The sequence below is a fragment of the Thermobia domestica genome, chromosome 11 (genome assembly GCF_964235325.1).
Source record: "Thermobia domestica chromosome 11, izTheDome1.hap1.1, whole genome shotgun sequence".
Lineage (NCBI taxonomy): Eukaryota > Metazoa > Arthropoda > Insecta > Zygentoma > Lepismatidae > Thermobia > Thermobia domestica.
Window position 1 is genome coordinate 210,518,604 of NC_137464.1, and position 144,179 is coordinate 210,662,782.

A 144,179-nucleotide genomic window follows, 5' to 3' on the forward strand; every position below is an offset into this window, starting at 1 on the left:
AGCAAATGAAATCCCTCAGAAACGACGTGAACCTCTTCTCTCGTCTGTACATCGGATATGAGAACCGGGATGGAAATCTAGACGAATTCTGCAAACATGAAAACCAATCTTTCCCTCCTGCACTATCGGACGACGGTGGCATCCGGTTTGGTGTAAAGAGTGATCTTCTCAGTTGTCTAGAAGACTTCAGTCAGCCTAGGTCTGAGGTTCCTCTAACAAGCTGCATTGTCCTAGATGGAGCAGTCATCATCCAGTTGCTGAAGCCTGCTACCGCAAAAACCTTCAAAGAATATGCCCAACAAGTTTTTGTGCCTCACATACTCTCAAAATTTCATCAAACCACGCGACTGGACCTGGTGTGGGACCGCTACATAAGAAACTCGTTGAAAGGTGCAGCAAGAGCCAAGCGGGGAAAAGGGGTGAGAAAACGAGTGGTGGGTAATTCAACTATACCCGGGGACTGGGCCAGCTTCCTCAGAGTCTACGAAAACAAGACAGAGCTGTTCATCTTCCTCTCTGACATCCTCTACGACTCGTTCCAGCTTGAAGATAAGGAGCTGCTCATCACTAAAGGAGATGATGTCTTGAGAAAGCCAGCGCTTTTGGATACTTCAGCCCTGGCACCTTGCAACCAAGAGGAGGCCGATACCCGTATTATGTTGCATGCCGCCCACGCTGCTCACAATGGTCACAAGAAGATCTTCATCTGCACAGTAGACACTGATATTGTTGTCCTGGCGGTGGCTCTGGCACGCACCTTGAATGAGGAAACTGAAGTGTTTGTATCTTTTCTCTCGGGGAAGACGTTCCGCTGTTTGGCAGCCCATGAAATTGTTCGGGCTCTGGGTCCTGAAAAAGCTCAGGCACTATCGATGTTTCATGCTTTGACGGGCTGCGACACGGTCTCCTGCTTCGCCGGACGTGGAAAGAGCATAGGCAGTGTGGATAATGCTACCTGAGCTCACGCAGACGCTCACTCTTCTCTCCACTGCACCAGATCGTATTAACGAAGACGCCATGCATATAATTGAAAGGTTCATCATACTGCTTTATGACAGAACAAGCACAGAAACGCACATTGACAAGGCACGTCACAAACTGTTTGCAAAGAAAAACAACGTCCAGCTGATCCCACCGACAACAGCAACCCAGGAGCAGCACGTCCGAAGAACAATATATCATGGCGGACATGTCTGAGGTCAGGCCATGGTCCCTGCACTAACACTGCCATCACCAACCGACTGGGGTTGGATCAAGACCAGCGGCGTGTAGGAACCTTTATGGACAACGCTACCCGAAGCATCCAAGATCTGCTGGGAGCTCGTCTCTTGCAAATGCAAAGACTGCATGAAAAAGTGCAAGTGCAAGAAGGCCAGTCTGGAATGCACACCACTGTGTGCTTGCGAGGGTAATGCTCTGAAATGTAAAATTATGAACTAAATATATATAACTTACAAATTATCTGGCATACTTTTCTTCAAAGCATCTATTAAAACTTTCAGCAACAAACTTTAACTAACTTTTGTTATCCTTCGGATGTCCAATGACGGCCATTTTGGAAAATGGCCACCACGGCCGCCAGGGATCAGTTGGTCGATGGCTCCACATCCAAATTTGTTCATCTGACATCTGTATAGCTCTGTGCCAAATTTGGTGCTTTTATCAAAAAGTGCACAATATGTTGAAATATCCTAGCTAAACTGCCGCACTAAACCTGGGAACAGTCATTGTGGTTTGTAAAACATGAGTTGTGCTTGATCTTAATACCAAGGTAAAAGTGATTCATCTAGTGGACGAGAAAATTAAATGTAAAGAAAATCATGAAGATGTTTAACATCGGTAAAACTCAGGTATGCGAGATTCTTAATAAAAGAACGGAAATTTTGAAGCGGTGGGGAAACTGCAATAATGGAAAAACAAAGAGAGAACTTAAGAAATCTGAAAACCGAGACATTAATAAAATAGTTTAGTTTATTTAGTTTATTTTGAGTTTAACGCCTCTTTCAGCATTGAGGTTATATGAGACGGAACCTTCTGATTAACGTGGAATCCGAATGACATGTGATTTATTTATTGTAGTTTCTCAGGCTAAAGTGTGTCGGAAAGTGGAGCAGTTAAGCAGCAATGTATACAGAAAACCCTGCTTGACTATTGGCAGGGGCGGATCCAGGACGGACTTCTGGGGGAATGGTGGGTTGTAATACTGCTACTTAGTGCTACTTTTAAAGGGCTTCAAACTCTGGGATGGATTTTATTTATATATAAAATTAAAAAAAAAACTCCCCTCTTCTGGGGAGGGGGCGATTGCTCCGATCGCCCCCTGGATCCGCCACTGCTATTGGAAAAAATAAAGAAACGTGTGCATAGCATAGTATATGTTCACTAAGTTTTTTGTGTATTAATTCGTAGAAGAAAGAAATAGCCTACTGTATGCAGGCCCGTAGCCAGCACAAAAAATTAGGGAAGGCCCAGCTGAAGTTAGGGGTGCAGATCCAACCATATTACCACATTATAGTTCATTTACAAGCCTACCGTGAAAATTGTAGGGGGGCAGCCAAAATTTAGCCCCCCCGAGACGCCCCCCTGGATATGGGCCTGACTGTATGTACAGCAATGTATTTTCTAAGTATGCCCGTTGTAAGCATGTATTTTTTTTAACGGAAAAGTCTATCTCCATTAATGACTTCAACGGAAATTTTTGCGACTCCCGCTCGATTGCGCTAAAGAGAGATTTTATTTTAGTTTTACGTTTCTGTGCGGTCCGCCTAGTTTGTGAAAACTGGTTTGGATACAGAATTACCTCACAGACGATTGGCAGGATGTGAGGTATTTTGATTTTGTACGTGCAACACTGAAATCGTTTCTGCAATTACGTATGCACACGTCTTTCTGTTTATTCCTAATCCTTAGTAATCTGTGGATTGAATGATCATGAAAAGGGATTTGTGAAAACATGGGAAGCATGTTCGAATAGTTTATTCAATTATTAATGGAATACTGCAAATTATATATTCGCCGTTATCTTTTCTTCGTCAATCTGTAACACTTAAATATATCAGCGATTAGGAGTTGCCTGTGGATTGAAATATATTGAAGAAAAATTTTCTGGAATAAAGTGCACGGAAATACGACTTGACATGTCGCTAAAATGTTCCAAAGTTTTAACGTAAGTAAAATGTATGAAGCATTTCTGCTAGATTATATGAAGTGAATTCTTATATATAATGAAAAATATTTGCTGGAAACATCATCAAAACAAAAATAAACGAAGGAGGTTTACGATATTAAATTATACCCTTGCACGATATTCCAAGTATGTTGTATACAAGAAGATAATGTTGCATTATCCGTGCCATCCTAGTTTACGGAAATACATGAATTCATTTACTTTTTTCATTAGGAAATGCACTGCTGGTACATTATGTATTATTTCTTGTCGCATGAGTTGCATACATGAATCCCGATTCGTATTAGGAGGACTTAGTCGTTATGGTTATATATAGAGAGTGGGACACATGCTATAAGAACTACTGTGCAAGAAACAAAAATAATGTAAGGTGGCCACTAATAAGTACGAATGTTATCTAAACAAGGTAGGGGCAGGATGCCTCCGAAAAGAACAGGCGCGTCTGCGACTGTGGGTATCCCCGTAAGCGAGAAAAGTCAAAACACACTGTATTCTTTATGTTGCTGGATACATCGTGTATTAAGTGTAAGATAATTGTCGTTATGGGATTGGGTTAAATTGCCGCAGATGGTGGCCCCGGATAAGACCCATATGAACCTGTTTGCAACGTTGTAGTACTGCTCCTTTGTTCTTAGTTTACTATACCTTACCTACAATCAAGGGCACCGATTTCTCTGTAAATGGGGGGGGGAGAGCATTCAGATGCAGAAAGCATATATGAGGATTTTAAAGAGAAATTGCATTCAAATTATGCCAAATATTGTAAATTTATAAATACAATGAGTTGGCCCGGCCCCCTCGGTCTCCCCAGGATCAGCGCCCTCGCCTACAATTACCCCTGTTTCATTTCAGGCCTTCCCTCTTCACTGTTAAACACAAATATTTCTTATTTTCCTCCTGTTTTTGCTCTTTCCTACAACCGTATGCATCCATTACTGCGCAAAATTAATCCCCTCGGACTGTAAAGTGTTGCGAAGTACGCACTTCTTAGAAATTACTAAAGCAATGAAGCTTTACCTTCTCACTGTGATAGAGGATAGCACTTCGAAACTGCTACAAGTTCGTGAATGATATCATCCTTACTTGTTGCATATGTTTGAATAGATATTCTGCCAAACATCCGTCGAACTGTTCCGTCTTCTTGCCCAGTGTGGGAGTGGAATTATGAATTGTTCTCCACATTAATTCAGTCGACTGAGTATGCACTTTTTCACGGGCGTTTGAAGGTGTTGCTGCGACATTAAAAGTTACAAAACGCATACGAAGATACTTTTTTTCCGTATGCTAACCATTCAGTGGGCAATACTTAAAAAAATGAATTTGTTTTCAGCATCATATGCACTCTTATTGCCTTAGCAAGTGTTTCTTACTGGAGTAGTTCCATTAATAGGTGCACATTGACTTCACGTGGGTTGAGTATAAATACAGTGTGTGGATGTATGGCGTAAGTGCATTAACCACAAACCAACTTGTGTTATGTGGCTACTAAAAAGCACGAATGAGATCTAAACCGAGTAAGGACAGAAGCACAGAGGGATGGAAGCGAACGGAAGAGAGGGGGTGTGTCCGTAGGAAGCAGGCGCGTCAGCGATGGTGGGTATACGCATAAATATGGATTGTGGCAAAACACTTCATATGACATAACACAAATGGATTGTATGTCGCAAAGCTTTGCAACACTTGTATTAGCACATAACTTCATTTCATTCATGACTTTCTTATTCAGTATTATGTGATACACAGCATACTTTCTCTTATGGGGGGCGCGGTGGCTCAGTTGTAGAGCGTTCACCTCTGGTGCCTGGGGTCCCGGGTTCGATCCCAGCCCCCGCCAAGTGAACTTTGTGGTGGACAAACACCGTGCCCGTGGGTTTTCTCGGGGTTCTCCCGTTTTCTTCCACTTTCTTCATTCCACCATTTCACTTATCTCTCATCATCACCGTCTCCTTTAGCCTAACCGTCATAACCGTGGGACGTAAAACTCAAAGATTTCATTTCATTTTTTTACTTTGTTATCTCGTACTTATACCTTATGTCCCCCTAACATGGGATATCACCCAACGTTTTGCCCTATTTCATTACATTTATCTCAGATGCATATAACTTCTTACTAGTTTCCGCTTTGCATTTATGTATTTCCCTCCATTGGGCGGGAAGTAATCACGGTGGAGCTTAGCGGAATTTAACCCATTAGGGATGTCAAAGTAAGATCCCCATGTATTTTGATTGCTTACATATTCCTCTTTTGAAAAAACGTTGATATTTCTTCTGTAAATTTTACAAATATGTGTTTCTGTAAATTGGGATAACACCACATTTTCGTTCATTGAATTTTATCAACCCTTTTCAGCACCGAGGATATGTGAACCGGAATCTACCATTTAAGTCGGAACCTAATCACTGCTTTAGCTTGTGTCTAACGCGAGTTCTAGAGAATCGAACCAGAACCGCGCAAATCAGAAGAGACGCAAAACTGCAGATTAAATTAAAGTTTTTAAGAAAATCACTTTTTGCTGCTATGCACTGCTACTTTACGCGTATACTGTACTCCGAAACATCGTTGCTAAAACGCTGTATACTTAATAACTGTTTCTTCTTGTCCAGCTACACTTAATGTATACAGTCGTGTATATAAATAAGTACTATTAATAAAATGATCAACATTGTAATAGGGTATATAAGATGTAAGCCCAAAATTTGATATACAAAGACAAAAAGCATGATTTCATATTACGTTCCATACAAAAAATTATATTTTCTCTAAATTTAATCCAGCTCACATAAAATGAAATAAAAAACGCAAATACTTATATAGTGTAAACCAGGGCGCAAAATTTCGAAGTCAGGAACGCACTCGCCAATCCAAAAATGATGGTCGCCAGCATGTCTCATGTAAATTACGAGAACCCCCCTTCCCTTCACGCCCTTCCCCCTTTGACAAAGAAACAAATTATTATGTTGCATAAAATTTCAAAACCAGACAATTAGATTCAGGATAATCAATTTTTAATTGTAGAATTCATATGGATTTTTAAAAATGTCTTGACTTAATGTTTGTGTAACGCTCTCTTTCTCTGCACTGAAGTACAAGTTGTTGATTCCAGTTTAGTGGGAAAGGAGGGACAAATTACAACGTTGTGAAGACTTCACATTCCGTGTTTTCTCTCACTCAGTGATAATTATTTTCGAGCGGAACAGAAACTGCGCAGCCCTGTGAGTTTAGGCAGAAACCATTCTTACTGAATACTGGTCGCCAGCTTTTAAATTTCTAGTCGCCAGTGGCAACTTGGCGACCAGAAATGTTGTGCCCTGGTAAACTTAATTATAGAGATGCAAAAAAAAGCCGGCTTTTTTGAATCGATGGTTTTTTTGGGAAAATAATGAGAATTTTGGAAATTTTGGCTTTTTTCATTTTCATGATTTTTCTATTTAAATAGCTTTCTTATAGTATACTCTAAAGTTAAATAAGATTTCATGACCTAAATGCTATATTTCGCTCTGAAATTCACCATCATGATGGATGGAACACATGTTTTATGAATTAAAGTAAACATAAAGTACGTAGTATTTGAGGACAACTATAGAAGATATTTAACTTTATTTTAACTTCTATTAACGATATTTTAACGAGTTAACGATTTTTTTTCTACATCATTTCTTTTTAGTCATCCGTGTTTCATTTTCTAGAGATTAGTAGGCCTACTCTAGCTTCTAGCACATAAGTTAAACTTTTGTTTTTCAATATATCCGTCAGAGCGTACGGTTGTCAGTATAGCTGTCAAAGCGTACTTCCACATTCTTGTTATACTGTAGCTGTGCAGTGATTTAGCAGTAATCTTCCGGATACAAACTTGAATACCATTTTATGCAAATAATCAGTAGCGGATTCAGAAAAGTATTTGGGGAGGTGTTTCTCTGCTTAACGTTTGTTTTCCTAAAATTTCCTAATTTTTATTTGGGAGTTTATGAGTACAAGCATAACTAATATTTCGTTTCCTTTATATATTCAGCAGTAACCTTCCGGATACAACCTTGAAGACCATTTTATACTGATAATCAGTGGCGGATTTAGAAAAGTATTTTGGGAGTATTTTTCTTATTAATTTTTAGTTTTTAAAAAAATACATAATTTTTAGTTGAGAAGAGCTTGAATTTTATGAGTAAAGTCATAACAAATATTTCGTTTGTTTTAGAAATTCTGTAGTTTCGGGGTGCAAGCTTCACACGTAAAACATCCCCACCCTAACCCCCTTCGCAAATCCGTCACTGCTGGTAATTAGTAATAACAACGATTTAAAAACGATAAGAAAGGATGTCGGCCAGAACTCACAGTACACGCATTATCTCTACATTCACAGATAAAACTAAGAAGAATGTTTGTCAAAATGGTCGAATGCGGGGTTGAATCCCGGACTTCCCGATAGAAGCGCAAAAGCTAACCACTCACTCATGGTTGTTGTGCAGTTATGCTTAACTTAAATATATTCTCTCTCTCTATGGCCTACGGAATCCGAAGGTTCAATGCCGCGTTCACAAAAGCTCTCCACTGACTTCAATCCTTAGCCAACTGGATCGAGTTTTTACTTTGTATTCCTATTTCTGCGAGATCCATTTTAATATTGTCCTCCCATCTGCGCCTAAGTCTTCGTAATGGACGTTTTCCGATTGGATTTCCAGTTAAAACTTTGAAAGCGTTCCTACCTTCTTCCATTCTGGCTGCATGACCTGCCCACCTGAACCTCCTAGACTTGATGACCGTAACGATGTTTGATAAACTGTATAAATTATGCAGTTCTTCGTTATTAAGTTTCCCTCATTCCCCTTCCTCTTGGGTCCGAATATTCGTCTCAGGATTTTATTTTCAAATACTTTCAGTCTGCGTTCTTCCCTCAAGCGACCATGTTTCACAACCATAAAACACAACATGCATGATTATCGTTTTATATATTTTAAGCTTTAAATTCCTCGGTAGAATTCGCGACGGCAAAATACTTTGAACTGAATAATAACACGAATTTCATGATTTCAGTCGACATTTAATTTCTTTGTGGATATGATTTCGGTCTGGTGATATTGATCCCAGATATTTGAAAGTATCCACTTTGTCGAAAGTATTATTTGATATTTTAACGCCATATTTTAATTTGCCATATTACGATTCCGGTGAACTTCCATGTATTTTCTCTGCATTTACTTCTAAAGCAATGTCGCTGCAAGCGTTTAATAAGGACTCTGCATTTCTTTCTATTTTTCTCCTATCATCCCCTATTAAATTTACATCATCAGCATATGCCATAACCTGGTGAATACAGTTCAGCTCTAGGGCCTGGTTGCTATCTTTAAATTTCCTTATAGCGTACTCCGGAACAAAGCTGAACAATAATGGCGATAACGCATCTCCTTGTTTCAGACCATTCTCAACGTGGAAGCTCATGGACAAGAATTTTTCTGCTCGGACTTTACTTTGGGTTTCATTTAAACGCATTTTAATTAATCTAACTAGCTTTTCCGGTATTGCGAATTCTGTAAGAATGTTGTACAATATTTCCCTCATATCCGAGTCGTAAGCCTTTTTAAAACCAATAAACAGCTGATGTACTGGGTATATTCCCATTTCTTTTCGAGTATTTATCGAATAGTAAATATCTGATCGAGTTTCCTAAATCCACACTGATAATCTCCAATAATTTCATCTGCATATGGAATCAGTCTTGTTAATACAATGTTAAGAGAAATGCCTCAATCATTATTACATTGTTTTGTCGCCTTTCTTGTGAATTGGAACAGTGATTGATTCTTTCCACTCTTGTTAAATGTATTCCATAGTTTCTCTCTCTCTCTCTCTCTCTCTTATTATTATTATTATTATTATTATTATTATTATTATTATTATTAGTAGTAGTAGTAGTAGTAGTAGTTGTAGTTGTTGTTGTTGTTGTTGTTGTTGTTGTTTCGTAGTGATATGTTGAATTCCTGTCGTTAAAAATTCAGAAGTCTTCAAGGCTAGGTAAACCGTGATGGTGGTTATAAGTCTAGGAAACCGTACGATCAGATGAACAGTCTATTACGCATATGATCCATTAACAGAAAATTGGGTACTTTCCCAATTCTGAACAAGCTTAAGAAACAGTCAGTGCATTTAGAATTGGGATTTTTACCGATTTTGCAGATTTCAAGCATCTGATAGATGGTAACAGATTATTACGTATGTGATCAATGAATGAAAAATTTGTTCGAAATATCCATACAATGTATATGAAAGCTAAAACTCAAATTTAAGAATGTACAGAACCACCCGAAACAAAGCTCTTGATGTGCAGCTTTTAAAATTATCATATAAATGTATTTCTCTCATGTTTTATTTTTTGTTTCAAGAAAAGGTTGTGTGATATTTTGAAGTAAAAGTACTACAATTTTCCTAGTTATTTGTGTATTTTTTTAAAAAAAGTACTTATTTATGTGTATAAGTAGTTAAAGAATTATTATATATATATTGGTTAATCCTTTGGAATTCATAATGTAAATATGTTAAGAATTTAAAAAAAAAATTTTTTTTTTCGAAATCCATGGTTTATTTTAGAGGTTCTATATTATTATCTACATCAGCCACTAATCAAATGAGTTCTTGTGTTGTAGAGAAGCGAAACAAAGTATGCTGTATCAATTTAAAGCAAAATTTTGAAATTTCCCAAGTAAAAAAGCGAAGCAGAAGAAACCGAGTTTTTTTTTTTTTTTTTTTTCAAAGAAAAGCAGTTTGTTTCGAGCCCTTGCATCTCCACCGTATAGCCACATGCTCCTGAAAGTTTGTTTTACTTTCTCAATGAATAATAATAGTATTAAAATTGAAAAACTACAATGTAAATACATTTTAAAAATACATTAGTTACAGTATTCACCATGCTTTCCGGTATCGCATATGTGTTGTTCATAAGGTATGTTAAAGTTGAATTTTCACTGGCAGATGTCAGCATTCTCAAACATGTAGGTAAGAAAGGTTTCGGTGAAGATATGACAAATGGGAATCATGTTGTTGATAAATGGTTTGTTTAGTTTTAATCGCACAATGCTTGTAGGTTGTTTCTTCGTTTATTTGAATGATTGAGTTGTAGATTAGCCACTCTTTCTGCATCGAAGCTATGTGAGACTTAGACCTAGTTTAACGTGGGATCCGAACTGCATAAGCTCCCATTGGGACTCGCTTAACTCCATATGCTAACGGTATAGCAACGACGGAGTTCTAGGACATTTCTTGTGGTGAACATAAAATACAGATTTTCAGTTCTTGCATAACAATGTGCCAATTTTGATTTTTTTTTTCTTTTCTTGTTTCAGAGCAAATGAGCTAGTACACTATCGGGAGAATAAGACGCTTCCTATAAAAGGCAGTAAAGAATTTACTCCCACAAATTCATGGCTTGAAAAGAAACAAATCCAAAATGCGTTGGATGAACGCAAGTCTTTGATAGACGAAGAGAGAGTTGAAAAATGGTAAGTATATAAAACGTGTATGTGTAGTATTCCACTGATAGTTAAATATGGTGACAGTGGTTTTATTCAACATTGCTCATTCGCTACGCTATCGCGCCAAACGCTTCATGGTTCGATTCCAGTTCGAACAAATATGGTCTAAGATTCGACGTTAAAATACTGAGTCCGCATTATTTTATTCACAGTTTTATTTATATGTTCCGGGTATTTTTGGGGCTGTATTTTAAATAATTCAAATGTGGTCCGTTTTACCATGTATCACGAAGTAATTGTACTTAAATCAAAAGTGAATTGCAGTTAATATTAAATTAACATTTTTTAACATGTTAAAAATTAACATTTTTCTGATAGAAAAGATAAAATCAATGATACGTCTATAATTTATGCATGGTACGTTTTCCAAGAAGTCGTTCGTTACAGTTTTGAACCAAAAAGTAAGTTACAGTTATTGGAAAATTCATTCCAACTTTTACTCAAAGCAAGGATAACAAAGTAAACTTAGTGACAAGCCTATAAGCTGTGCATCGTGCTTTTTCCAAATAGGCAAGTTTCTTTCAGTTTTAAGAAATTCTATTTACTTTTCTCTTAGAAAGGTTCGGCGAAACGTAGGAACTAATGCTGTTCATATTACATGACATTTTCAGTTTTTCGAAAAATCGAATATTTGAAAATCCAAAACCGAAATCTCTTTTTTCGCTTTTGAAAATTCAGTTTTGAAAACCAAAAGCAATTTTCTGTTTCAAAAACCGAAACGGATTTCTGGTTTTTGAAATCAAACGTCTGTATATACAAAAAAAAAAATCATGTAGAATCTTACTAAGAAAAGTCCTGGTATGAAGATTAAATGGAAAGAAGAAGCGTCGAAGTATATCACACTAGAGTATACGACCCATTGATATAAATCTCTTCCGGCCTTTTGCGCTTGGTGCCCACAATCAGCAAATTGGCTTTACTGGAGGAGGGTATTTGTACCCTCGAACAAATTATAGAATTGTTTTGAAGAATAACAGTTGAAACTCGATCTCCTTATCGGAAGCTATAACAACAGTCCCCTTTGGATTGATTTAGATATATTATTCCCCGGTTGATTCCACAGGGCCTTTTCCTCGAGGCTCCGAGCTCTCTCCTTTTGAGAGCCACAAATAGGTAAGACCTTTAAAAGAACAAATCAGTCTACTAGATCTCTAGATTTCAACGAGAAGCTTTTTTGTTTTTACGAACGATTCAGCGTCTCAAGACAACATAACATGATTATCGATAACACTGTACCAAAACAAAGAGTGGTTCAGATTTACTATTCCGGTTTCAGTATTGATTTATATGGAGCAAAAAACAGTAAAAGAGATCGAGATTTTTTTTCTTCAGACAATTCAGCTTGGCAAAAATAGATTCCGTCTTTTCCGTTAAACCTCTGTTCGAACCGGAAGTTTTTTTTTTCAAATTAACCATTTCCGGTTTCAGAATTTATTACCATAGATCAGAAGTGCTAAGATACCAACAAAAGGTTTTTGTCATCGATACAGCGTCTTAAGTATATATCATCACAACCTGCAACACTTTATTGAAACCGGAAGTGGTTGAGTTTACTAATACTTCTGGTTTCAGATTTTCATAGAGCAAAAGTTGTAAGAGATACCAAGAAACCGATTTTCGCATTCGATTCAGCGTCCCAAGAATAGATTTTATCTCTTCTCGTAACCCTCTATTAAAACTGCAAGTTCTACTACGAATTCGCATAGGTTTGCAGGTGAAACGATACTTACTTGTTATGAATTTTCGATTCCTTATTGATACCCTCCGAACCTATAGGTAAGTAGGGTCTGAGTTTTATTGAATATCGAGTTGGTTTGGAAGAGTGAAAAAGCAAATTGCAAGAGGCGATTCCTCACATCAAGATAAGAATAAAAGTTCATGTGGACATGTTGGGAAAAATGCATTCAGAGCTAGAGCTAGAGCTATTCAAAAGCGTCGAAAAGATAAATTTAAACACGTGCTGTTTTGAATTCAAGAAACCGTAGAGTGGGGGTCATATCAGCGTAAAGGAAGTCATACATCAATTCAAAAATGTGTATTTCATCAGTGTGCAATGGATGTGCAAAGAATTCTCTACAGAGTATTATTCCCAGACATGCTCTCAACAGAATTCTCAAATATGCTCATGTTTCAAGATTGGTCCAAAGGAAGCATAAAGATAGTCTTGGCAAAAGTGTATGCGGAATACTTTGTCGGGAAGCCGGAAGTGTTAGGAACTACCAAGCTAAACAGTTCTTGCGTTCGGAATAGCTCGTTCTGCGATGTATCTTTCAAGATGTATCCCCCCCCCCTTTTTTTTTTTAACGTATAAGCGTGAAATAAAATCAAAGCACACGTTGTTCCGAACATAAGGGTCCGTGGTGCTGACATTCCCTAACACTTAATGTCCACTGTTCTCAAGGCTTCCTCTTATTCTCCCGACCTAGCCCCAGTGAACTTCTTTCTATTCCTCAAGGATAAATCCATAATGAAGGGGCATAGGTCTGACTTCGTTTATGATATTTAGCAGCCTGTTACCAGAGGACTGAACAGGGTCACACAATAAAATTTCTAGAAGGGAATCTTACGTGCCTTTGCTTGCATAGAAAGATGAGGGATGTATGTGGAATAATAACATGTAATTAATTACTTTGCCTTCTGTGCCTTTTTTTTATGGCACCGGTCTCGAAATTTAGTAGACGGACTCTCTCTCTCTCTCTCTCTGTGTGTGTGTGTGTGTGTGTGTGTGTGTGTGCGTTGGTGAACCCGCCAATCTTTGTAGGTCGATCGGCTACAGAGCAGCACTCTGAGCAATTTTTGCAAAGCGAGAATTTTTTAGTGGTTGCTCGAAAAGTTTTTTACTTTTAACGCGTGCAGGACCATTATAGGGGTCCCCCCGCGAGTTCTTTTGACTCCGCTCGTTTATACGGATACAGCCGGTTTGTGTGTGAAAAGTGTGTATCCAGACTGAAAAATTTCGTTTCTCGATCGGTGTGTATTCCGACGCAGTGCCATCTACGTGTGTATTGCAAGCAGGAACTAGAGCAATTCAAACTCCCTGCAGCAACGTTCACCATTGTTGCCAATGAAGTATTTGTTGAAGTGTTAAAGAAAATTAGCAGCTATAGCAGAGGAATTATTCACAGTACGAACTAGGATATGAATATTACGTAAAAATAACCCTATGCCTAATTTTTTTTCGTTTGAACTGAGGGAAGGGAGAGGTGTATATATATAAAAAATCTATATTATAAAATTGAAAGTGACTATGTTTGTGACTTAATCTCTTGAACTGCCCGACCAATTTCGATCAACTTTGCAACATAGATGCGGTTCTGGCCTGGGAGTCTTTTTAGCTGTTTACTTTGACAGTAGAACTTAGGGTTTGGGGGAGGAGGGGGGACGTATAAAAAATAAATAAAACTTAATAACTCTTGAACCAAATGACCGATCAGGATCAAATTTTCAATGTAGATGAGGTTTGGGACTGGGATGACTTTCATCATTTCATTTTGACGGAGAACGTAGGGGAGGGGGTGGAGGGGAAATTTATGAAATCAATAAATATAAAAATAAAAGTGACCATGTTTGTGAACTAATAACTTTTGAACAACCCGATCGATCTCAATCAGATTTTCAACATATATGAAATTAAAACCGGAAAAGTTTTTTATCATTTCATTTTGACAGTAGATTGTAGGGGAGGGACAGGGGGAAGGGGAAATATATGAAAATGAATAAAACTTAACTCTTTAACCACCCTACCGATCTCGATCTAATTTTCAACATAGATAAGGTTTGGGTGGGGATGGTTTCTTCATTTCACTTTTACAGTACAAAGAAGGGGAGGGGGAGGGGAGGGGACAGATATATAAAAATAAATAAAACTTAATAAGTCTTGAACCACTCAACCGACCTTGATCAAACTTTCAACATAGATAGGGTTCGGGCATGGGATGTTTTTATCATTTAACTTTTACGGTGCAACCTAGGGGAGGGGGAGGGAGGAGATATATAAAAAACAATTCATATAAGACTAAAAGTGACTATTTTTGTAATTTAATAACTCTTGAACTATCCGATCGATCTCAATCAAATTTTCAAGATACATGAGGTCCGGATCTGAAAACATATTTGCAATTTCACTTTAGCGCTAGATCCAAGGGGAGGGGACGTATAAATAAAAACTAATAAAACCTAATAACTTTTGAACCACCCAACCAATCTTGATCAAATTTTCAACATATATGAGGGTCGGGCCTTGAGAGTTTTTTTTTATTGTTTCACTTTGACGAGCCGACGTAGCGGAGGGGAGGGGGAGATATATATGTAAAAATAATACAATAAAAACTGCATTAGTGACTTCATCAGTTTTCAACCACCCGACCGATCTCAATCAAATTTTCAACATACATGAGTTTTGGGGCAGGGATTGCTTTAGGTTATTCAGTTTCACAATGGAACGTATGAAAGGGGGGGGGGAGAAATTTCTAAATGATCCAAAATGACCGAAATTAGTGTTGAATCCATAGTTTTCGGGGTCGATGAGAGAAACAGTGAAACTTCTGATGCTGTTTCAATCCAAATTCAGCCCTGATAGTTGGGGAGGGGGAGGGTACAACGTAGTGGAGAGGAATAAACATTTATAATGATCGAAAATGACTAATATTAGTGTCGAATTCATAGTTTTAGGAGTAGCTGAGATTAACAGTGACAATTCTGATGCCGTATGTCGCAGGAAGGAGGAGGGGGAGGGGAGCTGTATAAAATAATGATCGAAAATCACCGATATTATTAGTGTCTAATTCATAGTTTTCGAGATCATTCAGATGATTAGTAACATTTGCGATCCGGTTTAGGTCTAAAATTAGCCCCGCCACTTGGGGGAGGGGAAGAAAGAGATATATAAATATGATAGAAAATGGCCACTATCAGTATCGAATTTATAGTTTTCTGGATCCCTTCTATGAACATTGGTACTTTCGATCCCGTTTAAATCCAAATTCAAACTCACAACTTGGGGGAGGGGGAGAATATATAAAAATCATCGAAAATAACCGATGTTAGTGCTAAATCCACATTTTTTGAGGTCGCTGAGATGAACGGTAACACTTCCGATGTCATGGCCCGCAACATGGGACTGGGGGAAATGTATATATATAAATGGTCAAAAATGACAGATACTACTAATAAATCTATAGTTCCTGCGGTAGCCGAAACGAACAGTGACACTTCTGATGCTGTTTAAGTCAATGTTCAGCCCTGACACTTGGGGGATGAGGAGGGATTACATACATTAAAATGATCCAAAATGAGCAATATCAGTGTGCATTTAAATTATTTATTTCAACGCAGCGAAACGGGTAATATATGCTAATAAATCTATATAGATAGATAGATAGATGGATAAAATTGAAGATAACTGTTTGTGACTCTAAATCTGCTGAACCGTCTGACCGATCTGGATCAAATTTGTAACATGGATGAGGTTTGAGGCTGGAGGCTGGGCTGGCTTTAGGCTATTCAGTTTAATGGTAGAACTGAGGGTTGGGGGAGGAGGAGTGGCTATAAAAATAAATAAATCTTAATAACTCTTGAACAACTCAACCGATCTTGACCAAATTTTCAACATAGATGAGGTTCAGGCCTGGAATCGTTTCTATGATTTAAATTTGACGGAGCAATGTATGGGATGAGAAGGAAGGGGAGAGATATAAAAATCATTTTATATAAGAATGAAAGTGACTATTTTTGTAACTTAATAAATCTTGAACTATCCGACCGATCTCAATCAAATTTTCGAGTTACACGAGGTTCGGATGTGGAAACTTTTTTGTAATTGCACTTCAACGGTATATTCTAGAGGAGCGGGAGGGGAAGGGGACGCATGAATAAAAATTAATAAAACTAATAACTTTTGAACCACACAACCAATCTCGATCAAATTTTCAACATGTATGAAGGTCGGCCGTTGGGTGTTTTTTATCGTTTCACATTGACGAGCCAGCATAGGGGAGGGTGAGGGAGGAGAAGTATATGAAAATTAAAATAAAAAAGACTGCTTTGTGACTTCATCACTCCTGAACCACCCGACCGATCTCAATCAAATTTTCAACATACATGAGTTTTCGGGCAGGGATTGTTTTAGGCTATTGAGTTTCACGATGCAACGTAGGGGAGGGGGAGGGGGAGAAATTTAAAATGATGAAAATGACCGATATTAGTGTTGAATCCATAAATTTCGGGGTCGATGAAAGAAACAGTGACACTTCTGATGCTTTTTCAATCCAAGTTCAACCTTGATAGTTGGGGAGGGAAAGAAAACAACGTAGGGGAGGGGAATAAACATTAAAAATGATTGGAAATGCCTAATATTAGTGTCGAATCCATAGTTTTAGGATTAGTTTAGATATACGGTGACAATTTTGATGGCGTGTGCCGCAGCACTGTTGAGGGGGAGGGGAGCTATATATGATAATGATCGAAAATGAACAATATTTGTGTCTATTCCGTAGTTCTCGCGATCATTCAGATGAGCAGTGACATTTCCATCCAGTTTAAATCCAAAATCATCCCTCAAGTCGTAGGAGGGGGAGAAAGTTTTATATAAAAATGATCGAAAACGACCACTATCAGTATCAAATGTAAAGTTTCCTGGGTCGCTTAGATGAACAATGATACTTTTGATCCTGTTTAAATTCAAATTCGAACCTTCAACTTGGAAGAGGAAGAGATTTAAAATGATCGAAAATGACCGATATTAGTGCTGAATCCACATTTTTGGGGGTCACTGAGATGAACGGTGACACTTCCAATGACATGGGCTGCAACATGGCGGAGGGGATATAATGGTCGAAAATGACCGATATTAGTCTTGAATTTATAGTTTTTGAGATCGCCGAGATGAACAGTGACACTTCTGATGCTGTTAAAATCCAAATTCAACCCCACATCTTGAGAGAGGGGAAGAGAAATAAATGAAAAGGATAAAAAATAAGCCATATTAGTGTCGAATTCATAGTTTCCGAGGTCGCTGAGATGACCTGTGACACATCCGATTTCCTGCCGCGCAACATAGAAGAGGGGGAGATATATAAAAATGGTCAAAATTTTTCGATATAAGTGTTTGATCCGTAGTTTTTAGGGCCGCTGAGATGAAGAATGACACTTCAGATCCCGTTTAAAACCAAATTCAGTCCGCAACTTGGGAGAGGGAGAGATAATAAAATGATCGAAAACGATTAATATTAGTGTCGAATTCATGATTTCCGGGGTAGCCGAGATGATCAGTGATCTTTCCGATGCCGTTTAATTCGATGCCATTAAAAACGAAACAGCATATTTCGTGGTGACTGAACACATGAGAGACGGGATTGTGCATTTAAATTTTCATTTTACCCAACGAAGCGGGTAAATATATGCTGGTAAAACTTCATAACTTTGGAACCACTGAATCGATCTCATTCTAATTTTCAACGTGGATATAGTTCGGAGCTTGAATGACTTTTATCATTTTAGTTTTACGGTATATATATATATATATATATATATATATATAGAGAGAGAGAGAGAGAGAGAGAGAGAGAGAGAGAGAGAGAGACCACCCGGTAAAGGCATTTTTCTGTTCGAAGTGCACGTAGAAACTTCAAACAAAAAATGAATCACTGCTGACGACAAACAGGAAGTATCCCCCTTTTCCTCAACCCCAACCGAAGTTGCGCATTGTGGGTCTTCAAAGGTAGGCCTAGTATATCATCTTGGAACACGAATCAAATTTGCGGACAGATAGCCGGGTCTGTAAATGTCAGAGGGTTCAGTGAATATATATTCCGGTGCACGCTAATCTATTGAGAACAATATCCATGCGACACACGTTTCAATATGCCTCTGAAACAAGTTAAGAGCCGTAAATTAGTTAGAAATAAATAATTGCTAGCTTATTCTCAGATCGGTGTTGTGGTTGCAACGACAGTAGCAACACCATGCGGCTTAGCTGTAATGCTTTTGCCTCTACCAAAGTCGATGGTGATAAGTAACTTAAGATTAAAAGGTAAAATCTTCTATCCCACAGCGGTCTAGGTTGGTGATTGAAAGGATATCTTTCTTACTCATCGTAGTTTCAGGAGACAGTATAGTTGTATCTCTTTGCCTTTTGCAACCTCCGCGGCAGGTAGTTATAGAAATACGGAGTTTACAAAACCTCCGTAACACAAAACGATCGCAGAAATAGTTTAGGAAGGTCACTGGATCACCACTGGGACTTATTCTTCTGTCCACTTGAGGTCCTCTTTTATGACTGTCTTCTGAAGAGGAAGTTGGTGAAGAGAGGGTTGACCATCTTCAATTTCCTTCGGAACCAACTGCGCGTCTTTATGGTATCCTTCTTCCACCGTCTGTTGGTGATTATCTTTTGAATAGAAAACACGTGCTCCTGAATGAAGCATGCTTTATGGTAGTTGCTTACACCTGAGATACTGAACCTTACATCCCCCACATCAGGAACAAAATTCACAAGATTATTTGAAAAACACAAACATTGCTTTGGAAACATCTGTTAAAAACGTTCTATCTTCATGGCAAAATCCTTGATATGTGCCAGTAAGTAGGAACATAAGCCCGTAAAACTGCAAAATTCTCTTTTGGTGGAATCTTGAACTCTATATTTTTAGCTTTCTTGCAGAGGTTTTAAAAGAATTACCTGATACTAAATATACGAGAACATTCACTCTGAGTAAAATAAATTTGTCTTAGGTGAAGCACAAAAATTTCTTAATTTTTAAAATAAAATTCCCTTAGGTATTATTGAAAAGTGTAGCCTCTCAGCACGATGTCATCGGCAAAAGATCTTATTCGTTAATCAATGTAAAATCATCCTAGTTGCAATTAAGAGAGCTTGTGTGCTAATTTATTAGGTGGTTATGTATTTTTTGCCTTTTAAAGTGTTTAACACATACTCAATTGACTGGAATGGCACCCACAGGTATTTAATGTAAGTTTCACACTGCTGTAAATTCAAAACAATTCTAAATGCGTTCGTATTTGGTTTCTTGACAATAATTTGTGGCGAGGCGAAGCTATTATCGTCTGTGGGTTGTATAATTCTAGCATTAATAAGGTCTTGAATTTGTTTGTTTTCCTGATCTCGAACATGCATTGGAACAGGGAGATTTGTTCTGGAACACTGCCGATTTAGGGATTCTTATTTTATGACTGTAGCACTATAATGTCCAATGCCGTCCGGAGTGTATAAAAACATTTTTGTATTTGTATAATAACTCGTGAATGGCATGTTTCTGCGACTGGTCTAAATTAGGATTAATATCAAAAACATCAATTTTGAAAATTTTTATCTATACTTCAAAGAATTGCCAATCTCCTATTTTATTGTACAATTTTTATTTTCTTCTATTGAGTTTGCTTTCATTATTGCAAAAGATTAATCTTGACATGCCACAAGTTCCACCACTGGCGTATTTTCCTAAAAGTTACAGGATAACTGGACTGGACATTACCAGTCATGTTGTTTACGTGTAACCTTTGCTCGATAGCTTGTATATGTCAAGGAAGTCTTGGAGAAACGATACGAAGAAAGATGTAGAATCATCAATCTGTCTTTTTGCTATCACCGGAATAAATGCGTGGAAAAGTGGAACAAATATATGTATTGTTACGGGAGAGAACACTCCCTTTTACAGTCGCCTTTCATATATGAACAAATAGTCATGTCCCATTGATGTCCGTTATTAAGAGGTTTAACTGAACTTATTATGAGATAAAAGGTTAAACAGTTTATTGGTTATAGTGAATTCTTAGCCATTATCGTTTCTGAATTGTTGCAACTGTATTGTTGAGTTGATTTGATTATTATTCATCGTATCTTTTCAGTAACAAGGCTATATGAGACATGGATCTACAATTTAAGCTGAAATCCGACCCACTGTAGTTCAACGCTCTCCCACCGGGAATCGAACCCGGGACTATCTGCACCAAATGGACGCGCGCTAGCCACTAGACCAGTTGAGAGGACTGCAACTGCATTGTGACGAGTTGTCAGTAGTCCATTATTGACGCACAGAAACGGGGAACGTAAATAGTGAGAAAGTGAATGAAAACTGTTAACCAAACGAAGCGGGGGGAGGGAGAACTTAGGCTACAAGCAGGGACGTAAGCAGGGGTGGCCCTGGGGGTCCGGATCCCGCCCCCGAAATCCGGACTTTTTTGTAAATTTAGTCTAATTTTAGGGGCAATTTTACAATTTTTAATATAATTTAGCCTGAAATTGTGTTTGGACCCCCCGAAAAGCTTTGGACCCCTCCCGAAATAAATTCCTGCTACGTCCCTGGCTACAAGGTGTCTAAATCCACTCTGATTAAAACCAGTTGCTTTTCAACCAACTAACCCTAAATCATTGTTTCTATTTAGAGTAGTTGAGCCCCCCCCCCCCCCAATGTTTTCTTCGTGTCGGCGCCTATGGGTAAAAGCACAGTGCCTACGCTTTCTGCATCTTGCGAAGTCCAGTATTTCATCTTCTGTTGTGGATTTTGTTGGAGGTTTTGTGGTGACCCCTGATTCCTGTATACTTCTCCCCGTTCTAATAGTTTTTTTTTTTTTTTTTTTTTGCTTCATCGATTATTCACTTAATTCCCATTTCTGTTTTGGTTATGCAAACTGGTTTGTGCAACTATTAAATACGGCTCTACTATTTTATTGGCCAGGGAAGAAAAATCGTTTTAAACAAGTTTTCTCCTGCTGTGGAGATTCTACGACGTCGAGGTTAGACTTATGATCTTTCTCTAGTTGTGGTGGTGATATTGGAGTATGTAATAGCAGAGAGGATTATATTGAAAAATAGGATTTTGTATAGGTACTGCTAAATTGACATTAACTTTATCCTGTAATGATTCAAGAGACTGAGGTAGTACATTTATGTATATACAAGTATAGTGCGACAATAATATATCGATTTTTTTTTTTTTTTTTTTGCAATAGAGAAATGAAAACTGCGCCGGAAGCAAATATGCTTCTTCGTTGCTAAGCGGTTATCGTGCGCGCCTTTGGAGTGGGAGACCTGGGTTCAATTCCCGGCGGGAGCTCATGTGTTTCGGATTCCACGTTAATCAGTAGTTCCCTTCTCACATAGCCTCGCTGCTAAAAGGGATGTTAAACTCAAAATCAACTCAACTGAAAGTATATGTCTATCAAGTGGCTAGCACAAATGTTAGTAGTCGAACAATAACAGTTACACATTATTATTATTATTATTATTATTATTATTATTATTATTATTATTATTATTATTATTATTATTATTATTATTATTATTATTGAATAGAATCTTGCAATTAGGTTTTATTCCCTGAAGATGGGAAATTCAACTACGAAATCTCATAGGTAGTTATATAATGCTCATATATTAAGCATTGTGTAGCATTTGAGCTGCGCAATATTTCGTAGGGCAGTGAGTCTTTGAAGCATGTCGGTAAGACAGAAAACCGAGAGAACAATTGTGCACATGTAGAAGCCACGGATCAAGTTTTGTTGGTGACTAATTTTGGTTTCCAATGGTCTCGCTATTCTTTCATTAAATTAACAGTTGAATCCTTTAAGAGCATATGTATGAATTTCATGAAGAGATCGAAGTAGAAAAAATTCTGTAAGAGTACTGTAAATATGTGAGACAAATGGATAAAAAAAAGTTATCAGAAAAGTGAAGGCACAGATTATTGCTAACCATTCGCATTAAAATTGACAACATTGCATATTAGCATAAGCTATGGTTTGTTTCATAGTTAGTACGGCTAAAACAGTAAAATAGATAAATTGATTCGATTAGACAAATATATTATAATATTCCAGAGAAACAAACATTTTAAGTGATACAAGATTACGACGTTCAATAGTATATTTGTGTTTTGTTGCTAAATGTTAATTGAAGTAACGTGATAATGTCTTAACCTCTTAAAATTCACCCTTTGTCACTTTTAAACTTACTGCCTTTTTCGTCTTCTTTTGCAGTATTCTTACCGTTTAGTACTTCATTTTCGACGTTATAACAAAAATATTAAATTCGGTGGTACGAATATTTCAGTTAAGTTGATTTTGAGTTTAACATCCTTTTCAGCAGCGAGGCTATATGAGACGGGAACCATAGATGTTCATTTTACTTCGACCTCACTCACCCTCGCCCTCGCAGTAGCAGTTGGCCCTCGCCCTCGTTCACCCTCGCCTTTGCGAATGATATTGTCCGTCGCCCTCGCGCGCCCTCACCCTCGCTGTTGAAACTTGTCCTCGCCCTCGCGCACCCTCGCCCTCGCCGTCGAAGCTTGTCCTCGCCCTCGCGCACCCTCGCCCTCGGGATAGGAGTTGTCCATTATCCTCGCTCGACCTCGCCTTCGTGCTCAAAACTTTTCCTCGCCCTCGCGCACCCTCACTCTCATATCATTGAGGGCGAGGGTAATTGAGGGTGAGGAGGCCTCGAGAGGGCCTCCTTCGTGAGGATCAGAGCATCAATTATTCAACCTATTTGTTGAATTATTTCCTTATCGTCAGTGGCAGATCCGGGGGGTGATCGGGGCGATCGCTCCCCCCCAGAAGAGGAAACTTCTTTATTTTATGTATACAAATAAAACGCATCCCAGAGTTTGGAGCTCTTAAAAGTAGCTCTAAGTAGCAGTATTACAACCCACCACCCCCACCAGAAGTTCGTCCTGGATCCGACCTTGCTTAACAAGAAAGGAAACTAAACATATCATCGTATAACTTACTGTGGAACACCTAAAATGGAACAACTGTTACAATAGAGATCTCGGTCGATAGTGACGTTTACATCATTTATCAACAGTATCCAATGCCTTTACTTCAAAATGTTCCTTGAACTACGATGCAAGCATAAGTATTCAGCCACACAAGGGCGGCTCTCATGAGGGTGAGGGTGAAATCAAGGTTTGATGAGTGGCGGCATAGTGACTGCCGCGGAATATCTGTTAGAATTTGACAGTCAACACGTTGGCCATCCCTGATGTATGTAGCGTAACTGTGGAATTTGAACAAATTCAAAGGGAAAGATCTAAAGAGCTTAATTTTGAAACTCCGTCAACAAACAAATAAAATACTTCAGAACACTATTGTTGAATTATCACTCGGAAATATATACCCACTCTAACCTATAACATGAATGACTTCATTGATTTGAATGTGAATCTAAGTTAATTGGTATTTTAAAATATAAACTGAAATGTGTCAATGTGCTTGTAAGGTTAATTTCGATGCTCAAATATTGTTAATATTCACCACTAATAGAGATACATTTGTCCTACCTTAACAATGTTAACATTTTTAATTATTTTCAATAATTGCCATAAATATGAAACTTTGTCTCAAGAAACTACCCTAGGGGCTAATTTGTGCACTTTATCACTTTGGTTTTGGTTCATTTTTGGCAGCTATCATTGCTGGAAAGTTTATTTTCAGTAATTCCCACAATTATGAAATGATACTTTCAAACGTTGTCTCAAGGATTCCTTACACTACAAATACGTAAAGGCAAATAAAAAATGAAATCTTTAGTTTAAGATCCCACTATTATGCAAGCTAAATGCTAAAGGAGACAGAAGTGAATGATGAAAGAAATAGTTGAATGAAAATGTGGTAGGAAACTGGAGAATCCCCAGAAAACCCACGAACACGATGTCCTCCACCACGAACTTACTTGGACGGGAATCGAACATGCGACCCTTCGAACAAAGGTAATTTCTCTATCGCTGAGCCACCGTTCCTCCCTAAATGGCACGCTCAGAGCTTTGCACCTCCAGGGGCCTTGGAAAGATTATCGAGCCTAAAATGATTTAGCACTGACTTTTATATATCCACCAATTTAACAATTAATAATGTCGTGCAAACTTTAATACGTGCAAACTTTATGATTGTAGTAATGAAAGAAAAGATGAAATATTTAGTTTAGCGCCCCAGAGTTATGTAACTGCTAAAGGAGATGGATGAAATTGCAAGTGAATGATGATGAAAGAAGTGGTGGAACGGGAAAGTAAGAGAACAAACTTTATTTTCTTTAGCACAAATAATTAAATGTGTAGATTAATTGATTTCCAGAAATTTTATTATAATTAGCAATTAAAAACTGAAAGGGCAATCACAAACTTTTCTTGCCCAGGACCTCGCAACAATTTGTTACACGCTGCCATACATCATTAAAACAGGAGTAGAGTGACTGAATTATTTTGCTCTGTGGTTGAAAAGTAATAACGCAAAACAGACAATTATTGACTTGAAGAGATAGGATAGTTTAAAAATTCTGACTGGGGAATAAAATTGTGAAGACATGTGTATTTGGACATATGGAAAAGTTTCTTATTTTGAACAAAGGGACATTTTATTTTGAAAGAGCATTTCAGTCAAAAGAATGATCATTCGTTTCAAATTAAATCACCTATCGACTTTTTTTTCTAAGTTCATTTGCCTTTGCTGTCTGTCATTCATTTCTTACGTTGTAATTTTTCAATTAATAAAATAACAGATTGCTTCCCCGTCCGCATTCCTATCATCACCTCACCTTGGTTAATCTACGAGCATGCACTTTTCTCATCGAGACGCAAATCAGAGTGAATAACCGAGTATATGAACCCGGAAGGAACGCCAGACAAAAACGATTGAGAGACTATTGGAAGGGACAGTCGACATGGAGCGAGAGAAGAGTTAGAATGTAGACCGCGAGCTTAATTTTGAAATTTACGATTGATAGCTTTGCTCTGTCTTATAGAGCACCTTTATTTCGGCTAGCGCCAGATAGCCATCTACGATAATGTATTGCTTTTTGAAAAGAAGTTTCAAGTTTGACTTAAATTGCGGTCTTCGCTAAGTTGGTTTCTTTTTGGTTTCTTCATTTTTACGTCCTACGATTATCGCAGTCTTGTAGCCAACCTGGAACGAAAGAGATTCAGCCCACTGAAGATTCTTTGCGAATATCATTTCAATGTGAATTTCGAACAAAGATCTAAGCTTACCTTCATGCTTACGTTACGTCAAACAACTAACATATAAGGTGGAAATTATTCAACTTTTTTCATAAGATGTAATCCAGCTGACTAATTAAAATTTTATAAGCTTTATATGTTATATGTTGATTGATTAAATGTTGCACCTGATAATATGTAGTCGTTACTGCTTGTTACCTAGTATTAGCGTGTGTAATAGTTGTATGGGGGAGAGGAGTATTTAAACGCTAATATTCTAAAGTGAAATATTTACATAAAAATTAGGATAATTAAACATTTTCAATAACTCCCTCTTAGACTTCGACTCTGGTTATAGGTCGATTACCGGTGATTACTGAAAGTTAATGATATTGAAATATACAAAGGAAGTTAGTATAGTGTCTAGCAAGCATGTCTGCTTTGCAGCAAGTCTCAGGTTCGATTCCCTTGAGTGAAGTTTGAACGCATTATGGTGGTTCGGATCCTACCATAAACTATAGATTCACGTACTATTTTGCATTGGCATCGGTGATGAATTATAAAGGGACATTAACTCTAATACGTCAGAATACAGACAGATCGACTGATTCCCAGATATTCATAAGTAAAACTTATATTTTCCAAAACAGCAAATTACGTTAGTAGAGTGCTTTTTTTTTCTAAATATAGATCATGAACGGTTTGAAATTATGTTTATTCTGTTGTGTGAGAACGTTTCTCTATAGTTAGAATTGAGGACATCTTCGAAAGTTCCCCTTCGGGAGGATGAACACTAAGAATCATGAAATTATAGGTGTAAACCTGAATGCAGTTTTACCCACTTATCTCAATAGTAATCTATGTAAATGTAAGGTCACTTGACAGGTCCAAATGTAAGGTCACTTGACCAAAGGCTTAGATAATGTCCCCACAACCACCACGATGCGGGGCCACCAACTCCAGGGATGTAAAATATCTAGAAAATGTTTAGAAAGTAGAGGCGAATAACTAGGGGCTGCAGCGGGCAGGGGCTGTGTTGCAATAATAGACTATCAAAAACTTCCTACTCAAGTCCTAAAATTTCACACGGCGTACACCATAGTCTTAAAATTTTCACAGAGTATACGCTAGTCTTAAAAATTTCACAGGTTATATATGCTAGTTTTGAATATAGTACTACACGCCTTGAAGCAGAAAATATGCGCAAATGACTAAGATTGAGCAATACACCTTCGTATACTCTCGACTACACCCCTGAATATATGCTTTTATTTTCTTAATTTGCTTACATACGTGTGACGAAAATCTGGGAGGAACGCGACCACCTAAGCCCCTCGTTACGACGCCCATGATTAGATGAACCATAGCCGAATACTTCAGGTAGTTTTGTTTCTTTATTTCTAAGTTTTCCTATGATTTGCTGACTAAATATCAGTTGTCAGGGAGCTTTAAAACTTGCGATATAGAACCAAATCATTCTATTTTAATATCCTATTTAGCGAAAAAAAATAATAATAAACACGTCGATAATGAAGGGTAACAGATCACAGAAAGAAGCCTACTGGACGCCCTAAATAGTCTCCCTTTTCAAGACTGTGCGCTGCATATTCTTACACTATATTAAAAACGCTTTCAAAGATACCAATCTTTAAAATAAATAAATAAATAAATAAAAATAAAAAAAATAAATCTTTAGTTTAACATCCAACGGTTATGCCATCGATGGCTAAAGGAGACTTATGGAATTGCAAGTGAATTATGATGAAAGAATAGGTGGAATGAGAAAACTGGAGGAAACGGGAAAATCCCAAGAAAACCCAAGTATACGCTATCGTCCTCCACGAACTCACTTGGCCTGGGATCGAACGAGTGACCCCTGAAACCAGAGATTGGCTGTAGCACTGAGCCAACGTACTCACGTCCAATAATACCAATCGTGTTAATCGTTTAATTGCAATAAATATTTTCGTTTTTAGTTTTCTATGGCCATCTATGAACCAAAGTCATTCCATCAAGTCTTTTTCCATCTGATCTACTGCATTCTGATGGTTCTCTCATTGATTGTGTTTGTTCAGATATCGGCGCTCTTGTCATTTACTGCTGAATGACGTGAGTGACTGTCTGTCTGTCTACCAACACTCTTTAAACATGACAGTGTAGTGGACACTTCTTATCTAAAACGTCTCCAGCACAGGGAGGGCCACAATGAGGCACACTTACTTCTTAATGTAGCGCTATTTCTACCTGGAAACTTTCATGGGAAAAATCAAATATTATTCTTATTTGCATTATTATTTTTAATAATTATGTATGTACACACGAGAAATTGTCTACTGCAATTAATTGAAAGAAAAAATACGATTAATGTATAACCTTGCTATGACACTAACTTTTCATCTAGGGGACATGGCAGATAATATTTTAAATTTTGCCTCTCTCCAAAAGAGGACAAACAGCAAACTCCAAAACAGTTTCTTTTAAGGAAGCTTGTCCTCCTCCCTCGCGTGCCCTCGTTCTCCTGAAGGAAGTTGTCTCTAGCCATCGTGCACCCTCGCTCCCGCAGTAACACTTGGCCCTCACCCTCGCCCTCTTCGTCGAAGCTTTTCCTCTCCCTCGCGCACCCTCACCTCCGCCATCGAAGCTTATCCTCGCCCTCGCGCATCCTCACCCTCGCTGCCGAAACTTGTCCTCGCCCTCGCGCACTCTCGCCCTCTTCGTCGAAGCTTTTCCTCGCCCTCGCGCACCCTCACCCTCTTCGTCGAAGCTTTTCCTCGCTTTCGCGCACCCTCACCCTCGCCATCGAAGCTTGTCCTCGCGCTCGCGCACCCTCGCCCTCGCGGCCAAAACTTGTCCTCGCCCTCGCGTCACTGTGGGCGAGGGAAATTTAGGGTGAGGATGCCCTCGAGAGGGCCACCCTCGCGAGGGTGAACATCTCTGACGGGAACTACTGATTAACATGGAATCCGAACCACATGAGATCCCACCGGGAATCGAACCCGGGTCTCCTACCTGGTATGAATAATGTATCTTGTCTCATGTTTCTTTAGGCATATAGTATTGTTCTCTCGCTGGCCTTATAGCTAGCACGTGCCTCTTTGGTCACATGGTCTCACGGAAGCATTAATAAAATCTGAACTATTATAGTGGTTCGGATTCCACCTTAACTTATAAGTCTCTCTTACAGCCTCGGTGCTGAAAAGAAACCCTAACCTTCATCGAAAAACAAACAGATATAACCCTACTTTAGTCTCGCCATTCCATTTCAAAATGAAATTAAATCTTACAGTTTAACGTCCCACAAATATCCTTGTTAGGTTAAGGGAGGCGATGATTAAGGCAAGGGAATGATGATGGAATAATTAGTAGAATGAGAATGTGGAAGGAAATGGGAGAGTTTCGAGAAAACCCATGGAAACGATGTTGTCCATCATACAGCGATATATCCCTATATATCCCTATTATAATTAATCTGTACCTATATTATCAACATTGATCAGAGGCGCAATAATTAAGCATATAGCTTATATATAATTAAAAGAAAGAACGCTGTTATTGACAGGACATGTTGTCATGAGTAAGATTATTAGTTTGTTATTGATAGGACATGTTGTCATGGAAAACATTATTATTGAGAGGATACGTACACAAAAATGGTATGGTTGTTATTGATCCATAATATATGTATAAAGGAAAGAATAAATCGACGTTAGTTGGTATGTATAATGATATAGTTCATTGAGATAAATTAACGAATTAGGGCTAGAACTTGAATTAAAAGGAATATTTATCGTTCTATCTGGTGCCGAAGACACGGGACTATACTATACTATTTAGTTCCGAAGAATAGTAAGAACTGAGTTTATGTATATACGTATTTTATGAGTTTCACTACTTTGAGAAGTGGGAAGAGAATACAAAGAATTGCTAATATGCAGAATTCCGAGATTGAAGAAGTACCCAGCATTTTAAATGAAACCATACCTGGAAATGCCGTAACTCTGTCTGAACATTCCTATTCTAACCTTATTGATATGTTTAGTCAACTACTTGATACTAAATTTGATCAACAACAAAAATTGAATGATGAAAAGCTAGAACAGATACTAGCGCAGCATAAATCTCTTTCAGATAAAGTACAAGGTGTGCAAGAAAATTTTGATCGCTTGCAATACAATTTGAAAGAAAATTTGCAAGTATTAGCTGATGAAGTTACCATCAAAATTACAAATGATATGACACGAGAAGTTGATACCAGGTTTCAACAATTTAGTAACAAATGGCAAGATAGACAGGATCAACTAACTCTAGAAACCGAGTCGATAAAGAAAGTCGTTGAAAACATGGAATCGACGACAGCCCAACAAAAAAGTCAGATAGCGAATATTACTGCCCAGGTCGATTCACATAGCATACTGATATCCAACATACAAGAGGAAATCAGATCGTTACAAGAGAGGGAATGTGACTACAATAATCCTATGTATAAGGAGGCTTTGGGTACTCCCAATCAACAGGAAACAATGCATCATCAACAGGAAGCATTGCATCACTGCCCGAGAACTCCATTAATAGAAACTGACGGGATATCTTCTTCTAAGAGTTCTATTGATGATGGTTTAGTTGTGGAAAACCACAGAAGACGATTCCAAAGTCCAGATCGCAAAAGGAGAAAGGAGATAAATAAGTGCGAAAGGGTTCCAGACCATTATCAACGCCAACAAAAACATAACTATAGTAAAATAAACGTTAAGGTCAGTGAAATTAAGGCCATGACTAAATTCAGCGGTAAGTGTGACGAAACCGCAAGCTCATTTTTAGAAAAATTTGAAGCAGAGTGTGAAATTATGGGTGTAGATCAATCTAAATTTATGAAGTTGTTACCACATCTGTTACTTCCTCCTTGTTCCTTGTGGTTTAAGGCTATTCGCGACCATATAAAATCCTACGAAGAATTTAAACGGGCCTTGTTGGCTAATTACGAAAATGATTTCTTGTTAGCTAACCGTGATGCGATGGTGCGAACTCGACACTATTCACCTCGGGTCGATAAATCTCTTACGGATTTTACAATCAATGCATATAATGAACTTAAACTCGTCAATCCGTTTCAGCCCGAATCTAGAATAATCGCTTCCGTACGCATTTTATTGCCGTATAAATTACAACAGATTCTGTTGTCTGCTCAATGCGTAAACTTCAATCATCTGATAATTTTAGTTCAAAACTTCGAGAATCAATTCCCGAATCCTAATGGGAGTAATCGTAATCCATCGAATCCGATTGCCGTCAGAAACTTGAATATAACTAATGAAAATACCGAAAATCTTCGCAGCGATGAGAGGTCACGTGACAATACTGGCATTGGAATTAGTGAAAGATCTATTATACGTACTGGAACTGGAGCTAATGGAAGATTCAATTCTAGCGGTAGAAATGGAACGAATTATAATAATCCGAGGAACAGTTGGATGAACGGGAGAAACTTTCGTGGAAGACGCAATTACAGTAACAATGTCATGCATACCGGTGTAACTCAAAACATATGCAATTGGAGATCTCGAGATGGCAGGAACTGTCGGAATAGGACCGAAGTAATAAATGAAACGGGAAATGGATCAAGAGAAAATAACCAAGATTGTGGTGTTCAATGTACTTTGATTGACCCATTTGTTAATCATAATTTAAACTAAAACCCGCTGATATGGTTGGGGTTAATCCCATACCAGCCGAAGGTTCCCACGGTTATTCAACGCAAAATTCGTCTATTAATTTATTTGTGAATAATATTGATGATAAATATAATTTAGATATGAAAAGCTGGAGCAGGTAAACGGCTAAAGCTGGTTAAAATTTCAACCCTGATATGTTAACTAAATTAAATTTGGATACCAATTCTTAATTTATTCTCTCAGATGTTACGAGTTGTGTTATGAATACTTCATTTGGACTTTATATTTCTGCAACATGTTATGATGTGATTAATTTATTTTATCTTTGTATTAACTTTGAGTGTTATGTTTACCTTTATTTTACTTTACATGTTCAAAAGAGATTTGATTATGTTAACTTGAAATCTATGACATTGATTTTAAATTGAAGCCTTTAAATGTAATTATTGCCTTCTGATCTTGTTGTTGTTTTGATAAGATGACGATCTTAATTATAAATAATGTTGTTTGTATATGGATGTTATCGTTCAATGTAAAAGAGGAACAACTAACTAGTAACTCTGCGTAAGTCATCAATTAGTTATAATTTTGAATAGACCCATAAATGATATTTGTAATGAATCGACGTTTTATGATACGTAATTAGTAATAAAAGAAAAATGTTATTATAAATGAATTGATATATATATATATATGGAGAAAGAAGAGAAAAGAAAAATATTTATATTGATGTAATAATAATAATTAATACGAGGATTGATGTAATAATAATTAGTACGAGGGCTATTCAAAAAGTGAGTGTTTTGAAAATATCCAGGATTCTTTCCTTCACTGTAATACTGTTACGGAATTCCCGTTCTGGGCGACATTTACAGCGATATATCCCTATATATCCCTATTATAATTAATCTGTACCTATATTATCAACATTGATCAGAGGCGCAATAATTAAGCATATAGCTTATATATAATTAAAAGAAAGAACGCTGTTATTGACAGGACATGTTGTCATGAGTAAGATTATTAGTTTGTTATTGATAGGACATGTTGTCATGGAAAACATTATTATTGAGAGGATACGTACACAAAAATGGTATGGTTGTTATTGATCCATAATATATGTATAAAGGAAAGAATAAATCGACGTTAGTTGGTATGTATAATGATATAGTTCATTGAGATAAATTAACGAATTAGGGCTAGAACTTGAATTAAAAGGAATATTTATCGTTCTAATCACAAACTAACTTTTTCGGGGATTGAATCAATGCAGTATTCCATTTGAAATCAAATGAAATTTCTAGTTTTATACCCCTTGGTTATCCTCTATAGCTTATAATAGACGTGTGATTAATGAGAGTGAATGATTATGAAATAATTGGTGGAAAGGAAAATGTGGAAAGAAATTGGAGGGCCCAAAAAAGTCAACAGCATATATCCATGTGATTCATTTGCTACAAAGTTAACTAGTGTTTAAAGGAATTGCTCTAATTGCATTACTCACATTTACTCACTGAACTCGCATTTTACACATTTTACACACAATATCTTTGTTTGTTTGTTAGTGTCTTCGTTTGTTACATTTACTCGTTTTGCAAATGCCCAGTTGGTTTGGGTGCTCACTTGTACGTACCCAGTCAGGTTCGAGATACTGCATTCTGGTGCCTCTGGAAATGTAGCTTTATCGCTGGCGCAACTTTTGAGAGCGTATCAGGAAAATAGCTCCATTGGTAAAGCAGATATGAGTGCATACTCGGTTTTCCTATGGCCCAGCTTGCAGACACCTTTTGTAGGGTAGACAAACAGGGATATGTGTGTGTGTGTGTGTGTGTGTGTGTGTGTGTGTGTGTGTGTGTGTGTGTGTGTGCGCGCGCGTTGGTGAACCCGCCAATCTTTGTAGGTCGATCGGCTACAGAGCAGCACTCTGAGCAATTTTTGCAAAGCGAGAATTTTTTAGTGGTTGCTCGAAAAGTTTTTTACTTTTAACGCGTGCAGGACCATTATAGGGGTCCCCCCGCGAGTTCTTTTGACTCCGCTCGTTTATACGGATACAGCCGGTTTGTGTGTGAAAAGTGTGTATCGAGACTGAAAAATTTCGTTTCTCGATCGGTGTGTATTCCGACGCAGTGCCATCTACGTGTGTATTGCAAGCAGGAACTAGAGCAATTCAAACTCCCTGCAGCAACGTTCACCATTGTTGCCAATGAAGTATTTGTTGAAGTGTTAAAAAAAATTAGCAGCTATAGCAGAGGAATTATTCACAGTACGAACTAGGATATGAATATTACGTAAAAATAACCCTATGCCTAATTTTTTTTCGTTTGAACTGAGGGGAGGGAGTGGTGTATATATATAAAAAATCTATATTATAAAATTGAAAGTGACTATGTTTGTGACTTAATCTCTTGAACTGCCCGACCAATTTCGATCAACTTTGCAACATAGATGCGGTTCTGGCCTGGGAGTCTTTTTAGCTGTTTACTTTGACAGTACAACTTATGGTTTGGGGGAGGAGGGGGGACGTATAAAAAATAAATAAAACTTAATAACTCTTGAACCAAATGACCGATCAGGATCAAATTTTCAATGTAGATGAGGTTTGGGACTGGGATGACTTTCATCATTTCATTTTGACGGAGAACGTAGGGGAGGGGGTGGAGGGGGAAATTTATGAAATCAATAAATATAAAAATAAAAGTGACCATGTTTGTGAACTAATAACTTTTGAACAACCTGATCGATCTCAATCAGATTTTCAACATATATGAAATTAAAACCGGAAAAGTTTTTTATCATTTCATTTTGACAGTAGATTGTAGGGGAGGGACAGGGGGAAGGGGAAATATATGAAAATGAATAAAACTTAACTCTTTAACCACCCTACCGATCTCGATCTAATTTTCAACATAGATAAGGTTTGGGTGGGGATGGTTTCTTCATTTCACTTTTACAGTACAAAGAAGGGGAGGGGGAGGGGAGGGGACAGATATATAAAAATAAATAAAACTAGAGCCACTTGACCACTCAATAAATCTTGAACCACTCAACCGACCTTGATCAAACTTTCAACATAGATAGGGTTCGGGCATGGGATGTTTTTATCATTTAACTTTTACGGTGCAACCTAGGGGAGGGGGAGGGAGGAGATATATAAAAAACAATTCATATAAGACTAAAAGTGACTATTTTTGTAATTTAATAACTCTTGAACTATCCGATCGATCTCAATCAAATTTTCAAGATACATGAGGTCCGGATCTGAAAACATATTTGCAATTTCACTTTAGCGCTAGATCCAAGGGGAGGGGACGTATAAATAAAAACTAATAAAACCTAATAACTTTTGAACCACCCAAGCAATCTTGATCAAATTTTCAACATATATGAGGGTCGGGCCTTGAGAGTTTTTTTTATTGTTTCACTTTGACGAGCCGACGTAGCGGTGGGGAGGGGGAGATATATATGTAAAAATAATACAATAAAAACTGCATTAGTGACTTCATCAGTTTTCAACCACCCGACCGATCTCAATCAAATTTTCAACATACATGAGTTTTGGGGCAGGGATTGCTTTAGGTTATTCAGTTTCACAATGGAACGTATGAAAGGGGGGGGGGGGGAGAAATTTCTAAATGATCCAAAATGACCGAAATTAGTGTTGAATCCATAGTTTTCGGGGTCGATGAGAGAAACAGTGAAACTTCTGATGCTGTTTCAATCCAAATTCAGCCCTGATAGTTGGGGAGGGGGAGGGTACAACGTAGTGGAGAGGAATAAACATTTATAATGATCGAAAATGACTAATATTAGTGTCGAATTCATAGTTTTAGGAGTAGCTGAGATTAACAGTGACAATTCTGATGCCGTATGTCGCAGGAAGGAGGAGGGGGAGGGGAGCTGTATAAAATAATGATCGAAAATCACCGATATTATTAGTGTCTAATTCATAGTTTTCGAGATCATTCAGATGATTAGTGACATTTGCGATCCGGTTTAGGTCTAAAATTAGCCCCGCCACTTGGGGGAGGGGAAGAAAGAGATATATAAATATGATAGAAAATGGCCACTATCAGTATCGAATTTATAGTTTTCTGGATCCCTTCTATGAACATTGGTACTTTCGATCCCGTTTAAATCCAAATTCAAACTCACAACTTGGGGGAGGGGGAGAATATATAAAAATCATCGAAAATAACCGATGTTAGTGCTAAATCCACATTTTTTGAGGTCGCTGAGATGAATGGTAACACTTCCGATGTCATGGCCCGCAACATGGGACTGGGGGAAATGTATATATATAAATGGTCAAAAATGACAGATACTACTAATAAATCCATAGTTCCTGCGGTAGCCGAAACGAACAGTGACACTTCTGATGCTGTTTAAGTCAATGTTCAGCCCTGACACTTGGGGGATGAGGAGGGATTACATACATTAAAATGATCCAAAATGAGCAATATCAGTGTGCATTTAAATTATTTATTTCAACGCAGCGAAACGGGTAATATATGCTAATAAATCTATATAGATAGATAGATAGATGGATAAAATTGAAGATAACTGTTTGTGACTCTAAATCTGCTGAACCGTCTGACCGATCTGGATCAAATTTGTAACATGGATGAGGTTTGAGGCTGGAGGCTGGGCTGGCTTTAGGCTATTCAGTTTAATGGTAGAACTGAGGGTTGGGGGAGGAGGAGTGGCTATAAAAATAAATAAATCTTAATAACTCTTGAACAACTCAACCGATCTTGACCAAATTTTCAACATAGATGAGGTTCAGGCCTGGAATCGTTTCTATGATTTAAATTTGACGGAGCAATGTATGGGATGAGAAGGAAGGGGAGATATATAAAAATCATTTTATATAAGAATGAAAGTGACTATTTTTGTAACTTAATAAATCTTGAACTATCCGACCGATCTCAATCAAATTTTCGAGTTACACGAGGTTCGGATGTGGAAACTTTTTTGTAATTGCACTTCAACGGTATATTCTAGAGGAGCGGGAGGGGAAGGGGACGCATGAATAAAAATTAATAAAACTAATAACTTTTGAACCACACAACCAATCTCGATCAAATTTTCAACATGTATGAAGGTCGGCCGTTGGGTGTTTTTTATCGTTTCACATTGACGAGCCAGCATAGGGGAGGGTGAGGGAGGAGAAGTATATGAAAATTAAAATAAAAAAGACTGCTTTGTGACTTCATCACTCCTGAACCACCCGACCGATCTCAATCAAATTTTCAACATACATGAGTTTTCGGGCAGGGATTGTTTTAGGCTATTGAGTTTCACGATGCAACGTAGGGGAGGGGGAGGGGGAGAAATTTAAAATGATCAAAATGACCGATATTAGTGTTGAATCCATAAATTTCGGGGTCGATGAAAGAAACAGTGACACTTCTGATGCTTTTTCAATCCAAGTTCAACCTTGATAGTTGGGGAGGGAAAGAAAACAACGTAGGGGAGGGGAATAAACATTAAAAATGATTGGAAATGCCTAATATTAGTGTCGAATCCATAGTTTTAGGATTAGTTTAGATTTACGGTGACAATTTTGATGGCGTGTGCCGCAGCACTGTTGAGGGGGAGGGGAGCTATATATGATAATGATCGAAAATGAACAATATTTGTGTCTATTCCGTAGTTCTCGCGATCATTCAGATGAGCAGTGACATTTCCATCCAGTTTAAATCCAAAATCATCCCTCAAGTCGTAGGAGGGGGAGAAAGTTTTATATAAAAATGATCGAAAACGACCACTATCAGTATCAAATGTAAAGTTTCCTGGGTCGCTTAGATGAACAATGATACTTTTGATCCTGTTTAAATTCAAATTCGAACCTTCAACTTGGAAGAGGAAGAGATTTAAAATGATCGAAAATGACCGATATTAGTGCTGAATCCACATTTTTGGGGGTCACTGAGATGAACGGTGACACTTCCAATGACATGGGCTGCAACATGGCGGAGGGGGATATAATGGTCGAAAATGACCGATATTAGTCTTGAATTTATAGTTTTTGAGATCGCCGAGATGAACAGTGACACTTCTGATGCTGTTAAAATCCAAATTCAACCCCACATCTTGAGAGAGGGGAAGAGAAATAAATGAAAAGGATAAAAAATAAGCCATATTAGTGTCGAATTCATAGTTTCCGAGGTCGCTGAGATGACCTGTGACACATCCGATTTCCTGCCGCGCAACATAGAAGAGGGGGAGATATATAAAAATGGTCAAAATTTTTCGATATAAGTGTTTGATCCGTAGTTTTTAGGGCCGCTGAGATGAAGAATGACACTTCAGATCCCGTTTAAAACCAAATTCAGTCCGCAACTTGGGAGAGGGAGAGATAATAAAATGATCGAAAACGATTAATATTAGTGTCGAATTCATGATTTCCGGGGTAGCCGAGATGATCAGTGATCTTTCCGATGCCGTTTAATTCGATGCCATTAAAAACGAAACAGCATATTTCGTGGTGACTGAACACATGAGAGACGGGATTGTGCATTTAAATTTTCATTTTACCCAACGAAGCGGGTAAATATATGCTGGTAAAACTTCATAACTTTGGAACCACTGAATCGATCTCATTCTAATTTTCAACGTGGATATAGTTCGGAGCTTGAATGACTTTTATCATTTTAGTTTTACGGTATATATATATATATATATATATATATATATATATATATATATATATATATATATATATATATATAGAGAGAGAGAGAGAGAGAGAGAGAGAGAGAGAGAGAGACCACCCGGTAAAGGCATTTTTCTGTTCGAAGTGCACGTAGAAACTTCAAACAAAAAATGAATCACTGCTGACGACAAACAGGAAGTATCCCCCTTTTCCTCAACCCCAACCGAAGTTGCGCATTGTGGGTCTTCAAAGGTAGGCCTAGTATATCATCTTGGAACACGAATCAAATTTGCGGACAGATAGCCGGGTCTGTAAATGTCAGAGGGTTCAGTGAATATATATTCCGGTGCACGCTAATCTATTGAGAACAATATCCATGCGACACACGTTTCAATATGCCTCTGAAACAAGTTAAGAGCCGTAAATTAGTTAGAAATAAATAATTGCTAGCTTATTCTCAGATCGGTGTTGTGGTTGCAACGACAGTAGCAACACCATGCGGCTTAGCTGTAATGCTTTTGCCTCTACCAAAGTCGATGGTGATAAGTAACTTAAGATTAAAAGGTAAAATCTTCTATCCCACAGCGGTCTAGGTTGGTGATTGAAAGGATATCTTTCTTACTCATCGTAGTTTCAGGAGACAGTATAGTTGTATCTCTTTGCCTTTTGCAACCTCCGCGGCAGGTAGTTATAGAAATACGGAGTTTACAAAACCTCCGTAACACAAAACGATCGCAGAAATAGTTTAGGAAGGTCACTGGATCACCACTGGGACTTATTCTTCTGTCCACTTGAGGTCCTCTTTTATGACTGTCTTCTGAAGAGGAAGTTGGTGAAGAGAGGGTTGACCATCTTCAATTTCCTTCGGAACCAACTGCGCGTCTTTATGGTATCCTTCTTCCACCGTCTGTTGGTGATTATCTTTTGAATAGAAAACACGTGCTCCTGAATGAAGCATGCTTTATGGTAGTTGCTTACACCTGAGATACTGAACCTTACATCCCCCACATCAGGAACAAAATTCACAAGATTATTTGAAAAACACAAACATTGCTTTGGAAACATCTGTTAAAAACGTTCTATCTTCATGGCAAAATCCTTGATATGTGCCAGTAAGTAGGAACATAAGCCCGTAAAACTGCAAAATTCTCTTTTGGTGGAATCTTGAACTCTATATTTTTAGCTTTCTTGCAGAGGTTTTAAAAGAATTACCTGATACTAAATATACGAGAACATTCACTCTGAGTAAAATAAATTTGTCTTAGGTGAAGCACAAAAATTTCTTAATTTTTAAAATAAAATTCCCTTAGGTATTATTGAAAAGTGTAGCCTCTCAGCACGATGTCATCGGCAAAAGATCTTATTCGTTAATCAATGTAAAATCATCCTAGTTGCAATTAAGAGAGCTTGTGTGCTAATTTATTAGGTGGTTATGTATTTTTTGCCTTTTAAAGTGTTTAACACATACTCAATTGACTGGAATGGCACCCACAGGTATTTAATGTAAGTTTCACACTGCTGTAAATTCAAAACAATTCTAAATGCGTTCGTATTTGGTTTCTTGACAATAATTTGTGGCGAGGCGAAGCTATTATCGTCTGTGGGTTGTATAATTCTAGCATTAATAAGGTCTTGAATTTGTTTGTTTTCCTGATCTCGAACATGCATTGGAACAGGGAGATTTGTTCTGGAACACTGCCGATTTAGGGATTCTTATTTTATGACTGTAGCACTATAATGTCCAATGCCGTCCGGAGTGTATAAAAACATTTTTGTATTTGTATAATAACTCGTGAATGGCATGTTTCTGCGACTGGTCTAAATTAGGATTAATATCAAAAACATCAATTTTGAAAATTTTTATCTATACTTCAAAGAATTGCCAATCTCCTATTTTATTGTACAATTTTTATTTTCTTCTATTGAGTTTGCTTTCATTATTGCAAAAGATTAATCTTGACATGCCACAAGTTCCACCACTGGCGTATTTTCCTAAAAGTTACAGGATAACTGGACTGGACATTACCAGTCATGTTGTTTACGTGTAACCTTTGCTCGATAGCTTGTATATGTCAAGGAAGTCTTGGAGAAACGATACGAAGAAAGATGTAGAATCATCAATCTGTCTTTTTGCTATCACCGGAATAAATGCGTGGAAAAGTGGAACAAATATATGTATTGTTACGGGAGAGAACACTCCCTTTTACAGTCGCCTTTCATATATGAACAAATAGTCATGTCCCATTGATGTCCGTTATTAAGAGGTTTAACTGAACTTATTATGAGATAAAAGGTTAAACAGTTTATTGGTTATAGTGAATTCTTAGCCATTATCGTTTCTGAATTGTTGCAACTGTATTGTTGAGTTGATTTGATTATTATTCATCGTATCTTTTCAGTAACAAGGCTATATGAGACATGGATCTACAATTTAAGCTGAAATCCGACCCACTGTAGTTCAACGCTCTCCCACCGGGAATCGAACCCGGGACTATCTGCACCAAATGGACGCGCGCTAGCCACTAGACCAGTTGAGAGGACTGCAACTGCATTGTGACGAGTTGTCAGTAGTCCATTATTGACGCACAGAAACGGGGAACGTAAATAGTGAGAAAGTGAATGAAAACTGTTAACCAAACGAAGCGGGGGGAGGGAGAACTTAGGCTACAAGCAGGGACGTAAGCAGGGGTGGCCCTGGGGGTCCGGGTCCCGCCCCCGAAATCCGGACTTTTTTGTAAATTTAGTCTAATTTTAGGGGCAATTTTACAATTTTTAATATAATTTAGCCTGAAATTGTGTTTGGACCCCCCGAAAAGCTTTGGACCCCTCCCGAAATAAATTCCTGCTACGTCCCTGGCTACAAGGTGTCTAAATCCACTCTGATTAAAACCAGTTGCTTTTCAACCAACTAACCCTAAATCATTGTTTCTATTTAGAGTAGTTGAGCCCCCCCCCCCCAATGTTTTCTTCGTGTCGGCGCCTATGGGTAAAAGCACAGTGCCTACGCTTTCTGCATCCTGCGAAGTCCAGTATTTCATCTTCTGTTGTGGATTTTGTTGGAGGTTTTGTGGTGACCCCTGATTCCTGTATACTTCTCCCCGTTCTAATAGTTTTTTTTTTTTTTTGCTTCATCGATTATTCCCTTAATTCCCATTTCTGTTTTGGTTATGCAAACTGGTTTGTGCAACTATTAAATACGGCTCTACTATTTTATTGGCCAGGGAAGAAAAATCGTTTTAAACAAGTTTTCTCCTGCTGTGGAGATTCTACGACGTCGAGGTTAGACTTATGATCTTTCTCTAGTTGTGGTGGTGATATTGGAGTATGTAATAGCAGAGAGGATTATATTGAAAAATAGGATTTTGTATAGGTACTGCTAAATTGACATTAACTTTATCCTGTAATGATTCAAGAGACTGAGGTAGTACATTTATGTATATACAAGTATAGTGCGACAATAATATATCGATTTTTTTTTTTTTTTTTTTTTTGCAATAGAGAAATGAAAACTGCGCCGAAAGCAAATATGCTTCTTCGTTGCTAAGCGGTTATCGTGCGCGCCTTTGGAGTGGGAGACCCGGGTTCAATTCCCGGCGGGAGCTCATGTGTTTCGGATTCCACGTTAATCAGTAGTTCCCTTCTCATATAGCCTCGCTGCTAAAAGGGATGTTAAACTCAAAATCAACTCAACTGAAAGTATATGTCTATCAAGTGGCTAGCACAAATGTTAGTAGTCGAACAATAACAGTTGCACATTATTATTATTATTATTATTATTATTATTATTATTATTATTATTATTATTATTATTATTATTATTGAATAGAATCTTGCAATTAGGTTTTATTCCCTGAAGATGGGAAATTCAACTACGAAATCTCATAAGTAGTTATATAATGCTCATATATTAAGCATTGTGTAGCATTTGAGCTGCGCAATATTTCGTAGGGCAGTGAGTCTTTGAAGCATGTCGGTAAGACAGAAAACCGAGAGAACAATTGTGCACATGTAGAAGCCACGGATCAAGTTTTGTTGGTGACTAATTTTGGTTTCCAATGGTCTCGCTATTCTTTCATTAAATTAACAGTTGAATCCTTTAAGAGCATATGTATGAATTTCATGAAGAGATCGAAGTAGAAAAAATTCTGTAAGAGTACTGTAAATATGTGAGACAAATGGATAAAAAAAAGTTATCAGAAAAGTGAAGGCACAGATTATTGCTAACCATTCGCATTAAAATTGACAACATTGCATATTAGCATAAGCTATGGTTTGTTTCATAGTTAGTACGGCTAAAACAGTAAAATAGATAAATTGATTCGATTAGACAAATATATTATAATATTCCAGAGAAACAAACATTTTAAGTGATACAAGATTACGACGTTCAATAGTATATTTGTGTTTTGTTGCTAAATGTTAATTGAAGTAACGTGATAATGTCTTAACCTCTTAAAATCCACCCTTTGTCACTTTTAAACTTACTGCCTTTTTCGTCTTCTTTTGCAGTATTCTTACCGTTTAGTACTTCATTTTCGACGTTATAACAAAAATATTAAATTCGGTGGTACGAATATTTCAGTTAAGTTGATTTTGAGTTTAACATCCTTTTCAGCAGCGAGGCTATATGAGACGGGAACCATAGATGTTCATTTTACTTCGACCTCACTCACCCTCGCCCTCGCAGTAGCAGTTGGCCCTCGCCCTCGTTCACCCTCGCCTTTGCGAATGATATTGTCCGTCGCCCTCGCGCGCCCTCACCCTCGCTGTTGAAACTTGTCCTCGCCCTCGCGCACCCTCGCCCTCGGGATAGGAGTTGTCCATTATCCTCGCTCGACCTCGCCTTCGTGCTCAAAACTTTTCCTCGCCCTCGCGCACCCTCACTCTCATATCATTGAGGGCGAGGGTAATTGAGGGTGAGGAGGCCTCGAGAGGGCCTCCTTCGTGAGGATCAGAGCATCAATTATTCAACCTATTTGTTGAATTATTTCCTTATCGTCAGTGGCAGATCCGGGGGGTGATCGGGGCGATCGCTCCCCCCCAGAAGAGGAAACTTCTTTATTTTATGTATACAAATAAAACGCATCCCAGAGTTTGGAGCTCTTAAAAGTAGCTCTAAGTAGCAGTATTACAACCCACCACCCCCACCAGAAGTTCGTCCTGGATCCGACCTTGCTTAACAAGAAAGGAAACTAAACATATCATCGTATAACTTACTGTGGAACACCTAAAATGGAACAACTGTTACAATAGAGATCTCGGTCGATAGTGACGTTTACATCATTTATCAACAGTATCCAATGCCTTTACTTCAAAATGTTCCTTGAACTACGATGCAAGCATAAGTATTCAGCCACACAAGGGCGGCTCTCATGAGGGTGAGGGTGAAATCAAGGTTTGATGAGTGGCGGCATAGTGACTGCCGCGGAATATCTGTTAGAATTTGACAGTCAACACGTTGGCCATCCCTGATGTATGTAGCGTAACTGTGGAATTTGAACAAATTCAAAGGGAAAGATCTAAAGAGCTTAATTTTGAAACTCCGTCAACAAACAAATAAAATACTTCAGAACACTATTGTTGAATTATCACTCGGAAATATATACCCACTCTAACCTATAACATGAATGACTTCATTGATTTGAATGTGAATCTAAGTTAATTGGTATTTTAAAATATAAACTGAAATGTGTCAATGTGCTTGTAAGGTTAATTTCGATGCTCAAATATTGTTAATATTCACCACTAATAGAGATACATTTGTCCTACCTTAACAATGTTAACATTTTTAATTATTTTCAATAATTGCCATAAATATGAAACTTTGTCTCAAGAAACTACCCTAGGGGCTAATTTGTGCACTTTATCACTTTGGTTTTGGTTCATTTTTGGCAGCTATCATTGCTGGAAAGTTTATTTTCAGTAATTCCCACAATTATGAAATGATACTTTCAAACGTTGTCTCAAGGATTCCTTACACTACAAATACGTAAAGGCAAATAAAAAATGAAATCTTTAGTTTAAGATCCCACTATTATGCAAGCTAAATGCTAAAGGAGACAGAAGTGAATGATGAAAGAAATAGTTGAATGAAAATGTGGTAGGAAACTGGAGAATCCCCAGAAAACCCACGAACACGATGTCCTCCACCACGAACTTACTTGGACGGGAATCGAACATGCGACCCTTCGAACAAAGGTAATTTCTCTATCGCTGAGCCACCGTTCCTCCCTAAATGGCACGCTCAGAGCTTTGCACCTCCAGGGGCCTTGGAAAGATTATCGAGCCTAAAATGATTTAGCATTGACTTTTATATATCCACCAATTTAACAATTAATAATGTCGTGCAAACTTTAATACGTGCAAACTTTATGATTGTAGTAATGAAAGAAAAGATGAAATATTTAGTTTAGCGCCCCAGAGTTATGTAACTGCTAAAGGAGATGGATGAAATTGCAAGTGAATGATGATGAAAGAAGTAGTGGAACGGGAAAGTAAGAGAACAAACTTTATTTTCTTTAGCACAAATAATTAAATGTGTAGATTAATTGATTTCCAGAAATTTTATTATAATTAGCAATTAAAAACTGAAAGGGCGATCACAAACTTTTCTTGCCCAGGACCTCGCAACAATTTGTTACACGCTGCCATACATCATTAAAACAGGAGTAGAGTGACTGAATTATTTTGCTCTGTGGTTGAAAAGTAATAACGCAAAACAGACAATTATTGACTTGAAGAGATAGGATAGTTTAAAAATTCTGACTGGGGAATAAAATTGTGAAGACATGTGTATTTGGACATATGGAAAAGTTTCTTATTTTGAACAAAGGGACATTTTATTTTAAAAGAGCATTTCAGTCAAAAGAATGATCATTCGTTTCAAATTAAATCACCTATCGACTTTTTTTTCTAAGTTCATTTGCCTTTGCTGTCTGTCATTCATTTCTTACGTTGTAATTTTTCAATTAATAAAATAACAGATTGCTTCCCCGTCCGCATTCCTATCATCACCTCACCTTGGTTAATCTACGAGCATGCACTTTTCTCATCGAGACGCAAATCAGAGTGAATAACCGAGTATATGAACCCGGAAGGAACGCCAGACAAAAACGATTGAGAGACTATTGGAAGGGACAGTCGACATGGAGCGAGAGAAGAGTTAGAATGTAGACCGCGAGCTTAATTTTGAAATTTACGATTGATAGCTTTGCTCTGTCTTATAGAGCACCTTCATTTCGGCTAGCGCCAGATAGCCATCTACGATAATGTATTGCTTTTTGAAAAGAAGTTTCAAGTTTGACTTAAATTGCGGTCTTCGCTAAGTTGGTTTCTTTTTGGTTTCTTCATTTTTACGTCCTACGATTATCGCAGTCTTGTAGCCAACCTGGAACGAAAGAGATTCAGCCCAGTGAAGATTCTTTGCGAATATCATTTCAATGTGAATTTCGAACAAAGATCTAAGCTTACCTTCATGCTTACGTTACGTCAAACAACTAACATATAAGGTGGAAATTATTCAACTTTTTTCATAAGATGTAATCCAGCTGACTAATTAAAATTTTATAAGCTTTATATGTTATATGTTGATTGATTAAATGTTGCACCTGATAATATGTAGTCGTTACTGCTTGTTACCTAGTATTAGCGTGTGTAATAGTTGTATGGGGGAGAGGAGTATTTAAACGCTAATATTCTAAAGTGAAATATTTACATAAAAATTAGGATAATTAAACATTTTCAATAACTCCCTCTTAGACTTCGACTCTGGTTATAGGTCGATTACCGGTGATTACTGAAAGTTAATGATATTGAAATATACAAAGGAAGTTAGTATAGTGTCTAGCAAGCATGTCTGCTTTGCAGCAAGTCTCAGGTTCGATTCCCTTGAGTGAAGTTTGAACGCATTATGGTGGTTCGGATCCTACCATAAACTATAGATTCACGTACTATTTTGCATCGGCATCGGTGATGAATTATAAAGGGACATTAACTCTAATACGTCAGAATACAGACAGATCGACTGATTCCCAGATATTCATAAGTAAAACTTATATTTTCCAAAACAGCAAATTACGTTAGTAGAGTGCTTTTTTTTTTTTAAATATAGATCATGAACGGTTTGAAATTATGTTTATTCTGTTGTGTGAGAACGTTTCTCTATAGTTAGAATTGAGGACATCTTCGAAAGTTCCCCTTCGGGAGGATGAACACTAAGAATCATGAAATTATAGGTGTAAACCTGAATGCAGTTTTACCCACTTATCTCAATAGTAATCTATGTAAATGTAAGGTCACTTGACAGGTCCAAATGTAAGGTCACTTGACCAAAGGCTTAGATAATGTCCCCACAACCACCACGATGCGGGGCCACCAACTCCAGGGATGTAAAATATCTAGAAAATGTTTAGAAAGTAGAGGCGAATAACTAGGGTCTGCAGCGGGCAGGGGCTGTGTTGGAATAATAGACTATCAAAAACTTCCTACTCAAGTCCTAAAATTTCACACGGCGTACACCATAGTCTTAAAATTTTCACAGAGTATACGCTAGTCTTAAAAATTTCACAGGTTATATATGCTAGTTTTGAATATAATACTACACGCCTTGAAGCAGAAAATATGCGCAAATGACTAAGATTGAGCAATACACCTTCGTATACTCTCGACTACATCCCTGAATATATGCTTTTATTTTCTTAATTTGCTTACATACGTGTGACGAAAATCTGGGAGGAACGCGACCACCCAAGCCCCTCGTTACGACGCCCATGATTAGATGAACCATAGCCGAATACTTCAGGTAGTTTTGTTTCTTTATTTCTAAGTTTTCCTATGATTTGCTGACTAAATATCAGTTGTCAGGGAGCTTTAAAACTTGCGATATAGAACCAAATCATTCTATTTTAATATCCTATTTAGCGAAAAAAAAATAATAATAAAAACGTCGATAATGAAGGGTAACAGATCACAGAAAGAAGCCTACTGGACGCCCTAAATAGTCTCCCTTTTCAAGACTGTGCGCTGCATATTCTTACACTATATTAAAAACGCTTTCAAAGATACCAATCTTTAAAATAAATAAATAAATAAATAAAAATAAAAAAAATAAATCTTTAGTTTAACATCCAACGGTTATGCCATCGATGGCTAAAGGAGACTTATGGAATTGCAAGTGAATTATGATGAAAGAATAAGTGGAATGAGAAAACTGGAGGAAACGGGAAAATCCCAAGAAAACCCAAGTATACGCTATCGTCCTCCACGAACTCACTTGGCCTGGGATCGAACGAGTGACCCCTGAAACCAGAGATTGGCTGTAGCACTGAGCCAACGTACTCACGTCCAATAATACCAATCGTGTTAATCGTTTAATTGCAATAAATATTTTCGTTTTTAGTTTTCTATGGCCATCTATGAACCAAAGTCATTCCATCAAGTCTTTTTCCATCTGATCTACTGCATTCTGATGGTTCTCTCATTGATTGTGTTTGTTCAGATATCGGCGCTCATGTCATTTACTGCTGAATGACGTGAGTGACTGTCTGTCTGTCTACCAACACTCTTTAAACATGACAGTGTAGTGGACACTTCTTATCTAAAACGTCTCCAGCACAGGGAGGGCCACAATGAGGCACACTTACTTCTTAATGTAGCGCTATTTCTACCTGGAAACTTTCATGGGAAAAATCAAATATTATTCTTATTTGCATTATTATTTTTAATAATTATGTATGTACACACGAGAAATTGTCTACTGCAATTAATTGAAAGAAAAAATACGATTAATGTATAACCTTGCTATGACACTAACTTTTCATATAGGGGACATGGCAGATAATATTTTAAATATTGCCTCTCTCCAAAAGAGGTCAAACAGCAAACTCCAAAACAGTTTCTTTTAAGGAAGCTTGTCCTCCTCCCTCGCGTGCCCCCGTTCTCCTGAAGGAAGTTGTCTCTAGCCATCGTGCACCCTCGCTCCCGCAGTAACACTTGGCCCTCACCCTCGTTCACCCTCGCCCTCTTCGTCGAAGCTTTTCCTCGCCCTCGCGCACCCTCACCTCCGCCATCGAAGCTTATCCTCGCCCTCGCGCATCCTCACCCTCGCTGCCGAAACTTGTCCTCGCCCTCGCGCACTCTCGCCCTCTTCGTCGAAGCTTTTCCTCGCCCTCGCGCACCCTCACCCTCGCCATCGAAGCTTGCCCTCACCCTCGCGCACCCTCACCCTCTTCGTCGAAGCTTTTCCTCGCTTTCGCGCACCCTCACCCTCGCCATCGAAGCTTGTCCTCGCGCTCACGCACCCTCGCCCTCGCGGCCAAAACTTGTCCTCGCCCTCGCGTCACTGTGGGCGAGGGAAATTTAGGGTGAGGATGCCCTCGAGAGGGCCACCCTCGCGAGGGTGAACATCTCTGACGGGAACTACTGATTAACATGGAATCCGAACCACATGAGATCCCACCGGGAATCGAACCCGGGTCTCCTACCTGGTATGAATAATGTATCTTGTCTCATGTTTCTTTAGGCATATAGTATTGTTCTCTCGCTGGCCTTATAGCTAGCACGTGCCTCTTTGGTCACATGGTCTCACGGAAGCATTAATAAAATCTGAACTATTATAGTGGTTCGGATTCCACCTTAACTTATAAGTCTCTCTTACAGCCTCGGTGCTGAAAAGAAACCCTAACCTTCATCGAAAAACAAACAGATATAACCCTACTTTAGTCTCGCCATTCCATTTCAAAATGAAATTAAATCTTACAGTTTAACGTCCCACAAATATCCTTGTTAGGTTAAGGGAGGCGATGATTAAGGCAAGGGAATGATGATGGAATAATTAGTAGAATGAGAATGTGGAAGGAAATGGGAGAGTTTCGAGAAAACCCATGGAAACGATGTTGTCCACCACAAACTAACTTTTTCGGGGATTGAATCAATGCAGTATTCCATTTGAAATCAAATGAAATTTCTAGTTTTATACCCCTTGGTTATCCTCTATAGCTTATAATAGACGTGTGATTAATGAGAGTGAATGATTATGAAATAATTGGTGGAAAGGAAAATGTGGAAAGAAATTGGAGGGCCCAAAAAAGTCAACAGCATATATCCATGTGATTCATTTGCTACAAAGTTAACTAGTGTTTAAAGGAATTGCTCTAATTGCATTACTCACATTTACTCACTGAACTCGCATTTTACACATTTTACACACAATATCTTTGTTTGTTTGTTAGTGTCTTCGTTTGTTACATTTACTCGTTTTGCAAATGCCCAGTTGGTTTGGGTGCTCACTTGTACGTACCCAGTCAGGTTCGAGATACTGCATTCTGGTGCCTCTGGAAATGTAGCTTTATCGCTGGCGCAACTTTTGAGAGCGTATCAGGAAAATAGCTCCATTGGTAAAGCAGATATGAGTGCATACTCGGTTTTCCTATGGCCCAGCTTGCAGACACCTTTTGTAGGGTAGACAAACAGGTGTGTGTGTGTGTGTGTGTGTGTGTGTGTGTGTGTGTGTGTGTGTGTGTGTGTGTGTGTGTGTGTGTGTGTGCGCGCGTTGGTGAACCCGCCAATCTTTGTAGGTCGATAGGCTACAGAGCAGCACTCTGAGCAATTTTTGCAAAGCGAGCATTTTTTAGTGGTTGCTCGAAAAGTTTTTTACTCTTAACGCGTGCAGGACCATTATAGGGGTCCCCCCGCGAGTTCTTTTGACTCCGCTCGTTTATACGGATACAGCCGGTTTGTGTGTGTAAAGTGTGTGCTCAGTCTGAAAAATTTCGTTTCTCGATCGGTGTGTATTCCGACGCAGTGCCATCTACGTGTGTATTCCAAGAAGGAACTACAGCAATTCAAACTCCCAACGGCTGCGTTCACCATTTTTGCCAATCAAGTATTTGTTGAAACGTTAAAGAAAAATAGCAACTATAGCAAGGAATTTTTCACAGTAAGAACTCGGATATGAATATTACGTAAAAATAACCCTATGCCTAAAATGCTTTTTTTACTAGAGCTGAAGAGAGGGAGAGGGGAGGGAGACGTGTGTATATAAAAATATATCTATATATATAAAATTGAAAATCACTATGTTTATGACTTTAAATCTGCTGAACCACTTGATTGATCTCGATCAAATTTGTAACATGGATGAGGTTCAAGGCCGGGCTGGTTTTAGGCTATTCACTTGGATGGTAAAAGTGAGGGGGAGGGGGAGTGGGTATAAAAATAAATAAAACTTAATAACCCCCGAACCACTCAACCGATCTTGATCAAATTTTCAACATAGATGAGGTTTAGGCCTGGGATTTTTTCTATAATTTTAAATTGACTGAGCAACGTATGGGAGGAGAAGGAGGGGGAGGTATATAAAAATCAATTTATATAAGACTGAAAGTGACTATTTTTGTAACTTAATAAATTTTGAACTATCCGACCGATCTCATTCAGAGTTTCAACATACATGAGATTCGGATCTGGAAATATTTTTGTAATTTCACTTTAACGGTAGGTTCTAGGGAAGGGGGTGGGGAGGGGGACATGAATAAAAATTAATAAAACTAATAACTTTTGAACCACACAACCAATCTCGATCAAATTTTCAACATGTATGAGTGTCGGGCCTTGGGTGCTTTTTATCGTTTCACTATGACGAGCCAGTATAGAGGAGGGGGAGGGGGAGATATATGTAAAAAAAAAAAATAAAAATGACTGTCTTTGTGACTTCATCACTCTTGAATCACCCGACCAATCTCAATCAAATTTTCAACATGCATAAGGTTCGGATGTGGAAACATTTTTGTAATTTCACTTTAACGGTAGATCCTAGGGAAGGGGGTTGGGAGGGAGACATGAATAAAAACTAATAACTTTTGAACCACCCAACCAATCTCGATCAAATTTTCAACATGTATGAGGGTCGGGCCTTGGGTGCTTTTTATCGTTTCACTATGACGAGCAAGTATAGAGGAGGGGAAGGGGGAGATATATGTAAAAAAAATAAAAATGACTGTCTTTGTGACTTCATCACTCTTGAACCACCCGACCAATCTAAATCAAATTTTCAACATGCATAAGGTTCGGATCTGGAAACATTTTTGTAATTTCACTTTAACGGTAGATCCTAGGGAAGAGGGAAAGGAGGGGAACGTATGAATAAAAACTAATAAAACTAATAACTTTTGAACCACCCAACCAATCTCGATCAAATTTTCAACATGTATCAGGGTCAGACCTTGGGTGTTTTTTATCGTTTCACTATGACGAGCCACCATAGGGGAGAGGGAGGGGGAGATATATGTAAAAAATAAAAATGACTGCCTTTGTGACTTTATCACTCTTGAACCATCCGATTGATCTCAATCAAATTTTCAACATACATGAGTTTTCGGGCAGGGATTAAGGCTACTCACTTTGACGATGCAACGTAGGGTAGGGGGAAGGAGGAGAAATTTAAAAATGATCAAAATGACCAATATTAGTGTTGAATCCATAGTTTTCGGGATCGATGAGAGAAACAGTGACACTTCTGATGCTGTAACAATCCAAGTTCAGCCCTGATAGTTGAGGAGGGGGAAGTTGCAACGTAGGGGAGGGGAATAAACATTAAAAATGATCGGAAATGGCTAATATTAGTGTCGAATCCATAGTTTTAGGATTTGCTGAGATTAACAGTGACAATTTTGACGCCGTGTGCCGCAGCACGGTTGAGGGGAGGAGGAGTTGTATATAATAATGATTGAAAATGACCAATATTAGTGTCTAATCCATAGTTTTCGGGATCATTATGATGAACAGAGACATTTCCGATCCGGTTGAAATCCAAAATCAGCTCCACAAGTTGAAGAAGGGGGAGAAAGAGATATATTAAAAATGGTCGAATATGTCCACTATCAGTAGAATTTATAGTTTTCTGGGTCGCTTAGATGAGCAGTGATACTTTCGATCCCGTTTAAATTCAGATTCAAACCTTCAACTTGGTTGAGGGGGAGTAAAACGTTTAAAAATGGTCGAAAATGACAGATATTAGTGCTCAATCCACATTTTTGGGGTCGCTCAGATGGACAGTGATACTTCCGATGACATAGGCCGCAACAAGGGGGAGGGGGATATAATGATTCGAAATTAGTGTTGAATCTATAGTTTCTGGGATCGCCGAGATGAACAATGACATTTCGTATGGTGTTAATTCCAAATTCAGCCGCGCGTCTTCTGAGAGGGGGAGAGGGAAATAAAAAATAACCCATATTAGTGTCGAATCCATAGTTTCCTGGGTCACTGAGATGACCGGTAACACATCCAATGCCGCGCCGCACAACATGAAAGAAGAGGAGGGGGATATATATATATATATATATATATATATATATATATATATATATATATATATATATATATATATATATATAAATGTTCAAAATTATCCGACACTAGTGTCTGATCCGTAGTTTTTAGGGTCGCTGAGATGAAGAATGACACTTCCGATCCCGTTTGAAACCAAACTCAGCCCCGTAGCTTGGGAGATAATGAAATGATCGAAAATGATTAATATTAGCGTCGAATACGTGGTATTCGGGATCGCCTAGGTGATCAATAATCTTTCCGATGCCGTTTAATTCGATGCCATTAAAAACGAAAACAGCATATTTCACGGGTACAGAACACATGAGACACGGAATTGTGCATTTAAATTTTCATTTCACCCAGCGAAGCGGGTATATACTAGTAAAACCTCATAACTTTGGAATCACCAAACCGATCTCATTCAAATTTTCAACATGGATGAAGTTCGGACCTGGGATGACTTTTATCATTTTAGTTTGACGGTCCAATGTAGGGAGGGGAAGAGGGTGTATCAGACCACCAGTCTTAGACATTTTTCTCAGCTTCTAGTGCACGTAGACGCTGGAAACAAAAAATGAATGACCAAATGGTACATGAAGAATCAAATGGTGATACTTCCATATCCAGTGGCGTAGCGGGAATACACCAAGGGGGTCAACACCAAAATTTTTAATGGAAAATGGTATCAATTTCGATTTTTTAGAAGTAATATTGAAAAAGAATTAACTTTTACGGGAAACACTTTTCGTTAAATTCTACGGTTTCGTATCTACGTCTTTTATTTGTTGTATTGCTACTATCAGACAACCCGGTAAACTCATTTTTCTGTTCATAGTGCACGGAGACACTTCAAACAGAAAATGAATGACTAAATCGTATCTGAAGAATAAAATGGTGATACTCCCATATCCAGTGGCGTAGCGGGAATGCATCAAAGGGATTAACTCCAAAATTTTTAATGGAAACTGGTATCAATTTCGACTTCTTTGAAAGTATTACTGATAAAGAAACAACTTTTACGGGAAACACTTTTCGTCATATTCTACGGTTTGGTATCTACTTATGTTATTTGTTGAATTGCCACTTCAGACCAATTGCCATCTCAGTCATTTTCCTCTGTTCGTAGTACACGCAGACACTTCAAACAACAACAAAAAACTGAATGACCAAATCGTACGTGAAGAATCAATGGTGATGCTTCTATATCAATTGGCGTAGCGGGGATACATCCACGGTGGTCAACTCCAAAATTTCAAATGGAAAATGGTATCAATTTCGATTTCTTTTGAAGTATTATTGAAATAGAAACAACTTTAACGGGAAACACTTATCGTTAAATTCTGCGGTTTGGGATCTACGTCTGTTATTTGAAGTTGAATTGCTACTATCAGTCCACCTGGCAAAGGCATTTTTCTTTGTTCGTAGTGAACGTAGACACTTCAAAAAAACTGAATGACCAAATCGTATGTGAAGAATCAAATGGTGTTGCATCTATGTCTAGTGGCGTAGGGAGAATACCTCTACGGGGATCAACTAGAAAGTTTCAAATGTAAAGTATCAATTTCGATTTCTTTGGAAATGCTATTGAAAAAGAAACAACTTTTACAGTTAACGCTTTTCGATAAATTAAACAGTTTAGCATTGTCTGTTCTTTTTTGTGGAATTGTTACTATCTGATCATACGTCCGAGGCATTTCCCTCGGCTCTTGATGCACATAGACACTTTAAACGAAAAATTGAATGAGTAAATTGTATGGGAAGAATGAAATGGTGATTTCATATTCAATGACGTAGCGGATTACCTATACGGTCCGTCATCTCCAAAATTTCAAATGTGAAGTTTTCTTTTTCGATTTTTTTGGAAGTATAGTTGACAAAGAAATCTGTCTTATTTCTGTTGGCATCTGTATTATTTGTTCTTGAATTGTAATTACAGAACAACAGTTTTACTTGGCAATGGCTCCAAGACAACACCAAATAACTCATTTTCTATCAAATATTCTGCTGCGGAAACTCTTTACAGCATTTAGTATCAAACGTTGCGACAAATTTCGTGCACGTATCAACGGAAACAAAATTACAAGACAGTATGTAGTTTAAATTCCGAGGTTGAAACCATTTAAAACAGAGAAACACTCTTTGATTATAAGAAAACTACTTATGAAAGAAATTTGGATGTAAAGTGAAAGCAATAAAAGATCAAAAGAAATCTAAAGTTTCAGACTTATGAAACTTCTGCCACTCTGTCGATCTTCTTAAAGTTCTATTTAACTTTTGTATAGACTACATTTTAATTGAAATCACTTTTCGGAATTCACTGCACAAATCATTTTTCAGGAATAGTACAAATAAACAAACTGAGGATAAATAAATAAGGTGAACAGCAAATTCCGAACATTCTTACCAATATATCGTACTTGGACCAAAATTACTTACAATAAAGGTTCAAAGCATCCTCTAGCACGCGCGATGCATATGCGAATGTGTACCGGGACATTGTTGACTTCTTTTAACACTTAGCTTGCACTTAGTTCGTGACAGCCTTTACGGATCCTCTCCATTATATCCTCCCATGTAGTAGGACAGTATTGGTAAAACAGGTCTTTGACATATCCCAAAAAGAAAAAGTCGAGCGGAGTCAGTCCGGACTTTGCTACTTCGTTTGCTGAAGTCACTTTTTCTTTCAATTTACCTCTTATATGGTATCGCAGTCTACACAGTTCTTTTGGTGCGTGACGCTAAAAGTCTCGCGATTTTCCGGCAATGATGATAACTGTTCACTACTGGAGAGTTCTTTACTAGTTGATGGACGAGAAGATTCTGATATCTCGGTCATATGTGGAGAACATGGATTCGCTGCAGACGACAAACAAGAAATATCATCCTTTTCCTCAACCCCTACCGAAGTTGAACATTGTGGGTCATCACAATTAGTCCTAATGTATAATCTTACAACACGAATCAAGTTTACAGAGTGATAGTCGAGTTTGTAAATATCTGAGGGTTCAGTGAATATATTCCGGTGCACTCGAATCTATTCAGAGCAACATCCATGCGACACATGTTTCAATATTCCTCTGAAAAAAGTTTAAAGCCGTAAATTAGTTTGAAATAAATAGTTGCTAGCTTATTCTCAGATCGGTGGTATGGTTGCAACGACAGTAGCAACACTATGCGGCTTAGCTGCAATGCTTTTGCCTCTACCGAAGTCGATGGTTATAAGTAGCTTAAGATTAAAAGGTAAAATCTCCTATCCCACAGTGGCCTAGGGTGGTAATTTAAAGGATATCTTTCTTACTCATCGTAGTTTCAGGAGATAGTATAGTTGTATCTCTTTGCTTATTGCAGCCTCCGGAGTAGATAGTTATAGAAATACTCTTTTGCCTATTACGGCAACAGAAGTTGGATTTAAAGAAATCTCCGTAACACAAAATGATCTCAAAAATAGTTTAGGAAGGTTAGCGATCAACACTGGAACTTATTCTTCTGTCCACTTGAGGTCTTCTTTTATAGCTGTCCTCTGAAGGGGAAGTTCGTGAGGAGAGTGTTGGCCGCATTCGATTTCCCTCGGAACCAACTTCGCGTCTTTCTGGTATCCTCCTTCCACCGTCTGTTGGTGATTATGTTGTGAACAGAAAACATGTGTTCGTTAATGAAGCACGCTTTCTAGTACTTGCTTCCACCTGACGTACGGAACCTTACAGCCCTCACAACAGAAACAGAATCCAGAAGATTATTTGAAAAATACAAATATTGCTCTAAAAACATCTGTTAAGACGGTTCTATTTCCATGGCAAAATCCTTGATATGTGCCAGTAAGAAGGAACATAAGCCCGTAAAACTTTGGAAAATTTTCTTTTGGTGGAATCTTGAATTCTGTATTTTTGGCTATTATTGCTGAGATTTTAATAGAATTGTCTGATATTAAATATGCGAGAACATTAAGCTCTGAGTTAAATTAATTTGTCTTAGGTGAAGCACAAAAATTTCTTAAATTTAAAAATAAAATTTCTATAGCTATTGTTGAAAAGTATGACTCCCAGCAAGATATCATCAGCAAAAGATCTTATTCGTTTATCAATGTAAAATCATCCTAGTTCCAATTAAGAGAGCTTGCATGGTAGTTTTATGATCCATCACGCATATGAGAATTTTGTAAGATTTTCTTGTGTGATTGACCTCGAAGGTCATGTATCAGCGGCTTCTCGGATGGAGCAAGATTTGGTGCTAGCTCGAGGAGATATCTAAAGTCATTATGTATTTTTTTGCCTTTCAAAGTGTTTAACACATACTCAGTTGACTGGAATGGCACCCACAGGTACTTAATGTATGTTTTGCACTGCTGTAAATTCAAAACAATTCTAAATGCGTTCCTATTTGATTTCTTGGCAATAATCTGTGGCGAAGCGAAGCTATTATCGTCTGTGTGTCGTATAATTCTAGCATTATTGAGTTCTTGAATTTGTTGATCTGCCTGATCTCGAACATTCATTGGAACAGGGAGATCTGTTCTGGAACACTGCCGACTTAGGGATTCTTGTTTTGTGATTATAGCCCCTATAATGTCCAATGCCCTCCGGAGTGTATAAAAGCATTTTATATTTTTATAATAACTCGTGAATGGCCTGTTTCTGCGACTGGTCTAAATTAGGATTAATATCAAAAACATCAATTTTGGAAAGTTTTTATCTATACTTCAAAGAATTTTGAACTTCTTTTCCTGTACAATTTTTATTTTCTTCTATAGAGCTCGCTTCCATTGTTGCAAAAGATTAATCCTGGCATGCTACAAGATCCATCAATGGTGTATTTTTCTTTAAAGTTACAGGATAACTATTTAGATTTGAAATTACTAGTCAGTTGTTTACGTCTAACCTTTGCTCAATAGTTTGTATTTGTCAAGTAAGCCATGGAGAAACGATACGAAGAAAGATGCAAAATCATCAATCTGTCTTTTGCTATTACCGCAGTAAATGTTTGAAAAAGTGGAACTAACTTAATGTGTTTGTCGATATAAAAAACAAAGCTTTTTGTCTTTGTCTAAGTATGAGTCGTGTGTTGTGATAAAATGTTTTCCTGTTTTCTGGTAATGTTGACTTCTTATGATTTTTAAATAGAGAGATAAGATTCTTTGTTAAATCGATTGTAACATATAAGCTTTTAAGCGAGTCTAAACCAAAAATAATTGGAATACATGATTTCCTTCTCATACAAAAGGAATGAGAGAATGTCGTTTCCCAACGCTGAATGATACCATTGCTACATATTTCAAGTTAATTTTATTTCATATCCCTTTAACCTCCGTTTTATGTAGTATTAATTGAACATCAGGAAGTAAATATTCAAAAGGCCAGATGGAAATGGTAGATCCGGTGTCCACTAGCAGTGTTCGTCTGTGAAATTTAGTGATTATTTATGGGCTTTGTTCTGTTATTAGAATTGCTTGATCTTTGACTCCTGAACAAGGGACGGCCCGACTCGCTTTTTGGACGTTTAAAATAGGCAGAAGCACAATACCTACGCTTTCTGCATTTTGCGAAGTCTAGTATTTAATCTTCTGTTGTGGATTTTGTTGGAGGTTTTGTGGTGTCCCGTTTTCCTCTATACTTCACCCCGTTCTAATAGTTTTTTTTTTTGTTTAATCGCTTTTCCCTTAATTCCCCTTTCTATTTTGGTTATGCAAACTGGTTGTGCAACTATTAAATAGGGCTCTGCCGTTTAATTAGCCAGGGAAGAAAAATCGTTTTAAACAGTAGTTTTCAGCTTGTGTGGAGATTCTACGACGTTCAAGTTAGACTTCTGATCTTCTTTCTCTAGTTGTGGTGCTGATATTGAAGTATGTAATGTCGGACCGGGAGGATTTATTGAAAAATATAATTTTGTCTGCTAAATTGACATTAACTTGATCCTGTAATGATTCAAGAGACTGAGGTAGCGCGTTTATGTATATACAAGTACAGTGCGACAATAATATACCGAATTGTTTTTTTTTTTTTTTTTTTTTTTTTTTTGCAATAGAGAAATGAAAACTGCACCTAAAGCAGATGTCTATGAGCTTCGTGGCTAAGCGGTTATCATACGCGCCTTTGGAGTGGGACACCCGGGTTTGATTCCCGGCTGGAGCTCACGTTTTTTGGATTCCACCTTAATCAGTATGTCCCGTCTCATATAGCCTCGCTGTTGAAAGGGATGTGAAACTCAAAATCAACTCAACTGAAAGTATATGCATATCAAGTGGCTTGCGCAAATGTCAGTAGTCGAGCAGTAACAGAGTTACTCATTATTATTATTATTATTATTATTGTTATTGTTAATAATAATAATAATAATAAATAATAATAATAATAATAATAATAATAGTGAATAGAATGTTGCATTTAGGTTTTGTTACCTGAAGTTGAGAAAGTCAACTACAAATTCTCACGGGTAGTTATATAATGCCTATATAATGCCTATATGAAGCACTGTGTAGCATTTGAGTTTCGCAATACTTCGTAAAGGCAGTGAGTCTTTGAAGCATGCCGGTAAGACAGAAAATCGAGAAAACAATGCTGCACATGCAGAAGCCACGGATCAAGTTTTGTTGGTGACTAATTTTGGATTCCAATGGTCTCGCTATTCTCTCATTAAATTTTTAGTCGAATCCTTTGGGAGCAATTGTATGGAGAAGTAAAAAATTATGTAAAAGTACTGTAAATATGTGAAGACAAACATAAAAAAAGTTATCAAAAAAGTGAAGGCACAGTTATTGCTAACCATTCGCATTAAAATTGAAAACATTGCATATTAGCATAAGCTATGGTTTGTTTCATAGTTACTACGCCTAAAATAATAAAATAGATATTGTTGATTCGGTTAGACAAATATAATATTTCAGAGAATCATAAATTTTAAGTGATACAAGATTACGACGTTCAATAGTATAATAGTTATAGTAACGAACTAATAGTATACTAATTCAATAGTTTAATAGTATATTTGTGTGTTGTTGCTAAGTGTTAATGCAAGTAACTTGATAACGTCTTAACCTTTTAAAATCCCTTCCTTGTCAATTTTAAACTTACTGCCTTTTTCGTTTTATCTTCTATCTTGTTTTCCAATATTCTTGCCATTTAGTACCTCATTTTCGACGTTATAACAAAAATATTAAATTCGATGGTACGAATAATTGAGTTAACGTCCCTTTCAGCAGCGAGGCTATATGAGACGGGACCTACTGATTAACATGGGATACTAACCGCATGAACTCCCACCGGGAATCGAACGCGGGTATCCCACCTGGTATGAATAATGTACCTTCTTTCGTGTTTCTTGTAGTCATATAATATTGTTCTCCCGCTGGTCTTGTAGCGAGCACGTGCCTCTTTGGTCACATGGTCTGATGGAAGTATTAATAAAATCTAAACTATTATAGTGGTTCGGATTCCACCTTAACATATAAGTCTCTGTCTCATACAGGCTTGGTGCTGAAAAGAAACACTAACCTTCATCGAACAAACAAACTGATATAACCCTACTTTAGTCTCGCCATTCCATTTCAAAATGAAATGAAATCTTACAGTTAACGTCCCACGATTATGTCGTTACGTTAAGGGAGTCGATGATTAAGGCAAGTGAGTGACGATGGAGGAATTAGTGGAATGAGAATGTGGAAGGAAATTGGAGTACTCCGAGAGAACCCATGGAATCGATGTTGTCCACCACAAACTAGCTTCTCCGGGGATTAAATCAATGCGCTATTCCATTCGAAATCAAATGCAATTTCTAGTTTTACACCCCATGGTTATACTCTATAGCTTATAATAGACGTGTGATTAATGAGAGTGAATGATTATGAAATAATTGGTGGAAAGGAAATTTGAGGACCCAAGAAAGTCAACAGCATTAATCCATATGTTTCATTTGCTACAAAGTTAACTAGTGTTTAAAGCAGTTGCTCTAATCGCACTGCTCACATTTACTCACTGAACTCGCATTATACACATTTTACACACAATATTCTTGTTTGTTTGTTAGTGTCTTTGTTTGTTAAAATTACTCGTTTTGCAAATGCCCAGTTGGTTTGGGTACTCACTTCTACGCGTCCAGTCAAGGTCGAGATATTGCATTCTAATGCCTCTGGGAATGTAGCTCTATCTTCGACGCAACTTTTGGAAACGTATCAGGAAAGTAGCATCAATACTAAATTAGATATGAATGCATACTCGGTTTTCCTATGGCCCAGCTCGCATACGCCTTTTGTAGGGTAGACAAACAGGTGTGTGTGTGTGTGTGTGTGTGTGTGTGTGTGTGTGTTTGTGTGTGTGCGTTGGTGAACCCGCCAATCTTTGTAGGTCGATCGGCTACAGAGCAGCACTCTGAGCAATTTTTGCAAAGCGAGCATTTTTTAGTGGTTGCTCGAAAAGTTTTTTACTTTTAACGCGTGCAGGACCATTATAGGGGTCCCCCGGCGAGTTCTTTTGACTCCGCTCGTTTATACGGATACAGCCGGTTTGTGTGTGTAAAGTGTGTGCTCAGACTGAAAAATTTCGTTTCTCGATCGGTGTGTATTCCGACGCAGTGCCATCTACGTGTGTATTCCAAGCAGGAACTAGAGCAATTCAAACTCCCAACGGCTGCGTTCACCATTGTTGCCAATCAAGTATTTGTTGAAACGTTAAAGAAAAATAGCAACTATAGCAAGGAATTTTTCACAGTAAGAACTAGGATATGAATATTACGTAAAAATAACCCTGTCTAAAATGTTTTTTTATTACAACTGAGGAGAGGGAGAGGGGAGGGAGACGTGTGTATATAAAAATATATCTATATATATAAAATTGAAAATCACTATGTTTATGACTTTAAATCTGCTGAACCGCTTGATCGATCTCGATCAAATTTGTAACATGGATGAGGTTCAATGCCGGGCTGGTTTTAGGCTATTCACTTGGATGGTAAAAGTGAGGGGGGAGGGGGAATGGGTATAAAAATAAATAAAACTTAATAACTCCCGAACCACTCAACCGATCTTGATCAAATTTTCAACATAGATGAGGTTTAGGCCTGGGATTGTTTCTATAATTGTAAATTGACTGAGCAACGTATGGGAGGAGAAGGAGGGGGAGGTATATAAAAATCAATTTATATAAGACTGAAAGTGACTATTTTTGTAACTTAATAAATCTTGAACTATTCGACCGATCTCATTCAGAGTTTCAACATACATGAGATTCGGATCTGGAAATATTTTTGTAATTTCACTTTAACGGTAGATTCTAGGGAAGGGGGTGGGGAGGGGGACATGAATAAAAATTAATAAAACTAATAACTTTTGAACCACACAACCAATCTCGATCAAATTTTCAACATGTATGAAGGTCGGGCCTTGGGTGCTTTTTATCGTTTCACTATGACGAGCAAGTATAGAGGAGGGGAAGGGGGAGATATATGTAAAAAATAAAAATGACTGTCTTTGTGACTTCATCACTCTTGAACCACCCGACCAATCTCAATCAAATTTTCAACATGCATAAGGTTCGGATGTGGAAACATTTTTGTAATTTCACTTTAACGGTAGATCCTAGGGAAGAGGGAAAGGAGGGGAACGTATGAATAAAAACTAACAAAACTAATAACTTTTGAACCACCCAACCAATCTCGATCAAATTTTCAACATGTATCAGGGTCAGACCTTGGGTGTTTTTTATCGTTTCACTATGACGAGCCAGCATAGGGGAGAGGGAGGGGGAGATATATGTAAAAAATAAAAATGACTGCCTTTGTGACTTTATCACTCTTGAACCATCCGACCGATCTCAATCAAATTTTCAACATACATGAGTTTTCGGGCAGGGATTAAGGCTACTCACTTTGACGATGCAACGTAGGGTAGGGGGAAGGAGGAGAAATTTAAAAATGATCAAAATGACCAATATTAGTGTTGAATCCATAGTTTTCGGGATCGATGAGAGAAACAGTGACACTTCTGATGCTGTAACAATCCAAGTTCAGCCCTGATAGTTGAGGAGGGGGAAGTTGCAACGTAGGAGAGGGGAATAAACATTAAAAATGATCGGAAATGGCTAATATTAGTGTCGAATCCATAGTTTTAGGATTTGCTGAGATTAACAGTGACAATTTTGACGCCGTGTGCCGCAGCACGGTTGAGGGGAGGAGGAGTTGTATATAATAATGATTGAAAATGACCAATATTAGTGTCTAATCCATAGTTTTCGCGATCATTATGATGAACAGAGACATTTCCGATCCGGTTTAAATCCAAAATCAGCTCCACAAGTTGAAGAAGGGAGAGAAAGAGATATATTAAAAATGGTCGAATATGTCCACTATCAGTAGAATTTATAGTTTTCTGGGTCGCTTAGATGAGCAGTGATCCTTTCGATCCCGTTTAAATTCAGATTCAAACCTTCAACTTGGTTGAGGGGGAGTAAAACGTTTAAAAATGGTCGAAAATGACAGATATTAGTGCTCAATCCACATTTTTGGGGTCGCTCAGATGGACAGTGATACTTCCGATGACATAGGCCGCAACAAGGGGGAGGGTGTTATAATGATTCGAAATTAGTGTTGAATCTATAGTTTCTGGGATCGCCGAGATGAACAATGACACTTCGTAAGGTGTTAATTCCAAATTCAGCCGCGCGTCTTCTGAGAGGGGGAGAGGGAAATAAAAAATAACCCATATTAGTGTCGAATCCATAGTTTCCTGGGTCACTGAGATGACCGGTAACACATCCAATGCCGTGCCGCACAACATGAAAGAAGAGGAGGGGGATATATTTTATATATATACAAATGTTCAAAATTATCCGACACTAGTGTCTGATCCGTAGTTTTTAGGGTCGCTGAGATGAAGAATGACACTTCCGATCCCGTTTGAAACCAAATTCAGCCCCGTAGCTTGGGAGATAATGAAATGATCGAAAATGATTAATATTAGCGTCGAATACGTGGTATTCGGGACCGCCGAGGTGATCAATAATCTTTCCGATGCCGTTTAATTCGATGCCATTAAAAACGAAAACAGCATATTTCACGGGTACAGAACACATGAGACACGGAATTGTGCATTTAAATTTTCATTTCACCCAGCGAAGCGGGTATGTACTAGTAAAACCTCATAACTTTGGAATCACCAAACCGATCTCATTCAAATTTTCAACATGGATGAAGTTCGGACCTGGGATGACTTTTATCATTTTAGTTTGACGGTCCAATGTAGGGAGGGGAAGAGGGTGTATCAGACCACCAGTCTTAGACATTTTTCTCAGCTTCTAGTGCACGTAGACGCTGGAAACAAAAAATGAATGACCAAATGGTACATGTAGAATCAAATGGTGATACTTCCATATCCAGTGGCGTAGCGGGAATACACCAAGGGGGTCAACACCAAAATTTTTAATGGAAAATGGTATCAATTTCGATTTTCTAGAAGTAATATTGAAAAAGAATTAACTTTTACGGGAAACACTTTTCGTTAAATTCTACGGTTTCGGATCTACGTCTATTATTTGTTGTATTGCTACTATCAGACAACCCGGTAAACTCATTTTTCTGTTCATAGTGCACGGAGACACTTCAAACAGAAAATGAATGACTAAATCGTGTCTGAAGAATAAAATGGTGATACTCCCATATCCAGTGTCGTAGCGGGAATGCATCAAAGGGATTAACTCCAAAATTTTTAATGGAAACTGGTATCAATTTCGACTTCTTTGAAAGTATTACTAATAAAGAAACAACTTTTACGGGAAACACTTTGCGTCATATTCTACGGTTTGGTATCTACTTATGTTATTTGTTGAATTGCCACTTCAGAACAATTGCCATCTCAGTCAGTTTCCTCTGTTCGTAGTACACGCAGACACTTCAAACAACAACAAAAAACTGAATGACCAAATCGTACGTGAAGAATCAATGGTGATGCTTCTATATCAATTGGCGTAGCGGGGATACATCCACGGTGGTCAACTCCAAAATTTCAAATGGAAACTGGTATCAATTTCGATTTCTTTGGAAGTATTATTGAAATAGAAACAACTTTAACGGGAAACACTTATCGTTAAATTCTGCGGTTTGGGATCTACGTCCATTATTTGAAGTTGAATTGCTACTATCAGTCCACCGGCACAGGAATTTTTCTCTGTTCGTAGTGCACGTAGACACTTAAAAAAAAGGATTCAAACTGGACCAGTAGTGTGCGTTGTGTATGCTGACATCTCCATTACTCTTGAAGGTTGCTACATCCGTCCACAGAATGTCCCGGTAAAAACATGGGTTTCCTGGCACTCATCCACTGACAAAACTAGACGGATATGTAAATCTTGTTCTCGGAGTTCCTGATTCAGATGAACATGGTCAAAATGGAGCACGTTGTTGAGCAGAATCCTCCAAACCGTCATGTTGCTTATCGCAGCATCCTTGGTGAATCGTGTTTTCGAGATTTGGGGAACCACATGGACTGCAGCAAGGATGCCGGGAGACCGTTTATCCTAAACACGGCGCCTGATCTGCTGACGTCTTTTGTGTTGAGAAGGGACATGCCCAGTCCTCTGCACACTAAGTGCAAGACGAAACGCTTTCCTCGACTGCCCAGCACGATTGAGAAACCGTTGATCATATAGCCGCGCAGCCTCGCGATAATTCTCCCGACTTCACTCAATACTATTAACATATCAAAAGCTACGATATTCGAAAACATCGTTTGAGTTCCCTCAAGCACACGAAATAATAGGCAATAGGAGCCGAAATCAACAAACATTCAACACTTTATCTTTCAACTACAAACAACAAATATTCAACTGTTTTATATCAGAACTTTTTTTTCCGTTTTCTTCTCTTCTACTTTGTCAGATGGCACTTCATTAATGTATTTTTCGCTACTAATAACCATCATACAAAAATTTCACCCTTTGCACTCCTTTTTGCAGCTTCTTTTCCTCTTAACCCCCGTCTTCACCTGTATCTCATTCTTATGTGCAGGTGTAGCTTTGGCGCACGACACTTTGAACTATTTACATGTAAAATTCAATTCTTTGTATGGATAGGCATGTTTATAAGGAACAAATGGCGACAGAATGAAATACAAAGTAATACTCTGTATTATAGGTTTACAAGTGTAGTGTTCTAGTATAAAATCTGATTTACGCCGGATATAATAAGTGAGTGTATATAAAAGATGGCACTATTAGATGTTATTTTCCACTGGCAGCATATTTTTGCACAATGTAAAAAACCTGTATTTTATATGTTCAAGTGCAACGTTACTGGAAAAAAAATTACAAGTGCTATTGAAATTCGTACCATTGACAAAACCCATTCCTTTTCATCTTGGCTTGCGCACATATCCCCGACTGCTGACAGACTTGTTCCTTTCGGACGCACTCCCGCGCTAGCGTACGGACCCACCAGCTTTATTCTTCCCTGACCCGAGTGGATAGCATTCGTGTTTTAATGGCCACCTAAGGCAGGTTGGTTTGAGTTTTTGCACTATAATATTTAATTATTCATCCCTGTATTTTATCTATGCCAAGTGAGACATTTTCATGTCGCCAAGGGAAACCTTTTAGGGGATAATAACAAGGAAATTAGTAAAAGAATTATAAGTTTTAACAATTGTTTCTAGTGGTGCGCCAAAAGTAAACTTGTACGCATTCCTTTTCTCTCTGACTCTCTTTTTCACCTGTGTCTCAACGGTTTGCTTTAATTCTTCAGACTTCCATCCATCATTTTTTTGTATCATTTCTTTATACTTATCCTCTACATCTTTTTTCTTGACTAATCCCTTTATATCTTCGCCTTCTCTTTTATTTTTACACATTCTTATTATTTTACTATCTACATTTCTGTATTGTTTTCTTCTGTTTCTTTCTTTCGTAACTTTATTTTCTGTTCTCACCTGTTTACCATATTTGTTTTGGACTTCTATTATTTGTATTCTTTCCTTCTATTATTGTTGACCTTGTACGTATTCCCTGACTCATACTAAGGTATTTCATTTCTACTACCTGTTTGTCGGTGTGTCTACAGACCTGATTCCTCTGTTATCGATTTTCTGGTTCAAGATTCTCGTGTTTAACCTCTGAATTTCGTTTTACCAATTAAATTCGATTAATTACTAGTGAACATATTTTCTTCTCTGTATTGGCTACCTGAATGGAGCTTAACATAAAATCTCCACTGAACTAAAATTTCGTTCATCTTCTACATTCGTATTTGCTTCTGTCATCTAATTCTTCTGTAATTCAGTAAGGATGAAAATCTTGTCTTCCTTCTGAATATCTTCATCAGGCAACTCATTGATTCTTCTTATGTACCTATTTGTATACCTTTTGGACAATAGTGTGCAAAATGATTATCTTCGTTGCAATCCCTACATTGTGCGCTCCTAGCTGAACATTGATATCTAAAATGTTTTCCACATGCTAAACAACCATATTGATAACATCCATATTTTCCTGTGATTGTTTCAGAACGAAATCTATTGATTTTATATAGTTTGTCCTGGTAGATATTTGTATCTTTGGTTGGTCTTTTGCGAGAAAAAATGCTTTTGTACACTGATTTAACAATGCACATCGCATAGATATAGCAAATCATGTAGCAATACTGGAAAGGGAAATAACCATGTTTTGTGAATTTCATTCAAGAGTGGAAGAAGTGAATCTAGCTGCTCTCACTGTATTATTGATCTTCATTTTGGCCTAATTATCTGTTCTATACTAGCAACCTGTGCTGAATGGATACAAAATCATTGAAAACATGGTCGTCCCTGCATCAGGATTCATAAAACTCGTAGTGCCGTAACAAGGCGGAAGGGTGGTGTAAGGGAGCACGCCTCCGCCAATTTCAGGAGGGGACTTGACTGGTGTCCAACTTTTTGTTTTGCACAAATTAGTACCTAACTCAAGAGTGCTAAGCATTTTCCGAAAGTAAACCTGGAAATATAAACATGTGAATATTAGTTCACCTTTTTAGGGGAAAGGAGGTAGCCCCAGACATTTTAACACATTGAACTGCCTCTTGGTAAAAAGATGTAAAATTGCCCCGAAATAAACCTGAAATATGGAATGTGAACTTTATTAACAAACTGAACATATCGACATAAATGCTAAAATATTGAAATAGATAAATGGCAATACAGATCGCTAAATTTCATATATTTGGAATATTGGCGAGCACTAAGGAACACGTAAGATGTTTGAAAAACATCATATTCTACACCTAGAAGGAACAATAAGAAAACCTATCCACGAAGCTAACAGTGGTAGCGTGTAATGGATATCTGTTGACTCAATTGAGGTGCAGTTTCATGAACCCAGCCATCGGAGGATTCACACTGCACCCAGCATTCATTGAACGTTTCACCATAAATTATACATTTAGTGGGGCTTTCTTGTTAATATTTTCTCGTTGTCTGTGTAGTGGTTCATTAGCTTCTTGTGACCTTACTTCGCTACTTCATTTCCTAAAATCACTTTTTCTTTCAATTTGCCTCTTATATGGAATCGCGCTTTACTCAGTTCTTCTGGTGCGTGACGCTAAACGTCTCTTGCGATTTTCCGTCAATGATTAAAACTGTTCACTAATTGAGAGCTCTTTACTAGTTGATGGACGAGTAGATTCTGATTTCTCGGCCATATGTGGAGAACAAGGATTCGCTGCAGACGATAAACAAGAAGTATCCCCATTTTCCTTAACCCCTAATGAAGTTGAACATTGTGGGTCTTTAGAGGTAGATCTAGTGTATCATCTTGCAACACGAATCAAGTTTGCGGAGAGATAGTAGGGTTTGTAAATATCTGAGGGTTCAGTGAATACATTCCGGTGCACGCAAATCTATTGAGAGCAATATCCATGCGACACACGTTTCAATATGCGTCTGGAACAAGTTTAAAGCCGTAAATTAGTTTGAAATAAATAATTGCTAGGTTATTTTCAGATCGGTGTTATGGTTGCAACGACAGTAGCTACTAGAGATGCAAAAAAGCCGGCTTTTTTGAATTTATGGTTTTTTTCACATAAACAGCCGGCTTTTTCGGGAAAAAACTAGAATTTTGGAAATTTTGACTTTTTTTATTTTCATGATGTTTCTATCTAAATAGCTTTCTTATAGTATATTCTATAGTTAGATAAGAATTCCATGACCTAAATGCCATATTTCGCTCTGAAATTCACCATCAAGATGGATGGAGCACATGTTTTACGAATTAAAGCTAACATGAAGAATGTAGTATTTGAGGGCAATTTTATAGGCTATTTGACTTGATTTTAACTTTTGATTTATCAACATTTTTTTCTTCTCTAAAGCATTTCAGTTTGTCATCCGTGTTTCATTTCTAAGAGCTTAGTACTCTAGCTTCTAGCGCAAAAGTTAAACTTATGTTTTTCTTTATATTCGTCAAAGCGTACGTTTCTCAATATATCCGTCAAACCGTACTTCCACATTTCTGTTATACTGTAGCTGTGCAACGATTTAGAAATAATTTTCCGGATACAATCTTGAATACTAATTTATACAAATAATCAGTAGCGGATTGAGAAAAGTACTTTGGGAGGGGTTTCTCTGATTGTTTCGTTTTCTAAAATGTCCTAATTTTATTTGGGAGGAGCTTAAAGCTTATGAGTACAGGCATAATATTTCGTTTCCTTGATATATTTAGCGATAATCTTCCGAATACAACCTTGAAGATCATTTTATACTGAGAATCAGTGGCGGATTTGGAAGAGTATTTTGAGAGGGGATTTTCTTACTAATGTTTAGTTTTTCTAAACATTCGTAATTTTTATTTGACGGGAGCTTAAAGTTTATGAGTAAAGGCATAACTAATAGATATTTCCTTTGTTTTAGACATTCCGTAATTTTGGGGAACAGGCTTCAGTCCGAAAGAACACCCCTCTAACCTTCGCAAAAGTCACTGCTGGTAATTAGTAACAATAACGCTAGGAAGTCAGCCAACTCACAGTACACGCACTATTTCTACTCACAGATAGAATGCAGAAAAGCTTTGTCAGAAAGCTCGAATGCTGGGTTGAATCCCGAACTTCCCGATAGAAGCGCAAAAGCTCCACTCAGTCATGTTTGTTGTGCAGTTGTATTTATCTTAACTTAAATATATTCCATAGTCCTTTTTTTTTTTTTGGTGGTGGTTGGGTGGGGAGAGTTCCGTCATGATATGAAGGGTGTGAGCCAAGAACATGGTAACCAACCAATTTTCAATTGCTGAGTTATGCAGCAGATAGACAGCAACGCATACCGCTTCGTTCAGTCCTTCATGTATAGTATTATGTGAAAAATCAGCTTTCCAACTTTCAAAATGCATTGTGCAGCAGAAAATCTCTAATTTCTTAAAATAGTAAAATTGTGGGTTACCATGTTCTTCCCTCACACCCTTCATATGTTGAATCGCTCTTGTTAAAAATTCAAAAAACTTAAGGACTGAGTAAACCGTAATGGTGGTTATAGAAAACTATAGCATTTCAAGAATATACAGAACCAAAAGCTCTAGCTGGGCAGCCTTTAAGTGTATCATATAAATCTAAGTATTTCTCTTATGTTTTATTTTAATTTTATTTTGTTCCAAAAAGAGGGTATGGAATATTTTGAAGTAAAAATACTACATAGAATTTTGCTAGTTCTTTGTGTATTTTTAAAAAGAAGTATTTACTTTTAGGGTTGGCTGGTTTACACCAGCTGTTTTTTTTTTCTTTTTCTTAAATAAACAACTGATTTAAACCAAAAAAATAAAAAGAACGAAAAATGCGAATCGTGTGAACTTCATGGTGATGTTTTCACACATCAAACAATCTGCACTAGTTTTATTTCCTTTTCACCTTTTAATCAAGGTGTCCCATGTTCAATTCTCGGTTGAACCACAACCCTTCTTTCATGCGTAAACAAAGTAGCGGTTCGGATGTAACTTTAAGCGAGTTTTCTCCTTGATAACCTCGGTATTACGTAAAGATGTTAAGCCTGAACATACGAAACGAAACCAAATTGTATATTTCTGCATGCCTGAATGCCTGTTATTTTATAAAGAAGCCAAGGTTGCATAAATATATTGATAGAAATTGGCATAATTTATCGATTACCTACGTAGCTTCCAACATTAGCTTGGATTGGACTTTCAATGATATGTACGTACTAAATTTGTTATTTAATACCTCAGTTTTAACGTATTGATTATGATACGTTGACCTTTAAATTTTACATGCAAAGCAATAACAGGATTTTTCCGTTTTTGTTTTACATTTAGAGTAATGACGGGATTTTCCCGATGGCTAGGATGGGAGTTTCTCTATTTAAGAAATTTAGTGACCGGACTTCTTTAAGCTTATGCGACCTCTTCCAGCATAACCCTGTTGTTGCATAATAACACCAAGGCGAAACAGACTTATTTCCGTCAATATGTAATATAAATACATAAAGCAAAATATCTAAACCCAAAAAACCTGATTTAAGCCAAAAAACAACCATGGTTCTTCCCAACCCTCCTTACTTTTATATATAGGAGGTTAAAAAATTCTTATTATATACATTGGTTAATCCTTTGGAATTCATAATGTAAATATGTTGAGAAGTAAAATTGTTTGAAATATCTTTTCGAAATTCATGGTTTATTTTCGAGGTTTTTTATTATTATCGGCATCAGCCACTAATTAAATGACTTTTTGTGTTATAGAGAAGCGAAACAAAATCTGCTTTATCAATTTAAAGCAGAATTTTGAAAAAAGCCCAAAATTTCCCAAGCAAAAAAGCGAAGCAGAAAAAACCGAGTATTTTTTTCAAAAAAGCCGTTTTTTTTCGAGGCCTTGCATCTCTATATTATAATAATTATTATTATTAATGAATAGGATGTTGCAATTATGTTTTGTTCCATGAAGTTGGGAAGTCAACTACGAAATCTCATAGGTAGTTATATAATGCTTATATGAATCATTTAGTAGCATTTGAGTTTCGCAATAGTTCGTAAGGGCAGTGAGTCTTTGAAGCAAGCCGGTAGGACAGAAAACCGAGAGAACAATGGTGCATACGTAGAAGCCAGGGATCAAGTGTTGTTGGTCACTAATTTTGGATTCCAGTGGTCTCGACATTCTCTCATTAAATTAACAGTTGAATCCCTTGGGAGCAAATATATGGATTTCATGGAGAGACCGAAGTAATATATATATATATATATATATATATATATATATATATATATATATATATATAAGAGTACTGTAAATATGTGATGACAGACGGATAAAAAATGTTGTCAAAAAAGTGAATGCACAGATTTTTGCTAACCATTCGCATTAAAATTGAAAACATTGCGTATTAGAATAAGCTATGGTTTGTTTCATAGTTACTATGGATAAAATACTAAAATAGATAAATTGATTCGATTAGACAAATAAATTATAATATTCCAGAGCAACAGAAGTCATAAGTGATGCAAGATTACGACGTTCAATAGTATATTAGTCATATTATATGAACTAATAGTATATTAGTTCAATAGTATAATAGTATATTTGTGTGTTGTTGCTAAGTGTTAATGCAAGTAACATGATAACGTCTTAAAGTTTTAAAATCCCTCCCTTGTCAATTTTAAACTTACTGCCTGTTTCGTTTTATTGTTTTATATTATATCTTGTTTTGCAGTATTCTTGAGGTTTAGTACTTCATTTTCGACGTTATAACAAAAATATTAAATTCGATGGTACGAATAGTTGAGTTAAGTTGATTTTGTGTTTAACGTTCCTTTCAGCAGTGAGGCTATATGAGACGGGACCTACTGATTAAAATGGAATCCGAATTACATGGGCTCCCGCCGGGAACCTTGGTCTCCCACCTGGTATGAATAATGTATCTTGTTTCGGTGTTTCTTGTAGGCATATAATATTGTTCTCCCGCTGGCTTTGTAGCTGGCACGTGTCTCTTCGGTCACATTGTCTCATGGAAGCAATTATAAAATCTGAACTATTATAGTAGTTCGGATTCCACCTTGAACTATAGGTCTCCTTCTCATACAGCCTCGGTGCAGAAAGAAACAATAACCTTCATAACAGATATAACCCTACTTTAGTCTCGCCATTCCATTTCAAAATGAAATGAAATCTTACAGTTTAACGTCCCACGATTATGCCCGTTAGGTTACGGGAGGCGATGGCTAAGGCAAGTGAATGGTGATGGAATAATTAGTGGAATGAGAATGTGGAAGGAAATGGGAGTACTCCGAGAAAACCCATGGAAACGATGTTGTCCACCACAAACTAACTTCCCCGGGGGATTGAATCAATGCGCTATTCCATTCGAAATGAAATGAAAGGAAATTTCTAGTTTTACATCCTTTGTTATACTCTATGGCTTATAATAAACGTATGATTAATGAGAGTGAATGATTATGAAATAATTGGTGCAAAGGAAATGTGGAAGGAAATTGGAGGACCCAAGAAAGTCAACAGCATTAATCCATGTGTTTCATTTGTTACAAAGTTAACTAGTGTTTAAAGCAATTGCTCTAATTGCATTGCTCAAATTTACTCACTGAACTCGCATTTTACACATTTTACACACAATATCTTTGTTTGTTTGTTAGTGTCTTCGTTTGTTACATTTACTCGTTTTGCAAATGCCCAGTTGGTTTGGGTGCTCACTTGTACGTACCCAGTCAAGGACGAGATACTGCATTCTGGTGCCTCTGGAAATGTAGTTTTATCGATGACGCAACTTTTGGGAGCGTATCAGGAAAATAGCTCCATTAATAAAGCAGATATGAATGCATACTCGGTTTTCCTATGGCCCAGCTCGCATACGCCTTTTGTAGGGTAGACAAACAGGGGTGTATATATATATATATATATATATATATATATATATATATATATATATATATATATATATATATATATATATATATATATATGTATGTATGCATTGAATGTATATATAACTAGTTATATCATAAATATTGACATAAAGTTTGGAGCGGCGCTTAGGCATCCAGAGTGGCATAGTGCTGTCATCTGTGCATAAAGCGGAAGATGCATGTAGTGTGTGTTTGGCTGTTCATGACATACGTTGATATTGTACTGAGTTCTGATGGAGTGGGGCGATTACGCAAATCGTGTAGCAGTAATGGCACTACACAAGGTCGGGAAAACAGCAGGTGAGATTTTCAACCTCCTGAAACACCTACAAATCAGCAAGAGATTCGTGTATCGCGCCATGCAGCGATACACCGAGACTGGAACGGCAGCTGACCGCGCACGGAGTGGCAAACCACGAACGATACAAACCCGGCAGGTCCAGAAAGCAGTCACAGCAAGAATTCGAAGAAATCCTATTCGAACAAAGTGTGATGGCTGCTGAGATGAACAGCAGAAATTCTGTCTCGTGTGCTCAGGAGTGACCTACATCTACGGGCTATAAGAGGCGGACTGGTTACTTTCTGACCCAAACATTAATGTCGCAGAGGGTACTTAAATCAAAGAGACTGTTGCGGCGTTACGCCAACAATCTGCACAGAAAGATTCTGTTCACTGACGAAAAGGTATTCACAATTAAGCATACCTACAACACCCAAAATGACCGTGTGTATGCCGCCTGAAGCAGCTCCAGCGGTTCAGAGGGCACATCATCCTGCCCCAATGATGGTTTGGTGGGGAATAAGCTACTCAGGCACAACCCAGCTGCATTTTTTTCGAATAAGGTGTTAAAACATCTGCCAAAGTATACCAGGACACAGTGCTAACACCTATAGTAAAACCACTGTTTGCTACCATGTTCCTTTCCAGCAGGATTCTTCTCCAGGCCATAAAGCGAAAACAACCCAGGACTGGCTGCCACGGAACGTCCCCGACTTCATTTCTACCGCTGATTGGCCTTCTAGCTGCCCGGACTTTAACCTGTTGGACTACAAACTTAAGGCAGTCCTTCAAGCAAAGGTCTGCCATAAACGGCATCCATCTGTCGACAGTCTGAAACAAACCTTAACCCGAGCAGTGAACAATTTTCCCATGGATGTGGTACGTAATACCATTGACCAGTGGCCGGACAGACTTCGTGCCTACATCGAGGCCAAGGTGGGACATTTCGAAAAATGACGCGTGTGTCAGGTGTACAACATATCAATGTAAAACGACCAAAATAAATGGCGTTCGGGTTAATACTCTGTTATATATATATGTAGGGTGTTAGTGAACAATACCGGCAAAATGTAAAAGGTGATTCCTCATGTCAAAATGAGAATAAAAGTTTATGTGGACCTGTGGGGAAAATTGCATTCATAGTTTCAGAGTTGGGGCTGTCCAAAATCGTCGAAAAGCTAGATTTCAACACGCGCTATTTCGAATTCGAATTCGAGAAACAGAATCGACCGTTCCAATCAGCATGCTGAGTCGGTAAAAGCTCTCCTTTCCGCAGCCGAAAGAGTGGTGTAGGCGCACCAGGTGAAAAATAGGGTCAGCCTAGAAGTAATTGGTATAAAGCTGACTTTGGTCACATTTGATGCAAAATGCATCCAAGATTGACACGTTAAAAGCTCACCGCTATCCAAGTTGGGATAATGTATACAGGATGGTCCGAAGTTGCTGAAATTACCATGTAAATTGCATAAAATAATATTGTGTAGAACAACTTTATGTTAGTAAAAATATGACTCACATGAGGACCTTAATCCGTTCAAAGTGGAAGACTGGATAGTTTCAAGTCACAGGTCTATGTGCATATACAGGATGGTACAAAATGTTATTGTTTATTCACGTAATACAGGCAAAGACGTAGCAAAAACATTCTGCTGAAGATATAAAAAGATTCTCAATATCATAATATCTGAAAGTGAAGTATTATGTTTAAAATATTTTGAAGTGTGAAGGAAATGCACGCTTCTCAATGTACAATTATGCGTGCGTGAAATACCATACGAATTAAATCTGGTAAAACGAAAATTAGTAACAAGAAACGAATATCTGACCCTTTATAAGTAAGTAAGCTGTGTGGATTGCAACTGAAATTGAGCACAACGTTCATTTCAAATAAATCTTATCACATATTAAACGTAATAGGCACATTTACATTTCGTTGTAAGATCTTCATCGTCACTGTGACACAAATCAAGAATATCAGAATTGCAACATAATCCACTGTGACAGTGAGCACATGATGATACACACTTCGGTCCATGCTTCCGACCTGAGCAGATATTTGTGCTGCACGGGTTCCTGGATGAAGATTTCCATTTGCAGTGGATAATCTTCAGAAGAGCCTCTTACGTTGGTGCCAGATTGATTTGAATCGGGATATACATGCTATTGCCAAGCATCCAGCCCCACTTAGTTCGATCGAGGGCGTTGCAGGTAAATGGTTTTCAACGCACTATTTGCTGATATGTTCGTAAAATATAGAAATGCACAGCATTCTCTGTAGGAGGCAGTCTTTCCGGAATACTCAAATTATTTGGTCTAGCAATAGCCTGCTGTAACTCAAGTACCGAAGTTTGAAGATGTGTCAGGGTATCCACCATAAAGAATCGATAGTGATGACATGCCAATTCTAGCAACATCTGCAGGTTTTCTGGAAAAGTCAAAAGTGAGCTTACAATGATATTTTATATCTATGCGATAAATTACTTCCATTTTCGTATCATCTTAATTTTGGGCAACGGTGCGTAAAAGTACACAATCTATTGAGAAGAAGAAAAGAGATAATATATTGTTGATTCTAAATATTAAAAAAAATAAGAGTTAATCGTAGTAGCTGAAAATATATGTTGGTTTTGAATGTATAAACTGTACTCTTAGTTACTGTAATAGCAAATAGTTGTTTAAAGGTTGCTATGACGACCGAAAAAGATTATTATTAATGAAGTTGTGAAAGAATAATGAAAGGTAATAGAGATATAAGTGACTGTCTGATTTAAAGTAATTTGATCGTGTTGACATATAGTTAAAAATTATACGAACTGTGGACTAAATGTAACGTGAGAAAATAATAAGTTAATAATCGTTATATTTTAGATGATGATTCCTATATACGTTACATTTTAGATGGTGGTTCCTATATACGTTAGAAGCTACTTAGTTCTCTTGCCTTCTGTGAATTTCAGAATTTGTTATATGTACTAGGTTTTCCAACACGAAAAGGCACAAATAAATTATGCCGTGAAACGTCAGTAGATGTGATGACATAGCCGGTGTTACATTACTACATATTTCACGGACACTTACATTTGTAAGCTCACTGCTCTTGGTTTCATCTTTTTCTGAACGAAGATATCACACATTTCAGGTTTGAAGTGGTATACTAGCAGAATCTAGATGTATGTGTCACCAGAAACCACAATGACAATATCAGTTACCCGAGACAGCATAATTCAGAGCCGTTTAGACAATTAGGCAGTTTATATCCAATGGACTTGGTAAAATCATAACCATCTAATATAAGTGGCTGAGAAGGAAGAGCGATAAATTTGTTTGTGGTACTGAATAAAAATGTTTTTTGACTGGTGCAGATGTCTGTGCAGGAATTAAAAACACATCTGGTTCATAAATACAGAATTACGTCTTTCGTCATGGCTCTACGTACTTGGAGAATCATATCCATCAAACACAATAGAACATCCATGTCCGGACCTCGGCACTACGAATGAGTGCTATTGATCGACAATATCATCCACTCGTATCTCTGAACTTTTCTTCGTTCTATGAGCTCGATGAAGTACTGGTTTACCGTCCAGAACGAACTTAGTTTTACCTGTGGATGAGACACCGTGTGACATCCTTTGTACTTACTCTGACAAGGCTTCCTTTGCCTGGTTTCCGCATAAATACTTTAATTCAGTTTACGTTCTGTCAGTCTCTTCGCTTGATTCTTTTTCTTGAAAGTCACATCTGTCAATGTTACATTATTCAGTTGATGATGAGTGCGAAATCCTACTAGTTCAGCGTTGTCACAATTCACCTCGGAGTCATCTGTAGTATTAATACTGGTAGTTATGATCCTCAGAATGATACTTTCAGTGTTAAATGTATTGTGAGCTTCAAATCAGTCAGCGAACTTAATGCGATCATCGTAATCCTTTCTCATCCTTGGTACTCCTATTTCAATATGCTATTCCGATATTTTGAAACTTACCTCAGAAAATAAGCACATTGTATCGTGTACAAATGCACACTTATGAAACTGTAAATCCATAAAAGACTATTATTTTCTGTCATTCCACGATCCCTGGTTAATCCGTCCTGCCTTTTGAGAACAATCATTATGCATTGCTCAATGACTACACCTGTTTAGAGCTCAGTCTACATACGATTCGAGCGTCGAACTGTGTGAAAGATGTGTTTTGCAAATTTTTCGTGAAGCCATGGATGCGTTTCATGCAGCTTTCTCATTATTTGCAGATACAGACGGTGACATTTAGTGTATTGATTGTGGCCAGCAGCTGCAAAGAGATTCAATATATTTTCGACAGCTGTGAGGTGATGACTAATTTCCAGTTCTTTCTGCGCGAATGAATATCTTCACTATTTTTATGTACCCAAGGTACTGAATCCACAATTTTGCTGTTCGTGATATTGAAGATAGGTGTTCCATCTCTCTGTGTTGTTCATTTAGTTGTTTGAGGAGTGCGACACATTCATTGGAAGCATTTGGAGTACATTCACGAAATTCTAGTTTCTTGCACAAATCCTATAGATTGTTCAGGTCTTCATCTGAGATAGATGGGTCTGTTTACGGTTCAAGGGCAGAATCTCAGTGCGCTAATTCGTACCACTTCTAGTCATAATTGTTCCAGTCACATCTTGCCACTTTCAGTATTAACTTTATATTTCATATTAAGAGCGCCGAATCCTGTTGAACTCATGACTTTTTCGTCAGAAATTATTCTTTTTAACAATAAGTTCATTAAAGCAGCTTTAGTTAGGAAATGAGCTCTCAATGGTCTTGTGTATACTTTACCGCTTAACACATAGATCACCGACGCTGTTGCGTAGTTCTCATGAAATGCTTCTTGAAGTCCAGAATCATCCATAATCGTACCAATGCTACCGATGATGGTAATAAATCATGTAAACCACCTAAACGATAATGTTAATTTTGTGTTTTCAAGATTATTTCCGCAATGGTTGATCGAAAGTAACACATGGAATTTCAACACTATGCTAAAGACCTTAGTTTCCGATATATTTAAGAGTAAAGTATATACATTTTTCATCACTGCAGTGAGGTCATTGATAAGCAAGAGATGCATTTCAGATTTTTTTTCAACAAATGTACAGACAGACTTTGCATGTAACCAGACCAACTGGATCTTAGGTTGTTACAGGCGCGAAAATTCCAACTTATATCCCATGCCATATCACAGTTTAAGTCATACAACATAATTATTGACATCATTAGACTTAGAAGATAAAGCACGGATATTATCTGATTCATAAGCGGTAAGAGGTACTTGAAAATTTTGAATGCCTGTTCTTAAGTCTCTTAGAAAGTCACTAAATAGCGTGTGTGGGGTATTACAGGAGATACCATTGCTACTGAATCTACGCCATGGAACGTATTTCTTCCCGAGTACCATGATAATTTCGACATTTGCTAAATGTTAAAAGTGTCTGAAGTCCTTTTGATTCCACCTTTTGAACCCCATCATTTTCGTTGGTACCGGACGGTAACATGCCCATGGACATCGCCAAAAACTTTCGCAGGGGGTCAAGAACAAACGCTAATAATACACAATACACACACACACACGCACATATATATATATATATATATATATATAAAACAAAATCACAATATTATAATTAGGAAGCCATGCAAGTACATATACTATGTTGACTTTAGAAGAACTTTCCGAAGACAGAATCGTATGTTCCCTCCTTAATATTTCATAATAATTCCTGTTTTCAACATCTCAAACGTTAAAAGAATCAAGGAGAGAGAGAGAGAAAGAATGCATGTTCGTGATTATGTTGCTACCGTACGTGCCTTTGGTGTGGGAGATTCGAGTTAAATTCCCGGTAGAAGTTGAGCTCATGAAGTTTGCATTCCATATGAAGCTTTAGGTCCACATCTCACCCTCGGGACTGTAAGGGACTCCAAACTCAGAATAAGCCAACCCAAAAAGAGAAAACTTTATAACAGTACTGTGTTTCTTGATGTTTATCAGTCCTTTGCGAAGTCATGCAACAACGAGACTGCTCTCGGGATCTCGATAAATACAAGAAAATATTTTGTGTGCATGAAAATCAGAACCTAATCATTTCACGTAAATAGAAATTAAAAATAATAACACATGCAAAAATGTATTTACGAAAATATTACGGTTTTACTTACCAAACAGGAAAAGAGCAGATTTTATAAGATTCATCTTCGTGTTTGTAAATAACTAAGCCACCAGGTAGAAATAATTCCTTGTCTTGTTTCATAAAGTTCACACAAAATGCACAAAATCTTTCTTTCTTCCGTAACCACTTTACAAAACGCAGAACAATCAAATTATATTTATAAAAAAAAAAAAAGTGCACACACAATATAAAGGAAAGTGCACATAAAAAATCTCTATATATAGATAAGCATTATTACTTGTCATATAGGTCTACTTCTTGAACAAGAATTGCATACGCCTTGGTTCTTTCCCAAAAACATCCAACGCGTCTGATATGAATTGTGTTTTATTTTTTATTTATAAGTTCCCGATGGAGACTCATCATACACAATCCTGTCAATCTTTCTTCAGAGATAGTTGACCTTAACCATGTTTTCACACGTCCTAGGGTGCTAAAACTTCTCTCAACACTACATGTTGTAACGGAGAGGGTAACCATTACTTGTATTCCTTGCTTTATTGCCGGATAAAATGTGGTGTGATTCATCAAATCAAAAAGAGAGAGTTTCTCTAAACTGTCTGCATCTAGATTTCTGTTTCCATAAATCGTACCAGCATTCAGCTTGAGGAAGGAAATTGTCAAATTCATTAATTTCATTTATTTCATCCATCATCTTCATAAATTGTAGTTTAGAGCTGTATTTCACGGGGATGCAGTGTGAAAAGCCTGAACTATATTCTTCCGAAAATCTATTATTTAGCGACTGTAACAAAGAATCTATGTACGGTATAAATATGGTTCGCCGATAATATTCTTCCGCATTTGTGTGTGGAGGATTAGCACGATGAACTTGTCGAGATACAAGTCTGGGAACTGACAGCTGAATATTCAGTTCATCAGCAACACGAATACACTTTTCGAAGATCGAATGAAATGTAACTTCAGCTGTATCTCTCTGTTCTTTGAACATACAAATCAACTCCGAAATGTGTGATTTTGCCGCCATTAAGTTCAACGGAACTCCTTGCAAAATTTGTGCTACTGGCTCAAGGTACGAGGAATATTGACTGATAACTGACAAAGAAACAATAAAGGCTCCTGTTGTTCCTGCACAAAAAAGACGATAAGCATTGCGTCTAGTTTCAGAAACTGTAGAATTTATTGACAGATATAACGCACATACTATTTCTATGAAATGTTCAGAAAATTTTCTGATGCTGCTGTATTTGGAAATCCAGCGGGTTTCAGAAAGAAGTGGGATATTTGGAATATTTTTTCTTCTTAATGGGCTCTCGCGAAAGAAAATTGTGATTTCTTTGATAGTATCCACTGTGTTTCGTATGTAAGAAACGGAACATAGCCTATTAACGACAAGATTAAGCTTGTGTGATGCACAATAGTTAAAAAAAAAAAAAGCTTTTGGGAATTGTCGTCTGATAATGCTTTGTACACCGTTACTACATCCAGCCATGGTGGAACAACCATCGAAACCCTGCCCTACAAGTTCACATGAGATAATCCACGTTCTTCCAATGCTTTTAGAATTATTCTAGCAATATATACGGCGTTTAACTCTCCTAATGGAATGAAACCTACGAAATCTTCTCGCTTCGGATTTTCAACAGTTTCATAAAACCGAATACCTAGAGACAATTGTTTTACACCCCCAATATCAGCTGTCTCATCTGCAAGCACACTATAATAGTGGGAAGAAACAATTTTAGGCTTTATATACTGTTCATATAAAGTGTTGCCTGCAACTGATATCAATTCATTTTGAGTCTGCACAGATAAGTATTTTGCATTTTGATCAGCAGTTTCAAAGTGTTGCTTTAATGTTATATCTCCTGAATCTACTTTAAATTGGAGAAGATCGTAGAAATTGCCAGATTTAGCATTCTTTCCTCGTAAAGACAAATCATGTGTCGCACAAAAGACAATTGTCTCAATGATTAATGACAGTTTTTTTTCGGTTTTCTTCAACTTGCTTCCGAGCCGCTTCATCAATTTTCAAATCAACGGGCAAACTTTTCGTAGACATAACATTCGAAAATAACTGAGCACGTTCTGTGGACGCCCGATGCCATTCAGATTGTTCGTGTTGTCGAGCAGATGCAAAAAAATCCTTGTATTTTCTAAACGGTGTTAGTATAAAAGACCCTTGCAATCCACTTTTTACCGGACATCGAAAAAGAACACACTGCTTGCACAATCCTCCTCGCAACTTTCTAGAATATGCTAGCCACGGAAATTCAACAAACCACTTATACAAAAAGGGGCGTTTTCCTGGCATAACATCTTGTTTAAAATCATATGTTTCGGTCGGGTGTCACGGCGACATCAATATTTCATATCGACCAGTGTCCGACAAACTTGACTGCAAATTTAAGTCTACATAATTGCCAATGTCTTTTGAGTCACAGGACGTCTCCTCACCTAATAAAGTTGCACAAGAGGACATTTGGGGAGAAGGTACGCTAACGATATTGCCCTTCGGTAACTTTTTCTTCGCTCAGATTTTCAACACACAGAATATCACGTTTGGTGTTTTCCAATTTTGAGGACACTTGCTGTTTTAGAAAAACATCGAGATTCATTTGCTTATGCTTATGCATGATTAATTTTTAAAAAGCGATTCTTTCTCATTCACTCACCTACACATGAGATATTAAATAAATTATAAACTAAGGGGGAAAACACCCACTAAACTCTGAAAGAGACCAGAGATCGAAAACCACACACATTTATCACTTTCCGACACTCTCGATCAACTTTAAAGTTTTGAAAACGAAAACCGCCTTTATGACACACCAGAAACACGGATTTCCAATAACTGCACACTACCAACTATGCAAAACTAAACCTTTCTCTTCTTGAAAAGGGTCAATCTCCATCCTCACCGCTAAAAATAACATTGTACTTTTAAACCGCGGGGTCTCAGGGGGAAAAAAAAAAGCTCAATTTCTTTCTGCTCAGAACGCTACTAAGAACAAGGAAGACAATGTTTGACAGCATTAGAATCATTGTCCCTGCTGCATTTGCAATTTAAAAGAAGGCGGGGTCGTTCAGGATCACCTGGCTACAGCCGGAGGGCAAACAGGTGCAGAGGAATCGGTGACATTATTGCCTTCACAAACAGAATTCTTGGGTTATTTTTAACATCAATATGTGTTAAATGCTCATATTTTTCCGATTATTGCAATGAGTCTGAGAAACACTTTTATTCTGCTTTACAAAGGAAACGACTGCAGAAGTATTAAAAGATGTGGCTCTGCATTTTCTATGGGAACGATTAAGGATAACTTGCTTGATTCTTTCAACGTTTGAGATTTTGAAAACAGGTATTATCGTGAAGTGCTACGGAGGGAACATAAGATCCTGTCTCCGGAAACTCCTTCTAAGTTCAATATATATACTTGACCACTTCAAGATCAAGGTAATATTACTAGATTTCCAGGGGGGGGTCGACTGACCCCCTGCCGACGCCCATGAACATGCCCTATGAGATATATGTCCATCTGTGAGCTAAGATCTGTGTCTTCCGCCAGGTAGCCTTTTCATATGACATGTTAATTCACAGTAAGGTAAGTGCACCAATAGCTGACACTGCTCCAAAAGCTGACACTTTTATCATAAATTGAACATAATAAGGTTATTTGTGTATGAAAGCACACACTTTTCTTGGTGGTTTAGCAACATTTTGCTTAATCGTGGTTAATTTATGCGCCAATTAGTAGAAACATGCCGAAGTTGAATTATGTGCTATCAGCAAATATGCAGAAGTGAGAATAATTCTTAAGAAATACGGTAAGCCTACTTACCTCGTTACTCTTATATTAGTTTATGAATTTTTCTAGTTCAGTAGCATGTTGAATATGTAGTATTGGTGAGCCAGGGTAGTGAATCGCAGGAGGAAAATTTTGTTAAATTTCAAACTCTAAAACTTCAGGGGGAGGGGGGGGATGTCAGATATTGGTGTCATTTTTGTAGGGTTTTCCAGTAGCTGACACTGCATGACAGGCATTGGTAAACAGCATAACGGCATTAATTTAAGAATATCATACATAATTTAAACGAGAAAGTAACGCTTGTCTTCTGTTATCAATTTCACTAAATTTGGATGTCTCGGTCCAAAAGCTGACAGGGGGTGCCACTTATTGGAGCAGCAAAATATTGTTTTGACCAGGACCTGACATGAAAATTTTTCAATGGATTTGAGTAACGCAATGATGCAAACATCGTTATTTTACAGAGTAAAGTGTTTTGTGATTGTTCTAAAACAGGTTTAGACAAAATAAAACTTCATGATCTGCTTTTCTTAACTTTTCATTGTTTAGAACAGAGATAGATAGTGGTACTTCCTCCTCTTGTTGAGCCGAGGTGTGTGAACTGAACAGCCAAGAGAGCAGTATTTTATCCAGGCACCTACAGATACATCCAGAATTCTTAACGCAGACGAGACTGCATTCTTTTTATGTCCGAAAGGGAATAGTGTTAGTTCGTAAGGAAGAAAAAACTGTATACACATGCAAGCAATGATGAAAAAGAATGTATGATAACGCTGATTATAGCTAGTGCTTCTAGTATTTTGGCTCCCCCGATGATTGTATACAGTTACAAACGAACACCAGCTTCTGTAGCTAATTTAATGAATAAGAATTGGTGTATTTTTTAGATCTGAGTCAGGTTGGTTGACATGAGAGACATTTTATGAAAATATGATTAACGCCTTTCAACCATGGCTTGAAAAGTCAAATAACAAAACTCCTGTGTTGGTTTTCCTTGATGGTCATGCATCGCATCTCACTGAACCTCTAAGCATTTTTTGTAGTAACTATGGTATCAGTGGCGGCGGTTGGACGTTAAAGAGGTGTGGGGGGGGGAAGACATGATTTGAATATTTGTATATCAGTGTTAGTTTTACTGGTTGTTTCTAACACTTTGACGAAAGGTTGTATAACTAATAGGATACTATCTTTTTCAGTTAAAATACCGTACATCGTATTTTATATTTTATTAAGTAATTTGACAAGAGGAACACAGTAGGTATTCTAACCCTTGGTACTCTTAAACAACGAAGGTGTAAGAAGAGATTTGATTCCTTGCTTATGAACATCTTAAAATTCTGTCTGGAAAATTGTGTGATCAGATTACCGGTAGCTATTTAATAACAAATTTGCAAAAGAAATAAATAGAAAGGATAATATTAATAATAGTAATAAATAATGAGGCTTGTTTTGAAAAAAGTTATATTGAAACCGGGGATTAATTAACAACTTTTATTTTTAATTCCACACATGCTTCTAAATGTACGTTCTTACTCAGAAATACAGTAAATACTACAAGCACATGTACAAAATTTAAAGAAGTACTTTTGCAGCTTCTCGAAACATGTTAAAATGAAATTAAAATCTTTCAGTTTTACGTTCCACTGTTATACCGGCTAGGCTAATGAAGACGGTGATGATGAGAAGTGAATGAAATGGTGGGGAGAAGAAAGTGGGAAAAAACTGGAGAACCCCGAGAAAAACCACGCACACGGTGATTGTCCACCACAAAGTTCACTTGGCTTGAGCGGGGATCGAACCAAGGACGCTCTACCGAGCCACCAAGGCCCTTCCGAAATATGTTCGTTGCATTAGGTGCAGTTTTCACTTTCCTGGAATACATCAAAGCTCAACAATACTTAGAATCACTCCACACTCCAGTTATACAAAATAATCCTAAAACCTAGAATTATGTTGAGCTCACTAAATTTAATTGTATATACACTCGTACACCCCTAAACGCATCAGTTCACTCGTATATTACACTGCAAAACAGTGGAAAAGGTACAAGTGTCACTCTTGGATGCATTCCGTATCAAATGAGACCAAAGTCAGCTTTATACCAATTACTTCTACCTCGGGTGCTAGTACGTCCACACTAAAAACGCACATTCAGAAGTCATGGTGTGTTCTACTGGAGAAGTGTGGTACGCAAAGAATTCATACCCGATAGTCACACTATCAAGGAGCAGTTTACAGCTAGACATTATGGTCGGTTGTTGAAGAGACTTCTACTTGTAAAGCGGAAGTTCATGATTCTTACGAGTGGCTGCTTTTTCATGACAACGCGCCTTGTCATAAAAACTATCTTGGCTGCGGTTTTTGGCCAAGAAAAAAGTTCCATGCGTCTGCCACCCCCTTATTCTCCCGACCTAGCCCCAACAGACTTCTTTCTGTTCTCTAAGGTTAATTTCAAACTGAAATGGCAGAAGTTTTACTCCATTTTTAATAGCCAGCAGGCTGTTACCAGTGAGTTAAACAGGGTCACGCAATAAGACTTCCTTAGCGTACGCGCCTTTGGCGTGGGAGACCCGGGTTCGATTCCCAGCAGGAGCTCATGTGATTCGGATTCCACGTTAATCAGTAGGTTCACGTTTCGTATAGCCTCGCTGCTGAAAGGGACACTAAACTAAAAATCAAGCAAGCAAGCAAGCAAGCAAGCAATAAGACTTCCAAAAGGGTTTTTTACATCCGTGCCCCTACTTGTATGGAAAAAGGAGGGATGTATGTGGAGTAATAACGTATGCTTACTACTACCAATCACGAAACTTAGTAGATGGACTGTGCAAATGCAACAGCAATAGTTAGTGGATAGGGACATATTGCAGAAATGAGATAAGCAGGCTGAAGTTAAGAAAAGAATTTAAAATTGCAGAATTAGTTGAGTAAATCAACATGAATATATCTTAATTTATTTCCTAACTTATCTCACAAGTTATAAGATATTAACAAGTGAGTTTAGTGTCACATTTTGGAATTAAGATATATCTCTCCAAACTATACGGAGAGATCGGACAATATGTTTCCTTTCTCTTTTTCCCAGAAATCGTAAAGCAATTGAGCAAACAGACCGGTTTAATCCAATAGCCATCCATACGTCATTTCATGACATACAACGAAGATCCTACAGATGGTACTTTCACTACATAAAAATATGAATAAGGAAATGACGAAATGAAATATAAAGAACAAGGTTAAGTAACATGTTTATAAGAGAATGTACACACACACACTCATATATAGATCCAAATATTAGATAGAAATTCATACGAGTTACCGTTTTGCATCAGAAAGAAACAAAAAAGTTTTCATACAAATATAGCGAAGTTAGCATCATCTAATATCTTATAAATAAAATAGAGAGTTTGTTTGTGGTCTGTCTGTGTGTGCGGCCTGGGGACAAGACGAATGACCGAGAGTTACCAAATTTTGGTCACCGGTTCATTGGCCCAGACCAAGACGAAGCGGTTTTTTTTTTTTAAATTCAAACCAGGGGGTCTCCGAAGGGGAGGGGGTTACCGGGACATGTAAAAGTAGTAGAAAAGGACCGATATTAGTGTCAAATTCATAGCTTTCGCGGTCGCTGAGATCAATGGTGAAACTCCGATCGCATTAACTTTCAAATTCACCCCATTCGACTGCGGACCGGGGATCACCGGGGTGGGGGGTACCGAGACATGTAAAAAATAATAATCTAAAATGACCGATATCAGTATCAAATTCGTAGTTTTCACGGTCACAGAGATGAATGATGATACTCCCAGAGGCATTGACTTTCAAATACATCCCCCATCGGCTGGAGGCCTGAGGAATTTTTTTTTTTTTCAAAAGTTGAAGGGGGTCTCAAGGGGTGTTTACCGGGATATGTAAAAGTAGTAGAAAATGACCGATATTTTTTCCTTTCGTTGTTCAGTTTGTGTACCTGACCCATGCGAAGAATGGATATTTGAACTAGTAATAAAATAAGATTAATGTTACACAGGTACCAACAAATCCATTAATCGTTGTATGAGAATCCTTTATTAAAGCAAATTAAAATGTTACAGGAAATGGTCAAAAATTATTCATTTAAGGATATTCTGTTGCAAAGTAGCTTAGTATGTATGCATTGGAAACCTGAAGAAAAATAAATAAAGGAAGTGAAGCAAGCATTAATGTAGTTTTAAAATTCCAGGGTTACTGTTACTAAATATAGTAGGAAGGAAATATGAATTAAGAAAACAACAAAGGAAGTCGAAGTGCACAACAGCAAGACATAAGTAAAGTTAAGGTATTTGTATAGCTCATTTTTCATAACAGACCGATACTCATTAAAATCCAAGTCCTATCTCAACTGTAAACTCTGAGAAAGAAAGTGTTTAAAATCCACTCAGGGAAAAAATAAAAACATGTGAAAATTTTTTTTTTTTTTTTTTTTTTGCGCAGGAGAATAAAATATTAGTCCACAGTTTACGTAATCTCAGTATTTACAAATATAACACTGTAGCATTTACATTCCAAGTATTATCCAAATCTTCTGTAAGTAGAAGGTGGCAGGGAAGGAACACAGCGAGTTAGTGGTAGTGCTCACTTCTGATGAGAGGGTCCCTCCGGTTCGATTCTAAGTCCTGTGAGTTTGGTGTGAACAATATCATGTCTGGGTTTTCTCGGTTTTTCAGTTTCCTCTCTCATTTTCATTCCACCATTCATTTAATAGTCATTGACTGTCATCAATCATTCGCCTCCATTAATGTAAAGGGCAATAACCGTTGTATGGTTAATTAGAAATTTCACTTCATTATCAAGGTTTCTGTACTGACGTATAAATTGATCTAAGTCTCTGTCGTACGATTGAATCAAAATGCTGGTAATATTAAGGAAATTAAACAATTTTCTTACATCTGTTGTTTTAAGTCTCTATTACTTCTTTCTTTTATGCGTGTTATAGTGCTGCCAAAATGTGTTGAACCGTGGCAAAAATGCGAACTAAAGCTCACACCCACACGTTGAGCAAATAAGGGTTCAATTGTTGCTAAGCGAGAGAGCCTTAGCCAAAGGGAGTTGAATTCCTTCAGCTGATAGCAGCGCTTGGAAGGGAAGACTAGGTGTCAAGTCAACGTGGTATATCTTTAATTAATTTCTTTTCAACAGCAAGACATAACTTTCGACCAATAATGTAACAAGTAACTTTAGCTCTAGTCTGTTTGCCAGCTCCATATTGAAAATTGTTATTTTTGTATCATCCTCAATTTCTTATGAGTTTAATTTTATTACTTTTTTTTTTTTTTTTTTTTTATCTTCTTAGGAATGCGTTAGCGGGAGCTGAATGGGATCCTCAAAGAAAAGTAGCGGAAGTTACGCGAAGAGTTGGTCGTCAATGGCAAACTATGGGTCATGAAAAAGATGGGAAGTTAATGTTGTTTCCAGAAGAAGCTATGTTTTTGTTGGAAACGGTAGGTAGTTATATTTTGGAAAGTTATTATCTGTAACCTGCAAGATTTTTTATTTACTTCTTTATCTTCAACAGAAAAAAAATCTCCATTTACAGAAGGCTCTTACAATATATTACAAACATTAAAAAAACAATTACTATATTAGTAAGTGATAAAAAGAAAAGAAAAAGATTCTAGTAAAAAGGAAAAAAATTGAAAATAAAAATACAAAAATGGCAAGAAACATTCTTTTTAGATACACAAAGTTAGATAACAAATATTACTATAAACAACACTTAGGGCTATGCTTCTAAATATTTCCAGATATACACATTTAAGTACACACCATACACGTAAATATTTTTAACATATATGCTTACATATATAGGCATACGCACTTATACGTGCAAGCAAGAAGATACCAGTATATAGGTAGAGTCCATAATTATGCCTATAGCTCTTTATTTTATTTTGTATCATTATTCGATAAAAATCTATTTTTGATTAACTTTATAAACGCTTGCTGGTTAAGATTAAAATCAAATTCTTCTACACTTTGTGCTATCTTGTTATACAGCTTACACGTTCTAGCCAACGGTGAATTATTGTACGTATTTGTTTTATATGTTTTATACGACAATCGAATTTCTTTTTCTCAACGTTCTGTCTCTGATATTAAATTTAATGTATTGTAAAAATTCATTATTATCAAATATGTCATTTACTATTTTGTGTAGACATACTTCTTGTGCAATGATACATCCAGGCGCGGAACCAATGTGGGGGGCTGTAGGGGCTATAACCCCCCTTGACGCTCAGGTATATACTGGATAAAATGGCCTTCAATCCTGCTTTACACTGGATAAAGCGACGAACTATGGTTTAGCCCCTCCCTTTATCATATCTTGGATCCGCCACTGGATACATCTATCAGAAAGTTTAATATAGTTAAATGCATACGTTATATTTTCCCAACGCTACGTGTCCTAGTGCTGTTTCCCTTTCCTTATGTACACTAACGTATCCTTTTTCCAGTCGAAGTAATAATCAGAATGTTTGTGTATTGTGAATGAATTGTACGGACTGCGCCAATAAGATCTGCTGTTTTTTAATAATAATAATACACTTTGTACATTTTTATATATTCAACATATTGGGGTACCTGTGCCATTTAATAGCCATTAAACAAAAATCTTGAAAACAGTCGTAGGTTTGAAGATGATATCCAAGTGATGTCCATTTCTTCCTCTGCAGCAAAATGATGTGCCGGTTTTCATTGGTAAGTGGCAATGTGAATTATCTGGTTATATGAAAAACCAAAACTTCTGCTATTGGTCTATTCAGAACCCTAGAGAGATATATGAACGTCCCCTTCACAGCGACAAAGTGACAGTGTGATGTGGAGTTGCGAAGAATTATGTAATTGGGCCATACTTCTTTGTATGCAGGACAAACAATTATGGGACTGCAGAGCGTTATCTGTAAATTGTGGAAAATTTCTTGGCACCCGAACTTAGAAGAAGACGCTTAAATCAAAGCCGAATGTGATTACAGCAAGATGAGGCAGCTGCTGACACAGCAGACATTGTAATGATTTTTAAGAGTAAGGTTCCTTGGTCGCCTAATTTCTCGCAATGGTGACATTGTTTGGCCCGCCCTTTCCCCAAATCTCAGTGTCTGTGATTCTTTTCTTGTGGGGATACCTTAAATCGAGGGTTTACGTAAACAGACCATATAATGAACTTAAAAGTACTATACGCCAAGAAATCGCTGCCAAATCAAAACAAATATTGAGGCTTGTTTTTGACAGCTTCGGCAGGAGACTTGAAGAGTTCATGTCGAGAAATGGGCACCATTTAAATTATGTCAGCTTCAAAAACAAGATTTTGAGTTTCTTAAATGTAATATACACACTAATATGTTGAATAAATAAGATGTATACAAATGTGTAATAAGTACGTTATTATTATTGTATCTTTTTACCGCACCACGTGTATTAAAATAGATCTATATAATCAGAAGCATTCGCAAGTGAATTAAGAATTTTTATCGCACCGCAACAATTCGAATTTTACATTCAAATTCAGGTTTTTACAACGATATGTAAGTAGAATTCTAATATAGTTTTTGTATATTTATATTACGTTCTAAAATTAATCATGATAATTTTCTGGCTTATTTACGCTCCCTACTCCTTTTTTTTTTTTTTTTTTTTTTTTTTTTTTTTTTTTTTTTGAGTTTGTGCTAGTAAGGAATACCAATTATCATTATGATATCTGGGAATTAGGTAGTCAAAAAATGGACTAATAGTTCTTTCTAAGGCGTTTCACGTAGTTCAGAAATTGCTATGCTCAATGGTTATTTATTATTATTATTATTATTATTATTATTATTATTATTATTATTATTATTATTATTATTATTATTATTTCAAATTCTTTCACATGCCGAGATAAAACATTGTAATTTAAAAAAAAAGAAGAAAAGATTATTTGTTGAAGTTTGGCTTCTCTTTTCAGCACGCTAAGACGTAGAAGTATCGTTTAAGATGGAATTCGAACGAAGTTTTGTTCTTCCATCGAGAATTAAGCCCTGGACCACGTGTACCAAAAGTGCACGTGATAGCCACTAGATATGCAGGAAGGGTTAAGAAGGAAAGAAAAAATAAAATGGAACCAAAATATTATATATCTTTTTGTTATTTAGTACATACACATATTATATAGTTACATATCTGTTTACGTTCTCTTACAAATTAATTGATATTTTGTTTTATGGTTTCTTCTGCACCCGTGCGCATTCTGCTTCTCTGATAATTACGAAAGCTATAAACAGCCGAACGTTACTCAAGAAGTATTCCAATTATGACTCATTGCAGAAATTCTAAAGCAATGGTTTCCATTCATTTTTTTTTATCTGGCACTCTCGACTTTGCTGCTCGCTGGTCTGACCCCTGCGATTTCAGATGCGACATTGAATTTTCAACTTTGTGATAATAATAATAATAATAATAATAATAATAATAATAATAATAATAATAATAATAATAATAATAATATAATTATCAGCAATTTACATTTATTTCCAGCAAAACTTCTGCATATCGTTGTAGTGCTGTATTATTTTTTCAGGTTTGTTCTGAGTGAAACTACAGTTCCTATACTCAATAATTGTGTTCGTGCAGTATTTAATTCAGCGTTTTTGCTACAACATTAGTAATATTTAAAATTACAAATGAAGTTTATTTCTGTTAATAACTTGCGCCCCCTTGCTCAATTTTCACCCCCCTCCCCAAGGTTAGGAACCACTATTCTAGGGGAATAAACAGAATATAGAAGGGGGCGGTAACTCAGTGGTAGAACGTTCACGTCAGGTGCATGGGGTCCCTAGTTCGATCCTACCTTGCTCCAAGTGGACTTTGCGATGGACAAACAGTGTCCGTTCGTTTTCTCGGGATTCTCCCGTTTCCTCCCAGTTTACTCATTCCACCATTTATATTCATTTCTCATCACCGTCTCCTTTAGCCTAGCCGGCATACCCGTAAAACTGAAAGATTTCATTGAAACAGAATATAGAAGGGATTGTTGGCCATTAATACGAAATCTTATGACTCAAACTTCATAAATGCTAATTGGCTTTGTTTTTAATTTTACGACGATTCTTAATTGTCTTAACATTTTTCACAAATAATTCAGGAAAGATGTGGAAAATGTAATGATTAGCCTTAACTGCTCTTCTCAAGTATTTAATTTTTTTCTTTCTTTCTATTTTCAGAATTCCCTTGAACTGATGTTTGGTGGTGTTGCCATGAGTATTCAACAAGCCTACAGTATTCTTCTTGGTCCAGAGACTGGTTGTTCATTAAACGAATACCGTGCGTACGCCCATCTTCTTCGCCAAGGATATCGTCTAATTCGACATCAAGGATCGCTAAATGTTACTCAATATGAGCGACAAATTCGCTTACACAAACACACTCTTGGACAGAAAAAACAGAGAAAATGGCGCGAGACATCGAATACAAATGCAGGAACAGGAACAACAACGTCAACGAGTTCGGAATCACCCAAAGAATCAACAGCCAGTAAAAATAGTGTGGATGTTGTGGAAATAGTTGAAATTGACGACAAAAAAACCGATTCTAAACATGATAAGTCGAGTGAAAACGACATTCAGATTGTATTTGAACACAAGACTGAAGATGTGATTGAAATAATTGACGTCAAAGAAGAATCAAAGCCATTAAAATCAGAATCTAAAGTAAGTGTTAATGACCAATTGAATCAGGAAATAAAACGATTCTATGATGAAATTGAAGTCATAGACCTGGTGGATGAAGATGAGGTGGAGGAAAATGCTGAAGATGAAAAAGCCAAAAGTTTAAAAAGTGACCAAAAACGAAAGCAAATTCTAGACTCAATAATTAGTGCGCATGGGACTAAAGTGGTAACTGTTGTTGTGCCATCTTTGGATTTATTACCTCCAAACGTACGCCCGAGCAAAAAAGAGTATCAAATCGATTTGTTCAAGTTACATGCTGTCGGGATAGGTGGAAAAGATAGTGAGGACTATGAACCTGCTAATAAAAAAATTCGACGAAATCAGCCGTGGGTGCAACGAAACAATAGACCTTGGCAGCAGCGAGACAATCAAACTTCAGGACCACGGTATTCACACGGACGAGGAAACGAAGAGAGATATGGAAGAGATGTGGATCGGGGTCCGGGAAACTTCTACAGGAAAAGAGAATATTCCTTTGGTTCTTGGCAAAATCGAGCAATGGGTGTTGTTTCTCAAAATAGGTTAAGATCTTCCGCTTGGGACTTGCAAACTTATTCCTCTCTCAATCCATCATTTCATTGTCCTCCTCAAATTCCCGTTATTGCCGATCCATTTAGGCCACCATTCTCGATGCCTCCAAGTCCGAATCAAGGTTATTGGGGTCCGTTCTCTAGTCATAGATTGCCGTATGTGAATGACTGTGAAAGGTTATTGCCTTATCCACAAAACATTCCACTTACTCCATTCAGCACAGGACAATCACCAATTCTAGTTTACTCAGATGTAACACCAAACAGTAGTAATTACAGTAATAGAAATTCCTCCAGAATATGCCCATCTTTTGAACGAAATGTCGAGATGATGCGTAACTGGGGTAGACCAAATCTTTTTAACCAAGATTTCGCTGAATCGTCGTGGATGTCTTCGGAACGGAATAGGGGATGGGAAGAACCAAATAACATGAGGCCCTTGTCGCCGCCGAGAAATTGTACCTCAAATGAACGTGACATGCAAATGTCTAGACCACCTAGACAAGATAGAAGTGACGTTCCCATGTCTGGAAGTTCCAACAGATCTGAAGGTGATTTTATTCCCGTCCCTAGACGTGATATTGAGAGGGATAGTGCATATAGGCAGCGTGATCATTATAATTATGATTTTAGACGTGACAAATTTATCAAGGCGGGTGATAGCAGCTCACAGTGTGTTAGTGGTTCTAATGTGCCAAATAATCGAAAGAAGCCGAAAAAACCAAGGAATGCGAATGGAAGATACTTTTATCATAAAAGAATTGGCGCGTTGAAAGAACAAGATGAAGTATATGAAAGCTCAATACCTAAAGTCCCCGTGTGTGCTAGGACATGGAATGAGTTTAAGAAGAAACTAAGTGTTCTAGAAAACCCGTTAACTTCATTATGGGCCGAAGAAGTCACTCCTTTATTAAAACCTCAGGAAAGCACCAGTGTAGGTAAGTAAATATAGTTTTTGTATATGTATAGGGGCAGGGGTTGGAAGGAATTCATTGCGAAAGAAACCCAAAATAATATATCAGTAGGCATCAGTTCATCACTATTCCAATGATGTCCATACACGAGTGCGAAGAATCTTAACTCGGGCATGACTAAATGTTATATGTAGATAACAGAATCAGACATCATATAAAGAGTGTCAAAAGTTTTTCCTCCTGACTCTGTTGTGTAGCACAAAGCACGATGAAATTTAGTACAGTACGTTATCCTTTTTCATTTAGCGCCCTATAAAATGACACATTTCTCCCTAGCATTTCATGTAGTTTCGTATGCTATTTTGTTAGCTTAACCCTGTAACTTGGAAAGAAAGATTTAGTCACAGTAACTACTTGTATGTAACTTCTAAGGTGCGTTTTATGCAAAGGAGCTGTTAATGCTAGAACAAAGTCTGGGCTAGGTCGAGTGAATATGAAGAATGTTAAATTGGTAGCTTCATGTCATGATATGATCATAGTGGATAATATAATGTGAAATCGCGAACTTATCTGCATATGAATTCTCCCTTCATTCAAATTTGTCGAAGTTGAAATTATATTTCTAAGGTCAATAGAGAACTTGATCTTTCGTTATCGTATCCGTTATATCTGAAACTGTTAAAACAAACATTAGGCAGAAAATACGTTAGATGATCTTATCAAGTTATTAGAACAAGATAATTATTCTTGTCTTAGAATGTTACTATTCTTATTAGTGTCGGTGTGGTAGTACAGTGCTAGAGTGTGACCTATGATTCGATTCCCTTGTAGGGTATGCTATCTGCAATGCAATCAACCGTATATGCTTCTTCTTCCTAATGGGGCTGGGCGATGAATCCCCGCAACTCCATCATAAATAAGGGCATAATTATTTTACAAACTACTTGGTGAATCTTCGCTAATATAATGCTACTAGTTCTTACTACCTTTCGTTAAACTTATTAAGGAATTGCAAAATGGAATAAGAGAGAAAACATATAATGATGATGATTGTTTATTTACATAAGCTATACAACAAAAGGGAATCTGTTGGTCAGTACTGCTTATCTGCTAAACCAGAGTCAAACTCTGTGTGTCACAAAAGTTAATTTAATAGAGTTTAATGAAATAAAATAGATTTTGTTTGACCTACGAACAAAATCATTATATCAGCAAGGTGATCTGAAATAACACGCCAGGCATAAGTTAAGCCTTGGGCTATATCGCTTAGAACTGTCTTAAGAGTGAATCTATCATTTATGCATTGAATTCCATTACTGGCTACTTACATGTTTCGGCCTTGTCTTGGAAGTCAGCTCCTGGTCTAATATTCATACCACACGATAATTAGTTTTAATCACGCACTAATTATAGGCACTATAGATCACTGGATTCATCACTTCTTCCTCTTCCAAGCCTAGAGCAGCGATCAGATTGCAAGCCTACAACAAACCTCTTTGTGTGGCTACGGATTCGGGATCGAACTTTGGACCTTCCAGGATAGCATCAGTGGTAACCTACAGCAAACCTCTTTGCGTGGCTTATGGAGTTGGAACTCAGGACCTCTCTTTTCCGAAATCGATGCAGCCTATTACTCAAGAGTTCGTCGGCGAAAGTCCAGCACCTTTGCCTACCATTCGAGAACGACCTTTGTGACCTCAAAACCCGAAGTTTAAATACTGCTTCTGTTCTTGGTTTTCAGGTCACGAGCTACTTTCTGTAACTAAATTTTACTTAAGAAGTTAATTTTTAGCTTGCGTTCCGTGTCTTAATGCAGCCACGGAAACTTTTCCAACGGTTTCTTGTTGACTTGTAGGAAAACATAGGTTTATTTTGTTTAATATTAGAAGTAAAGTTTTTATATTTTTTTTCATTTTCCCAGTGTATATTGTCCTGATCCTAGGTGATCATTACGTTATTGTATATATTGTATATTGTTTGTCTTCTTTTGTAAAGTAATACATATAATATGTTTCTTATACACCAATGCCAATATTGGGTCACGGTGACTTAGTGGTAGAGCGTTCACCTCTGGTGTGTGGGGTCACTGGCTCGATCCCAGTTCGAGCCAACTGGGCTGTGGTGGACAAACGCCGTGTGCGTGGGTTTTCTCGTAGTTCTCCCGTTTCCTCCCACTTTCTTCATTCCACCATTTCATTTATTTCTCATCATCACCCTCTCCTTTAGCCTACACGGCACAACCGTGGTACGTAAAACTGGAATATTTATTTTACCAGTGCCAATATTCTGTTATTTCTCTTTAGTTTATTTTTGTTTTCTTTTGATTTTATTATATATATACGAGGGGGAGTCAAATGAAAACCATAATTATTTTTAAATATTTATTGGTCACACAGGGTACAGAAGTAAATCACTTTTCAACATAGTCCCCTCCTCGTTCAATGCAAGTCCGCCAGCGCTTCGGAAGAGCCTGAATACCTGCAGAAAAAAAAAAGTCTTTTGGGCGACGGCGCAACCACTCGTGCACCGCGTTGCGTAATGCACCCATGTTTCGTCACCAGTGACGATTCGTGACAGGAAGGCATTACCGTCACGTTCAGCACGCCACAAAAGGTCTTCGCACGCATCAACACGTCGCTGTTTCAGTTCAGGCGTCAGTTGTCGGGGCACCCATCTTGCAGACACCTTATGAAACTGGAGAACATCATTCACAATATGATGTGCCGATCCATGACTCATGTGTACACATGCTGCAATTTCGTCTATTGTCACACGGCGGTTTTCCAAAACGATGGCTTCAACGGCTGCAATGGTCTCTGGAGTCCGAGCCTGGCCGGGGCGTGGAGCATCGGCCACAGACGTAACACCATTTGCAAATTTCTGGCACCATTCATAGATTTGTGGCTGTGACAAACACGCATCTCCATACTGAACCTTCATTCGCCTAAAAATGTCAATCGGTTTCACACCTTCACTTCGCAAAAACCGAATCACAGAACGCTGCTCCTCGCTGGTGCATGTGGCTAGTGGGGCTGCAATTTTGGAACTGTTGTTGCGCCGGTGTTTGTGCATCTGCCGGCTGCTGCCACCTAGGAGACATCCGGCATACTATCGTAAACAGGCATGCCAACTTACAGCTCACTGGCGCCATATGCGGATTTTTATTTCTACTTTTATGGATTTCAGTTGACTTACCCTCGTATTATTCGAGTATGTGCTTTTATAAAAATATTTCAGAATAACCAAAATTGTCTAAGTCTATTATAATTAGGATAGTAGTTCTGTTATAGGTAAATAAATAATAGAAGAAATCCATATTTGAACACCCGACTCATTTTTCTGTAATAATTGCAGTTTTGTGAAAATTTTTGTAATATGTTGAGTCGATGATATCCCTCGTTGCCAAATAATTATCAGAAGAATGTCATTCTTATCTAGAAAGATTGAGAGAAATGCCTTTCCTGCTAAAGCTTAGCATTTTTAAGGTATTGATTCATTGTATCACCGATGTTTTGATACTTACTTGGTGTTAGGATTCAGTCATAATGACAGCTTGTGAAAATATCTGTCTGCATCACGTGAACAAGAAGTTGATAGAACCCTCCTCGATAGCCTAGTGCTTTTTTTTGGTGCAAGTTTTCCCGGGTTCGATTCCGGTGGAAAGGCATTGAACGCATTACGATGGTTCGTGTTCCACCTTAAACCGCATACCCATATCTTATATAGACTTGCTGCTGAAAAGACATGCTAAACTTCAATAAACAACAACAAACAACAAAGTCGACAGTCCTGTGAACACATCGTACTAGTACTTCTGTGTGTTTGCAGAGATGTGAGCAAAAGTGGGGACCAGCACCGTGTTTATCCCAATTTTGATACATTTCAGTTGTCTGGTGGGGGCCACGGTGGTGGAGCGTTGACCTCTGGGGAATGGGGTCCTTGGTTCTTCCCCAGCTCGTGCCAAGTGAGCTTTGTGGTGGACAAACACCGTGTGCGTGGGTTTTCTTCGGGTTGTCGCGTTTCCTCCCACTTTTCTTCATTCCTCCATTTCCTTCATTTCTCATCATCCCCGTCTCTTAGCCTAGCCGACATAATCGTGGAACGTAAAACTTAAAGATTTTTCGTTTCATTTGTTATCTGGTATTCTTGAAGAATTAATTGTTCCAGTTTGATTGCCATGTCCACATTCGCAAGGAGGTGGCCTCTCATAAAATAAACTTTCTTCCTCAGAAACGATTCTCATCCCTTCGTCGATTTTTATATGGTTGTTTTCTCTTCAGGAATGTCCAGGTTGTTATACACCGACATTCCACCATATCCATACTTACATCCTGTCATCAATATCTTATTCGAGAATGGTGCTGAAAAAAGAAAATCCCCAACATGGTACAATTATTCAAAAAATGTTACGGTACCTGTCAACTCGCTTATAACAACTGTTGTGGAGAACTTATCTTTGCAAAGGCACAGTATCAGTGTCTGCCACTTAAGTCTATTTAAAAAATTAAGAAAGAAAAAAAGTCTTATTCGAAGAGTCTATTTATAATTAAAAGTTTTAAAATAGTTTTCACTCTTTAATATGTGATTACTTTTAAGGTCTGATTTTTTTTATATTTTAATTTATTTATTTATTGGATTGTATCACCTCGAAAGAAGCGAACAACCTAAATACGTAATTTGTAATTTGAACAGGGTATAGTAGTATCTTTGCATAGTAGTGATAACCAGCAAATCGTAGTCTTTCGAGAGAAGTTAGTTGCATATGTGTTTCTAAAAGGAAAGAGTTTTGTGTAATTACTACTTTCTCTTTTACTAAATTGTACTGATAGTCCGAAATTATAAGCTAAAAAGTTTAGGTTCGATAATCAGAATGGCTCGAAACTATAATGCTAACCTCAAGAGTATGTTTCAAACTGTTCACGTGCCAGATCAATTCTATAAGTTTGAGGCAGATCAAGAAATACTGCAATTTTGTGAAAACCGTGAATTTGATAGGAAGTCAGCAGTTACGATTGTGTATCAAACACACAGTACTTAATCGCATTCTAATGAATAAAGAACAAGGTGGCACTAAATTACTGTTCTGCTCAGTTATAGTAGAGGTTACACATCGAAGTGAATAGATAATGTAATATTTAATGCAGTTCTGTAGATATAAGTTGCTATGTAAAGATTTGTTGAATTCTTTATCTTTTCCGTCTTAAAAAAATATTACTACAATAAGAAAATAAGAAAAAAGAGCGGAGAGTGGAACCGCATTTTGCAGTACCTTAGTAACTTAGTTAATAATCTAAGTAACGCTACATTTTAGATATTTTTCAAGGTCATACTTCATAAGAGAAAGAGAGACAGATAAGTCAGGAATTTTGTGTGCACATCATTCAATCCAGGTAACCATAGCAAAGGCGTTAGTATATGTAATATTTTATGAAGCGATAGAGAACGTAATTATGTCATTTTAAGTATAGTGGTTTGGGAAGCTTTGCCTTTCGTACAATTACCAGCCACTATTCGTTAAAAGCGTGAACACATAGTAAAAGCATGAAGAGTCCAGCACTAAATTTATATTATGCATTTCTTTCCGTTTCTATTCGCTTTGGATTTCTTCTGCATTTGGTTTTGCATGGTTAAAAAGTCCTGGAGATTAAGGAATACGTGGTTTACAATTTCACTGAAAGTCAACTATATTTTTCAGGTATCTAAAGATTTTACTTACGCTGTATCAATTCGGATTGTGAGAGAATGCATTACGCTCTTTTGCTATGTTGATTCAGCTCCTTGTAGAATCCGTCAATCATAGTATCAACAGCATATCTAGCAAAATCAGCAGATGTGGTATTAACGTATAGTTACTTATTCTACGTGTAATTAAAGTTAATTAAGACTAAATGAAGTTATAGATTTATATAATAAAAGTAATAATAATAGTAAAGTTTTAAAATTTCCATGTTGCCCACCAACCTATAGTTAAGGTGAACAAGAAAAAGAAGAATATGAAGTATTAGTAAATACAAGGAAATGGTTAGTGAGTGATTAATTTAATAAAAGTTAATATTAATAAAAGAAAATACAGTAAATAAATGCGTAAGTACTAACCATATAGTCTAAAAGGTTGTTGATTACGTTATCGATTGTGGAGTTATCATTGTCAGTATCTGAAAAATAGAAGAAATTTATTGTTACTTTTATTGTATACATCCATTGAATTACACTCAGCGTCATATACAGCATCGATTAAGTTAATGCAACCTACTCGAGCGGTTACTGCAAAGTAGAGGTCTACACAGACACGGGCCTACAAAGCATAGATCATTTCGGGTTCGGGCAGGGCTTGGGCCGCGAGTTTTTAAATATGCAGCCATATTTCTCGGACGTTTTCAAGCCTAACTTTGTAAATATACTGTAGAACGATGTTTATCGGACCATTCGTTCTGAAAAACTTTTAAAGCACATCTAAACTTGTAACTTGAGACGCCTACACTAAAAATCTGATTATCATTGTGCAATTGAGAGTAAAGCTGTGTAGTGGAGAGAAAAAACTAAAAGTAACAGAAATAAACATGCTTAGCTTGTCTGTGAGTGAAAGTTTGAGCAGCCAGAGTGTGGATTATATTCTATTTCTTCACAACAATCGACATGACTTATTTGAGGACTATAAGTTAGGTTCACATCCATTTGCATAAGAATTTGCACACATTGACATTTTGTTTTAAATATTTGGAGTATTTCATTTCAAGTTGGGCGTTTCATGAGAATTTATATAAACTAGCTGAACCTGCGCTCTCTACACAGCGCATCATTCGCATAGGAGCATAAATCTCCTCTTTCCTACAACATCTGTACATGTCCCTATACAGACACAAATGAAAGACGTCTTGATACCAAAAAAAAAAAAAAAAAAAAAAAAAAAAAAAAAAAAAAAAAAAAAAGGCATGGGGTATCATAAACGGGAGATTTTTTCGATTATTTTCTCTCAATGTCTCACACAGTTTGCAAGATTTGAGCTTACTTCCGGTTGGAATTTCTAATTCATGTATGACCAGTGTTTTCTTTCTTCTTGCGTGCAGTATGTAATAAGCAAATACATTACATACACAATTAATTATAATGTCAGTTATACATGGTATTCATTTGGCAAAACACTCCAAAAATAAAGATCCATCTTACACTGGAGAAATGGTTATCCTTCCTTTTTCATTATTATTTGGCTATGAAACAAACGCTTAAGACATATATAACCCCTATATACAACTATGTGGTGTTTGAAAGTATAATGCGTAGGATATGATACTTTATTTATTTATTTTTTTAAGTTCAACACTTCCAGCGTACCCGTAAAAATGTAATAAAGAAATAATGGCTTTTTTTTAATATTCAATTAGAACTGGACAATCTACGCAAAATTTGCAATCGATCAGTGAAAACATCATCTTTGTAGAGCCTGTAGTTTCCGAGATCTCATTGTCGAAAGGATTGGCCACAAACATATAGTTTAGAAGAACTCCAAAGATGGAAACATAACTCTTCCACATTGATTTTAGAGAAGGCTTATTAAAATACAAAGGTTTTGAACAACCATTTTAAAAAATAAACTTTATGAAAAAGATCTATTTAAATAATCTATTTAAAGTGCACATACTTTAAAATATTTGTCTTTGTTAAACTGAAATCACAAATAAACGTAAATGAAAGGTTTGAAATCAAAAGTTAGAGGTTGGAGCTCAGGCGTTTTTATTGCTATTGTAGCATTTTAATAGGTAGATGAAATGAATGAAATATTTATTTTAAAGTCCCACTATTATGCATTGAGGCTAAGGGAGACGGAACTTATATAAATGACCATTTTCTTTAGAGAATTCATTTAGTTAGTAAGTGTAAACTATAACTTTTATTTCGTTATTCTCTTTGAATTATGTAAGCTTTTAAAGTGCAAAATTAAACCTCCAATTGTTGTAAATAAAAATACAATTTTGCATTAATTAGTAAGTTTCTCTAATTCGAGCTTATTTCGGGCTCATTTGATTGCCACACGAGCTCGGGTCTAAAGGATACAACATATTTCGGACTCGGGTCGGGACTCACATTATAAATTCACGGGCCGAGCTGGGCTAAAAATTCCGGCCCGTGAGGCCTCTACTGCAAAGTCAACCTAGCCAATATACAACTAAGGACATACATCTAAAAGCAAAGAGAAAAAAGTCGATTGCAATACTAAATATAGAAGCAAACCTGAGCTAGCAAAACTAAGCAAAGCAAATATCCTAAATGAAATCTAACAATTCTACGTAGCGTAAAGTATAAACAAACTAAATTAATGCTATTTTCTCACTGTATAACTAAAATCTAAGCAATCTAACCACAATTGCAAAACTGTAAGCATGCATTAAATTAAATACATTATCTATAAGAAACTGCTGCAATGGCAAAAAGATTAAAGAAATATAAATGCTTACCTTTCGTGATTTGTTAAAGCCATATCAGTTTGAACTTACGTGTTCTCTTATGTTTCCTGTGTATGCATGTGTAGTATCTGATAAGTAATGTTCTAATACATATGTCAGTCCATTGGAAGTTGTTCGAGGTTCATTTAATTTAAATTATCTTCATATCAATATGAGGTGTTATCACTAAGTTACTCACTTAAGTTTTCAGCAATGCTTTTGTTGATTATGTAATTTTTTCCGCGTTTTGCGTGGTGCCGACTTAATAAGAGCTAAGAAAACAATAGAAAGTAAAAGCTAGTTTTTTCGATGTCGCCTCGGAGAATGGGGGAGAACTGCGTCGAACAGAACAATCGTTACATAGAGAAATCCATTCTTCAGTGCCTATTCCATGGTAGTATAAATCCCGATGTTTTAGATGTTAAGAAGATAACAACGTGTAAATTGAGAGTTATTGTCGGTTAAATTAACAGCTAAGTCGACAGCCTGGCAAGACAATGAAAATATCTTACACTGTTTAAGTGCAAGTCGAGATAAAAATTTTAAAAAAATTAAAGTTTGTTACGGAGATTTTAGTATAAACAGAAAGAAATTTACGGAGATTTTAGTATAAGCAGAAAGTTTTTTTTTTTTTTTAATCAAAATTAACTGATTCTCCTCCTCTCCTCTCCTTAGCAGAAAAGATATAACCATTCTTATAACTATACATTTTAAGTTGTTCCGTGTAAGTTTTCTAATGGGTTAAGTTTGACATGAACTTATAGAAGTTCATCAGATATAAAAAATTTACTTCAAAAGCAAGTGTTTCCTATGCAAGTTTCGTGTGCTTATAAGGGAAAAAAAAAATCTCACCCAAGGATGTTATAAATAGAGGATCTGCCCATATGTATCTTCAACCTATTAAATCGATGAAGCCAAGAAACAACCGAGCATCGGCACGTCTAATTGGCTACTCTCGTTTTTGCCATCATCTGATTGGCTACTTTCGTTTCCGCCGTGATTGTTGGCTCAAAACATTGCGATCCTATTGGGCGGAGTAGGCAGAGTAGGGGTGGCGAAACTGTGACGTATGGCTTCAAGATTTTGTTGTAAGGGAAGATCCTCTATTTTATAAGATTCTTGATCTCACCGCTTGAAACACCAAAAGGAAAAGCACCAGGTTTTTCAAATCGTTAATTTTATCCTTCCATCTTTCAAAAAGGTACAAGAAGTATTCATAAGTGATTAGATGTGCAGTCAAAAGTTATCTCTGGGAATAACGGTGGTATGACTGGAACGTACACAAAATTACATTCCTTTTAATTTACTGAAAACTATACTCAAATTGTCCTTCCATTCTAAAGTTATTTACGAAACTAATTTCATTAAACTTTTTTTTTTTTTTTCGCTGACTGTACACTTGAGTGAACAGGCTTCGTTAATAAAGATAGTAGCAAGAACTGTCGAAACTGTACAGATATAATTTTGTTGTGACGCAGTGTGATACTTGAATACTTATCATTTTTATTCTATGGTGTCATTTTATGAATGTGTGTTAATGTTTTTGAACTTTTTAGTAGAGAATGAATCTTGCAATCGATGTATGTAATATTATGCACTTATATCTGACACAATTATTTTTCTGTTGCATATTAGCAAAGTATCTGCGTTTGATAGAAATAGAAAAGTAACAATAGTATTTGCTTTCAGTAAGTCTGTAAGATGTCTAAAGGGAAACAGTCGATAAACAAAACAAAATTTTGTAATATAGTTATTGGGTATTTCGTTCTACCCCTACATTGAAATTTATATCAATAAGATACTGAAATATTATTGAAAGTAGATTTGCTCGGATATACATCTATATAATAAAAGGAGGAACAAGATATTGTATTGAATCCAAACGAAGTTTAGAATTTCTATATGAAATAGAAAAGTTATTGTCTTTCTATATATTCAAAAACCACGGCTGCGCTGGGTATCATTGTTGGTACTAGATAAAAGAACCGTATAAGGCACGTCAAAAAAAAAAAAAAAAAAAAAAAAACTAAAGAAATTATAAGAAATCCACTCCTCTTTGGTGTAACCAGACACGAAAGACCGAGAGATATGGCTTAGAGTAACTAATGAAGTGAACATCAGCAACTTAAGATAATTTATACCAGAATAACAAAATGTGATGACTATGAAAAACTTTGTTACTAACTTAAATAAATAATCTTCGTTATTCTACTCGGAATATTATACTGAATGAAGTTCTCAAAACTGTTTTACTTACACATGAACTAGACTAACTAAATGTTAATATAATAATAAAAAATAAATTTCCATAGTACCAAACACAGCAAATCTGCAGAAAGCCCATTAAATAAATAGAAAAGTACAAACAAATAGCGTAAAACATAAGAGAACAATGGAAAATAAAAAAGTGAAAATAATAGTAGCAGTAATATTGAATACTAATGTGATTCACAAGATGTGGAAAAAATGGTTGGGATTTTTTTTCTTTCTTAAAAAAAAAAAACCTACCAAAGATTTAGAAGGGTTTAATATTGATCAAATGCAAAATAGTAGAAAACTTTATACAAGCTCCAGAATAAAGGAAGAGACAAAAATAAATTAGGTACGTTGATAGCCCGTATATTATTATATTATCTGCTTAAATAAGGAGTGAAGAAAAGATAGTAATAATAATAACACGATTTTTTTTGTGTGTGTTTTAGTTTTAGTAGGTCCTGAGAATGCAATTAAAATATGCTTTTATATACATAAGATTTTTCCCCACTTGATTTTGAATAGACATGGTGAGATCTCCATCGATGATGATGGGCATATTTCAACTCAACAAATCAAGAATAAAAAAATTAAGACGATTGATGAAAAATAGAAGTGATAAGACTAGGGAAGCGATCGACAACCTTAAGATGATAAGAAAGCCTAATCACCCGCCTATCACTTCTAGTTACCAAACACAATACATTGAAACCTCCCTTAACGGACACCTCTCAATAACGGACACCTCTATAATACGGACAGATTTTTTGTCCCGGCAAAAATATATGTTCTCTTATGGAACAAAACCCTCCCTTTTACGGACACTCTCAGATACGGACGCGGACAGTCCTTTTCTCCCCCAAACGTTTCAATAACCTCTTCATAACGGACAGGAATTTTTCTCGATTCTGCGATATATTACAGGAGACAAAAGTATTTTCCCCACAAGAGTATCTATCATGAGTCTAGGCCGGTGAACCATCAAACAGAACACCTTCAAGCTGAACTTCAAATTCTTTTATTCTGCCCTCAATAAATTGCTTTCTGGGGGAAATTCTAGAAAACCTTCAATAAGCTATAACACTCATGCAGGGTCAGTCGTATGGCCAAGAATTCTATACGAAAGATCTTCCCTTCCCTAACAAATTTAGTCCTTTTTCCTCTGGAACTTGCATCCTTCCAACGATTTCATAGATAACAAAACAAACGTTGTTTGTTTTACAATAACATTTTCAAAGAACAATGTTTCCTCTCTTACATTCTTAGTAAAGCAACTTTCTCTAAGAGGATATTCTTTGCGATTGGGACTGAGTCAACACCACTCCCAATAGCTTGCCTTTTCATATATTAACACATCACCCAGCAATAATACTATTTAACATAAATTAATTTCTCCTTCATCCCTTCCAGTAATTCAAATACGTACTAAATAGAGTATTTTCATATTGAATTTTACGTATTTACGCTCATACATAATATATCTACTGTATATTACTCCATACAATTACCGTTGCGAGAAATTAAATTACTGTAACCTCTCTGTAACGGACACCTCTCAGTAACGGACAAAAATTCATGTCCCATTGGTGTCCGTTATTGAGAGGTTTCACTGTACTAATATCCACGAGCTTCCAGACATTCTTCTCTTGTGAACAAAAATATACTTGATAATCTATACATATTTCTGTAATGTTTCCCAGGTGAGGCAATAAAATTCGATGAATAGTTGTTACATTAGTATACAGCTAGCTATTTTGGTTTCTTGAAATGAAATTAACTATTATACACTGAGAATACTTTTCATGCGCAAACACATATTTTCCCCAAAGAAAATGCTTGGGAGCATTATATTTTGAACAGGTGCAAAGGAACGGCTAACATTCTGGATTCCATATTTAAAGACGTTGGGTATTAACTGGAAAACTGTAGGTTCATTTTCTCAAGTGTAGAAGTTTTGATTTAATCACATTTAGGCTTAGATTTAGTCAAATCTTTGCAAAAGAAAAACAAGAAAAGAAAATGTACTAATTGGTATTTATTTGGTCTAGGAATTAATTCGTGCGGGTGGACAAGAGATGGCGCAACGAACGGAGCGTCCCACAGTTCCGTGTATCCACACATGTGTTGCAAACCCCTGTCATCGCGTATCGTTCGTAGTATAGGGCAGTGGATTAAAGCGTCAACAACACCAGTTTGTAGTTAAGTGAACATGGCGCAATTTGTGCCTGATAAAGTGTTTTTGCGGGGTATCCTGCTGCATTACTTTAACATGCAGAAAAGTGCGACTGAAAGTCATCGTATTTTGGTGGAAGTGTATGGTGACCATGCTGTAGCTGAGCGAACGTGTCAGAAGTGGTTTGCACGGTTTAGAAGTGGTGATTTCGGCTTGGCAGACCAAGAGCGAGCTGGACAGCCAAAAAAATTTCAAGACGAAGAATTGACAGCATTGCTCGAGCAGGATTCGTGTCAAACGCAGGAACAACTTGCAGCAGCATTAGGCGTTGATCAAACAACAGTCTCCAAACGCTTGAAAGCCATGGGAATGATTCAAAAGATGTCACATTGGGTTCCACATGAATTGAAAGACAGAGACGTTAAAAGACGAAAAACCATTTGCGAATTGCTGCTTCAACGACAGAGCAGAAAGGGGTTTCTGCATCGAATTATTACGGGTGATGAGAAGTGGATCCATTACGAGAACCCTAAACGAAAAAAGACCTGGGTGAAACCAGGTGAACCAGGTCCATCACAACCAAAACGAGATATTCACTGTGCAAAGGTTATGCTGTGCATATGGTGGGATATGAAAGGTATGGTGTACTATGAGCTGCTGCAACCGGGTGAAACTATGAATGGAGAACGTTATCGACGACAATTAATGCGTTTGAAGCAAGCTCTGGCCAGAACACGACCAGAATGGGAGAACAGACATGATAAACTTATTGTTCAACATGATAACGCTCGCCCACATGTCGCAAAACCGGTCAAAACCTATTTAGAAAATGTCGGATGGGAAGTTTTACCCCACCCGTCGTATTCACCAGACGTTGCTCCTTCGGACTACTACTTGTTCGATTGCATGAACAACGATTTGATTGGACAGCGGTTTACTTCTTCAGAAGATATCGAAACATGGGTCTCTGACTGGATCGCTTCCAAGGATGAGGACTTCTTTCGCCACGGAATCCGTACATTGCCTGACAGATGGGCGAAAGTGGTGGCTAGCGATGGACAATATTTTTCTTAAGGTATTTATGTATTTTGTGTTTGTACTACAGCTTCAATGTGTGCGTACCAACCGCACGAATCAATTCCTAGACCAAATAGAACAATAATTAGAAGAAAATGTATGGAACAAACCTATTAAAAACTAACTTGAAATTAAACCTTAAGTAAATGCTTACAATAAATATTTCGTAAAACCACAGAAGGACGATTTTTTCGCAACTGGGAAAACTTCGTTTTGAATTTCTTCCTTTCCTTCATGTATACTCGCATGAACTACGCTGTATTTTACATTGTTCATCACAGTAATGCGATTTGGTTAGTTTTTTTTTTTCAAGTATGATATTAAACCATTTTTTAAAATTTATTTCAGCAAATATTCTTTCGAAACTACAAATAATTAAACCAGCAGAATTCGAGCCGTTTGTGTTCTCTTCAGAAGATCAGCGACATCTAAAAATCAGCTTCGATCTCTACCTCCCGAATGTGCCATTCAAGAAAGCAGCTCCAACTCTTCCAAACTATCGAGTGACTGTTCTATGGTATGTATATGTATTTTTCTTTCTTTCTTTATTTATTTATTTTATTATTATTATTTTTTTTTGTATATATTCCTAGTACATTTTCTTAATAATCCAAAAGTATTTTTTGGATTTTATTTCTATATTCTTTTCCCCTACCATATAAGAGTTCTTCACTTCTTATTCCTTCACTCTCCTACAATCCTATCTGTCTACTCGTCGCCCAGTTTTATCCTCCACCAGTGAAATCCTTCTGCTTTCAGATTGCTTTCCAATCTGGCATACCTGCACTCTTCACAGTTTTTTCTGTACTTTTTCTTATTCTTTTCTTTCTACTTCTCTCTGTGTGATGAAACATTGTAGGGAAAGTGTAGTTATGTCTTTTAGTGCACTTTTGTGTTTGTGTGATTGTCTACACCACTAATAATCAAATCGTGTCTGGCAAGTTCGTTTCATCAGGCTCAGGAGTAAAAGCTTTTAAAAAAATAGTGCGTATGATTTGTTCGTTAACTCTATGCGTAACACGAAGTGAAGCTTGCCAGTATAATACAAAATGTGTCTGGTAGCAACGCTACCAACAACAAACTTTTAATTTATGACTCAGTACGTATTTTCAGGTTCTTATAAAGACAAAGCAACTCAGGTTTTTGTGCTGGCCACACTGTAAGTCTTATCTCCGTATTCGTGATAATGTTCAATCTGTTCTCGTTGTGTAGTTGGTGTGAATAGTTGTATTGTCGGTCAGTCTGTGTTAAAAACGCCGTTCACCGTATAGCAGAAAGGGAAAAACGCAAACCATCAGAAGGACATTCAATAACAATGTGGCATAAAGCACTCCTTGAAACTGGAACATTTGTGAGGAAGATAACGTATGGGAAGAAAATGTATGACATTGAAGTTGATACAATTTGAGAAGACTCCAGCGAATTCCATCCAAATCGATTAAGTCAAGCTACTAGGGAGCTAGGTGTGCCTAATAAGGTACATTCGCGAAGTGTCCCCTCAGGATTCGTGTAAAATTGATTCAAATGCAAAATTCTCCGAAGTCCAATGTGCATTGTAGTAATTTGCATATTTATGGGCCTTCATATATTCGGAATTCAATCATACACTACCATAACGCTCGGACACACGAAATCGCTTTTAGTTTCTTTAGATATAACTGAACATGAATGTGGCCATATACAAAACAAATTGGATCAAGAACTGCTTCTCTGAACACATGTTACCCACCCTGGCCGCCGTCTTGGATCCACCATATTGGATTCAAATTCCGGTTTTTCAAATGGGAATAGGTGCAAGTGATACATCAAATTTATGTACAATTTTCTCGGAAATTCCCTGATGTAGTAAATTTTACCGTAGGTTGCACCGTTTGAAAGATATTAAATGTTTTGCTCACTTCTTTCGTTTCAGGATTAAGTAGATGTATGTACCGTCTTCTGTTCATTGTCATATATCTGTTTAAAGAAGTTCTCACAGGTATATCCAACATGCTTAGTACATACTGCGCGTGTTGCTATTTTTGGAAAGGTGTAAACAAAGTGAGAATTAATTTTGCAATCATTTGTTCATGCCGAAGATGTCATATAATATGTTTTACACTGACATCTTTCTAGTTGAGAAATTGTCACACGTGTATCAACACCCACGAGCTGCTTGATTTTTGCAACCACGCTTGGCCCTGTAGTTATGGGTGGTTGCCCTTGTGGATCATCCTTAGAATTTTGCGCCCACATTTGAATTCTTTCTTCCATTGGCTAGACCGTATCATACGTTGACCATTCCGAATCATATACAACTAACGTGTATTCATGAAATCTTTTTTAGTTTCCGTTGAAGATGCAGCAACCGACTCACATCTATGATATTCAATTTTGCTTAATATGATACGTGCTCTTGTGGCTCTTGTGGCTTCCAGCTTAACAAGATCTATAATGATATAAAGTGTCGTCGTCGTCGTCGTCGTCGTCATCATCATCATCATCATCATCATCATCATCATCATCATCATCATCATCATCATCATCATCATCATCATCATCATCATCATCATCATCATCATCATCATCATCATCATCATCATCATCATCATCATCATCATCATCATCATCATCATCATCATCATCATCATCATCATCATCATCATCATCATCATCATCATCATCATCATCATCATCATCATCATCATCATCATCATCATCATCATCATCATCATCATCATCATCATCATCATCATCATCATCATCATCATCATCATCATCATCATCATCATCATCATCATCATCATCATCATCATCATCATCATCATCATCATCATCATCATCATCATCATCATCATCATCATCATCATCATCATCATCATCATCATTATTATTATTATTATTATTATTATTATTATTATTATTATTATTATTTCTATTTATTTATTTATTTAACGGCAGAGTTAAGGCTATGTTTGCCTTTTCTTACACTCAACCAACTCAAATGTATACAAGATATACATACTACAATTGATGTCAAATCCATAAAAAATACAATTACTACATTAATGCATATATACCTACACACACACATATACCCCTACACACGAATCTGCTCCCTTACATACCCCATACCCTCATACTATTTATCATAAAAACAAGAAAACTATACATACAGCATACACAGAACGATATATATATTCTTAAAAGTATACTACCATACATTCCCCCCTCCCCCATACCTCCCCACTAACCTAGTATTATAGATACATACCTCAAGTTTCTGTTTACAATTGGTTGCTACTGCTCAGCTTTATGAAAAAAAAAAAAAAAAAACCATCATTCCCGAGATTGGTGTACATTGGCTAAGGCTATCAGATATTGCTTCAAATTTCTTTTGAATGTCACAATTGAAGTTGAATTCCTTACATCTGGTGGAAGTCTGTTCCATTCTCTAATACCAGAGATTGTGAATGAATTAGCTATTTGATTCGTATTATGACGAGGTATCGACAGCAGTGTTGATCTGCTAGAGCGAGTATCACGATTGTGGCTATCTCTAACATACTGTAGTTTATTGTGAAGATATATAGGCACACCAAATGTCAAAACTTTAAATAAAATTGTCATTGATTGATATATGTAGCGAGCTTGGATATCTAGCCAGCCCAATTCATTAAAAAATGGCGTCAAGTGATCTGAACGTTTAAGATTAAAAACATACCGAACGCATGCATTCTGAACCCTCTGTAACTTTCTTAGCGCTTCTTTATTTACGTTGCCATAAGCTCCAATGCAATAATCAACATGTGATAGTACAAGGCTTTGTACTATAGATGCCTTAATTGGATAAGGCAACGTATTTTTCAAACGGTATAGAGAGTGCAGTGCACCAAACGCCTTTTTGCATACATGATTTATATGATCCGCCCATAGAAGATTCTGATCAAATATGAGGCCCAGATTTTTCACTTTTTCATCAAAAGCTATATGTGTGCCATTTAATGTAATTTTAGGAAGTGCGGTGCTCTGCAGTCTGGAGAGGATATTTCTCGAACCTATTATGATACATTTAGATTTATTGGGATTTAGATATAAATTATTAGATTGGGCCCAGGCACTTATGCGCTCAAGGTCTAAATTTATGAGTGAGATAGTGTCGTTTATGTCTCCAAGATCTGTCGAAGTATATACTTGAACATCATCTGCATATAAGTGATATTTATGGTGGCGAATTTGTTGAGACAAGTCATTTATGTACATAGAGAACAGAATCGGTGCTAAGACCGTTCCTTGACTAACTCCACAGTGCACAGTTGTCCATGAACTTTGATTGTCCAGAACAGAAACACGCTGATATCTATTCTGAATGTACGAACGAAACCATTTAACCGACGCATCTGTGAAATGAAAGAGTGACTTAAGTTTTGTTAGAAGAATTTCGTGATCGACCGACTGGAATGCTTTAGTGAAATCTAAAAGTAACAGTATTGTGAGTTGTTTCTTATCTATGCTTTCTCTAATGTCATCTGTAAAATTTATAAGAGCCGTATGTGTGGAGTGTCCTTTTTTAAAGCCAGATTGATATGGACATAAGAGATCATGGGAAGTTATAAAATCAGACATTTGATTTAATACAATATGCTCCAAAACTTTCGAAATACACGGCGTCACGTTTATTGGTCTATAATCGTTCGCCGTTAGTGGTTGTGCTATTTTCTTGAGGGGATGAATGAGAGAAAATTTCCACTGGCTAGGAAAACAACCCGAAAGTAGAGAGGAATTACATATGTCCATTAAAGGGAACAGAATATATCTCTTGATCTTTTTAAGGAATTGTAGTGGGATGTCATCCGCCCCTATTGAATTGGATGTAATTTTTTTCAGAGCTACCTCTATTTCTAGGACAGAAACCGTTCTAAATTTAAATTTTTCTTGGGTGCTTGGGTTTTCGCGTATGTTTTTCATAGTAGATTCTTTTGTAACATCGTCTATAGTAGGGACCTGAGCAAAGTGATCGTTTAGTTCGTTAAGCGGAATGTGTATAGATTGTACGTCAGTCTGACGGTTTCCTATACCGAACATGCGCAGCTTATTCCAAAGATATTTGGGGTTATTACTTTGAGTGCATAGATCAGCCGCAAATCTAATTTTAGCAGTTCGAACTTTTTGTGTACATTTATTTCTGAGGATTCTATATTCTTCAAAAGTATTGGCAGAATCACTAGGATTAATTTTCCTGGACCATTTAAATTTCTGATATGCCAAGTCCCGTTCTTTCATGAGCTGCAAAATGTCTGGTGTGATCCATGGGTTAGCAGGTTTTTTAAATCTTTTGGTTTTTTTAGGTGCATGTTTATTGAGGAGAGTGTGAATAAAGCTATTGAATAATTCTAGCTTGCCTTCAGTGGAAGGTATAATTATAAGGGATTATTATTATTATTATTATTATATCAACGTACAGTTGTTTAAAATTTCAGAGCGTAGCACATCTATATGCTGAAAGTGAATAATATTTGGCCTCTTCTTTATTATTATTTATTTAAATCTGTCATTAAATTAAGGACAAGGAGCATGTGTACACTCATGTCCAAAATTATTGTCGCATGTTGATAAATATGTTGTTGTAGGAATATAATTTGATAACGAATTCACCCGGTATTTCGTATAGTGTTAGTATGTGTCGGCAAAGACATGTTATGTGGCAAATTTCATATCAAAAGAGCAGTAAATAAGAACAATAAAACGAAAATAAAACTTTCTTGTTCATTTAGCAACATTTTGTTTTACTCACTCTAATTTTCGTATTTATAATTCTTTTCCTATAAAATTTACCACAAATATGCATTTCCAGATTATACACATAGTATCAGTATTAAAAGTACCCTGGAAAATCATTATCAAATTATATTCTTACAAGAAGACAGTTATAGATATGCGACAATCATTTGAAAATGAGTGTACCTTGTATACAAGTACTAAATAATCGGTAAGTTTATGTTTCTGCAATAATTATTATTCTGTTGAGTATAAATTATTTTATATTTGCAGGTATGAAGATCCTATTCCGAACCCAAGTGAAATTGCTCTTCTTATGAAAGGACTACAGGACGATGTTCCTTTATTGTTCGCCGTTGTTCTGCCTGACTCAGTCAGTTTCTTTACGTTCTCAACCATTCATTTACCCAAAGATGATTTCAGTGGGGAAGACTTTGCTGGTGAATGACTTTTCTGTGTTCGTCACAGATTCTTCGGAAAATTATTTAATATCAAGAAGAGCAAGATAAAGCTCATGGTTTGTGTTGCGTTGCGAATTACTGCACACAGTATTGTGTTAAGTTTACCAAAGTTTAAGTGTGAAACAGACGTAGGTCACTTGATAAAAGTTTTTTTTTTTTTTTTTTTTAAATCATTTTATGATGGATATTCGAAGAGTCCTATGCAAAATGAGTTGCAGTGTCCTAAGATACGATATTAAGGTGGTATGTTCGTAGTACATTCTATGATTTTAGAAGTACTGTTACTTTGTTAAAATTAGATCTATATATAAAATACGTTCGTTTTACATTGTGTTCTGCATGACCCTCCAGTAAATGTAACTATTTTAAACTACATTGATAAAATGTGAGTCTATAAACTGCATTTTCTTTTTCCTAAGCTATTTTTAAATAAGTAATTTCATTTTAAAAGCATCACGTAAGCAATACCTAAAATGTGAAACTTAAAATGAATAGCACTCAAATTTTGTCGTAATACGGCAACATTGCATGAAAGTAAAATCCACTACTTGATTATTTTCATTATGAGCAATCCATTAAAAAATAAAAATACATAAACTTCCCGACGAAAAGTAGCTTATTTAGACTGTATAATGTTTTTGTAATTTTAACTACTAGACGCACTGTTTAGAGTCCTAAAATTTAGGATATATACCTCTACTATTTTAAGTAGGGAATGATTCCAAAGTGAGTTCTAGCATTGCCAGTGACGGAATATTTAGGTTCCATCAATGTTGACAAAGGTAATTTTTATTTTGTTGTTTGATATTAAATATTACAGAGGCTTTCTCTTTCAACTGTGCCCTTGCTGGCGCTGGTGTCGATATGTGATTTCCCATACTTCCGTCGAAAGAGGAGGGAAAAGTTGCTGCGGCCGCTATCTTTCAATTGTTGGATGCGGAAGCGTTGCCACAATGAATTATTTCGCTGACTTCGCCGTGCTCTGTCTTATTGGCCACTTTAAGTAACCTAAGATCTTCACTCGTCAAGACCAACGACTGAATGATAAATTGGCATCACAGCTGAGGTCATTCACTTATTCCCTGAGCAAAATGAGGGTTTCATCCGCCAGAGGGCGGCGGGTTTGGCGCCGAAATATATTTCGCATAGTTTCCGAGGGCACAGGTGGAATAGACAGGCTCCACTTATTTACTTCTAAATTTCAAGAAAGTAATGTTTTCTTTGTTTGATATTTAATGTTGTAGTTATTTATTTTAAAAATTTTAAAAAGTATTGTAGCTAACTCCGTACATACTTTTGTGTTTGCACAGTTTTTAATTGCCTATATTGAAGGTATTGTGATGCAGTTGTTTTTAGAATATCAACTAATGGAATGACACAGATAATAAATGAATCCGTGAGTACTTTACAATTTCTGAGAATCAAACTGAAATTTCTGAGACTGAAACTGAAATGGTAGTTTCTTTTATGGTTTGGTTCTGTTATTTTAGCATATGCAAACTTTCGTGTTTAATTCAACCGTTGATTTCTAATTGACGAACAATTGCCAAGCATGTGATACATTAGCTGTAACTGCAATCTAAGATGTAGAGAAGCAGAGGCGATTCTACTAGAGGGCAAGATGGGTAATGGTATCTCTAAATTTTGTTTTACCCGACCGTTACTCCTCTCCCCACACTTTGTTAGACAATTTATATATGTTACATCAAATTAAATCATTTCTGACTTCTGTTGTTCTTCCGGTATTTTTCTTCTTTCTCCTTCTGTTGTCACCTTGAGATTGCTTGACTTGGCGCTGCTACTTACGTATTATACAATACTCACCATAAAGTTGGAACCAATAGTGCCACCTCATTACACAGAAATCTTACACCAGTGGTACAATGGAGTTTTCAGACATTGGATTACAAAAGGATTAAACCCACCTGACCTAAAACCCATACACTTTACTATTATCTCTAATTTTGAAATCAAAGCTCTATGCAATGAAAGTCCGCAATTTGATAATCTCCAGGTAAATCGCAAAGTTTGCGATACTAACGTCGCAACACAAAATCACAGAATCAATATGTAATACCAACTATCACACATTGAAACGCAGATTTTGTGTTACTTTGACGCAAACCGATATGTAATGAGACCTCAGAAGAGGATAAATGCAGCAGATTCTATGAATCTTCAAATTTGGAGAAAGTTCGAAGAAATATAATGGAACGTTTGAGAGAGTAAGTTGTTCATCAGTTCTCCGATTAATTCCAGATTTCATAACATCCTGTGAAACAGATGCTATGAAATCTTTAAATACAAACTCTATAACGGCCAAAACAATCTGTCATAATAATTACAACTAACCTGAATATATTTCTCTTTTTTTTAAATGTATTTTTAGTCAATATTTTCAGTACTTCCCACAGGTGCTCGTTGTTGGGGTTAAGACTACCCTCTCTGCTGGTCTTAGCATAGTTATTTGTTATATATATATATATATATAAATTTCTCAACATACTACAATTGTTTAACCCTAAATAAAACTCATTGTATATTTTTTTAGTATCTAGTTCTGTAATTTTTGGCAGCTGCGTATATCTTTCAACACTACGTAAGTAAGCCGTGCAGCGCAGAAGATTACAGGACTAGATACTAAAAACATATAGGATAAGGTTTGATTTAGGGTTAGTGCTCTAACAATTTTACGACACAAACCTGGTAAAGTCAGGAAATTCTGTTAAGTGTCAGTGTAATTCGAAGAATAAGATTTTTGTAAACATTTAAAATGAAAATCCTAAGATTATTTCAGATGTGGTCGAGTGCTTGTTTTGTTAAATTGCCAGTTTCAAACTTTGAAACTTACCTGTGTTTTTCACTAATGATGTGTAACAAACTTATGTTCTTTAGTTGTGCACACTGTCTTTTGCTTTCGCTGGTGTAGTGGAATATGATATTGCTAAATCATCCACAAAATGCAATTGAATTAATGATCCAATAGTAAATTCGTTTTCGGTACACGCATAATTCTAACCTTTTTCCTTTTTCATTCCCACTAGTTTCGACACTTGTCCTGCATTAAGTTTTACTCGTGTTTTAGCTGCTGTGTTTTCATTATAATGTATTTTAATTCTCAAAGAGTTTTATTTCGGAAATGTGTATGAGTTTGTGAGAACTACTGATTAAGTTGCACATTAGCATATGCATTGGATCAAAATCCATTCGATATCCGGACTAATTTCATCGAATTCATTTTTAAATATGGGATACGTCTATAGATGAAAAATGTACTTGGTGCTTGTAATGCAGTATTTGTTAATTGTTATGCATTATGGCTACATGTTTAATCATTTTCCACCAATAGTTATACATTTATAATGATATATTAATGATGAAGTGTTTCATGAATTTTTTAAAAATATTGTTTATTCTTATTTGAAAATTATTCTGTCATAAATGATGCAGCAATGTGCGAACAACATTTATGATACATAAGTTCAAATAAAATGAAATCAGTTCTCTCTCTTTAATCATTCTTAGAGCCAAATTTTTGTATGATTTATCAATGCCAATACGAAATGTTCAAAACTATTATATATTATATAATAGTATTAAACTATTATAACAAGATTCTTTTCAGACAAGACGTGTAAAAATATTTTATAACTGGAAGTCAGCTTTTGAGAGGCTCAAAAACTGTTTTGGGGGTTGGAAAGTGTGTCATGGGACACCTGTGCTGGCACTCCTCTTCAGAAATACGTAACAAAGACTGAATTTCTTTACTTAGCAATTCGAAGTGAAATGAAAGGAAAGAAAAAGGAACAATTAGACTTTGCTATTCAAGTTATCGTAAAATGACATTCATTTCAGTACACTGTCGAAGTAACGAAGGTTCATAATGTGCAATTCCTATTTTAATGTTGACATCTTCATACCTTTTCTGTAGGGAAAGAAAATCGTAAATGGGATCTCCACCATGTTCACATGTTTCTGTTCTGTATCTTGTTTTTCGCCATAATTCTTTGGTTTTGGAACTATAGAAGCAAACAGATTCCTTCCAGGTGACGGTTCATTATCACGTATTACATTGAATGAATGAAACTGATCCAAGGGATTGAGCATATTTCAGATGTTATTCGTACCTGAAATATTTTGAATGATGATACTACGCGTAAAAACACAAATTCTGTGGCGTAGTCAGTAGACAGTTCACTTCTGGCGTCAAAATTCCTGCATTCAAACCATGATGTGCGATATTGGTTTTGTGGTAAATAAACTCGAGTGGGAGGTTTTCTCGGGGTTCCATTTCCTTCCCTTTCGTTTTCACATCATTAACTCAATAATTACTATTTCGTTTATGCGATGCTAAAGTAGTAATTTAAGTGAGGTATGAATGTTAAGCAACGAGCTTTTGTCTGTCAATAACCGTAAGGCGCCTTCGGAAATTGTAAAACTAATTACGAATTTGCAATGATTGACTTCTCTCACTTGTGTAAATAATGAAGTTTTGTCCTGTGTTGACTTGAAAATGGTAGTGTTACTCAGCGAGCCATGGACATTTATCCGTATCCTCTGTTTTATGTACAAAAGGTGTTAGCAGTGCCGCATTTAGAAATTCGGCACTGCTTTTGCTGTCCTCAATAATTACATATTTCACCAGGCGTTCATCCCAAACTTGGCGGATCCATATCGGTATATAGAAGGGTTGAGGAGACCACGTTGGCAGAGGAAGATAAGCCTGCTGTGCCATTACTGCGAAGATTCGGAGCGCTTCTAAGTTAATATAGATGAGATGTTTATATTATATATATATATATATATATATATATATATATATATATATATATATATATATATATATATATATATATATTACTGCATAGATTGAAAGTGCACGGCGCTTCTATCAAATGTAAAAATCCTCTATTGGCTCTTGATTTTTAAAACTTTTTCAAACTAAAAAATTTAATTTTTAAATTTTGCGCTCTAGGTACGGGCCTAGTTAGCCTAATGGGAAATACAGCACTGGTGTTAGAAAAAATAACAAAGTTCCCAGCTCTTCGAGCTGTCAGTTCTTGTTAGATATGTTGGAAGAACATAAAATGAAAATGCTTGTTCCTAAACCTACATTTTCTAAAGCACCTGCTTCAGAAAGAGAACTCTTTTTACGACGCTACTCTCAGTTCATTTTTATTACAATAATTTATCGGATGTGAGATAAAAAAACGTGATGAAAAAGTTTGTAAAACCAGAAGTTCTTAGTTGATCGAGTTAATGTATATGAATTGATGTGGAAAATTAAAAAAAAAAAAAAATCTTCCTGTGAAAAACGTTGATATTGTTTTTGCTACGCATACTTCCTTTAAAAAGTGTCAACTAATAATGGATTTGGACATTTTGGATTTTCACCGAAATTGCAGAAATTGTCTATAGAATATTATTCTTAAACGTTAGAAGGCGTCTTTAAATTACAAATTTCGGTTTTTGATTTGGTTTGATTTTTAGTTTAGCATCCCTTTCAGCATCTAGGTTATATGAGACGTGGACCTACAGCTTAACGTGGGATCCGAACCACATGAGCTCCCGCCGGAAATCGAACCCAGGTCTCCCACGTCAAAGGCGCGTACGCTAGTCGCTTAGCAACGGGGGAGTTCTTCCGTGTTTGGATCAGCAGCGTAACTAAGGATGCATGGTCAACCCCCCCGCGAAAAATATGAAAAAGGGCACTCCTTTTCCCACGTTGATGAAGACACGTGAAATTTATACAGCAATAGAAAAAAATGACATTGGATGTTTCATGTAGTCAATCAGTACTCTCCTATATTGTACAAAAATTGCATATTATTATTAATATATTGTGATGACAGTGCCCAGCTTGATTTTATTCTTATTGTTGCCAAGCAAGAAGGTAAAATGTAATATTTTTCCCGTGGTTTTTTGCCTGGGAAATTGTGGACTTTTTAAAAAATATTTCAGTTTAAATAGAGAGCAAACACGTTCCATCTGGATTTTTCCATTATAACATAACAAATAATAATAATAATTACGGAAGAGAAGATCCAGAAGACGTTTGAGAATCAAATAAAATCGGTCATTCGATAGAAGAGAAATCGGTGGACGCAGTGAATTTGTAGATCAAACGAATTGTTTATAGAGCTGTTAGATTAACGTTCAAGTTTTTTAAGTAAACAATTTAATAGTACTAGCAGTAACTGTTGTGAAAATGTAGGAGATTTCATGGAACAAAATCGCCATTTGAAATTTATGAATGAATTAGAATTTTATTATAACTGTATGTAACATCAATTGAGCCCACTAAAATTCGAAGAGAACTTTTAAGACCTTATCCACAAGTTACTTATTCCAAAAATTTTGACACTATGTACTTGTAACAGTAAAGAAAGAAGGAATTTTGCAAATAATGATTTTCAAAGAAGCACCATGTTCAAAATTCCCGTTCATGGAATTAACTTTGTAAACTGAAATCTTTGAAACTCAGAATAAAATAAACTACGGACAGAGAACGAGATGTAAGCAAGCTTCTATACCAAAGTAGTTTCGTATCTATTCCTTGGTTTGTGGTACTTTTTCTTGCCTGCCAGACTAAATTTAGGTAACCAATATTTTATATATATATATATATCTAAATCTATCTATCTATCTATCTATCTATCTATCTATATATATATATATATATATCTCAAGATATAGAACTTCCAGGTGCTTGATACAATTTTTGACAACAAAAACGACATTTGGGATATTGTGGTTGCATAACATACAGTTGCTGGCAACAATTGCAATGCAAGTTTGAACACCAATCAGGACAGCCAGTTCGGATCAACTTAGGACTTAGAAGTACTGGATGTTGTAAACGCATTTTATTATTTTTTTAATCCACTATAGGCTAACAAAAACGGAACTTGAACAAGTAAGTCAGAAAGAGTTTAGAAAGCGAAAATTTCCATTTTAACCCCACCACCACCACAAAAAAAAAAAAAAAAAAAAAAAAAAAAAAAAGTCGTTTTTTGCACCTCTACTCTCAGGTAAAAAATATTGCATATAGCCAAATCCTTTCTGTTTTTATTCCAATCTGTATACAAACTGATACGCGCATTTGACGTGGAAGACTCGGATTCAATTTCCAGCCGACGCTCATGTGGTTCGGATCCCACGTTGAGCTGTAAATTCGTATCCCTTATAGTCTTGCAGCTGAAACGGGCGCTAAAGTCAAAATAAAATTAAATCAGTTTACACAGTGTACGTGGTAAATTAAATGACTTTTTAAGCGGTAAGCTGGAAAGGTTAGAAGATTAGAAAACAGTATTGAGAAAAAGTATGTAATAATATGAAACCTGAAAATTAGATTTTAACACCCTAGCATCATAAAGTTAATCCTCGAAACTTCCGAAACTTCAATAAGCCCAGTCTCCCGGGCCACTTTTTTGGATCTTAATGTTTCTGTGGAATCTGATATTGGAGTGAAGGCTCTTTTAGCTGAACTAACTGAAAATAATTGGTTAGATGGCAATAGGGCAGATTGAGTTGTGAAGCAGTTCAAAGTTTTGTTCGAACCCAAATTATACAATAATTATAAGTGTTCTTGAATTGGTCAGCGTTTATATAACTTTTGGCTAAATAATTTTGATACTTCAACGATTTGTGAGGGTCTCTCTCATGAAAACTCAAATCTAGAAAGACTAGTAGCGTTCACCCCGCTTCGCTGCGGTCACCCCGGAACGCAATAAACTTTGTTACTTAGATAATTTTTACTTTTTCGCTTTCAAGTGATATGATAAAAACCATAGAAGATTGCAGTAAATCTTAACATTATATCGCCTGTCATTTATGTTAACCCGCCCCGCTTCGCTGCGGTCATCCCGGTGCTGGCATATTGTAAAAGTGTCTGTAAAAATAAGCAAATCAATTAAAAAATTTTAAACAGAAGATTCAAGCTATTTTCCGCTGTATATCGCCTGTCATTTATGTTAACCCGCCGAGTGACACGGTCATGCGGGTTGCATATAAATACGTTTATTTTTACCTATGATGAACTAATAACAAAGGATTTGTACGTTATGGACACTTGAATGGTCAATTATCTCAAGACACTGGTAATTAAAAATTAAAGTGATATGATAAAAACCATCTAGGGTCCAAATCCTAATAACCCCCCAAAAATGAAAGAAATTGGTTCAGCCGTATTAGCGTGATGAGCGGACAAAGGATTTTGTACGTTCTCTTTTATATATATAGATTATTTTCTATCAATACGTAGTGTTTAGCAGATTATTTAAAGAACAAAAACTTTAGTAGCACGCAGGCTTGTGTACAATGCAGTAGCTTCTTCTGGCGACCTTGAAAACAATCCATGAGGGAAATTCATAATTTATTATGCAGAGTGAACGCACTCATTTTGCAGAAGCAATAAATCAACGTCGAGAGGAAGAGGAAAAGAAACAAAAAGAACTTGAAAACAAAAATAAAGATAACGAACGAGCTTGAAAGCAAGAAGACTAAATAATGGAAGATATGCGCAATATTGATGAGTTAATAAAACGTTTGGAGAAGTGAAATAAATTACATAATACTGATATTTTTTCTAAAGATATGTCGTTAATATAGAATAGCCAGTTTTATATACACACATCCACCGTTTTATGATGTCTAATTGTGACTTCTTTTCTTTCATAGGTGACGGGACTTTCATCTTATGACTAACGTTTATAGACAAAAATTTCAAGAAAAATGTTTAATTTTTTTGCTTTGTAGAAGAATTTCTATTATGTTAATGTTCTGTAATTTCATAGTAAAATACATCATATTTGTTCGTATAATATTCATTGTTCTAGTTAATTAGGGGAAAATATATTACTTATGTATCATCGTTGTTATGTTTTCTTGGTCTTCTGTTTTCATGAACATAGGAAAGTCTGTGTGGTTAATTATACACCAGGGACCGGGAAAGTCAGGGAATTCTTTTCCATAAATTTCGTCGCCACCCCGTTTTAACATATTGAGAAATTTGTATATATATTTTACTCTCCTGTTGTTACAACAAAAAATTAGATGAAGACCGGCATAGAGGATAGCGTTAAGGTGGATCACCACCCAGAAGTCAGTACATATTTTAGCTTATTCCCTTAACTACTGCGCAATGAAACGTTACATATTATAAATATTGTACTATAAGATAGAGTTATGTTTCAGCTACAACACAAGACACTGATTCATTTAGTTGTGTATTCTGATATCGAAAAAGATAACAAATAAAATAAAATATTCGATTCGGTTTACAATAAGCACACAAGATGGCAGTTGCTGTTAGATCTTATTAGAAATGTTTATTTGTACGTGTAAAGTATTTTAAAGCAACGATGTTATTACGAAATAGATATATTGTTTGACCGTTTCTCCTGTTATGTTTCACATTATCTTTATATATTAATTTGCATTTAAGGAAATACATTTTGAGAAGAAACTTGAGCAGTGCGCCATAATGCGTTGTTGCCAAATTTGTATGTTTACTGTGACAGTCAGAATAAGAAAATTCTTGGACTCTAGCGTTGCAGTTCGAGAAGCGAAACTTAACTCTGAATTCCGGTAAGAGTCGAAAATTAATATCTCCAGTAAGTGCCCAAGCAGAATTCCATGATGATTACTTCCTTTATTATCTGGCATCAGTAAACACTGGACACTATCTGGCAACTCTGCACTATTCAAGCAGCGTTTAGCATAGCACCGAGAACACCTAGTGATCCACCTTAAGCCTTAACCCCGACGAAGAGTACCCTTGAAAAGTACTGGAAATATTGGCTAGAAATATATAAAAAAGGAACATTATTCAGTTTAGTTATAATTATTATCACCATACGCTCAATAATCAATCAATCGTACTTGAAAGTAAATAAGTTAGTGTGAAAAAATGTTTCATTGGAAATCTGGTGAGAGTTTGTGTATTTCAGCGTTTCCCAACCGGTGTGCCGTGAATGTAGCTCTGGTGTGCCGCGAGGAAATCAACACAAAATTATTAATTCTACAGCAATCGGATTGCAAAACATAAGGAAAAAATGTATATTTGTATTTCGTATTACTATGAACCTCTACTATGAATCTACAATTTTCAGTTTCGTATCTCTGTTATACTTTTCTGTATATTTTTAATGTTGAAAAAAGTATTTGTTGTCAATCTTATGACCATTAATGCTTCTTTATTGTAGCAGACTATTTCGTAACTTGAAATTTTAAAATATAATTCAATCCTTTCGACAAAGCAATGTATGCATACATTTGTGCTCTAAAAGTAAAAGAGATTTGTTTGTTTGTTCGTTATTTAGTGATCTTCCTTCCTAGTGAAAGGTTGGAAAGAGTTTTCGAAAAAGAAAGCACATTAAAAAACCTGAGTCCAATATTGCATTGCAATTGTTTTTTATTTTTAAATTATAATGAAAAATTAGCATAATGACGGTCGAAAACCTTTAATCGAGCTTTCTTCACTACGAGGAGATCAGTAATTACAAAAAAAATACCACATTATTTTATATTTACAAATGATAAAATCTATGAGTGTGCCGCGAGAATTCATATTACACCCGTAGTGTGCCGCAAGTTGAAAAAGATTGGGAAACTCTGGTGTATTTGAATGCAAAATTTTTGAAGTTGGGAAACTGCTAGGCATACATTAACATATATATAATTCTTGTACACTTACTGATCTTAGCAGCATTTCAAATGAGCCATGACAAGATACACATTTCGAATTATAAATGTTTAAGCTTTATAAATTCAAGCTTTATGCTGAAGGTGCATAGATAAATCAGTTAGTAGTCTTTTTCCTAAACGTAAACATTGCAAGGAATATGCTCAACAGGTATGTGTTTGTGTTACCCATGTTTCATAAATATAGTTTCCTTTGTCGTTATTATATGCTTACATGCATGGAATGACCCATATTTGTTTGCGTACGGGCCTTTTGGAGCTACAAGGATTGCTATTTTGCATGTCTTCTTATTTTTCTTTTGAACTATGTTTATTTTCTTTATTTTGCGAAGAACTCTAGCTTTTATACTGTTGTAAAGAAAAAAGAAACTGTTTTCGATGGTGCGAACATATTCGTAATGTACAGATACGTTCGAATTTATTGCAATTGTTGTCATCCTAGATAATTACTTTTTACATGTAGAAGAAAGAAAGAGAGCTTTTGTGATGCAAATATGACAATTGATATGTAGTCTATATAATATCTCCCTCTCTTTTTCTTTCTCTCCCAAGGAAATAAATATCTGAAAGTATTTTCTGCAGGGGATTCAGTGGCGTTAGGTTTCCGTTATATTCTGCGTTATCTTCTCAGATCAGCAATCTCTCGATAGATTTGACAGTTTCTCACTCTTCTTTATCTATCTTGAACCAGTTTTTTTTTTTTTTTTTTAATTTCCACGTACTTTTTCTTTCCTACATATTGTATTATTCTATCTGTATATTTCAACCGCAGCCGTCCTCTAGGTATTTTTCTTTCTTTATTATTCTCTGCATAGCTAATAGTGTGATTCTTCCATGTCTTATAATGTGTACAATCATCCCATCTCTTCTTTTCGAAATATTCTTCAGTATTCCTCTTTTGCCTTGCCATTTCCTATTGTCTTTCATTTATTATATCCATCCATCTAATTTTTAGCATCCTCTTATAGCATTAAATTTCTAAAACTTCCTTTCTCTGTTTTTCTTCTTCTACCGTTACATCCATACAATGCCACGTTCCAATCTGCATCATACCAATATTGAAAGAACATACGTATAGTTGAAGCAGTTTCGACGAAGTACAAACTGTTGTGTTGTATAACATGCGTTGTTGTGAATACAATTATTTCTCCTCTTATTATGATAAGCTAAGCTGCATTCAACACGGAGTGCACTGAAATTTCGTCATAATTCCAATGTGGTCTTGGTGTAGAATGTATGGAATAATTAGTAATATTAATAAAGTTCACTGGTAGAGAAAATCCAGGATCTTTGGAAGGGGATTTACTAAAGGCTGTAAAAAGAGGCAGGAAGGGAAAGGAATTTCTGCTGAAAAATAAAAAATCGCCTTACTTTAGTATCACTCACTAGTTATTTCTGTTATGATTTCTTACGTTTGGCATCGAATCGACATGTATGAGGTAGTTTCAGAGGCATATTCTATCAAAAGATACTCAACTTTTCAGAGGGTGTAGAAAGAACTGTAAATTACTTATGTTGATCGCGACAAACATTGAACATTATTTGATATTCAGGATTCACAAGCGGCGAGGATTTCAATATTTTGGAACGTAACTGTACAATCAGCTACAGAACTGTATCAGTAATGCTGGAATACATTAAGCCAGTCTGTAAGGGGTAAGTAGACCCATTTGAGTAATTTCTGTAAGTTCAACATCTTTTTCTTTAAAAACAATCAAGAATATGTAATTAACAGCTTCATAAATAAATAAAATAAATTAAAACAAAACAATAAATAAATAACAAAAGAAATTATGCCAGAAGAATATGCAATTCTAAGTGCTTTATTCTTGTTACAATTATTAAATGTCGTGAAGGCAATGTTGGACGTTAATATTAAGAAATCGACTGTTCTGTTTCTAGCAAGGTTATAATATGAGGTGTTCCGGGTGTTAAGGGCAAATTCAACAAAGGGCTTCCACGTGCATTACGAATAGTAGTAATACTTAAGTCATCATCGCGGCCAGTTCTCGTATCCGTATGTTTAGATTATCGTTCCTCTTTTTATTTATTTTTTATTTATAAAAAAAAATAAGTTACAAAATAAATTTACGATTATGTCGATCGTTCACAATACACTAGTAAGGATTGTCAGGAAGCCTTTGCTGTGTTCGCCCTTATTACCTCTGATCCCTTGTATTAACCAAAAAATAAAACTTTTTTATGGTGTTTTGCATGTTTGTAAATGTATGCACAATTGTGGTGCAAATTAAACTGTTACTTCATGCACGAAAGAAAAGCACGCGACTTTAGTACAAATTGTCACTTAGCAGACTTTTACTCATGTCTTGACTCACTGTATGTGTCTTGCACTCAAGTGTCCAAAAGCAAAATTGTGATCTATCTAAGAAAATAAATACTAGATCTATGAACAAAGTCAATGTTTATTTTATTTTATTTATTTATTTATTTATTTATTCTACAAAATTGTTATTTCGTTGCCCAGTTTTGCAAGTTCTTTGGTCACAATTCTGTCAGGGATTACTAATATGTACGTTTTACAATAAATACTAAGACATTTTTTTTATTTAAAAAAATGTCTTAATACGAAGCTTTGTGGTGGACAAACACTGTGCGTGGGTTTCCTCGGGGTTCTCCCACTTTCTTCACTCCATCATTTTCATTCATTTCTCATCATCACCCTCTCCTTTAGCCCAATCGACATAATCCTGGGACGGAAAACTTAAAGATTTCATTTCATTTTATTTTAATAAAGACGAATAGAAGTGGTATTAATATGAACCTGTCTGCAAATAATGGTAAAAGGTTTTCGTGATCATTTCTGATCAAAATGAAATGCAATTTCAGTTTAACGTCCCACTATTACGCCCTTCAGGCTAAAAAAAGACGGATAATTTATGAAAGTAAATGATTGTGAAATTACAATTTGTGTTTTCACACCAGGAATCGAATCCGGGACCACGTGCACCAAAGGCACACACGCTAGCCACTAGACAGGCGGGCAGACCTATTTCTGATCGAGGAGGGGGGAAAATGTTGCTTATCTATTTGCCTAATTATTGAAGTTCATATTGCTAATATTGTTCGTTACTCGAATGATTTTCTTCCCGTTTTTCGAATTTTGACAACATATATGAAACTTATATCTCTTGATACCTATTTATACAGATGTACAGCCACCAGCGAAATGATCTCCCCCGTAAGTGCTCTAATTCCATTACTTGGGGTCCAGGTCATTTGCAGTTATGAGGATGCCTGTGGACAGATCCAACCTAACTTACACGAAACTTTTCTCAGCACTGACAGCAGTTGGTAGCCTTGATCCAAGTGTTTATGCAAGTAAAATTATAAAGTAGGTGACTAACGAAACAGTTCTCCGTTCTAAGATGAATCTCTGTGGTTCGGATCGTGTTGTCCAGTGAACACCATATATCATTCTCAATATTGCTGTGTATGTAATGTATTATTTCGTTATGTACTGTATGCTCAGAGAAATAAAAATACTGACCACGCATGAATCAGAAAATGCTTGAAAGTAGAGGAAAATATCAAATCAAGAAAAACTGCTGGAAATAAGTTTGTTAATGATTCTATTTTACGACGGAAACAAAGAGTTTTAGAACATTGGAATAAGTGTGCAATTTGCTGAAGACACTTCACACCAAGTTTTTGTCCCATTAATTAACAGCGAAATCGAGTAGTGGGATAAGGGTTGGTCTCTTCCCGGTGGTCCTGAGTTTGATTCCCATTCAGTAATTAACCCTTTTAAGATCTTGGGTTTTGGGGGTATTTTTTAGACTGTCAAGCAGCTACTGCATCATCACTATTTATCACAGGATCATGGTTCATACCTCATTCTCTTCAGAATATAGCAGGCTTTAAATGGTACCATATCATATTAAAGGAGGGGAAATTTCCGGTAACATTTTTTGTCACACTTTGGGCCCCTCTGGAACGGCCCTATGTGAACGTAGAGATCTGAAAAATCTGATAAATACTACTCGGTAGACTAAATGTGTGTACCAAATTTCAAGCTTCTATCGTGAATAGTAAGGGCGGGAAAATATTTATCAATAATCCCCACAACGCCCCAGATTACCACAAAAGAGTGAACTTAGGTAAAAAAAAAAAAAATTCCTGAGACATCCATATTCATCCTAGAATCATGGTTCGTCCATTATTCCCTTCAGAACAGAACTGCCTTTCAGACGGCACCATTCACATGTCTCTATCATGTATCTGAGGCGTAAAAATAGCGAAAAAGGGATTAGATGCAAAAGTAAGCCCGCCAAAAAATAAAGAAAATAGGCCTAACAAATGAAATGTATTTTTGAAAGTTATGACGTCATCACCTATGTCTTGAAGCAGGAAGGCGGGTAGCCATATGTAACGTGTACTAGAGTTGCCTCTAGATTTGAAAAAAATAACGGACGAAAAAGCTCAAATAGGATAGTTATAACGTAAAGTACCACAAAACACCCGTATGGTACAAATTGTCCTAAAGATCTTAGAAGGGTAAAGCGGAAATTTTTATAATTATTTGTAATATTGATACTTCCAATGTAAGATAACAGAAAATATTCAATTTCTCTCGGTCTTAGTGTTAACAGCTTTCTTCAGTGCACTCGCAACAGAAAAATGAACTGCGAAACACAACTACAAGATGACATCAGCCGTATCAACCTCGATTCGTACCGTCTGGGAACGTAACGTGTTTTGCGAACAATTGATGAATACGTAAGGCATATTATTAGTATGGTTTAAAATACGACTGACCAAAGACAAACGTTACTGTTTCCCAGCAATTCCTTATAAGTTTCTACTACTGTTAGAAATATTAATGTTTTAAGCAATTCACCATTTCAGATACGTTCCATATCAAGAAAAAGACTTGAAATTCAAACAAAAACTTCATAAAATATAAAATATATAGCCAAGTATCGACTTTCCGATAATAATAATAATAATAATAATAATAATAATAATAATAATAATAATAATAAAGGAATTACTAAATTATAATACCAATTCCGTAATCAATACCTTCCAATAAAGAAAAAATAATCGCCACGACTGGATTAAAACACGCATCTCTGCCATACGAGTTCCATGCTTTACCACTCTACTGGACTGGACTTCTACCGTCATCACTCCTCATCCAACAATACGATTTCATGACGAAAGAAGACTGGAGAAGGAAAGGAATGTATAGCAAATTAAGAAGGAAATTTATAAAGACAACGAAACATACAATAGACGTAAAGGTAACAAGAAAACTCAAGAAAGTAGAGAAATTTAAATAGCGTATATTGAGATGAACTCAATGGAAATAGAAAGGTAACAAGAGAAGACTATAGAAACTACTGGTGGAAATGAGTGAGCAAAATGCAGTTTGAAGCAGATGGAAAAAATAATGAGTCGTCGTTTGTATGATGGTAAGAATAAACTGTACCGTATATTTTAGGCATTCAAACGAAATAGCAAAGAAATTCTGATGCTGAGAAATAAATTGAAAACGAAATATTTGGAATTTGTAAAAGAATGAAGAGTTGTCATGAGACTTCGTAAAGATAGTGGAGATTTAATTAGCTTTTTAAAAAATGGAAAATATACATGGGGACTGTAAAACTATACCCAGATAGCACGAATACTTGCGGCAAATTTTTGCTTCGTTTAGTGGAGCAAACAATCTGAAAGTTTGCGAGGGCAAAATGATCTGCAAATTTTCGCTGATTTATAAAAATAAATTCAGCACTGCAATTAATTTGCATCTTTTTTGAAAATATAGCGTCGAAAGTTTGCCGTCGCAAACAGTTTGTAACTCTGTAAAAAACTTGCTGAAAACAAATATGTGATGATATTACCGAGTGCGCGCGCATGGTACCCAGAATTCACTGCGCTACATCAACTGTGACAAAACAAGCGGGAAGTGAGAATCGAGAAAAACCAATACATCAGAGGACTCCAGAATAAACTCACTGGTCTCTTATCAGATGTTTTTATTGACCCAGGCAGTCTGACGTTATTTTGTGAATGTGTGTGAGAGTAAGTACAGGGATATGATCGTTGAGTAAGTAGATAAATTGCGATATCCTTTGTCTGTGTGTTTATCGTTCGCAAGTTTCTTATCTTTGGCAAGTAGCTAAAGATGTTTAATGCTTGCCACTAAGAAAAGACGGATCCACATTATAAAAATTTTGATATTTCATAAAGTTAGGTTTCACTTTATAAATTTGCAGCAAACATTACCTGATACATTTGCAGAAAACATGATCTTGCGATCGTTAAAACACTTTCTGCAATGTTGCTGCAAACCTTTTAATATTTTCACCAAATTCATCAGCTCATTTTCGGAAATTTTGTCAAAGAAAATTTGCACAAAACATTTGCAGCAAAGTCCTGGTAAACTTCTTGCTGTGCAGTCGCAAACATTTCGTTTGTATTGGCAGATGTTTTCGTTTTCTGAAGCAACTTTGCTGCAAACTCAGCCAGCGTCAACTTCGTTATTTGCATTGAACTTTCGGCAAATTTTCTCATTTGAAAAGGCAAGTTTTTTGCAAACTTTTTAGTTTGCCTTTCCAAATTTTTAAACATTCTTAAAAAGTTTTCTGTGCTATCTGGGTACTGATCCCCATATATGTATGGGGAAACACATCCGGTCCAAACATGCATGTAAGACTACGATGCTTGATAGTATTGGTCCCAACATGGCACATCCTGAACAACATGCTAAACAGAGTGCACACACATTCAGAACAGTTTACGAGGAATGTGCTGTCTCCTTGAAATGCGTTTATGCGTGGTTTAAACTTTTCCGAGAAGGGCATGACACCGTGGAAGACGCCTCCTCAACTGACCTGCCTGCAACTACATGCACCTCAACGTACTGAAAGTGAATTAACTTTTGGTGCAGGGTCATCGTGTGTAAATACATGTAAAACAATTATTTTCTACCAACACTTAAGAGACAAGTTACTTATAAAAATGTATATATTTTTCTCTGAATCATGTGAGTTCCTTAGTGGCTATATGATTGATGTACGCACCTGAGACGCAGGTTCGAATCCCACTTCCAGTTGTAGGCCCACTTGATTCAAGGATTATATAAGGGTTAAGGGGACGATTTATATAGCACATCACTAAAATATTTAATATTGTAATGCACCACGTGCTTGTATTTATAAACACCCAATATGTGATTCTGTTTACAAAACATTCTACACGTGCTGCTATTTATAAACAACAACCATGTGTACTTTACGATGGAGTACTACGCCTTACATTGTAGAACTACAAATTGCAGACGACGGAGACTTCAACGACACCTACAATCACATGACGAGGGAACAGCAGCACCACTCCTCTCGGAGAGGATCCCATGGACAATCATTAGTCTACGATTGGTTACTCCCTCCTTTAGGTTGCCTGGAGCTGAAGGAGCTACCCAAAGCCTCTACTTCGCTTCAAATTCTAGGCTTTTCCTTTCCTCCCGCTTAGCTTGCTTCGGAGCTCTGTCGGGATTCCTAACCTCAGTCACTTAACTTGCTTCGGAGTTATGTGACTTTCAAATCCCCTCTCTCCCAGATAGCACAGAAAACTTTTTCAAAATGTTTAAAAATTTGCAAAGGCAAACTAAAATGTTTGCAAAAAACTTGCCTTTTCAAATGAGAAAATTTGCCGAAAGTTCAATGCAAATAACGAAGTTGACGCTGGCTGAGTTTGCAGCAAAGTTGCCTCAGAAAATGAAAACATCTGCCAATACAAACGAAATGTTTGCGACTGCACAGCAAGAAAGTTTACCAGGACTTTGCTGCAAATATTTTGTGCAAATTTTCTTTGACAAAATTTCCGAAAATGAGCTGATGAATTTGGTGAAAATATTAAAAGGTTTGCAGCAACATTACAGAAAGTGTTTTCACGATCACAAGATCATGTTTGCTGCAAATGTATCAGGTAATGTTTGCTGCAAATTTATAAAGTGAAACCTAACTTTATGAAACATCAATATTTTTATAATGTGGATCCGTCTTTTCTTAGTGGCAAGCATTAAACATCTTTAGCTACTTGCCAAAGATAAGAAACTTGCGAACGATAAACGCGCAGACAAAGGATATCGCAATTTATCTACTTACTCAACGATCATATCCCTGTACTTACTCTCACACACTTTCACAAAATAACGTCAGGCTGCCTGGGTCAATAAAAACATTTGATAAGAGACCAGTGAGTTTATTCTGGAGTCCTCTGATGTATTGGTTTTTCTCGATTCTCACTTCCCGCTTGTTTTGTCACAGTTGATGTAGCGCAGTGAATTCTGGGTACAATGCGCGCGCACTCGGTAATATCATCACATATTTGCTTTCAGCAAGTTTTTCGAAACAAGTTTTTTTTACAGAGTTGCAAACTGTTTGCGACGGCAAACTTTCGACGCTATATTTTCAAAAAAGATGCAAATTAATTGCAGTGGTGAATTTATTTTTATAAATCAGCGAAAATTTGCAGATCATAATGAAAGTTTTTAATAAATATTAAGAAATTTTGCCTTCGCAAACTTTCAGATTGTTTGCTCCACTAAACGAAGCAAAAATTTGCCGCAAGTATTCGTGCTATCTGGGTCTGCTTGCTTCGGAGCATTGGGGATTCCAATCCACTCCACCTAGTTTGCTGTGGATCTCTGTGTAGATACTACCCATGGATGCTCGGGCCTTGGGTCACTCTTCTCTACCTTGCATTAAAGAAATTACATTATTTTATTATTCTTGTAGAATACTGTTTATCGTGGATTTTTATTTTTATAAACCAGTAATGGGAAAAGATTCTGGACCTATATTTTTAATCTACCAAGCTCTACCTACCCCTTCATAGGGAGAATTTTGCAATATTGTCTTGTATCTCGTTCATTATAGCTGCTTTGTAAATATTCGACAGTATTAATAAATCACAACTGACCAAAGCACGAAATATATATATTAGGGCCCAGATAGCACAGAAAAATTTTTAAAAATGTTTAAAAATTTGCAAAGGCAAACTAAGAAGTTTGCAAAAAATTGCCTTTTCAAATGAGAAAATTTGCCGAAAGTTCAATGCAAATAACGAAGTTGACGCTGGCTGAGTTTGCAGCAAAGTTGTCTCAGAAAATGAAAACATCTGCCAATACAACGAAATGTTTGCGAATGCACAGCAAGAAAGTTTGCCAGGACTTTGTTGCAAATATTTTGTGTAAATTTTCTTTGACAAAATTTCCGAAAATGAGCTGATGAATTTGCTGAAAACATTAAAAGGTTTGCAGCAACATTGCAGAAAGTGTTTTCACGATCGCAAGATCATGTTTGTTGCAAATTTATAAAGTGAAACCTAACTTTATGAAACATCAAAATTTTTATAATGTGGATCCGTCTTTTCTTAGTGGCAAGCATTACACATCTTTAGCTACTTGCCAAAGATAAACTTACGAACGATAAACGCACAGACAAAGGATATCGCAATTTATCTACTAACTCAACGATCATATCCCTGTACTTACTCTCACACACATTCACAAAATAACATCAGGCTGCCTGGGTCAATAAAAACATCTGATAAGAGACCAGTGAGTTTATTCTGGAGTCCTCTGATGTATTGGTTTTTCTCGATTCTCACTTCCCGCTTGCTTTGTCACAGTTGATGTAGCGCAGTGAATTCTGGGTACCATGCGCGCGCACTCGGTAATATCATCACATATTTGCTTTCAGCAAGTTTTTTTTACAGAGTTGCAAACTGTTTGCGACGGCAAACTTTCAACGCTATATTTCAGCAACGATATATATTGCTGTGGTGAATTTATTTTTACAAATCAGCGAAAATTTGCAGATCATATTGAAAGCTTTTAATAAATATTTAAAAATTTTGCCTTCGCAAACTTTCAGATTGTTTGCTCCACTAAACGAAGCAAAAATTTGCCGCAAGTATTCGTGCTATCTGGGGGTGTACCGAAAAAAAAACTTTTTCTCGAAATGTTAAGGTGAGTAGTGCGGAAAAGTGGCCATTTGTGACCAAAAAGACGCCAGATTTTTTCAGATTTTTTGGAGCTCGTTTAGGTGGCGCGCATCGACTTTGAAGTTTTGGTTATGCAACCACACACAACAATTTCACAAAATTCTTAATAATTTATTATTTTATGTAATTATTTGTAGATTAAAGTAATTTCTCATTTGTTCCTGGCAAATATATTAAATTTGTGCCTCAAGGGGAGTCCTGTGTTATTTACGTATTATTTCTGGCTAGAAAAGTGATTTTTGGCTAAAATTCCCTTCTTTCTATGGATTTTTTCTAATTTCTTTTCAGTTTGAATTTTTTCGATAGTTTCTCGATATAAAACACTAAAATACCACCCACCCACTCCAAATTATCATAGTAAACAGAAGTTTACTAAGAGGCTAGCCAGGATTTTCTTTTAGTTTTCTCCTTTAACTTTATAGTCACTTTTTGTTTGAAATGTCGGCAATGTCCTCTAGATTTTAATTTTGCTTTGATGTAACCCTCACGTGCGCTGGCGCCGAAAACGGAAGAAGCAGCCTCTGTAACAATTTTCACAAGTCGCTCTACACCTTGGGTGCGACAGGGGAAGTCTTGAAATTCTACTATTTTTTTTTTTAATGTATTCATCTACTTCTTCACTTGTCATCTTCTTGGTCAGCGGAGGCTCGTGGAGGGAGCATGAAGCCCAATCAATCATCTCATAGTATTGCTCTGCATTAAAATTGATGACTGGTAAAACAAAAGTTCGTATTCTCTTGCCTTTTGTTAATCCTCTTGCTTTCTTAATTCTTCTCCAGCCAAGACTTCTGATGTCTGGATTTTGATCCGTTACTAAAGCCAGCAGAAGATTTTCAGGGTGAGCAAAAAATGCATTTTGTTGAATGATCCTATCAGTCAGATTTCTCAAGTGGTCTGGAAGAAATCGGGACAAGTGGATCATATTCCATACGGGTGTCGGGCTCCGTCAGTTATCAATGGTTTCTTCTTGATCTCAAACCACATCGGTGCGTACATGTTCATTATACACCTTGCAAGAAGTTGCAGCTGTTCAGAGGGGTGGGGTGTGCTTACATACAGCCGAAGAACACGGCATGCTGTCGTTAACCATCGTGACTGGACAAGTGGCCCAGGCTTTTTCCTCGCTAGACTGCGAGGACAAACGCCGCTCGAAACAGCTGAAGAGAGATCCAACAGATATTGTTGATCCGTGCTTAAATCTGTTATACCTGACATTTCTTTCACCCAGGGGATTGTGATAGGTTCAACTTACAAATTGAAAGATTTTCACAGGTTTGTATGGCTGTTCCAATTGGTCCTGAAAGTTTTGACGGACCTTTCGTGGCGCCATCTAATGTTGTAAATAAGTGGCGAAACGGCACTTCGTTCAAATGAAGAAGACAAACTGCGTGTTGAAGTGGTTTGCCGACTTTTTCTTCAATCAAACGGATGACTCCACCTTTCTATCCTGTATTTACCGGTGTGCCGTCACATCCGATCACTTGTATATCACACAAATCAATGTTGTTCTCTACAATGAAATAAAAAATACTATTTTTAATCTCCTCGGCAGTTCCAGATGAGGGCGTTGTGTGCCCTAAATAAACACATCCTGGTTCTTCTACTAAACACACATGTTCTTCAAAGACATCTTTTCGGTAAAAACGATCTTCTTTTTGCTCCTTTGCTAAAGTTGTATCTTTACGCCCATCAAAGTAAAGTCCACTGATAGGTTTTTGATCTGGTTTTGATGTAGACTCAATTTCAGCTCGAAGTTTTTTCATTTCTCTCGCCACTTTGTTTTTATCAACAACATTATCTTTCTTGTCATGTGAAATCATTCCCACATCTTCCAAAGTAGCAGATACTATAAGAGCAACTTGTCTCCTCGAAGCCCCTGTTCTATAAGCAGCTGATGCCACTGGCTCAAACTCCGAATCACTTGTTCCAGAAATATCAGTTGCACTTGAAGAGTCTTCTTTTACCGGAGATCCGGTCCTCCTCCTCTTCATACTAGTATCTGAAATACTTGTTTCTGATGCAGACCTCTTCTTCCTTCTTTCAGCCTTTTTTTGAATTATTTTCGTCATTTCAGGATCCACTTTTCCAATTATCATTTTCCTATTCGTTCGTTGGTCCATAAGAAATGGTTTCTCTGCTTCTGGCACTTTTTTCACTCTTTCACAGTTACACAACTTTTCTGGGTCGGTACACTTGCACGAACAAATATCAAAGAGTTTGTGTCCACTATCCCTCAAACGTTGTAGTTTTTCTTGAGTCGAAGCACGTTTTGCATATTTACGCAAATTCACTGAAGATTTGTTATAATCCAAAAATCATGTCCACCACTCGTTTTTTAAGAAACTGTAGGAATCGAAGCCTTTGTCCAGATTTGTATCGTCTTATTCGCGGTAGCGTTCGTCAAATCTGTGAGGGAAGGATTTTCACCAAATACATCCTTTCTGTGGTTTCTTTCCCAGAGGAAATGTTTCATAACATCACGATAACTTGAAAGTTTATTGTCGGGAAGCTCTTCTGGCCAACCAAATAGCAAGTCCTTGTCCGTCTGACGCAACACTTTCTTCTTACTCATTGGAAAAACACTTTATAAGAATTACAAAATGGTAGTAAGTGCGCAGTGAACACTGAACGACAAAAAGTAACGCAATTCAATTATCGACACACGCGGAACACTAGCAGTCGACAGCCGCAAAGTTCAAGTCAGACTAAGCGTCTGTTATTGAAAACATACAAACCCCTCTGCCCACCCCCTTGTAACCCCTACGAAAGTACCAAAGTTTGCTTCCCACTACCAACCCCCTCTCTTAATCTCTCTCTGGCCAACAATGATAACACAATCCCTTCCCCGCCTAAATCTGTTACTGTATTTTTTTTTTTTTTTTTACATTAAAGTCTTTACTTTTTCTTATTTTCTTTTCTTCACGCTTCACCGATATAAACAACATAGAACCCTTTCCCTGAGGTACAAATTTAATATATTTGCCATGAACAAAAGAAACACGATTTTAAAGTAGAAATAAATACATAAACAAAGGCAAAATGATAATTTTGTGAAATTGTTGTGCGTGGTTGCATAACCGAAACTTCAAAGTCGATGCGCGCCTCCTAAACGATCACCAAAAAATCTGGCGTCTTTTTGGTCACAAATGGCCACTTTTCCGCACTACCCACCTTAACATTTCGAGAAAAAGTTTTTTCGGTACACACTAATATATATATATTTTTATTTTGATCGATTTTGTTTTATTAACACTGGAAATATTATCGTAAATTTTAGAGCTCCACTTCAGATAATTTCAAAGAAACGGCACATAGTTCCGTATCATTGATTTGCAGGCTGATGCCGGCAATATATAAAACTAAAGTTTAGTTCCCCAGATAGCACGAATACTTGCGGCAAATTTTTGCTTCGTTTAGTGGAGCAAACAATCTGAAAGTTTGCGAAGGCAAAATTTCTTAATATTTATTTAAAGCTTTCAATATGATCTGCAAATTTTCGCTGATTTGTAAAAATAAATTCACCACTGCCATTAACTTGCATCTTTTTTGAAAATATATCGTTGAAAGTCTGCCGTCGCAAACAGTTTGCAACTCTGTAAAAAACTTGTTTCGAAAACCTTGCTGAAAGCAAATATGTGATGATATTACCGAGTGCGCGCGCATCGTACCCAGAATTCACTGCGCTACATCAACTGTGACAAAACAAGCGGGAAATGAGAATCGGGAAAAACCAATACACCAGAGGACTCCAGAATAAACTCACTGGTCGCTTATCAGATGTTTTTATTGACTCAGGCAGCCTGACGTTATTTTGTGAATGTGTGTGAGAGTAAGTACAGGGATATGATCGTTGAGTAAGTAGATAAATTGCGATATCCTTTGTCTGTGCATTTATCGTTCATAAGTTTCTTATCTTTGGCAAGTAGCTAAAGATGTTTAATGCTTGCCACTAAGAAAAGACGGATCCACATTATAAAAATTTTGATGTTTCGTAAAGTTAGGTTTCACTTTATAAATTTCCAGCAAATATTACCTGATACCTTTGCAGCAAACATGATCTTGCGATTGTGAAAACACTTTCTGCAATGTTGCTGCAAACTTTTAAATATTTTCACCAAATTTATCAGCTCATTTTCGGAAATTTTGTCAAAGAAAATTTGCACAAAATATTTGCAGCAAAGTCCTGGCAAACTTTCTTGCTGTGCAGTCGCAAACATTTCGTTTGTATTGGCAGATGTTTTCATTTTCTGAGACAACTTTGCTGCAAACTCAGCCAGCGTCAACTTCGTTATTTGCATTGAACTTTCGGCAAATTTCCTCATTTGTAAAGGCAAGTTTTTTGCAAACTTTTTAGTTTGCCTTTGCAAATTTTTAAACATTTGTAAAAAATGTTCTGTGCTATCTGGGTCAGTTCGAAAGCCACCTTTGATTTCATTGAAATCTGATAAGTCTGGAGACGAACTAAGAAATACGAGTATTGAGTAGTGAGTATTAGATACCTGGCTCACGAACAAAACGTCATCTTTCCAAATATGCAGCCGTCTTCAATAAAACATAACGGCTTCAACAGTCACTTTGATGAATTAAAACTGGTATTTGACCACTCATCGGCAGTTGTCTGTTTAGACGAAACTAATTTTCAGCGTAGAGCGTTCTACATATACAGTCTGTTAAAAAAAAAAGCACCACTTTGAAAAAAGTGTTATATTGTTAATTTTAACACTATTTATACACCTCGTTGGTAACACACTGTTCAACTGATCTTTTAATTGTTCTCTCATCATGTTGTGCCTACTGTATTACATAATAAGTGGCTCAATAAAGAAGTCGGACATATACATACTTACACATTCCAAGAGGAATAAACATTCCAAGAGTATTCTACAGAGAACAAAAATATATTTTAATTAACTCTATATTATTTACTTATGAAAAATAGAAACATCAATGACAAAACTAAATTTCATGACTATAAAAAACACAAAAAAGTGAAAACATGGCGTAAATCCGTGTCAAAAAAAAGAACTAGGACACTTAATTTGTAGCAAAATTTTAGAATGTTATTAGATATTTTTTAATATTTTGTAGTCAATCCTTTAGTTTTCACGATCGCTTTCATCTTTCTGGTATGAATTTACTTTTTTTTTTTTTTTTTTTTTTTTTTTTTGCAGAAGGAAGGATCACCTTTTGCCCATTCAGTCTGAAGTGCTGATTCCAAGTCTTCCTTTGTTCTAATAGTACGATATTTTAACTGGTTTTCCAAATAAGGCCACAAGTGCTCAATAACATGAATATCAGGAGATTGCGGATGTGTTTCCAGCACGTCCGGACAATTATACAGGAGACACAAACGCATATTGAGTGCTTTGTGCTTGAGATCGTTATCCTGGTAGTACTGGAAGTTTTCTATTATTCCCAATGTTTGAGTATTTTGTACCAAATTTTGCTTCAGAATGTTTAAATACTTTGCTTGGTCCATAATACCATCGATTACACAAAGTTTACCTGGACCAGCACCGGACATACAGCCCCAAGCCATTACTGAGACACCTCTATGTTTCACAGTGGATCGTAGATTACTCGCTCTGAGTTCTCCATTAGGTTTTCGCCAGATGTAACATGTATTATCTGAGCGGAACAAATTAAATTTGTTTTCGTCCGCGAATAACACAGTGCTCCTAAATGAAAAAGCTTTATTTTTTTAAGCTTTTGCAAAACTAAGTCTCTTTTGTCTATTGCACTTTCTTACGAACGGTATTTTACGGGCTACTCTTCCATGTAGATTGCTTTTCTTCAAATAAATCGTATCGTTTCGGGATGCAAACGTTTATTAAGATGTTCTGATACTTCTTTGGCCAGTTTAGGCACTTGTTTTGGAGTTTTTATTAACCTATAGTACAATCCATTGCTCGTCTGACTTTGAAAACACTCTAGATCTACCACATTTTGGTGTATTTTCCATTGATTTTGTTAATTTAAAACGTCTAATAATATCATGAACTGTGGGGAGTGACCTACCTACTATTTCCACAGTATGACGAACTGATTTTTCTCTTTTTCTAATGTTTTTGAAAAAGTTCTCTTACTGCTAAAGATGTTTGCCCACGTTGACTTCCCATTTTAACTTTTAAACACACAGTTTCATCCACGTAAAAACAGTACGGCTTCAACTCGCTTCATTTGGACATCTAAAACTGTCAAGTAGACAAACTCTTGGAAATTTCCCTATTAAGCCCAAAAAGAAAGAGAGTGGTGCTGCCTGTCCGAGTTCTTTTTTGACATGGATTTTAGCTGTATTTTCATTTTTTTGTAATTATGAAATTGAGTTTTGTCATTAATGTTTCTATTTTCCATAAGTAATTAATATAGAGTACTTAAAATATATTTTTTGTTCTTTGAAGCGTACTGTTTGAATGTCTATTCTCTCTTGAATGTGTGAATATGTATGTGTCCGACTTCTTTATTGACAGATTCTAAATAGGATTCATATCCGGAGAATTTGGTGGCTACCATAATCTTTGGAAACTCATATTTTGAAACCAGTCCGCTACACTCCACGCTCTGTGACACGGCGCATATCGTCTTGGAAAATAAATCAACTCAAATTAGGACCTGAGAAATAGTCAACAAATAGTCGTATTAACTTTCGGTTCAGATTGTCAATGTAATATGCCGCATTAACTTGTTTATTTCAGATTTTAATTAATCCCACTTCATTTGAAATAAAGCATCCCTACGACATGACACCTTCATCAAATTTCCTTCTTTTGGAAAGTACTTTGGCTTCGCATTCTCTCAATTTCTCGTCCAGGAAAAACGTGCCACCACTGTTCATCACTCCATGCACCATATTACTCACGAACTTTCTTCTAGTGTTTACACGTTTATCAGTTAAAAGTGGGTTCTTAGAGTTTTCTTATGTAACCCTTGTTCATTAAATCGTCTAACAACAATCATCCGGCTTATGTTACAACCTACATTAGAATAAGATAGCCGCTGCATTTCATCCCGCTGGAAGCTCTGTCTGATACAGCCAAGCGAAGAACCTCTCGATATAATCTCACAGTTGTTTACATTTTCTGTTACACTGTTCTCATTTAGAAGACATACCATGCTCCCCTTGCTTCTGTATTATTCTACCAAAGATACTATGATGCATACCTAGAATTTTGGTGGTTTGTCTATTTGAGTAGCTCTTTCTTCGTAGTGTCAAGAGTTCGTCTTTGTTTACGAAGGCTTGTGTTGCACACTTTTCTTACGTTTCGAGTTTCTAGGGAATAATGATATTCTTCAACGTCTTATAATGTACCTGAAGGACTTCCGTTTACAACATAAACAAAAGAATCATTCAATAATAGAAATTTTTATTAAAAACTAGCATATATTATTACCCGCTTCGCTGGGTTGAAATAAATAATTTAAATGCACACTCATATTGCTCATTTTCGATCATTTTAATGAATGTATCCCCTCCTCATCTCCCAAGTGTCGGGACTGAAAATGGATTTAAACAGCATCAGAAGTGTAACTGTTCATCTCGGCGACTGCAAGAGCTATAGATTCAACACTATATTCCCCTCTCCCATGTTGGGGTTCATAACATCGGTAGTGTCACCGTTCATCTCAGCGACCTCAAAAATGTGGATTCAGCACTAATATCGGTCATTTTCGATGATTTTTAAAATATTTCCTCCCCCTCCCCCAAGTTGCGGGTTTGAATTTGGATTTAAATGGGATTGAAAGCATCACTGCTCATCTAAGGGACCCAGAAAACTATAAATTCGACACTGATAGTGGCCATTTTCGACCATTTTTATATATCTCTTTCTCGTGCTCCCCTAAGTGGCGGGGCTGATTTTGGATTCAAACCGGATCGGAAATGTCACTATTCATCTCAATGATCCCGAAAACTATGGATTAGACACTAAAATTGGTCATTTTCGATCATTATTATATATAACTCCCCCCTCCGTGCTGCGGCACACGACATCAGAATTGTCACTGTTAATCTTAGCTACTCCTAAAGCTATGGACTTGCCACTAATATTAGTCATTTTCGACCATTTTTAAATGTTTACCCCCCTTCCCCTTTGTACCCTCCTTCTCCCCAACTATCAGGGCTGAAATTGGATTGAAACAGCGTCAGGAGTGTCACTGTTTCATCGACCCCGAAAACTATGAATTCAACACTAATATCGGTCATTTTTGATCATTTTTTTAAATTTCTCTCCTCCTCCCCCACGTTGCATCCTCAAAGCGAATAGCCTAAAGTACTCCCTGCCCCTAAACTCATGTATGTTGAAAATTTGATTGAGATCGGTTGGTCAGATGGTTCAAGAATGATGAAATCACAAAGGCAGTCATTTTTGGTTGGCTCGTCAAAGTGAAACGATAAAAAACACCCAAGGTCCGACTCTCATATATGTTGAAAATTTGATCGAGATTGGTTGAGTGGTTCAAAAGTTATTAGGTTTTATTAGTTTTTATTTATACGTCTCCTTCCACGAGGATCTACCGTTAAAGTGAAATTACAAAAATGTTTTCAGATCCGAACCTCGTGTATCTTGAAAATTTGATTGAGATCGGTCGGATAGTTCAAGACTTATTAAGTTACAAAAATAGTCACTTTCAGTATTATATAAATTGGTTTATATTAGGGATGGCCAAAATTTTCCGGAATCCGGATTCCGGAAAT

The 144,179-nt window shown here is 36.7% G+C and overlaps 1 protein-coding gene across 1 annotated transcript; it reads left to right on the forward strand.

Moving 5' to 3' along the window:
- The first annotated feature begins 2,869 nt into the window (after window positions 1-2,869).
- Tsen54 (tRNA splicing endonuclease subunit 54) lies at window positions 2,870-116,482 on the forward strand. The gene is made up of 6 exons (XM_081731561.1): window positions 2,870-3,166; window positions 10,520-10,675; window positions 88,732-88,879; window positions 92,633-94,607; window positions 108,876-109,044; window positions 114,558-116,482. Exons 1-6 carry the CDS (start codon window positions 3,138-3,140, stop codon window positions 114,730-114,732), a joined length of 2,652 nt encoding a protein of 883 aa, XP_081587687.1. The 5' UTR covers window positions 2,870-3,137; the 3' UTR covers window positions 114,733-116,482.
- The last annotated feature ends 27,697 nt before the right edge of the window (window positions 116,483-144,179 follow it).

Excerpts from the sequence above, each read along its gene's own strand:
- Tsen54 (XM_081731561.1), top strand. The coding sequence starts at position 3,138 with ATGTCGCTAAAATGTTCCAAAGTTTTAAC. Across the intron at positions 3,167-10,519 it reads AAATGTTCCAAAGTTTTAAC|AGCAAATGAGCTAGTACACT; the intron begins GTAAGTAAAATG and ends TTCTTGTTTCAG. Across the intron at positions 94,608-108,875 it reads TCAGGAAAGCACCAGTGTAG|CAAATATTCTTTCGAAACTA; the intron begins GTAAGTAAATAT and ends AATTTATTTCAG.